Raw genomic sequence first — 121896 nt, forward strand, 5'->3', positions numbered from 1 at the left:
AATAAATGATCCTGATACAATTGAATACCCACAAAATTATACCTCCCCACCAACAACAACCAGAATTAAATTCCAAATGGATTAAAACATAAATTTGTAAAGAAAACCTCACAACTTTTAGAAGAAAAACGGGAGAATATCTTCATGATCTCAGAGTAGAGATTTTCTTAAACAAGACAAAAAAGCATTAACTTTATATGAGAAAAATGAATTAATTTGATTAATTTGGTTTTTCTAAAATTCTGTACTATTAAAAATATGAAAATGAAGTGAAAAGACAAGTCACAGACTAAGAGACTACATTTTCATTGCAAATAATCAACAAAGGATTAATGTCCAGAAAATATGAAATGCTTATATAATTCAATATGAAAGAACAAAGAACCCAATAGGAAAATGGTGAAAAGATATAAATAGGAAATATACAGAAGGAGAAATCCAAATGGCCAATATACTTATGAAAAGATGTTCAACCTCACTAGAATCAGGAAAATGGAAGTTTGAAAAAAAATCAAAGCTTGTCAATACCAAATCTTCTCAAGGATGCAGAGAAATAGGAACTCTCATAAACTGCTGATGAGAGTGTGAATTGGTACAACCCACTATGGATTAAAATATGGCAATACGTAGTAAAATTGAGGACATGCATCTCTGGGACCCAGAAATTCTCCTTCTTAGGGGAACCTTAGAAAAACTATAGCACAAGTGCACAGGGAGATTTGGTTTAAATTTCTTTTGCGTCATCTGTAATAGCAAAAAAAAATCTAAGTAGAAGAATTAATAGTTGTGATGAAATATCTATAGCAGTTAAAGTGTAGTAACATGGATAAATCCCAAAAAATTACTTTGAGCAAGAAAAAAAAAGAAATCACCTCTTGAATGACACATACAGTATGGCACCATTTAAACACATTTTTAAAACATGAAAAACAATAGTTTATATAATTTTTGGACACATAAATGTGTAGTAAATATGAGAACATGCACAGGAAAGACAATCAGAAGCATCAAGAAGCAGCTCCTAGGGTGGGGCAGGCAACTTGGGATGGAGTTCCACAAGGGACTCAATTCTTTCTGTACTGTTTTGCCAGATATGGCAAAATTTAAGATTTTAAAACTAGTGCTGAGTATAAAGAATTCTCATAAATATTCTCTATTCATTGCTATATGTTTGAAATATTCAATAATAATAAAAAGAAGTAAAAATTTAGGTTTCTACAAATGTACTAGACAAAAAGTTAATAACATCTTTAACATATAAAACCTCTTGGAAATAAGTACAAAAACATCCACCATAGATAAACAAAAAAATCACATTAAAAGAGGATTTACCAATAATAAAATATAAATAGTTAACAAACATATTAAACCCATTATCAACGAAATTCAAATACAAAGTAAATAGATATCATTTTCACATACTAGATTAACAAAAGCATTTTTCTTGGTATTACTCAATGTTGGCAAAGCTATGATTCCATGCTGCTGGTAAGACTATAAATTACGAACAACATTCAGAAAACCTATTTGGCAGTTTGGATAAAAATGTCTATAATTTTTTACCTTGTAATTACACTTCTGTGTATCTATCAGAAACAAAAACAGGAATGTAATAAAAAAATTTTGCTCAGAGAAGTTATTTACCGCACTGTTTATGATAGCAAAAAAAATTAAACAACATAAACATCCGAAATAAGGAAATGATTCAATAAATTATAGATTATGGTTTACCCATAAGATGGACTATTGTGTAATCATTCACTTATAACGATGTTTACTAAGAATTCTTAAAGATACTGGGAAATCACTGTGATGTAGTGTTAAGTGGCTGTATAGAGCATAGACCTGTATTACAGTGCGGCCCCAGCTATGTAAACATACACAGGGGTCCACATTATCCGCATATTCATTATCCAAGTCTCCACAGTTTCAAGATTTCATGAAATAAGAAGAAGGCATTTGGAGGAATGCACGGATCACATGCAAAGCCATTAGCAAGTAAGGCTCTGGATAGTTAGAAGAACAAAAATTGAAAAGAAAGTTAACAAGAATGATGACAAGACAGGCAGTGCAAAAGAGAATAATCTGACTATTAAAGTGTTATGAGAGGCCGTTGAGGAAACTGATGAACTCTTCAAACATTTTTGCAGAATTGGTCTTCTTTATGATTGTGTTACAAAATAATCAAATGTGAAGTGAAAGATGTAGCATTAAGCCAGCTTTCATTTTCTCTGGAAAAATTATCCCACGATGCCCTCCCCCAGCACTTTAGTTATTGACATTTTCTTCTAAGAATTGGTGTATAATTGCAAGTATAACCTAAATTTTATTTTAAGGGTCTAAAATAAAATTACTTGTACAGTTTTATTACATTTGCAAGACAAAAATCATAATTAATCTTTTTAACTACTTATCATGAAATTTTGATTTCCATTTTAATCGATTAACTTCAGATGATTCTAGGTTAACAAAGAATTCGTGCTTATTATGTATAGAAAATAAAGAATGGAACAGCACTGTCCAATAGAAATATAATGTGACTCACTTGTGTAATTTAGGTGAAATTAATTTTAATAATATATTGTACTTAATACAATTATTCAAAATATAATAATTTCAACATGTAATCAATATAAAAATTATTAATGAAATTTTTCTTACTAAATCTTCAAAATCCAGTGTGTATTTGACACAGCACTTCTCCATTTGAGCTAGCCACATTTCCAGTATTATATAGCTCAAGTCTAGCAGAAAATGTACCAAAATGTTTTTCAAAATGCACACAAAATGGTTGTGCATGAATGGAGGAATTAGATGTGAAATATTACTCCCATAATTTAAAACTTTTTAAACTTTGGCATTTAAGTATTTCATATCTTTAGCATTCTTTTTTCATTTACGAAGGGTAACATTTTTCTATATCTCTCACTTATGGCTTAAGTATTTAAATAATATATTTTTTTTCCTATTTCTCTTTATGTCCTTTGCTAGTTGCATTTCATTTCCTGCTTTGGCTTTTCTGGTTTTCTCAGCAAATTGTTTCAATTTTTTTTCCATCCTTTCCACCGGTAGCCTGGCGAACTTCCATCTCTGAGATCATTTTAAAGCAACCCTTGGCCCTGCCAAGTTAATTTCTTTCTACCCTTCCCTGCTTTCTCATGGATCAAGATTGTTTTTCCTTATGTTATTAAAACCGTATTGTTTTCTTATGAAACAAGCAGTTCTCTTGGACTTCTTTGTCTTTAAAAAGCCTTTCCCAGGGGACCCTTTAAGTTCTTGGAATCCGGTTAATTGATTTTCATTCTTTTTCTCCTACAGGTTTCTTGCCTTCCATCTTTCAGAATCATACATTTTATAATGTGTAAATGTATGGTCAGTTTCAATCAGGTTGCTAAATTTAAATTTTCAAATACTTATTCCCTGAACATGATTATCACATCAAGAACTGTGTTTTCAGTCCAGTGATTTGATTTCTCCACCACTTGCCATAAAGAGATTTTCTCCTAAATGACCCTGAGAACTTCCTCTGTATCACTTTCATGCTGTCTCCTTTCAAAGAAGATAAACGCAGAAATTGTTGGGCTACACTACAGCATTCTGTATTGAAAACCTGTGGTTAGGTTGTTCAAAGAAAACTGTGGAGCTTGGTCAAGAGATTGTGTATCATTTTCTTGCGGCTAATTGCTAAATCACTTTTCTGATGTCCTTGAAGTCCCTGCATTCGTTGAGAAAAGAATTGTCAATATATGTATGATGTAAATGATTTTGAAATCTTCCCTGGGTATTAGGCAACTGGTACTTATTACTGTAACAAACAACACATTCAGAAAGAGGAAGAGTTCATTTAAATAATAGAGTTGAAATAAATAAAAAAAAAGTAATAGAAGTGGCCGGGGGAGGTACTCAGGTAGCAGTTTGGTGAATACCAACAGCTTACCACAGTGACTCAGACCCAAATTTACAGATGCTGAAATCTAACTCCCTGAACATCTGCTCAGGAACCCTCACAGGCCACCCACAGAAAACAAGAGGATTTTTTTTTTCTCCCTCCAGGGGTGGGAGTGGAGGACTACAGATGATAGCTTCTTAATGCAGGAAGTAGAAAAATAAAATAGAGCAAACACTTGGAGTTAAGATGGAATGAATTAATGATAATTTATATTTGATATGCATTGTGGATAAAGTGATGAAACGTACAGAACAAATGAGATTATTTTGGGGAGGCCCATCATTTGTTTATATTCTGTCCTTCTCTGTGTAGGGCGTGAGGAGACTGGAAGACATTCTGAAAATGTTAACACTATATAAATGAATGTTTAGGAGGCAAGAAAGAAAGGAATGAAAGGGGGAGGGAGGAATGGAGAGAGAGAAAGGAATTTCAGTTAAGCGTATTTCATTTGTAGAATACGTTTCCTGAAGGGGGGAAGAAACAAGACAAAATATTGGTTACCATTTGATTAACTTCAAAAAACATTTATTGAGTACTTGCTCTGTGCTCACTTGTGCTTGCTAGGTGCTAAGGAGTGTCATAAGATGACCAGGGTGATTAGATCTCTGCATAAGGCATAACCGTGTCCTCATGCCCCCCACCACAAGCCCACAGAGGACGCTGTGGTTTTTATCCCATGACAAGGCAGGAATCCACACCAGGATGGAGCCCAAACCAATGCCAGGCCCCCTCTGAGCAAGCCGAATCTGGAGGAGACTCAGAAGGTAGGAAGGATTCCAGAATTTATCCGGGATTTGCAGAGCTGACCTTAACCTTGAGCTATTGTCAGCTCATCTATACATGGTCTCTGGTCATTCCCAGGATCACTCTGTCTTCTTTTTTTTTTTTAATTTTTTGTTTATTGCAGTAACATTGGTTTATAACATTGTATAAATTTCAGGTGTACATCATTATACTTCTATTTCTGCATAGGTTACATCATGTTCACCACCCAAATACTAATTACAACCCATCACCACACACATGTGCGGAATTATCCCTTTCACCCTCCTCCCTCCCCCCTTCCCCTCTGGTAACCACCAATCCAATCTCTGTCTCTATGTGTTTGTTTATTATTGTTATTATCTACTACCTAATGAAGGAAATCATACGGTATTTGACCTTCTCCCTCTGACTTATTTCACTTTGCATAATACCCTCAATGTCCACCCATGTTGTCACAAATGGCTGGATTTCATCATTTATGATGGCTGAGTAGTATTCCATTGTGTATATATACCACATCTTCTTTATCCATTCGTCCCTTGATGGGCACTTAGGTTGCTTCCAAGTCTTGGCTATTGTGAATAATGCTGCAATGAACACAGGGGTGCATGTCTCTTTACGCATTGGTATTTTCAAGTTCTTTGGATAAATACCCAGCAGTGGAATATGGAGATTGCTCTGTCTTCTCATTAACTTCTAAACCAGCTAGATAGGAGCTCCTGGGGAATGACCCAAACCTGAACAGTGTTTAGGGATAATGGCCTCCACAGCCTGGATAAAGCATTATTTATGTCTAGTTGGGTTACTTGTAGCAGATCACTCTCTTCCCCCAAGAAAGAGCAAAGGTGCTGTAAGTTAAGGGAAACCCTAGTGTCTGGGATACGGTCGGCAGAGAGCCCAGAGAACCTGGGTTTTGGAGTCTGTTACTAGCTCTGCACTACTAAACGAATTGCTCAATCTTTCATACTTCCATTTTCTCAGTCTTTGAATGATGATAATATTACCTATGTCACAGGGACACGTTGATGACTAAATGAAATAAGATACCTGAGCATTCTGGAAACGTCTAACAGAGATGCTAATTAATATTTATAAAATTATGACAGAGCTATCTGGATAGGTGAGAGAACAGATTTCTTAGACAGCTGAGGGAGTATGCGTGAGAGACTAGACTTTTAAGAGAGCTGCTGGAGATAGAGAAAGGACTAGACTCAGAAAGTTGAAAGGAAACGTCCAAGCCAATGACGGAAACTACCCAAATCATCAGATTCTGCTCTTAACTTGTGAACCTGGGATAATATTTTTATAATCATATTAAGCCTAAACTCTATGTGTTGTCTGTGGTTGAATCATAACCAAAGAACAGCAGAAGACAGCCTGAGATCCACTGCTGTCAAGGGCTTTAGAGGGCGGGGACAGTTGTGTTCCAGAAGCCATAAACATGGGAGGGAGGGAACTGGCCACTTACAGCCATCTGGCTACAGTTCTACCACACCCTCCTCTCCATCCTGTCTGGACCCGCCCTCCTGGGGCTGGCCTGAAGCTTGACTAGATTCCAGATAAGCGTCTTTCCCTGGACAATCACCCAGAGAGACTCAGTGTTTCTTCTCGGGTCCCAATCCTGGGTTTCTTTTCCCCTTCTCTTTGTTAATTTTGCAATTTACCTTGTTACATCTTTTCAGCCCATGTAATAAAGCTGTGAAGAGACAAAGGCTGAGTTGACAAGCAGGGCAACAGAATTGAGCTAAAATGGTCCTTTGGATCTCACTCCTGGTAAATCCTAGAACTAGCAACTTCTCTCTTAAATGCAAACAAGGACATATAGTCTCAAAAATGTACCTCTATTTTACAGACAGTTGTGGGACACTGTAAGAATTTTAAGCAATTAAAGTAGGAACCATTAATAAGCAAACTCTAATTACCTTTGGACAACTAATCCAAGTCAGCAATAAAATAATAGTTAATATTTATATAGCAGGTTAAAGCTTACAGAATGTTTTATACCCGTCACCTCATTTGATAATGAAAGCTACACTGTGAGGCAGGTATTTGTGGTAGGCAGCCTCCAAGATGGCGCCAAATAACTCTCACCTCCAGTTCATGCCCCTCTATAGCCACTCCCACACTGAATAGGGCTGACCTGTACAGCCAATAGAATAGTACCAAAAAGATGGAGTGTGACCTCCAAGGTTAGGTCATAAAGACATTGCAGCTTTCACTTTATTCTCTCTTGGGTCACACTCTCTGGGAGAAGTCAGCTGCCATCAGCTGAGAACACTCAGCAGCCAGTGATGGTTAATTTTGTGCTGTCAACTAGGCTAAGGAATGCCCAGATAGCTGGTAAAACATTATCTCTGGTGTGTCTGTAAGAGTGTCTCTAGAAGAGATTAGCATTTGAATAAGTAGGCTGAGTAAAGAGATCACCCTCATCAATGCAGTTGGGCATCACCCAATCCGCTGAGTGCCCAAATAGAACAAAAAGGTAGAGGAAGGGCAAATTTGCTCTCTCTACTCGAGCTGAGACATCCATCTTCTCTTACCCTTGGACATTGGCGCTCCTGGTTTTCAGGCTTTCGGCTCAGATTGGGATTTACGCCAAAGGAGCCCCTATTCTCAGTCCTTTGGACTCTGACTAAATTACACTACCAGCTATCCTGGCTCTCCAGCTTGCAGACAGCAGATCATGGGACTTCTCAAACTCCATACCTGCATGAGCCAATTCTTATAATAGATAGATAGATAGATAGATAGATAGATAGATAGATAGATAGATAGACAGATAGACAGACAGACAGACAGACAGACAGATAGACAGACAGACAGACAGACAGACAGACAGACAGATAGATAGATAGACAGAGACAGACAGACAGACAGATAGATGATAGATAGATAGATAGATAGATAGATAGATAGATAGATAGATAGATAGATAGACAGACAGATAGATATCCTATTGGTTCTGTTTCTCTGAAGAACATTGACTAATACAGCAGCCCAATGGAGAAGTTCACATATTGAGGAACAAAGACCTCCTGACAACAGCCAAGAGCAACTTTGAAAGTGGATCCTCCAGTCCTTATCAAGAATTCGGATAATTGCAGTACCTCCAAATATCTGTTTTTTAAATAATAGCTTTATTGAAATATAATTCATATACCCTATAACTCACCCACTTAAAATTTAGAATTCAATGGTTTTTGGTATATTACATGTATGTGTAACCATCACCACACTCAATTTTAAAACATTTTAATCACCTCAAAAAGAAATCCCATAACTTTTAGCTGTTAACCTACCTATGAGCCCCTACTCCCCAGCCCTAAGCAAATACTAATCTACTTTCTGTTTCTATAGATTTGCCTCTTCTGGACATTTTATATAAATGGAATCATATAGTATGTGGTCTTTTGTGACTGGCTTGCTTCACTTAGCATGTTCTCAAGGTTCATCCATGTTGTAACATGTATCACTACTTCATTCATTTTTATGGATGAATAATATTCCATTATATGGATATGCCACATTTTGTTTATCCATTCATCAGTTCATGGACATTGAGTTGTTTTCAACTTTTTTCTATTATGAATAATGCTGCTGTAAATAATCATATGCAACTCCTTTTGTGGACATATGTTTTCATTTCTTTTTGGTATATACCTAAGGGTGAAATTGTTGGGTCATATGGTAACTCTATATTTAACCATTTGAGGAACTGCCAGACTATTTTCCAAAGTGGCCGTACCATTTTATGTCCCCATCAGCCGTATATGTGGGTTCTGATTTCTCCACATATCACCAAAACTTGATGTATCTGACTTTTCGATTCTAGCTATCCTAGTGGATATGAAGTGGCATCTCATTGTGGTTTTGATTTTCATTTCCCTGATGTCTAATAATGTTGAGCATCTTTTCATGTGTTTAGTGGCCATTTGTATACCTTCTTTGGAAAAACATCTGTTTAGATACTTTGCCTATTTTTTAATTGGGTTATTTGTCTTTTTATTATTGAGTTGTAAGATGTCTTTATATATTGTAGATTCATTTGCAAATATTTTCTGCTAGTCTGTGGGTTGTCCTTAGACCTTCTTGATAGTGTCCTTTGAAGCACAAAATATTTTAATTTTGATGAAGTCCGATTTATCTAATTTTTCTTTTATGGCTCATGCTTCTGGTGTCATGTCTAAGAATTCATTGCCAAATTCAAGACCATGAAGATTTACCCCCTACGCTTTCTTCTAAGAGTTTTACCTCTTACAATTAAGTTTTTGATCTATTTTGAGTTAATTTTTGTATGTGATGTGAGATAAGGGTCCAACTTCATTCTTTTATGTGTAGATACCCAGTTTTCCCAGCACCATCTGTTGGAAAGACTATTCTTTCCCCCACTGAAGGGTCTTGGCACCCCTGTCAAAAATCAGATGACTATAGACACACGGATTTATTTCTGGACTCTCAGTTCTATTGCACTGATCTATATGTCTATCATGTCATGGAGTTTAGAAGACAACGCGGCTCCTTAAACTTGCTCTTTTCCTTTTTTACTCTCACACACACGCACATGCATGCGCACGCACACACACGTACAGAGCTATCTGAATGGGAAAGAAACTACACATTTAGCTCTCATTGTAACCTCTTCAGTGGAAGGCTCAACTGACTAGAGCAGCGCTTGGTCATGAAAAATAAACAGTAGCTAAGAAAGCTGAGATAATGCTTCCAAAAAATCTTCCTCCTATCAAATGAACAACCAGCGCATACAAACGGATGTCTGTAAGCAGCCATTCACAGGACTGGAGGAGGAGGCTCAGACTACACTCCTTCCTGACCTACAGGGAAAGAGAGTTGCATGACCAGAGGAAGGAGCAGAGAGGAGAAACGACCCTTAGGAAAACTTGGCTTTAGAGTCAGGAACGTTAGCTTATTATTGCCACAGTCTGACCAGGGAATCACAGAAGGTGGCAGCGTTTGGGTTCATTTCAGAACAACATGTAGAAAGGATTGACTGGCCACCCAAAACCTTATCTGAACCTAAAATGTCTGCAAAATTGGGCAACAAAGTTCAAAGAAACAGCCTTTTCCTTGCAGGTTTTTAGTGCCAGAACTCCTTCTGGTCCAGTTGTAACTGAGTAAATATAGAAGCCAAGGAAATTAAACGGAATTTCTGGAACTCAACCCTGGGCGTGCTGCAAGCTGAGGACAGAAATATTTGAGTTGATGAAAGTGGGGTGTAGGCTTGTTTGCTTTAGGGTCCTTCCCGTCCTCCAGAACTTGGCCAATGTTATAGTGTCAGGCTGGCTCCAGGCTGCTTGCAAAGACCAAATTTCAAGGTGATCTGTCCAAAAACTTGTCCATTTACAATATATTATATGGAGAGTATTAACTGACAACCCCCTTTTAAAACAGAATAGGGTCAAAAACTCCATATACCAGAAAAACTGGTTAGAAAAGTGGAATTTGACATCACGTCAAAGAAACAGAGGCACAAGTACTGATAAGATAGTGATGTGGGCAGTCTCAAGGGCTCTGCAGAAGGCAAAGAAAAGGTCACTGTGCAGGGGTCCAGGCCCTGCGTCTCCCTTCAACCAGAGCAGCTCAGCTTTCCCTCTTCATAAACTGGGGCTCTGGAAAGGATTTAATTTGGGGGGAAATGATTCAAATAGATGAGATGAATAGAGAGAGAGAGATAAAATATACAAAATATGAAAAACCCTGGTGGTGTAGAAAGAACACTGCATTGGGAGTGAAGAGATCTGGCTTCTGGTCTAGGCTGCCAGTAGGTCCCGATGTGACCTTAGGAAAGTGATCATAATTTCTAAGTCTCATTTTTTTTTTCAACCCATAAATGCCCATCGTGGGCTAAAAGTTCTCTAAGGACCATTAGCTCCAACATAAGTTGATTCTCTGATTATAAGGAGGCGCTAGAAGAAGCTTACAGGTGCCTTTAATGACCAGAGCTTGACCCTCACCCTTGTCTCCTCTTGAGAAGATGGAGTTTTACATGGAGATAAACCTGAGAACTGTTAAGTCATCTCTGTGCTTAGAAGACCACTGTAACTGAGCACAGAACGCAATTTAGAGATGAAATCAGCACACTGCACTCTAAAGAGGACTATACTGTGCCCTGGGCCATAACAATAACCCCAACAATGATAACAATAACATTATACTGTTACTGAGAACTCACAATGGGTCAGACATGGGGTCCAGCATTTTATACATATTGACTCCTTTAATCCCCATAACAGTCCTACAAATTGGAATTATTATCATTGCCATTTTACAGATGAGGAAACTAAGGTTCAAAAAGGTTAAATGACTTCTCCAAGATCACATTGCTGCTAACAGAAGAAGCAGACTTCAAGGTCAGGCAGTCTGATGTCAATGCTCTTCACCACTGTGTTGTTCAAAGTGGAGACCGAGATGGAGACCCTATTGACATTTAATGCTCATCAGAGAAGGGAGGAGAAGTTGTAAAAGCAATGAAATACATTGTCAGCAAACAGGTAGCTACCCAATAAAAATTGGAATCTGGAGGGCCACCTCAGAGATGCTTCAGAATAGGTTGGCCAGACAAAATGAGTTACTAAGGAGCAGTGGCTCCAAGGGACAGAGGAGAGACACTGAAAAGTAATTCTCCAAAGAAATGATGAAATCAGGTCACTGATCATTGGCAGAATAAGGGAAAGATAAACAGGCAGGTCCCTACAGACAGGGTGAGGGAGGCATGTTGGCAAGGAGAACTGCCAGAAATTCATCCCAAGTGTCCAAGAGCCTGTCTGCATTGCTTAATGGTTCCAGGACTGTTTGAATGGAACTTGTACCCTACTGAATTCCTGCTTTAGATCTAAAAAGGGTCAGTTCTGTGTCGAGTGAGCTGAGAGGGGCCTCTGCCTTCACGTGCTGAGGTAGCTTTTCCTCTATATTTGTGCTGATTTCTTGTAGAAGGAGTGAAAGGGAAGGGACAGGAGCTGCCATTTAAATACATTTCTCCCTATCACATGGAACTCAATCTCCCAGATATTCCTCTCCCCTGTTGCCCCACAGCCTTTACCTTCTGGTCCAGAATTTCCGGAATCCCAATCTTTCCTTCCACTCCTCTGCCCACACTTGAGCTTAAACATTCCACACGGCTTACTCCTTTTGAAAAGCCTTCACATCTCCCTTCATTTTGCCCTCAAAAACAATGGTTGCCTGCCAAGCAACAATGAAGTATTGCTGTTCCTCAAAAAGGATCTGGAAAGACTAGTAGTCTGCAGGGTAGAGAGAAAGGGGCAATGGTGATGAAGAGCTACCCCAGGGCTGAAACAAACCAAGAGCAGATGGCAGGCACAGTGACTGCCACGTGCAAAGGACTCAAGTAATATTTGCTGGAAGGAAGGAAGAAAGGAAGGAAGGAAGGAAGAAAAGGAGGGAGGGCAGAAGAGTTACTTTGATAGTTATAGCTGATCTGAGGATTTAGACATCTCTAGACCATACTCAGGGCCTGCCAGCAGCCACTGAAATTTTTTTTATAAAATGATTTAGATGATACATTCTGTTAAGGACCTCGTATTGTTTTGCTTCTTCAGCCCTAAGTCTCGAAATTCTCCACCAAGTGGTCCTAATAACTACCGAACTTTATCTCCCTCAGTTCCTAAGGGGGACCCTCGACCCCAGCAAAGTCACCCTGTCCAGTCTTATCTCACTGCCTTTATTAGAATTCTGTGCCTACTAGTCCGTCTCCTGCACTAAAGTATAAGCTTCTAAAGGCTAACGTGCTAAAACATTTTACATCTGCCCCACCAGATCCACTTTCCACCTTACTCCGCCCCGCCCTTGCGAGGCTGACCTCTTCAGACTCTCCCCCAGCCTTCCTGGCGCCACTCCCAGTGCAAGGAAGTGCGAGGAAGTGCGAGGAAGTGCGAGGAAGTGCGAGGAAGTGCGAGGAAGCCACTTTGGCTCCCGGCGAGCTTGGGCAGTGGCAGGCACAGGTGAAAGATTGGAGGGCGGGAAGACACAGAGGCCTGGGATTTATTCCCTCCTGCCAGGCCGTGTTTGGGCAGTAGCTGTGTTCTTCTACCAAACGCCACAACTCCCGTCAAATAGCCCCTCTCTGAGAGCCACGGCTCTCTCCAGGGCCAATAGCCACTCTTTCCCTTGGGCCATCAGGCTGAGAGGTGGTATGGGTTTTCCACCGTGTTCACCCTGCATGTTGCACCATCCCTTCCTGGTTCCCTCAATCTTACCCCACAGCTTTGTGAACTGTCCATTCGTTAAATCTCCATTCGTGTTTTTATTCATTATGGATTAGTCACCTAGTATGGAGTTGACATTGTGCTAGGCACACACCAGTTTGGTGCTGAAAGTGAGCCCTATTTCACCTCTCCGTGCTTCCTGTTAGGGCCCTAGAACCCCAGCCCCAGTCCTACAAGGACATCTCTTACCTAATTCTTTTCCCTTTGCCAGGATTCTACTGAAGGTGATTAATATATCTCTTGGTTTAGGCTTAGAAATCTCTCTTACAATGTAAATATGGCTTTTGGGAGGAACACAGTCTTATCTTGATCATTGTGAAGGTGAATAAGCTTATCAGACTTATTGAGGAGAGTGGATAAACAGAACATGTTTTGAGAGCCTGTGATTTATTAGCCATTATTTAAGTATTATCGCTTATGGGAATCCCTAAAGACATAGTATAGCAGAGGCTGCTTTCCACTGGGACAAAGGGAGGGAAAGACTGGCCATGGTAGTGCTAAGGAGGACCCTGAGGGTGGGTGACAGAGGGGTGTGAGGACATGGAGAACAAGTGAAGGGGATTGTATCCAAAGATAGGAAAGGACCCTGAAAAGAAACTAGATTCATTCACTTATTTGGAGAGGGCAGGCTGGCCCCACCCATTTCCTTCCTCCTTCTCTCCGCCCACCATTACTTCTCTACTTGGACTACTTCCTCCCCTTCCTGCTCTTTCCCTCCTGTGTCCTTGGTCACCACTCATAGGTATTGTCTGGGTTACAGAGGAAATTCGTGTTCATGATTGCTAAAAAGATGCCAGGTACCTCTTGTGGAGCCTTCAAACAGCTGAGAGTCTGGGGAAAAGGAAGGGAATCTGAGAAAGCGTTTCCATAAGAGCCCTGACGTTTATGGCTCTGCCTGGAATGAGTGAACGCTATGTGGATGAAACGTCAATAGGCGGGATTCGTCCATGTTGATGTTCTCAAGAAACCTGGAGGGCTAGGGTGGTAGCAAATGGGGTGACTCCTCCCTTCTCTAGCATTTAAATAAGACCAGTGCTGATCATATCACACAGACCAAGCATTATGGGTACGAAGTACGTACCCATACTTCGTATGGAAGTAATGGCTCTCTGGAGGGGTCTCTACCACTGTTACCTGATTCTCTGAGGCACAGGCCTCTTTGTTACCAAAGATAGGAGAGAGGCAAGACTGTCAACTCTCCAATCACGTGTACAGTGCTGGGATCTTGCTCAAGGGATTTGTGCAGAGGCTGCTAGTTGCCTACTGCAGTACCTATTCTCACCTTGTCAACTGGAGAAATGACAACATTTCCCAGCCTCCACTAAGTTCTGGCCAATGTGCTATAAGCAGAAGTGATATGTGGTAGCTTCCAGGAAATCTCTTTATGGGACAGTTGTCAGGTGCCATTCCCCCCCCCCTTTATTGTCCCTTCCTTCTTTCTGCTGCTTAGAGTGTGAATGTGATGGCTGGTGCTTGAGCAGCCACCTAGGACCTTGAGGTGGAAGCCACATGCACAGGATAGCAGAGTATTAAGACCAAAGTCTGAGTCCCCAATGCTGTCCATGATCACGAACAGTGCTTACCTCTAGATTTCTTATATTTAAAAGGAAAATAAATTTCTGTTTTGTTTACAACACTGTTATTCTGGTTTCTTTGTTATATGCGACCTGATCTGATTCCAATTGATAAAGCATCCCTCCAGGCTTTACGTATATCACCTAAGTTCTCTCGAATAAATTCTCATTTGGAAATTCCATTGTCACTTTAATTTCTCCAGAGGTGTCTAAATATGGAACTCACTTTCCCTCTCTTTCCAGGGAAGTGAAGAAGGCAATAGTTCCATGGTTCCTGAAGGTTTCCATCTTACGGTATGAATGACAAAGCAGAATATCATCGAGGTTCCCATCCAGGCCAAACTCTGGTTCATGGGTCCCTGGGGAAAGCTGTGCCACAGTCTAACTGTTAAATAGACACATGAAACATCTACATTTAGGGCCATCATCGAGATTCGTAGTGATTCAATGTCTCCAGATGATTTGGTGATCCTGAGATAAAAAGAGGCTTAGGAGGTAGAAATCCATCCTTGTCTTCAGCTAAAAAACACCACTCTGTGAGTCAGAGCCAGCACAGCAGGACTGAGGCAGAGAAGAGTGTAGCTGGCCATTTCAGGAAGTATTTAACAGTGGAGGGAAGTGGCAAGTGAACAAGAGGGAGGGTGGAGGACGGCAGGCTGCCAGGGAGTGGACAGAATGTTCCCGATCACTCTTCCCTCCAGCTGTGCCGGCCACCTGGTGTGGTTTGGTTCCTTTGCCGTCTTGCCCTGATGAACCTCTCTTCTCTCACCACTCCCCAACTTCTCCACCACCATCATCCCTGCCCCAGACATGAACGCTAGGTCATTCCCTAAAGAAACCATGCTCTCCCATAGCCACGGGCCTCTGTTCATGCTGTTCCCTGTGTTTTGAAAACTCTTAACCCTCCTCCTAAAGCCTTCCTAGATTTCCTCAGGCAAAGTTAGAACATCTTTCCTCTGTGCTTTCAGAGCACTTTATACATTCACGCAAGCTTCTATTTTAGGGATAACCAAGGGAGCAGCATGTGCTCATTTAACTTGCATGGGGTTAACTGCACATGCTCAGTAAACTGAAAGAAGGACAAGAAGGAGAAAGACAAAGACATCTTTTTATTCCCCACCCTCTACAAATATGCCTTAGCCTCATTCAAAAAAAAGGAAGTTCTAGCTGAAATGCAAAGAAAAATGAAGGAAGTTTCTTAGAGTTGATTTCAGGGATTTTTGAGGGTGTGATTTTCTGGACTATTTGTCATTTTACTTTATGTGCTGACTGTAGACGAAATCTCTGAACACAATGTGACTCTGTGCACATCACCACGTGGTGACTTCTCTGACTGTCCCCAGACTGTTCCCGGCTGTGAGCTTCTGAAGGGCAGCAATTTGTGTTATTTGTTTCTGAGTCTTCTGGGCCTAACACAGTGTCTAGTAGACAGTTGGTGCTCAATAAACATTAAAAGAAAGAGGTTGAATGATTCCAGCATTTCCCACTGCCTACACCTTAGCTAGGATCAGAAGGAAACTGTCTCACCTGCTCCCCTCCTCAACATCTTTTGCAAACTGCCATCCAATCCCTTCTTAGAAGATACCTAAACATGAGCTATTCACTTTCGAAACCAGCACACGTCACGGCTTTGTTAGGAAATACCTGACAAAGTCCAATTGTTAGAAAATGAGAACTGTCCAGAATGCTCATTACAGCGACATGAGCAACAAGGAACTTAATTAAATGAATTCTGCTACTGACACCACCACCAATAAAATTTACTATAAGAATCAGAAGCTTTACATTATTGGATTAATAACACTGGCTTTCTGTTATTAGGGCTTGAAAAATTGAGGGTCCATTCTATTCTCAACAATGATCCTGAGAACTGCCTTTAACATCTCAGTTATCCTGAGATCAGCCTTCTGGAATCCTCAGAATGACTATGAACCTGGAAGTAACAGTGAAGTACAAGAGGAAAAAAATCTTTTTTTTTTTTTTTTTTGCTGAGGAAGATTAGCCCTGAGCTAACATCTGTTGCCAATCTTCCTCGTTTTTTCCTTGAGGGAGATTAGCCCTGAGCTAACATCTGTGCCAATCTTCCTCTGCTTTATACGTGGGTCACCACCATTGCATGGCTGATGAGTGGTGTACGTCTGCACCCGGGATCCAAACCCATGAACCTGGGCAACCAAAGTGGAGGATGCCGAACTTAACCACTACACCATGGGGCCGGCCCCAAGAGAAAAACTTTTTGGTAGATGAATCAACTCTTGATCACCCATAATAATACGTCAAAGAGAGATGAGGACCTGAAGGTGATAGCAGATGACTGCTTGGCTGAGCCAAGAAGAAAAGAGGCTCCAACTGCCAATGGTGCAGAGGACACATGTGCATCTTTGGTAAGGAGAGGAATAAGGTCATCTTAAAGGGTTGGTTTTTTGGTTTTTGGTTTTTGTTTTTTCTATTTTTCTCCTCTTATCTTCTCCTTCCAATCCATTTTATGGGGGATGAAAAATCCTTGCTTTTCGTTCATCCATTAATTCAAGAAATGTTTTCTGAACATCTGCTCTGTGTCAAGCACTATGCTGATCATTTGGGGTCAATGAAGGAAAAGCTCACAGCCTCACAAGGACCTAAGCAAAAGATTATACAATATAGTGTGGTAAGTTCTAGAATAGGGTAATCATCAGTATAATGGAAGCATATATGAGAGGCACCTAACCCCATCATGGATGAGAAAATAACAATGGCAACGACAACAATAATAATAACTAAATCATAGTGAGGGTTTACTGTGTGTCAGATGTTGTTCTATGTACTTCATGTATATTAACTTATCCAATCCTCATAACAACTTTATGAAGTAAGTAAGCTTATTAGTATCCTCATTTCCCAAACAAAGAGAAAAAGAAACTGAGCCCCAGAGAAGGTACATAACTTATTCACGGTCATGCAGCAAGTAAATGGCAAAGCTGGGAACTGAACACAGTTGGTCTGACTTCAGAGCCTGCATTCTCCAGAGCTATCCTGCTCTGCCCTCTAGAGAGGTGAGGAAGGTCACCCATGGGTGGTGACCACATGATACCTGATCTGGGACCTGAAGGACAAGTGGGCAAAGGCACAGGCAAAAGCAAAGAGAAGAGTGGGGAAGGTGTTGGGGAGTAGTGAGGGGTGAGCCTGGGAAGGTAAGGGGCAGACCAGCAATGGCTAAGAAATCTGGCCATTAACCTGAAAAAGATGAGGAACCATTGAAGGGTCAGATCTGCATCTTAGAAAGGTCACTCTGGCTACAATGAAGATTATGGATTACTTAGGTTCTAACCAGAAACAAGAAGACCAGAGAGAAGACAGTTGCTATAGTAATCCAACTAAGAGCTTATGGTCACCTGAACTGAAGTGGAAGTGGGGGGACAGGAAGTAGATATTAAGGCCTCTGATGACAGGACTGTATGATGCATGTGATCAGGTGTGGGAGAGGGAGTCATCTAGGGGACACCTGGATTTCTGGCTTGAGTGACGGGTGCATGGTGGTGCCGATCACTGACAAGCAATCCCATGGAGGAGTTTATGTTCCATCCAGAGCATCCCACCACTGGGAGGACAAGGGGAGAAGTCAGAGCCTCCCTCACTCTTCCCTATCCAATTCTCTGCCATGGTCATGTGCATGAAGCCATTTTACTGATGTCTGCAATCCAGCCTTTATGGGAGATTCCTGTAGGAATCTGCGAGATTCTGGAAAGCAGAGTGGTCACCTCAAAGAAGTTAGGGTGGATATTGTAACAGTGGAGGAAAGATCCACTTAGAGACAGACACAGACTCTGTCTAGAGTCCGGCTGGCCGAGGGCCACACAACTCCTCTGGAGCCTTACCGCTGCCTATTCTGAGAGTGCCTTTGCCTAGTTACAAGCAATCATAGGGCTGGGAGGTGTATTTGTACAGTCCTGAGTCTAATAAATTTATAGACTATACACCAGTTGCCAGGTACTAGCTAGATCCCTTGAGTTTAAGATTAAAAGGAGCCAGCCTTGGCGCCGGCCCCATGGCCTGGTGGTTAAGTTCTGCACACTCCATTTCTGGGTTCAGTTCCCAGGCACAGACCTACACCACTCATCAACAGCCATGCTGGGGTGGCGACCCACATACAAAATAGAGGAAACTTGGCACAGATGTTAGCTCAGGGTGAATATTCCTCAAGCAAAAAGAGGAAGATTGGAAACAGATGTTAGCTTGGGGTGAATCTTCCTCGGCAAAAAAAAAAAAAAAAAAAAAAAAGAGCCAGCCTCTGTCAACCCAGATTAACTTCTGAAAAAAGCTGTATTTCATTGTATTGACTGTGAGAGCACAAACCAAAGACTTAATGTCAAAGAACCTGAATGGAACAAGAAAGATAGAGACAAGAAGGATCGATTGGGTAACTTTTCATACAGAAAAAACACTGGTGCTTCTTGACCACAACCCAGAAGAGAAGATCAAGAGGTCAGGGGAGCAATTTAGGAAATGGTAGAGGTGAGCTCAGGTGGAAACCTGATAGAAAGGGAGAGAAACATTCAGCAATAAGAAGCACAGCATGGGAACTTACTCTCGATTAGGGTCTTTTTGGTTGCAAATGCAAGGAAGTCTTTTTAAGAACTAGGGCCCAGAGGAGTAAGAGGCAGAAGATATAAATAGCATAGAACTCCAGAAAGAGGATCTGGACATATAAATAGGAAGAAAGAGGACCAAACAAAACCTGGCCCTGACCATTTTGTGACTACAAATGAGAAAAGGAGCATCTGCCACAGGAGATATTAGTAGAAGAAGCAATGTAGGTGGTAGAAAGTGGAAGCTGGGGTGACTTGCCAAAAACTAGGTTAACCAGAGCAGAGAACTAGAAGTGAGAGAGAGGCAAGAAGGTACGTAGTAGTGTAGAAGAAGAATGAGAAGGAGATAGGGCAAAAGGGCAGGGGTGGGGGTGAGGGAGCATTTACTAAATGAAGTTGCAAGGTTGGCAATGGTGGCAAAGCCATTGGTGAGTTTGGGAAAAAAGGCAATGTGGCCAAGGGGTAGATGCTTACTCTTATAAACTCATTATCCATGGAAAGAAACTACAACTCTCCCCATAACACTGGTGTTGGTGGTCTCACCAGCAACAGATGGATGGGCCTTGGGATCCTGCCTGATGTGGCCCTTCATAGGGTGTCTAGTGCAGTGGTACTCAAGGAAGTTGCACCAGAATGTAATCATGAACAGCTTCCTTCAACTAGAACAGAGGTTGGCAAACTACTGTCCTTCCCCCACTCCCAAGCCACATCCAACCAACTGGCCATTTCCCACCTGTGCCATTTTTGTGGGAAAAAAAAAAGTTGTATTGGAACCCAGCCACACCCATTCATGTATGTGTCGTCTACGGTTGCTTTACACTATCAAACGGCTGTGTTGAGTAGCTGTGACAGGAACTGTCCTGCAAAACCTAAAACATTGACTATCTGGCCCTTTAAGAAAAAGTTAGCCAATCTTTGATCTCGAAGGTCTTATTCTAAAAAAGTCAATAGAACCTAACAGTGTGCTTAGTTGGTTTACATTTTGGTGCAAGCTCCTTCACTGGTGGTTGACTCGTGACAGTTTGCAGACTGGCTTCTGTGGACACTTTGAGCAGTGCTGCTCATAGAGCAGTGGGGAAGGACAGCTACTGCTTACCCGTGGGCTCAAAGGTCAGGCTCCAAGGAGACACAGACACCAATCTACCTCCACAAACGCAGCCAACACTACGGATACCTAGAACACACTGGCATCCTGGACGCCATATTTAAAAGATAGAGGTGTTCAGAAGCCGCAGAACAGAGGCCTGGCCTGGACGTTATTTTGATGAGAGAAGCACTTAACGTGTATCACGCTTGTTTGTCTTTATTGTAATTAGACTGCTAACTCCTCAGGGTAAAACTTGTCTAACCATAAACTTCTGAGTGCATACTTCATTACTAAGGGTAAATAAAGTAACAATAGGAAACCACCAAACTCTTTACTAGGAAAAAAATAAATATTTATTTTTACTCTAGGGAAACTTTTGTGAAGTAGTGGGCAATAATAATGTAGAGGTAATTTGCCCAATTTCTCCCAGTTTTAGCATTTGATTAATTTCCTTGGATCTGACTCCGAGAGGTCCTAGGCCAAAGTAGGAGATTGTTTGCTTTGCTTCTTGGTGCATGCGTGTGTGTGCGTGTGTGTGTGCGTGTGTGTGTGCGTGTGTGTGTGTTTTAAATCAGGGATGGCAAGTAGCTTCAGAAATACAGTTTATTATATGGTAAGAGGCTAGCAAAGAAGTTTCCTAAGTCCATTCATTCACTCAATGTTACCAAGCACTCACCTCATGCCAGGAGCCGTGCTAGGTACTAAGGGTACAGTGATGGGAAAAAAGGCACAGAAAAGACTGCGGTCAAAGCAAGTTGAGTGAGGAGAGGCCTCCTCCATGGATTGATGGTGGCTTTGGTTCTGATTCTGGCTGCAGACTAGCTGTTCATTTCAATCGTCTTTGGCCTGCTGGGCCCACAGTGTTCCTTGACACAGAGATGACCCTGCTGGAATGTGGCCACATTCTGACAGGATCTCTCTGCTGGGTCAGACTCATCTCACTGCCCTGACACCCCTCGTATATGTGACTCACTCCGCCAGTCAGGCTGCAGGGGGGTGTGGACGCCCAGAGGAGTTCTCCCACAGCCACACCTCCTCCAGCCTTTCCAGAAAGTCCCCTCAAGGATTCCTGCATTCCAGCAACCAGCCCTTCCAGTTGGGCAGAAATTTCCTGCCTCAGCAATCAAGAGGCATTTTGTTTTGCTTTATTTTAAACGCACAGTACATCCCCAGGCAGCCCCACCCTCAGTTCTAATTCCATTAGATCTATGCCTTTTAGACCTTTGTTTTCGTGCATTAGAAAGAGGGACTGGGAGAGAAGTAAAGAGTGAGGCGGATAAAATGCGAGTCCTCCATAAACAGATAAAAATCGAGGGTCCTTGCTATCCCTCTTCTGTCTCTTTACTTTCTCCTCCCCCAAATGCGTCACCTCCAAACATCAAACACTCAAGTTTGTGCCCAGTCTCCTCACCCCAAGGAGTAGCAGACTGCCTTAATTGAGCTGAAATATATGTCACGGGAGTTAGCAATAATTAAAGGATAAAGCAGATATCTGTGTCTTCAGAAAATAACACATATGTACACCGCTCTTAATTTAAAACTAGTAACAATGTCATGCTAGTATAATTGATGCCTCATTTATTAGGTCTAGTAGGGAATGAGCTGTTCTACATAATTGATTCTCCCAGATGGCTGGAGCCTTAAATTTGGAGAATCAAATCATTTAAACATTTTTTATTGTTATGGAAATGTTTATGAATATCTTGTATTATTCTCTATTTTTCTGATTAAAGCTCGCCCAACATAATTCATTACCCTCAATAAGGACAGAACGACATCTGTCATTACCTACCCAGTACCTGGCGGAGTACTCAGGCTCCCAATACGACGTGTTTGTAGAACAAATAATAAATAATTATAACCTCCAACATTGAACTTTGATGTGGAAAAATATCGAACTCTTGGGCTTTGGAATTACAGAGAGCTGTTTGCCCTTACCTCAGATTATGTTTTTTGCGTTCTTATCTGTGCTTTTATATTCTGCTGTCTCCTCCCTCACCACGAAGCTGCCAGCTTCTTGCTTCTGTTTCTAAAAGTTCCTCCCTGCTCCATTAATGCACTGATTCTAATCTGCTAGAGATCAGAATTAAGCTTATTAGGTCATGCCTGAAATAGAAGTAAATAGTCTCTAAGAGAGGCGGAGTAGCTCTATGAATTTTTGATGCCCATGACGGTCACCCAAAGGCCTTTTCTGCTTCCTTCTGGTTTTTCAGCTGTGGTTCTAGATGGCTGTGCCTGCTATATGAGTAACTCTCAGATAAGTCAAGCATTACCATAAGAGCTACAATAGAAACTGGCAATAAATGAGTCTCACATTGGTTAGAACATCACACCATATGTCACCCAGGAAAAGATCGCATCTGATCACAGCATCTGACATCTAAATTAACTGGTTCCTCCACATTTCTGAGCCGAACCCAACAAGGGTCACACTCCAGACAAGGGGGAGCCCCGGATAGGTTACAATTCCTCAAAATTCAGGAGTAAACCTCTCCCAGGATATGCCAAATCTTCCACTTGCTGATGCTTTGGGTCTAAGAGTCTTTCCCTCCTTGAGTCCAGGAGACCCCAAATTTATTGTATAATCAATCCAACAGGATTGAGAGTTTCCCAGAGATTCCATGGAACTGAGAGAATCTCTACTGTGTACTACATGGCTCTCTGAAAACAGATGAAAAGCAAATGGGTGAAAATTCTGATTTTGAGTTTACCAAGAAATCATTTAGCCTCAATAATTTATTCTGTCACTCACAAAGAGTTCAATGAAGACAGCGGTGAACTGGTCCAAAATAGTGAGGGAGGAAGTGAGGAAATGAGACTAGCGTCAGACCCCTTGAATCCCACCCTTGGTGTGGTCTCTAATACCATCTCTGTTCCAAAGTAGAGTGGTTAGGCCACGAGCTTTCTTCCCCCTACACCCTTGGTTTAGGGCCTGAGGGTTCTTAGTTGGTTGGAGTAGGTAAGGAAAAGGCCAGGAGGCAGGACTCAAGCTCACCCCTGAGTCAGCAGCTCCTCACCAGGTGACCGCGGACAGCTGTCTTTCAGACTCCTTCTCGGTCTGTAACAGGAGAAATGACTGTACCCCTCCGCTCCCAGCGTGGGGTGAGACTTTGTTAACTGGTGTTTGGAAAAGCTTGCATCTTCAAATGAAAGCATTGACAAGTTTTGAGCTCTGTTCTATCTAAGTCCTAGTACTGTTGGATTTTCTTCACTATGGCTATGGGGCTTCTATAATTTCCCTTTGGAGAATAGTTCTATAACCCTAAGAGTGTTGTGGTGAATAGATGCCTTTATAAACCTCTTGTGTTTCCCTTTGACTCATTTTCCATCTCATAGATGATCAACACAGACTCCTTCGACTCTAAGAAAAATTATCTGAAAAATTTCTATTCTAAAAGTATGTGGTATGAACTGGATTTTTCTAAATCAAATTATGGATTGAATGCAGTAGTAAATTTTGCTTGTGTAAAAATTTAATTTTGAATTTTTCAGAAAAGATTATGTTTTTCAAAGTGAATAGCTACCTTTTGATATTATCTTTTTTTAACAGCTGTATTGAGGTATAATTGACATACAATAAAATACACTGTTTAAATTATACAATTTGAAAAGTCTTGAAATATGTAAGCATCCATGAAACCATCACCACAATCAAGATAATGAACATACTCATTACCCCCCCAAACTTTCCTTGTGCCATTTTGTAATCTGTCTCCCTTTCCCTTGTAGTTTGCTAGAAGTTTATATAAATAGACTTAAAAAGCATGTCCTCTCTTTTGTCCAGATTCTTTCACTCAGTATAATCATTTGGGTGTATCATAGTTCATTCCTTTTCATGGCTGAATAATATTCCATTGCATGAATATAGCTCATTTGTTAATCTCTTCACTTGTTGATGGACAGTTGGGTTGTTTCCAGTTGGGGGCTATTACAAACAAAGGTGCTATGGACATTTGTGTACAATTCTTCACATGATATAACCCTTCATTTCTCTTGGAGTGGAATGGCTACGTCATATGGTACAATATTATTTTCTGAGTATACTCCAAATAAAAAGATATTGTGTTTGAAGAAAAACATGATACATGTGAACTCCTACGTATAATTTTCTTGACACCTGCAAGTGTTTATCATGGAGCCAAAAAAAATTATACTTTCTTCTTCTTTTCTTATATTATGATAATAATAGGATTTGCCTTCGTGTTGCATAGTGCAATTTACAAAATACTTTTGCATATATTATCTTAACATATCCTTACAAGTAATTTCTTCTTTTCTTTATCTGATTCACTCCAATTGATTATCTCCCGACACAACAGTAACATCTCCAAGACTATGCAGTATTCTACATGTGTCCTGAAAAGAACTATCTATCCAAATTCCTTTTGCTCCCTTGTTTCTCAAATGGCAATGCTTACCCTAGATCATGCTACCTTGCCAAAGGCTGAATTGTCCCTACCTGGAAAGTAAGTGAGCAAAGTGTAGACCAGATCCTCCATTTGCATGCTCTTGGCTGCTGTCTTCTTTCTCTCTCATTTCACAGGTCTACAGACTCATCAATCACTAATGCTGAGTTTATATCTTACAAACTTCACATTTTGACTCCAACTCTTTCACAGATAAGCTCCGCTGAAAAGATACAGAAAGTATTCCTTATGTAATTCCCAAACTCTGAATCACCTTACCATGTTGTTTAAGAGAGAAAATAATACTATTTGGAAGGTACTGTTGAAAACTAAACTTGCATTTTCACTGTTTTATGCCAGAAATAACTTTATTCAATTGTTGAAGATAAATTTTAGGGAGACTTTCAGAATCTTCACTCTAGAACTCTCATCCTGTCTCCAGCCCTTTCTGCCCTGCCTTCTCTTGCTTTCTTGCTGCCTTTTCTCTCCTCACTCTTCCAATTTCTTCTAAGCTTTAGAGAAAACTGTCAGTAAAAGACTACAGGAAGTAATTCTAAAAAGAGTATTTGGTTTTGGGACAACTGTTTTCCCATTGCAAAAGTTAGGTTATATCCCTCCCTATGCAAAAGGATAATTTAAGATGGATTTTAAAAATTAAAAATAGAATTCCCAAAGCACTGAGAAAAATGTGGAATTTTAAAAATAATATTAGGATGGGCAAAGTCTTCCTAAGCAAGATGCAAAACCTACAATACATAAAGAAAATGATTGATAAATTGACTATGCAAATTTTCCATTTCTGTATGTGAAAGATATCAGAACAAGGTCAAAAATTCAGAGGCAGATTTGGAGAAAATACCTGCTATATATATAAAATGGGAAAGATTACTACTCTTAACATATAAAAATCTCCCTACATTGAATTTTACCCTTAAGATTTTTGCATTTTGCTGTATGTAAATTTTACCGCAAAAAATAAAAAGGACTGGGGGCCCGCCAGGTGGCATAGCGGTTAAATTCGCAGGCTCCACTTTGGCAGCCCAGGGTTCACAGATTCAGATCCTGGGTGCAGACCAACGCACTCCTTGTCAAGCCATGCTGTGGTGGCATCCCATATAAAGTAGAGGAAGATGGACACAGATGTTACACCAGGGCCAATATTCCTCAGCAAAAAGAGGATTGGCAACGGATATTAGCTCAGGGCTGATCTTCCTCACAAAACAATAAAATAAAATAAAAATAAAAAAATAAAAAGGACTGTAAACAAATATCAAATTCTGTTATAAGCATCTGAAAGTATTTAGTATACTGATATCTGCAACTTACTTTGAAATGCACAGGGCCGGCCCCGGTGGCTTAGCGGTTAAGTGCACGCGCTCCGCTGCTGGCGGCCCGGGTTCGGATCCCGGGCGTGCACCGACGCACCGCTTCTCCGGCCGTGCTGAGGCCGCGTCCCACATGCAGCAACTGGAGGGATGTGCAGCTATGACATACAACTATCTGCTGGGGCTTTGGGGGAAAAAAATAAATAAATGAAGTCTTTAAAAAAAAAAAAAAGAAAGAAATGCACAAAAATAAGGTAGATTGATAAAGGAATAAACGGATGGATAGACAGAAACACATGTGATAAAGTAACTATAAAAATCTTAATCATCTGTTCTAGATGGTAGGCATATAGATATTTACTCCACAGTTCTTTCAACTTTTCTGTATGCTTGAAAATTTTCATAATAAAATGTTGGGGAAAAGACCCTTAAAATGAATAAGAAAATACATATAACTCTTAAGGACAGTAAACAAAGCAAATTAACAGACAATTTGAAATACAGGAAAACAGATGGACAAAAAAAAAGAGAGGATGTTCAATCTCACTTGGAATCAGCAAAAATTTGTAAAGCTTGATAACATCCGACAGAAATACACACACAGGAAAAAATATATGTGTAAGAATATTTATTGGTTTTTTTGTCTAAAATAGAAAAGAAAAAAAAAAAAAGAAAGGAAAGGAAAAAAAGAAAAGAAACAACCCAAACATCCCCCTCTGGGGAGATGGTTAGATAAATGATGGGGTACCCACAATACAGAACCCTATGCAGCAGTGAAACAGAGTGGGCTAGTTCTGTATGTACTGACATGAAAGATTTCCAAGGTCTACTGGTTCATTGAGAAAATGAGCATCACAGAATGAGTATAAAATGACCATTTACAAAGAAAATAATAATAGAACTATAAATGTATGCAAATACACAGGAAAAAATGTCCCAAAGCATACATATTTGATCTGTGAATTCTTCCTAGGAAGAAGTAAAATTAGAGGGAGGGTAAAAGGACATTTAAGCTTCTAATCTGTAGACTTCAATATGATTTGAAGTTTTTACAACAAGCATGTAATAACTTTGGTAACTTTTTAAATTATCTACATTAATCCAAGATGCAAGTAATGACTATTATCTAAATATCCCTAAAACACTCTGTGAAAATTGCAAAATTCAGTCAAGAATCCACATGTTTTTCCTCCCTAACATCAAAGGCTTGAAGACTTGCAGACAAAACATCTGGGGATCTTTTACAGGATTTTTCTTGACTTTTTATCTGAATGTCGCAGCATTCATGTCTATTAAGTCAAACAGTCACAAGCCTATAAATCATGTGAAAGTTCTTTCTTCTCCCAACTGCATCCCCCTAGGGCTTAACCCAACTCTGGATGCAGAGTCTGGTCTCAATAGAAGTTGCATTGAGAGAAAAGTGTTCTTAAACATAATGGAATGTATTCTGAGCCAAATGCTAAAAATTAGATGGGTCAGGGGGGAGAGAATTTTACAAAAATACTGCAAGCCAGAGGAAAGAGATGCAAAGATAAGAAGTAAGAAAAAGCAGAAGGAAGGTCGAGGTGGAGGGAGAAGAGAGTAAGGAAAGGGTTTTGATTTTAAACTTTGCAAGATTCTGACCCGTGAAAGAATTCAGAAGGAATTTCGCCACCTAGGCACGCACATGTCCTTGCACATACAGCTCCGTTCAGGAAACCAGAAGAGACTTTCTGGAGGCAGACAGAAGAGTAAAACGTTCCTTCATAGTGAAGGTGTTAGCTATGCAGATACGCAGACACGGAAAAAGGAGCGGGAAGAGTTGAGTTGGGGCACAGTCTCTGAAAGATTACGTGCCGGCAATGAACAGATATCCCGCACAGAGAGCCTTGGGGCATTTTACAAACATTCTTGTCATGAGTGGGGAGAACGTTCAGCATCTTGCCCACCTGTGGCTCCTCTGGTGGGGATTGGATGGCTTGCATCTGGGATCTGGCAAAAATCCCTGTGTCCAGGTGAAGATGTCATGTGGCCGAGACCAGAATGCCATTCGCAGGGCATGTTTCTCACTACCCCTGCTGAAGAAAAAACTCACTCTGTGCTTTTGAGGGAGGCAGGGGTGCCCTGTTCACATGTCTTCATTTTACACCTCAGTTAACTCAACACACATGTATTGGGTACTTAATTGGTGCCAGACACTGTGCTTTGTTCTGGAAATGCAGAAACGAGCGGCATGACCCTCTCCCCAAGAATCTCACAGTCTGGTGGGTAAATATTTACAATACGATGGACGTTTGTGAAAGGTACAGTGACAGCACAAAGTCAACAAAGATCAACTCCTAGGGAGAGGAAGAGACAGGCCCAGTGTCACAGAAGGTGAGCTCTGAGTTGTGCTTTAAAAATGAATAGGAGCTCAAGAGAATGAGAAGGTAAGCCAAAGACTGGGAGAAAGTATTTGCAAAACACACATCGGATAAAGGATTGTTATCCAAAATATACAAAGAACTCTTAAAACTCAACAATAAGAAAACAAACAACCTGATTTAAAAATGGGCGGAAAAAAAAAAACAGAAAAGAAAAAAAAAATTTAAAAAAAAAAAAAAAAGGCAAAAGACCTGATCGGACACCTCACCAAAGAAAATATGCAGATGGAAAATAAGCATATGAAAAGACGCTCAACGTGATGTATCTATCGTTAAGGAATTGCAAATTAAAGCAACAGCGAGGTACAACTACACATCAATTAGAACGGCCAAATCCAGAACAATGACAACACCAAATGCCCGTGACCTGAAGTAACAGGAACTCTCATTCGTTACTGCTGGGAATGCAAAACGGTACAGCCACTTTGGATGACATTTTGGCAGTTCGTTACAAAACTAAACATACCCTTACCAAATGATCCAGCAATCATGCTCCTTGGTATTTACACAAAGGAGTTGGAAACGTATGTCCACACAGAAACCTGCACACGGATGTTTCTAGCAGCTTTATTTGTAGTTGCCGAAACTTGGAAGCAACCAAGATGTCCTTTAGTAGGTGAATGGATAAACAAACTGTGGTGCATCCAGACAATGGAATATTATTCAGGGCTAAAAAGAAATTAGCTATCAGGCCATGAAAAGACATGGAGGAACCTTAAGTACATATTGCCAAATGAAAGAAGCCAATCTAAAAATGCTACATACTGTTTGATTCCAACTAGAGGACATTCTGGAAAAGGCAAAATTATGGTGACAGTCAAAAGATCATTAGTTGCCCGGGGTTGCTGGGAGGGAAGGATGAATAGGTGGAACACAGAGGATTTTTAGGGCAGTGAAACTATACTGTATAATTCCACAATGGTGGATACATGTCATACATTTGTCAAAACTCATAGATGGTACACACCAAGAATGAACCCTAATGTAAGCTATGGACTTTGGGTGATAATGATATATCAATGTTGGTTCATCATCAATTGTAATAAATGTTCCACTCTGGTGTGGGATGCTGATAGTGGAGGAGGTTGTGAGGGGGAGGTAGGGGTTTGAGGGAACTCTTTGTGCTTTCCACTCAATTTTGCTGTGAACCTAAAACTGCTCTATAAATTAAAGTCTATTTAAAAGAGAAAAAAAATGAGTAGGAGGTACAGCCCTGGTTCCACACATGCCAACGTGGGCTCCCGCTGTGGGTAAGAGACACGGGCAAAACCAAGCCATCTGGAATACAGGTGAAGCACTCATGTGAATAAATACAAAGATATAGTTTAAAAGATCATAATAATATTTGATGAGTTCACCAGGTGACCAAGCTTGGGGAAAGGCAAATTATGAATGTAAACACTGAGCACCAAAAATGGTATAATGTAAATTCCCATCTACGATGGCTGTTATTCTTGTTATCATCCTCCTCCACTTCATCATCATCATCATTATTAACAGCATTCCAGGAAGGGGGAGCAACATGTCTAAGGCATAGAGACAGTAAACCATATAAAGCTGTTGAGAGTTCATCGAGAGTGTCACGTCTCTGGAACACAGGAATCCAGGTAGGAGCAGTGAGGAGACAGGCCAGGTCTTGCAGAGCCGTAATGACTCCCAAAGACCTTTGGGCTTTATCTGTACAAAAACAGAGATAGTCTTAAACAAGAGAATACATGAGATCAGATTCGTGTTTCTGAAAGATTGGGGATGGGAGCCAGCCTGGAGGCTGCTGCCATTGTCCAAGGGAGGAATTACGCTGTTCTGGACCAAGTAGCAGGAGTAAAAGCAGTGGAAATGGAGATTGAGCTGGTAGAATTGATAGACGTTAGTCACCACTTAGATGTTAAAGGTGAGGGAGAGGAAGAGAGAGGGGTCTAGGCTGGTGTTTGGATTTCTGATTTTAGTAAACAAGAATGGTGGGGACATTGAGGGGAGGCACAAGTTGGGACAGGGCAGTGAGGTAAGGAGAAGAGAGCAAAGGGCATATGAGTTCCGTGTCTCTAAGTACTTCCTGGATGGCCATGGGCGTCATGGCACCATCAACGATCAACATGGGCAGTGTTTATGAAGACTAAATATGGCCCTGCCACTCTGCTGAGCCTTCTGCCTACAATATCTCATTTAATCCTTCCAGCAACCCTATGAAATAGACACTGTTGTTATCCTTGTTTTATCAGTGAGGAAACTGAGGCTTACAAACTTGCCAAAAGTCACATACATAGTAAGGGGTGGAGCAGAGATCTAAACACATGTCTAGCTGACTGCAAAGCCTCTAGACCAAAACGCTCTACAGACTCATTGAGTGGCCACCACCTCCAGCCCTTTCTCCTTTGTGTGACCTAGAAACATGTGACCTTGTCCCCCTAGCAGAGCCAGTCTCCATCTGGATGCATAGCTTGGCGAGAGAGCCCACTCCTCTCAGCTGGGGACTCTGGGCAGGGTACAGTCTGCACAACTGAACATGGTGTCCCTGGGTCCCATTTCCTAAGCACAGTTCCCTTGTTCTCACCAGGAGGCAGGATTGGGCCAATCTGAAGACACCATAAATCCATGGAGGGATTTCAGCTGCTGTAGGGGTCACGTTCCACTTTGGGTAAATGACACTTCCCAGAGGAATGGTCCTTTTCTGCATGTGCTGCTACCTCCCTTGCTTGGACAGTGTGCACTGCCCTGGGAACTAAATAAGTCATCATGATGATGCAGGGTTTTCATTTTAAAAAAACAAAAGTAGAACTAGGGGTAAAAATTGGACCAAGAGGAAATAAAAGATGGATGCATATTTGGTACATTTGTCATGAAAACCTTTGGGATTCTGAAATTTGCTTTCGTCAGCAATGTGGAGCAACAGCAATTGCTACAGTTAATTAATGACTGTGACTTTTAGCATAGCAGTTTGCAAATGCCAGTCCCTGGGCCAAGTAAGTCCCTGATGAAGTGTCACTGCAAAGCCAAATGCGAAAAATAAGGGTAATGCAATACGCTTGTGTGTATGTAGGTATAATGCATTTTACATAAATATGTACATATCAGTATAACTTTTCTAACCGCCTTTTGAGAAAAACTCTCCTTTATTCTGAGACTATTATTTTCCCATTTTTAGAGTATTTTTTACATTCCAAGCAGCAACTCCAAAATTCCGGAACAACTATTGCATTTAGCAGACCTTATTTAATCATTTAACCAACATTCACTAAGCATCTACTCTCTGCCAAGCTCTGGGGATGTCCCACAGAACAAGAACAACCAACTGCTGCTCTTACAGAAGTTACCTAGCAAGAAAGATTGGTACTGATGATGTCATAAGGAGCTCAAGGAACATTGTGGAGAGAAGCACAGGGTGATACAGGAGCATATGACAGGCAACCTGGCCTCGCTGAGGGGATCTGGGAAGACTTCACTGAGAAAATAGTACTTAAGCTGAGACCTACAGGATGAGTAGGAATTAGCTGGATGAAGTGGCCCTCAATGGCAGCAAGAATGAGGCAGGCTTGAGGAACAGAAGAAAAGTGGTGGCTACATCACAGGAGCACTTTGCTGGTTTACAGCTAGATAGTCTCTGGCTAAAAAGGAAAGATCCCCCAGCACAGGGTGAGCCAGAATTAAACCCATAGTCTGTGTCTCCAGAGGATGCTCCTAACTGCTTGCAGCAAAGTCACCAACTAATAAATGTCTGACCGTACACTATCAAGCACTGTTTGATAAATAATAAGTGTCTAATGGTAAGATTCTGTCACTAGCTGGCAAGGTTGGGTGAACAGATCACTTTGCTGATCACTCTGTGTTTCATTTTTCTCATGTCTAGAATAAGAGGGTTAGATTAAATAAACTCTAAGGTCTCTTCTGGGGCGGACATTCCATAATGATAAATGTATAAGAGCTACCATTTATTGAGCATTTAAAATTTGAAGCCACCACACTAGATTTTGTGTCTGTATTGTCTGCAATCCCCATCACAGCCCCACCAGGTAGGTATTATCTCCACAATTTATAGATGAGAAACTCTGAGACACAGAGCAGAAGTTCCAAGGTCACACACTAATATGTAGCAGATCCAGGATTCAAACCCAGTTCTGTCTGATTCCAAAATCCATGCTCTCTCCATCAGTCTATGCACACTATCACGAAATCTCATGATGTTCTGTGATTCAGTCATTGTGTCCCATTGGTATTCTTCAGCCTGCCATTCAGAGTCTTTTCTGTGCCACTCTTCTCCTTGGCTGTAATCAGACTGGCCTCCTGGCTGCTCCATTATACTCATCCCCCTGCAGTACTCTGCATATGCCGTTCATCCTTGATCTCTCCATCACCACCTCCCTTTCCCACTGGAACAAAATCAAGTAAGCAACCGGACAATGACCCAGAAACAAAACACACTCAGCAAGTTCAGAGAAGCACACAAGGAGTATATATTTGAAGTTCAACTGGGCCTAGGGAGCAGCCTTAGAACAGTAGGGGGAGTGACAGGACAAAGGTCTTGGTGGGCAGGTCAGCATCAAGGAGCTCCTGCAAGTGTGACAACTGGAGCAAGTACAGTGGCACATCTGGGATAGAAGACATGAAGATCCAGCATGATGCTGGCCAAGAGTGGTCCAAGACATGGCAGTGGAATTCCTAGGACTGAGGAACCGAGTCAACAACCAAGGCAGAAACTCCAGCCCTGAGGAACAAGGCAAGAAACACCACAAGAACAGAGCCCAAGATTGGGGCTTGGCCCCAACGGACAAAGAAGGAGCCCAATCATTGATAGAGGATGCTTCATATGAGCCAGCCTAGCAACAGTACCCCCCAAATAGGAAGAGAGGTGGTCCCAGATGTTGGGACAATTTGAGTCTGATGTCTGGGACAGGGAAAAAGTGAGATCATTACATTTATCTTGGCTACTTTTGTTCTAACCCTAGCCCTGATGCTTACTAGCTGGTGACCTTGAGCAAGTTGTTGAGAGACAATCCTCCATGGGTCTCTCACAAGAGAGAGGCATTGACTATTCTTTGTTCCAGACTTATCTTTTCAAGGACATTTGTATAATAAAGAGCCTTGGAGGATAGTCTCCCTTTGGAACAAACATCAAGAAGGCTTACTGCCCATTATAAAAGACTTGGGTTCCCTAAGCTCAGGATTCCTCTTCTGTAATGAAACCCCCCTTCATATGCAGGTGTCATCTGGTCCACTTTGCATATTTATTCGACAAATTCTATTCTTTCCTTCTACCACCTATCTCAGAGAGGTGGTATAGGGATCATAAGAAGGGCTTACTATAAATGCTAATGTGCTCCATTATAAATTAAATACAAACTCCACACCTTCTTCAAGACCCAGCACTTTTCTTTATCTCCATGATGACATTTTCAAATAGTCCAGGACAGAGGTTAGTCACATAATTTATACATATCATCAAAAATTTTGATGCTTACTTCTACAGTGTTATTTTTAGCTCCCTGACTTGATCATAAGTGTTTGAGGGCAGGGGTCATATCTTCCACCTCTTCTGGATCGGGCATCTACACTTAGCTTTATGGCAAAGATGCCCAGTCAACACTTATAAATTGATTGAGTCTTGTATGTCACCATTCTACATACCTATTACCAAGAGAAGCTCAAGAAAAGTCAATAGGAAAGAATGTTAATTGTTTCTAATCAGTTTTACTGTCGCTGTGATACAGGCTTTATAGCCTGGAGAGAGGGCAGGTTGGTAAAAGCTGTGTGTGGGATGGCAAGCCCATTGAACTTATCTGAAAGGCTGATTTAGCAGTAAATGTGTTCATAGGATATTTGCATCAAGTGTATTATTAAGCACAGACCTAAGTATTTATTCATGCAAAGTAAACTTCAATAATTCATATAAGCTCTTTCTAGCAGCTCATCATGTGGAACAGACCATCTGCCCACTCACAGGAAACAGGGTCAAACCTCAGAAGCCACATCTTTGCTCTGTTCCTGGGATCTCTGAGCCACAAAACATGTCTTCTAGTCCAAACAAGATGTTAATGGAATTAAGTTCTGAGCTATTATGGTCAGCAAGCAATAACTTTTATGAGCAAAAGCAAAACTAAAGCAATAAGTACCAAAATTAAGCTGATACTACAAACAGTCATTATGCTATTGCCGTCCTTATATACATTTGGGGTATCCAGGTAGTTTATTTCCCCCAAGATACTTGTCCTGCAAGGTAGGTAGCAGTGCCTTTGTCATGGCCTCATAGTCTAACAGCTATGCATCAAGACACACGGTTAACTAAGAGCTGAGAGTGCTCTCTCAGTGAGTCATGCTCAAAATACTAAATTGTTTCTACAGAGTCCCCATCACAAGTCCAAAATGCTACCATCATCGAATATGATAGTCCACAAAGTAATATGAGTCTGTCATGTCGCAAACCTGCAAATAAGGATTTGCATTCTCAAAAAGTGCCTAAATGTGGAAGTCTATCAGTGTTAGAATCTGACAGCATTTCAGCATTTTCATATCCTGTGAGGAGAGAGAATAGAGGAGGCTACTGTGGGGGATCAGAATTTGCCACCCCAAAATGTATCTCCTTGGCTTGATTGTTTTAAAAAACAAAAGACTCTGAAAGAGACTTTGACCTTCCCCCTAACTGCCTAAAAGAATTTAAGATAGAAGGCCTGGGCCGGCCCCGTAGCTTAGTGTTAAGTGCGCGCGCTCCGCTACTGGCGGCCCAGGGCGAGCACTGACGCACCATGCTGAGGCCACGTCCCACATGCAGCAACTAGAAGGATGTGCAACTATGACATACAACTATGTACTGGGGCTTTGGGGAGAAAAAAAGGAGGGGGATTGACAATAGATGTTAGCTCAGAGCCGGTCTTCCTCAGCAAAAAGAGGAGGATTAGCATGGATGTTAGCTCAGGGCTGATCTTCCTCACAAAAAAAAAACAAAAAAAGATAGAAGGCCTGTTCCAGGAAGGAGCTATCACCATAAGACAACTATAGTATAATATAAACTAGGTGTGATAGACAGGGAGGAACCTAACAAGGCTTTTTAATCAAAGTCCTCTCCATCTCTCATTGTCTTTGCAAGGCACGGGCAACATTTGTTTACCAAACATTTGCTTTTCCATCTCCATGTAAATTGTCTTCTTCCCCTTTGAAGTCCCAAACCACTACCCTCAACACCCTCCCTTGTCTTTAGCTGAAGATGGTATTTAAGGTGGTGTCTTCAGCCATTTTGGCAAGTTACTCAGATTTCCTGAGTTTCTCCCATGTATACATGTTATTAAACTTGTTTGATTTTTCTCTTGTTATTCTGTCTCATGTCAATTTAATTTTTAGACCAGCCAGAAGGACTGAGAGGATAAAGGAATAATTCTTCCTCTCCTACACTCTACAGAGAGAATCTTCCTGGCCCCTTATCTCTGATGTTCTGGCCTAAAGTACATATTGTCCACCATGTTCCTTAACTTGGATTTTTAAAAAAACCAGGGATCTCAGGTAACATTACAACCTGTGAAATTAAGTGAAATCATGTACATAATGTGTCTGATTCATTATAAGCCTTCACTGAATATTAATTCACTTCTCTCTTTCCTTCCCTAAAGAAACCAGAAATTAGGGATAAGAAAGTGCCAAACCCAAGAGGGCAGTGACAGTGAGAGACTATAGCCCACTTCATCAAATATTGTGTCCATCCTGGCCAGCCACGTGTGGGGCAGAAGCCAAGAGGAAAACCTAAGCATCTGTTGCCACTGGAGATGGGAACACATGTCTTCTTTAAAAGCCTGTGCTGTGAGATCCACTCAGATTAATAGATTCCTAATCTTTCTGATAGGTCCAGATTATCTCTAGGTAGATGACACACTCTATTGAGAGTATTCAGATGGGCCATCAAGAACTGGAATTGTGCCATCTCTTTCTTTCACCAGAGCATAAGGGTTTTCAATGCGATTGAATGCTAGTGAGCTAGACTGAGAGCCAGCCTTCAACCGTTCATGGCTGTGCACTGAGAAATCCCCCACTATGATGATGTCACTCCCATGCAGGCTGCCAGGCCAACCATGCTGCCCAGATGGGACCAAAGCAGACCTCCAAGACATCCTTGATTGATGAAGACTGCAGAGTTAATTAAAAATCAGAAAAAAATGGGACTGATCTTCTCAAAAACCAATATATTATTGTTGTTGTTTACGCCTAAGAGGTGAAATTCTAAGCTTGGGCAAGTAAAAATACTCTCTCTATAAATTAAGTACAATTTTGTTTGACAGCATATATCAGATAATGTCAAGTATAAATAGCTTTGAGATCTTAAGATGAAAGGCCCAATTCTCTTTGCCGTTTGTGATGTTATTTTGCAGAAATCGCGGGTTCCTGCCTTCTTCCTCTTTTGTCCTGTGTCTTCCTCTTCCTCCATCAGAGGAAATGGAGCTGGAGAGAGTGCTCTGAGCGGTTGTCTCTGGTTTGCCAGAGGGGAGGGAAAGAAAAGATGAAAAGGAGACTCTGGGTTCAGCTCTGAATTTAAGTCACAGAAATTGAAAGATGACTTGGAACAAATTAACCTCTTAAAACCGAAACTACAGATAAGGAGTAATCTTATGCTGGGCTGTATCAGAATGACTTGTTGCACCTACCATACAAATGTTGATGTTTCAATGAGCGTTTTTGCTTTTTTTCTTCAAGGGCCCTGGAATGCTTTAGGATGAAAGGCCCCAGGAGCCTGAAACCGATTAATGACAGGCTTTGGGTGTTATTATCCTCCTGAGAGCCACCTGCCATCGAGAGGGCAGAGGTGAGTTTTCAGCCTGAAGCACTCAGGTGACATGCAGTTTTTGCTGCTTCAGAAAACCTCCCCAGGAGTAACCAACAGCACCAAGAAGAAAGGAGGGTACAGAGAGTAATAACACTCAAATCAATCATAGCATGGGAGAGACTAGCCATGTCGCCTGATGCTGTTCTCAGCATCTTTCATTTAATCCTGGCAACAATAGTATGATGTCACAGTTTCCAGATGAGGACACTGAGGCACAGAGCAGTTAAGTAACTTGCTCAAATTTAAACATCTTAGAAGCAGTGCAAGACAGGATTTGAATCCAAGTAGTCTGATTCTGGAAACTAAACTCTTGACAGAAAGAGAGACAAAGCTATTTAATCCTGTCTATTTCATAAGACTTGACAAACTCAGGCTGGAATAGAGTCCCCATACTCCTGTACTTGTTCCTCCCCCTGTACCCCTGGTCTTGTCATTGATGAATGCCAATCCTATCCACTGTGCCCAAGAAAGTACGTGGAAGGAAGCTCAGGAAAATCAGGGGGTGTCTGCTGGGCATGTGCTCCTGGAGTCTGTCTAAGAAGCTGCTGGCTCAGGTCAGGTTGAGAGATCTGATAGCCGGAGGCTGAAGGAGGACTGCATTTAGCTCTGGGTGTACACTCACAAATACAAACAAAGTGGAGAGGATGGTGAAAGACCAGGAGACAACAGCAAATAAGGAATTGTGAAGGGACTAGAGATACTTAGCCTGGAGAAGAAGAGACTCTAAAGACAGAAGAGCTACACTCAAATATCTGATCTGTTCTCATGGGAAGAGGGATGAGGCCCTGCCTGATGACCCCAAGGGAAAGAGTTTACACAAAAGCAAAGAAGCTAATTTCAGCTAATGCTCAGAGCTGTCCAAAGACTACTGGACTGCCTAGTCTTAGTAAAAGTGTTGAAGTACCAACTAGAAGACCATCAGCATCCTTGTTAGTAACACATTCTTTCACTTCTAAAAGAGTCCTGGTTTGGGTCTAAATTACTGGTCACCAGAAAGAGGGAACACAGCCCCTCAGTTCCTGGATAACTTGTGTAGGTTTCAAAACATTTCCAAGTGGTGTAATTTTCAAATTTGCATATACAAGATCTTTTGAGATAATAATCCTATTAATGCTTTGTAACTACAAGAATTATACTTTTTATCTACTTTTCCATCATTTCCATTGTGATAATTGAGCACATTCCTTCCCAAGCTTGCTCCATTTCGCTCTATCTGTGAGCTCCAACCCGCAGAGGAAACAAGCCCAGGAATGTTGTGCTCGATGGAAAAGGCAGGAAAGCACTGTTTGACTTGGAATTCTATGTCCTGTGGCAGACAGGGTGGAGAGAGACTGAGCTCTGTGAATGGGGTGTTCTTTGGGGCCTAAAGAACTTGGTGAAAGCGCGTAAGTTGGAAACAAACGGGAGGGAAGGCAGAAGGAAGGAGCAGGGACCAGGCCTGGAGTCCCCACGTGCTGGCAGAAAACAGGGTAGGACGCGGTTCTTCTTTCGTGTTGCAGCTTTTGTTGTCGTCGTTTTGTTTTGCTTTGTGCTTTTTTTTTTGTTTTAAAGAAAATACATCACAAGTCAAGGGCTAAAATAGTAATTTATAGAGAGGGAGGAATTAAGAGAAGAAACAAACCAAAAAAAAAGAGTGAGAGAGACTTATAAGAGACCACAGTAAAAAGAAAGTCATATAGGGCTGGCCTGGTGGTGCCAGAGGTTAAGTGCACACTCCGCTGCGGCGGCCTGGGGTTCGCCGGTTCGGATCCCAGGCACGCACCAACACGCTGTTTGGCAAGCCATGCTGTGGCAGCGTCCCATATAAAGTGGAGGAAGAAGGGCACGGATGTTAGCCCAGGGCCAATCCTCCTCAGCAAAAAAAAGAGGAGGATTGGCAGATGTTAGCACAGGGCTAATCTCCTCACAAAAAAAAAAAAAAGAAAGAAAGTCATATAGGAAGATGAAATAAATAGATCCTTGGGGCTGGCCCAGTGGTGTAGTGGTTAAGTTCACACACCCCGCTTCAGCGGCCCAGGGTTTGCAGGTTTGGATCCCAGGCGCGGACCTACGCACTGCTTATCAAGCTATGCTGTGGCAGACATCCCACATATAAAAGAAATAGAGGAAGATGGGCAAGATGTTAGCCTGGGGCCAATCTTCCTTAGCAAAAAGAGGAGGATTGGCGGGGCCAGTCTGATGGTATAGTGGTTAGGTTCGCGCACTCCGCTTCGGCAGCCCAGGGTTCACCGGCTCACATCCCGGGTGCAGACCTACATACCACTCATCAAGGCCATGGCGTGGCAGCATCCCACATACAAAATAGAGGAAGATTGGCACAGATACTAGCTCAGGGCTGGTCTTCCTCACATAAATAAATAAATAAATAAATAAATAAATAAATAAATAAATAAATAAATAGGTCCTCACGCAGTTTGGGTGCCAGACAATGCTGCCCCAATCAGAGGACTAGAGCAAAAGCCTTCTCAAGTTTCCTTCTAGTTTATGATGCTTCGATTATTGCAAAGAAGAACTTGAGTCGGTTGGATGTGAGAGAACAGGGAGCACATGGTTGGGTGTCACCTTGTCCCCTGCTTGGATATGGGACTCTAACTAAATCACCTCCCCTCTTTGAGCCTCAGGGTCCACCTGTGTCCACATGAAACCTTTAGGACAATGTTCCCAAGGCCCCTTCTAACTCTGAAGTTCAGTGATTCAAGGATTAAAGTCTAAAGGAGCTTGAACTTGCCCTGGAAACGTCTTCTCCAGGTAAAGTAATGAAATGGAGAAAGTAGCAGAAAGGGAATTTGTCCAGGAACGTTTCGAATTGTTTGTAAAAAGGAACAGAGCTGATGAGAAATTAAGCAGGGAAGCCCCTAGACTTTTCCGGGGGATCAGTTACCTCTGTCCTCCTCCATATCTTATGATTACCAATGAGAAGGGCAAAAGCAACCTCAGATGGCCCACTGTCTTCTGGAAATTGCCTCAAATCTTCTGGAAATTGCCTCAAAAAATGACGTGATGTGTGGTAACGGTGACAACTGGTAGTGTCCCTTCTCCTAAAGGACCTGAGGTGGTATAGATAGGGGACCTACATGTCATCAGTTGATTTTGTCATTAGCCAGGTCAGGCTTTAAGCTCCATGAACCAGGTGTACAAGTGGGTTACCCAACACCAAGAGTTAAAGCAAAGAATCTCGAAGGAGAAATCTGGCCAAATGTAGAATGGACAGGGGAGGTGTCCAGGTAGAAATATTCATAGAAGATCCTGAAAGCACCAGGAAGCCAAACCAGTTGGGGACTGGTCACCTTCCCACAAAGAAATTCTTTTCTAGGGTCCTTGACAGCACCCCAAACACAGCCAGTTGCCACCTAAATGCCTGCCGGTAGCCGTAGGGGGCTCTGGGTAAAACAGTGACTAGTCGGTGCAAACACGTAAGTGTTGGAGTCAGGGGAACATATTCGTGCACATCTCATTTTGCTTCTGAAGAGCCAGGTTTGGGTCTGTGTTGCTTGGGAGCAGTTGACAGCACAGCCTGTGAGCTGGAAACCTAGGGCCATGGAGGACACATCCCCCAAATGCTCTTTACAGCAATCCCTCCTGGAAGCTAGGGAAGTATGTGATGCTCTGAATGTAGCTGATTATCATCTCTGGGCAAGAAGCCATCAATAAAGACCCATGCCCTTAGGTGAGTGACATCATGACGGTACCTGTGCGTAATGAAGCCTGTGTTTCAGACTCTACAGTGTGCGGAGCTCTCATGTACATTATCTCATCGGATGCTTATGACAACCCCGTGAAGTAAACAGAGCTGATACTATCACTCCCATTTTAAAAATATGAAAACTGAGGCTCAAAGTGATCTAATGACAGATTCAAGCTCCCACAGCTAGGGAATGTCAGGGTGTCGAAATTAACAAAAAGCAGTGCTTCAAAAAAGAAAGAAAGGAGGTATAACCAATCCCCTTTGCTTTGCATCAGAATTTGCTATCATTCACAACACTGCGGATGGAAGCCCAGGGAGAGAAGTGTGTGCTCGCCTGCATAAGAGGCTCCGAAACCTGGCAAACTCTTAGCCTCTCCCCTGCTCACGCCCCACGCTCACTATACTCAACTCCCCAGACTCACACTGGTGAAAAAGTTAATAACAACTCCTGCTGCACCGGGCACCAATTAGTACTTCATGTATTGAACACCCACGCGGTCCTCACAAGCCCTGCAGGGCTTTATGGCCACAGAGAAAATGCTGTCTTTATTCTCAAGGAATTTACAGTCTTCAGAGGAAGTAGGAGAAGATGCATAGCAAGTTACACATGGTATAACATGCTCCACAAAATGCCAAGATTAATAGGAGTACATGAAATCTAAATATAGGTGGACAACATCTCGACCAGGGAAGAATCGTTAGAGTTTGGTCATACCTCTATATCTAAAGCTAATTGCCTGAACAAGTATATTTGTCTTGTTCACTGGCATTAGTAAATAAAAAAATGTATTTGCATATTTTCAAAGGCAGGCTTAGATTTTGTGAGCCTTCCATTTACTACGACTACTAGTAATATACTACACAATTCCTTTTAACCTTTTTAATTCTTTCTATGTCAATTACGACTATTAATAATAATAGCTCCCATTAATGAAATGTTTACTCTGTGCCTGGCACTATTAAATGCTTTATGTTTGTTATCTCATTTAATTCCCTCGAAGACCCTATGAAATAGCCGTTATTATCTCCATTGCTCAGATAAGGAAACTGAGAACTAGAGAGATTTTGAATAAACTTGCTCAAAGTCATATAAATTATAAGTGGAAAAATGGATTTGAACCAAGACCTGTTGAAATCCAAAGCTCTTAAGAAGTTTATATTTCCTTATATTAGCTTTATGACATCCTCATGAAGTAAGTAGGAAAGGTTTTATCAACCCTATTTTAAAGATGAGGAAACAGATTTATCCAAAGTTTCAAAGACTTACCTGAGAGTTTTGGCACCAACCCTGCCACTCCATTCTGCTTACAGTCCATCCCATCATCTTTCTACAGTAGCAGCGACTACTTAAAATCAAGAGGCAAAGCCAGAAGAGACTGAAGTATAAGCAGGAGTGCAATCCATGCGTTTTTGAATTGTTCTTTGCTACATACTTAGTATCACATCCAAATGTTAGAAATTCTCCCCTTTACCCAAAAGAGAATGCAGATGGTTTGGAATCTTCAAAGCTAAGCTGGATACGACCTACATTTGAGAAAACTCCTGCCCTGGACTCTCCCAAGCCACAGGATGCCAGAGATTGTTGGAACCTTGAACAGATTCCCTTGAGCACTTATCCACTTAAAACTAGCAGTTATGTTGGAATCAATGACGACTCAGCAGTCTCCAAACTCCACTGGAATGCCTCTCTGCAAGCCCTGTCCACTCTCTGTTTGCTTCCATGGAGATTCACTGACTCTGAACTTCTGCCATATTTGTTAATCATCCTAGCAAGTTGGGCAAAATGTGTGTCCAGGCCACAGTACTCCTGCTTGCACAGAACTCCCCTAAAACTGTGGTCCTGTTGCAACTTATCAGAAAGTCACATGTCGCAATCTACATAGTCATATCCTCAGGTTCCTCATTGGTAAAACAATATTAATAAATCTACCTAACTGCATTATGGGGATTAAATGAGGCAATGAACAAAAAAGTCCATGGCATTGTACATTGTAAGTAGTCAATAAATATTAGCTAGCCAATATTATATTATATATTACATTTTATTATTATTATTACTACTACTACTACTACTACTACTACTGGTGAGGAGTTTAAGTATATTGAATTTAATTAAGGAGTATATGACTAATCAGTATGCAGTTGGATTTTTTTTTTAACTCTGAATTGGATCCTTTCTCAGCCAAATGACGATTTAAGAAAGAAAAAGACAAGAGGTAGAATTATTCATACAGTTAATTTGGGTCATGTTGTGCCTGTGATGTCTGAACGGATCAGGGAAAGAAGACAAGGTTGGGAATCACCTACCTTTATGTGTTAGAGAAAGAAAAGACTTGCATGAAGAGGTTGTGTTTTTCAGACCTTTGCTCCCTTACTCACTGAATCCCTACATATCCAGTTATTCTATGTTATAAATTAAAAGCAATAAGACTCAGAGAGAACACGCCTTCCTGCTGGTATGTGTATGAGCTGGGGGTGAGGATGGAAGTTGAAGCAATTTCCATTTCTATCACTGTATTAGTTTCCTAAGGCTGCTGTAACAAATTAACACAAACTCGATGACTTAAAACAGCAGAGATCTACTCTCTCAGATTTCTGGAGGCCTCAAGTCAGCAAGCTGTTTCATCGGGCCAAAATCAAGGTGTTAGCAGGGCTGCACTCCCTCTGGAGGCTCAGGAGAGAATCCTTCCTTGCCTCTTCCAATTTCTGGTGGCTGCCAGCATTCCTTGGCTTTCAGCCACATCACTCCAGTCTCTGCCTCCATGGCCAGGTTGCCTTCTCCTCTTCTGTGTGTGTCAAATCTCCCTCTGCCTCCCTCTTATAAGGATGCATGTGACTGCGTTTAGGGCACACTCTGATGATCTAGGATAATCTCCCCATCTCAAAGTCCTTAATTTCATCATATCTGCAAAGTCATTTTTTGGCATATAAAGTAACATTCACAGGTTCCAGAGATGAGGATGTGGATGTCTTTGGTGGAGGGGGAGGTGCATGTTGAGCCTACCACAATCATTTTTTTCTGCTGACCCCTGCACCCAGCTCTGTTTATACAACTTTCACCAGACCCAAAAGGGGAGATCTTGGAGATGCTGCTGACAAGACTGCTCTCCTTGACTTTCAAGAGGTTTTTCTCCAGAGCGCCACACAAAAGCTTCAGATACTAGAACAATCTGGGCTCATTCAATCCATTTGAAGTCAGTAAATGAAAACCGAGCAAGTACCTGTGTTTCAGACACCGTGGGAATTTCAGAGATGAGTAAGGTATATTTTTTGCCCCCAGGAATGAACCAGGTGGAACTAGAGGAAACAGTGGCTCCACTTTCCTTTGTGAACAGTAAAGAACAAACAAGAGATCAATAGGAACGAAGACCAGGAGCCACAATGGAACAAAAGCCCTGGTCCCAAAAAGATCTATTGCCAGCTCTGGATATATTCACATCTACTCTCAAAACGTAGTTAAAAACTGTGTGGGGGGGGCCGGCCCGGTGGCACAAGCGGTTGGGTGCGCGTGCTCCGCTGCAGCGGCCCGGGGTTCGCTGGTTCGGATCCCGGGCGCACACCGAAGCACTGCTTTGGCGAGCCATGCTGTGGCGGCGACCCATATAAAGTGGAGGAGGATGGGCACAGATGTTAGCCCAGGGCCGTCTTCCTCAGCAAAAAAAAAGAGGAGGATTGGCGGATGTTAGCACAGGGCTGATCTCCTCACAAAAAAAATAAAAATTAAAAAAAATTAAAAAAAAAAACTGTGTGGGGGTCTCTAGACACTTTTAGTATTTTGGGGGAGGGGTGCCAGAAATAATTTAAAATTCATGGAAAAATTGCAAGAATAATACAAAGAATAGTCATCTACCCTTTTCCCAAATTTACGTATTGTTACACTTTTAACTCAGTTGCTTTATCATTTGCACTCTCTCATTCTCCTTCTCATAGGTAAATAAACTTTTCTAAACCTTCTGATAATAAATTCCTTACAACACGGTCTTTTGCTCCTAACTACTTTATTGTGTATTTTTTAAGTTTAGGGATATTTTCTTACGTAACCATAATGCACTTATAAACTTTAGTAAATGTAGCATTGACACAATACTTTTACCTAATCAACCATCAGATTTCCAATTCTGTCAATTGACTCAATAAAGTCCTTTATTTTTAGTTTTCTTCTTCCTCCAACACAGAATCCAATCTAGGATCAGATATTGCATTTGGTCGTCACGTGTCTTTAATTTCCTTAATCTGGAATATTTCCCTAGCTTCTCTTTGCCTTTTGTGACATTGACATTTTTGAAGAATGCAGTCCAAATTTTTTTAATCAAATGTTACTCATTTTGGATTTGTCCAGTGTTTTCTCGTGTTTGGATTCAGGGTATACAGTCTCCACCTGAACACCACACAAGTGATGCTGTGTCCTGCTCAGGGTTTCACATCTGGAGACAGAAGGTCCGTCTGCCCCTCATTGGTCGTGTCAATTTTAATCACCAGGTCAAACTGTTATCTGATTTCTCTACTGTATAGTTACTTCTTCCCTTGCAATTAGTAAGCAATCTGTGGGAAGACACTTTAAGACGATGAAAATAGTCCGTTCCTCATCAAAAATTTCCCCTATATTCAGCATCCATTGATGATTGCAACGATTGTGTGAACCCGTCCTTACTATAATAGTTGCAAAATGATGATTTCCCAACTCCAGCATGCCCTGCCCATTTACTAGTCAGCTCCTTGCAGTGTGCAGTAAGCAAGAGCCTTCCCTTCTCCCTTGTTTGTTTGCTTCTCTATCTGCCTATGTGTTTACCAATATGAACTCATTAATTCCTGTTTTTTCCAATGGTTCATTCATTGCTGTACTAACCAGTAGAAATCCCTTCAAGCTGGCTCCTGTATCCTTGTAAAATGCCCCTCGTCATATTTTTTTCAAGCATTTCTTTTGCTTTCTGGCACAATGTTTCGAGTTCATCTTGTACCTACCTTGTCCAAGCTCTGGAAGTGGCCATTTCTTTGAGGCGTTCTTGGTATTAGAAGCAAAGATTTGAGAGCTAGGTGCTCATTGTTACTGGGGAGTCTTTGCTTCTAGGCCCTTTCAGTAGACAAAGCTAGGAAAAATATATGTGTGTTTACACACATACATATATAATACACATATACATATTATACATATACATACATACACACAAATATATATACATAGATATGAAATCATGAGTTCACACTAATGTCTTTAACTCCAATCCACCCCCGTAGTGTCCCTCCTTGCCTTCCCTCATTGCATATTTTGATGTCCCTTTCCCAGATGGGAATTCTAGCTGCCAACAGCATTAACACATTTCCATTTGCCCAGTGCCACAACGCATCTAAAATAGTTTCAGAATTGCTTGACACATCCACCACAAGATGAGTAAAGTCTATACACTAGAAAGAGTTCAGGAGTTGGGTGCAATTCTCCCTCACTCAGCCTCACCCAGGACAGAGGAAAATGGTCAAGCACTGTGTTCATGAGTTACTTAGATTTGTTCTTTCTTTTGCTTTTTCTCCTTCAGTGTGGTTGTAGTATTTATTTGAAATACAATTGGGTCCATCCATTTCAGTTTGTTTTCAGTTTTAGGTTTTTCTTTCCCTTCCCATGTCATTTTAATTTTATTTTTGAATATGTAGAGCATTAACGTGCTTCCAAAAGTCAAAACTATGCAAACAATGTTATTCTCAGACAAGTGTCACTCCCTCCTGAATCACTTCCATCCCCTCCCTCCAGTAAGTAATCAACTGCATTGTTTTCTGGTTTGTCTTTCCTGTGTTTCTGTTGGTAACGATAAGCAGATATATGTATGTTTTAGTTCTCCTTCTTTCTTACACCCAAAATAGCATACTATATACCCTCTTTAGCACTTTCCATTTTTTCAATTAGTATTTCCTCAAAATCAGTTCATAGAAATCTCCCTTGTTTCGTTTTTTGGGTTTTTTTTAGTACAGTTGTGCAGTATTCCATTGTGTGTATGCACTATAGTTTATTCACCTACTCTCCTATGCTTGGAGATTCAGGTAATTTCCAATATTTTACAATTACAAATAATGCTGCAATGAATACCTTTGTGCATATATATTTTCATATCTTTGGAGGTACACCTTCAGGGTAAATTCCTAAAAGTAGGATTTCTGTGGTCAAGGGGTAAACGCACATGTAGCTTTGTTCACTAGTGCCAAATTCTCCTCCATAGGGCTGGGACCATTTTGAATTCCCACCAGCAATGAATGAAAGTGGCTGTTTCCCCATAGCCTCATCAACAGAGTATATTGTCGAGCTTTTTAATTTTGCTAATCTGATAGATAAGAAATGATACCTCATTGTAGTTTTAATTTGCATTACTCTTACTATAAACGAAGTTGAACAGATTTCCATATATTTAGGGCCACTTATTTAGGGTCTCTTTTTGTGAATTGTCTGTTCCTGAATTTTGCCTGTTTTTCTATAGCAATTTTGGTCTTTTTTCCCTGTTAATTTTTTTGTGTGTGTGAGGAAGACTAGCCCTGAGCTAACATCCGATGCCAATCCTCCTCTTTTTTTGCTGAGGAAGATTGGCCCCAGGCTAACATCCGTGCCCATCTTCCTCTACTTTATATGGGACGCTGCCACAGCATGGCTTGATAAGCGGTGCATCGGTGCGCGACCGGGATCCGAACCTGCGAACCCTGGGCCTCCGAAGCGGAGCAGGCGCACTTAACCGCTGTGCCACAAGGCCAGCCCCTCTTCCCTGTTAATTTTACACAATTTATTTGTATATTAGGGATATTAGCCTTAATCTTTCATATGTATTACAAATACTTTCTCCCAGTTTGTGACATATTTTTTATCTTGTTTATGGTGATTTTTGACACGCAGAAGTTTTGGGTTTTTTTAATGTAGTCAAATTTACCAGTCTTTTCATATCTAGTATCTGGATTTTTAGTCGTAGTTAGAAAACTTTTATTCAAACCCAGGTTGTAGAGGAATTTACCCATGCTTTCTTCTAGTACTTGTATAATTTCATTTTTTACATTTAGATCTCTAGTCCATATGAAGGTTATTCTTGTATATGGTATAAAAAATGGATACAACTTACATTTTCTAAATGGCTATCCAGTTTGTCCCAATACCATTTGTTAAAAAGATCATCTTCGCCCCAGAGATTATAGATATCACCTTTCCCCTATCCTGGATGTCTATTTGTAGCTGTGTTTATTTCTGGACCTTCTCTTCTATTCCACTGGTCTGTTTGTCTAGCCATGCATCATTACCACACTGGTTTAATTATAGGGGCTTTGTAGCATGCTTCAATGTCTGTTAGGGCTAGTCCCCCGTCAGAGCTCTTTCCTTCCAGTGTTTACCTATTTAGTCTTGTGCATTTGTTTTCCCATATAAACTTTAATATCAACTTGTCTTCCTCTTTTAAAATACTCATTGGTATTTGTACTAGAATTACATTCAATTTATTTTTTTTTAAGATTTTTATTTATTTATTTTTTTTCCCCTCAAAGCCCCAGTAGATAGTTGTATGTCATAGTTGCACATCCTTCTAGTTGTTGTATGTGGGACGCTGCCTCAGCATGGCCCGAGAAGCAGTGCGCCAGTGCGCACCCGGGATCTGAACCCAGGCCTCCAGCAGCGGAGCGCACGCACTTAACCGCTAAGCCACGGAGCCGGCCCTACATTCAATTTATAACTTAAGGAGAACTGACATCTTGATCAAGTTGAAACATGCCAAGAATAAGGCATGTTATTCCTTTTGTTCAAGTTATTGATACTTTTAGATCTGACGTTCTCTCTTAGACATTTACTTAGGTATCAGCTCATTAAATAAAATAGTAAATATTTATTGAGCAGCTATTATGTCCTCAGCACTATATTAAGCAGAATAGAAGTAAAGAAGTAGATTCTGTCCTCAAGCAGCTTAGAATTTCATAAGAGAAACAGACTCACACACCCAAAGCAAAGCAAGCAGTTCAAGACCCCATGTAAAGGAGCTCCCCATTATACAGCTGGACCATACACGCTACAAAAGTTCAGAAGAAAGAGAGAGAAATTAGGGCTAGAATAGCAAGGAAAGACTCCTGGCTAAATTGAGACTGGAATCATGTGCCCTGACGATTGTGTAGGAATTAGGTGGGGAGGCAAGGAAAAGGAAGGAATCCTAGTGAGGGGCAGCCAGGTAGAAGCTCAGAGGTGGACTGAACATGACAGGTCTCACTGGGCAGAAAGCCCCCAGCCACACTTTTAGCTGGCATACTGGAGAGGACACCATCCTTCTTTTCAAGCCTAAGTTATGTCTCAGTGTTAATAGCTCCCAAATCTTCATTATGTACGTATTAAAATTATGTTAGTGAACATCTGCTAGGTTTCCAGATTCTAGTCCTTTAGAGCGGTAATTTCCGAACGTCATTACCTTTTCTGGGAATGGTCTAGAGCTCTGCTATCCAATACTGTAACCTCTAAACACATGTGGCTATTGAGCCCTTATAATGTGGCTAGTGCAAGCAAAGAAATAAATTTCTAATTTTATTTCGTTTTCAATTTCTAAAATGGAAGCAGTGTGAAATATTTTTCCATTGAACCTAACTTTATTGTTTGGGGGAGGACTATATTTTACTTTTACTGCATAAGATATCGTTGTTGGGGCCGGCCGGTGGCACAAGCGGTTAAGTGCTCGCACTCCGCTGCGGCGGCACGGGGTTGCCAGTTTGGATCCCGGGCGCGCACCGACGCACCGCTTGTCAAGCCATGCTGTGGCAGCGTCCCATATAAAGTGGAGGAAGATGGGCATGGGTGTTAGCCCAAGGTCAGCCTTCCTCAGCAAAAAAAGAGGAGGATTGGCAGATGTTAGCTCAGGGCCAATCTTCCTCACACACACACAAAAAAAGATATCGTTGTTGTATTGCAGTGTGTATCTTACTTTTTTTTGATACGGCTACTAGAAAATTTTAAATTACAAATGTGATTCATATTGTATTTCTTTTTGACAGATCTGGTCTCCAGTCTTACAACTCAGTGTGGTCTGATTAGCATCATGTGGGAACCACCCCAGCCCTCCAGAATCTGGTAGTTTACTAAGATCCCCAGGTGATTCTTACGCACAGTAGTAGAAGCACTGATCTGGATGACTCAGAAGACATCCAGGCCTCTGGGAGACACCCCAGAGTGGCCCCCGTCTTCTGGGGGTACAAGGAAGAGGCAGGGGAGCAGCAGGAAGATCCCGGCCTGCCATTGTGATGTCACAGAGCAAACCTCATGTATCAGCCAGCCTCACCCAGACTAGTGTCCTGGCTGCGGGATATCCTTTCCATCCTCTCCAGCCCACCTCACACCACCTGACCCCTCTGCTGGCAAGAGGGGACCTGATTCATCTTCACACTAGATACTCATTCCACGCAACTGATTAAGACAGAGCAGAAGAGAAACTGAAACAACCTTGCCTCAGAACTTCAAAAGTGAATGAACAATCCCTCTCAACTGACTCAAAATGTTTGTCTCACCCAGAAGGTAGGTGCCCCAATTTTTGAAGTCTCGTGAATACCTCATGTGTAGTACCCTTAATGTTGGATTCGTAATACAGATTATACAAATTCATCAATTTATTTTACTTACTCATGGTAAGGGGCTTGAGAACAGACTGTAGGATTATACAAAATGGAATAAAAAGTCGTTACCCAAGCCCAGTTTTTATTGATAAATCTGGGGATGTCCATACTTTGGCCTCTTGCTTTTTTCATCTTCTTCCTTTAAAACTTCCATTTCTTCTTCCTTTGCCTCATCTCACCTTTCCTCTCTGCTCCCAGGGCTGCTTAGAGCCCTCTAGATCGTCTTTTTTGCCTCCATCTGTATGATTCCTGTTGCCAAAATCTGGTCCCTGGTAAAGGGCCCAGTGGTGGTGGCAACCATAGCAAAGTGTATCACTCTAGTGACCTGACAGAGCAGACAGTAAGTTCTCTGCCAGAGAATGGTGAGGCATCCTCATGGTCCTGCTGGAAGCCAGCTCTGATCTGGAATCTGCTGGAACTAAGAAGGAGGGCACGACCTTAGGCTTTTTCTGGTCTCAGAGAATCTGGGAGAATCTGCAGGGATCCTTCCAGACCCAAGAAGACCCTCACAGCCAGCAAAGATGTCTTGGCTTGTTTAGGGTAAAATCCACATCTGGAAGTGACTTGCCTCCCATTTGAGAAAGTTGGGAGCTGCCAACCTTCAGCTCAAAGGGTTACTAAAAAAGCAAAAGTTTTCTCATATACCATACCTTTCTCAGGAAAGGAAAAATGAAGCTTACAGTTAGCCAGAGAAATAAAACACACACTCGCAGGCACATAGAACAATGTAGTGTGCTGTTCGTCGACTGGAAGTTAAGGATCTCAGAAGAAAGGATAGGATAGGACCTAAGAAAGGGACACTTCCTGCAGAGAAGAGCTAGCGGTTCTAAAGAGCCCTCAGTGTATGGACTCAGCCAGTTTCTCTAGTTTAGAAGCAGCTGGAAGTGAACAGATCATAAATAGGAGAATCTTCCGAAGTGGATAGGAACACGATAGAAAAAGCCAGTCATAGTAAATTTTTTTAAAATTGGTTTATGAGGAGACACACAGAGGGAATATGGGAGAGTCTGTTTATCAGTATGTATCTGTGAAGTATAAACGACGCTTAATCCATCGGCTCGTTCTGTGTCAGTTTCCATAATCTGGCCTGCAAGCCGTGCATTTTGAGGAGACCGTTCCTCCCCTTTACTGAGCGGCAGCCCGGCCGTGAGTCAGGTTTCCAACACTGACTCCACCGTTTACTACCAGGTTTCCAACACTGACTCCACCGTTTACTACCAGGTTTCCAACACTGACTCCACCGTTTACTACCAGGTTTCCAACACTGACTCCACCGTTTACTACCAGGTTTCCAACACTGACTCCACCGTTTACTACCAGGTTTCCAACACTGACTCCACCGTTTACTAGCGTTGTGGCCTGGAGCAAGTCAAATGCTCCGAGTCTGAGTCCTCACGTCTAGAAGGGAGTGGCCACCTCTGCTTCAGGCTGGTTGTGAGGATTAAATGAGATGTTTGTGAAGAGTCTAGCCGGGTAGCTGGTACGCGGTCGGGGTCCCTTCCCCTTCCTTTCCATGTTCACTCTTCCTCTTTTGACCTTCACAGCAGCACTGTGAAGGACAACTCTCTCCTGATTTACTGCTGACGCAACAGTCGCTCAGGGAGATTATGTAACTTAGCCAAAATCATTAGTCCAGTCGTGGGTGGAGTAGTGACTAGAACTCAGATCTGCTGAGGGTTCGAGGTCCCCAAGTTTCCCCTCTTAGATCCACAAAATGCGGCAAAGACATAGCCTTACTTTAGAAGAGGGGCTAGGGACCTGTACCTTTAGGGGAAGGGTAGGGGGATGGGAAATGCCTGAGCAACCGGCACCCCCTGCCCCTTGGCCTACAGGCCTGGGGGTGAGGAATTTATCCGATGACCCGGTCTCCGCACTCCCTTCTGCCAAGCTTCGCCAGGGCAGCAGAGGAGCCGGCCGCCGCGCCATCAGGCCCAGCTCGGGGCCCAACGCGGCAGGGCCCCGGGCCGCGCTCGGTGGCGTCCCCGGGGCCCGATCTCCCGGTGCCTCCTCCCTGGGAGGCCCCCGCGACGCCGTTCTCATCACACGCAGGAAGATCGAGAGGAAGAAAGGGTCCCGGCTCCCGCCCCACCCGCTTAGGCAGTCCGCGACTCACGGCCGCTAGGGCGGGGCCTCGCCAAACAATTCAAAACACGCTCGGGGCTCGTCGCCGTGGCAACGCGCGCCCGCTGCTAGGCAACCGGGGCGCCGTAGTAAACTCGGAGCCGGGTGGTTACTCATCGAGGGAGGGGGGCCGAGGGGAGCCGGCGGGGACTCCGCTGGGCTCCGGCACCGCGACCGCCGGGGGGAGGGGGAGCGAGAGCAGGAAAAGAAGGGACGAGGGGGGCACACGCGGAGTGGAAAGGGGAGGCCCAGCTCTGCCCGCCGGCGGCCGCGCCCTAAGCACCCCTCGAGAGGCCGCTCCCGCTCGGCCTCCGCCCCGTCCTGCCCGCGGTCCCCCGGGAGTCCCCAGCCCCAGCGGGCCCCGAGGGCCCCGTCACCCGCGCGTGAGCGATTGCCCCACAGGATGTGCAGATGTGGCTGCCCCTCTGATTCAGTCCAGCTGCTTGGGACATGGAAGAAAGGCGGCTTCCTCTCCTGGAAATGACTGCATTCACCAGAGCCCTCAAACAATTCCATTAAAAAGCGGAAAGGGAAAGGCGACAGAGAGGAGAGGGCCCAAAATGCTTTTCTTTGGTCCTTCCCACTGAACATAAGTACAAGTGTTCCAAGAACTCGGGACCCGTGTTAGAAAGACAGGAGTCGTTTTTAATCTGTGAGCGTTAGGAGCCATGTCGACATTAAACATGGTTACAGTTGAGATTGAACCTGAAGCTGGGAAATCCCAGAGCTACATGTCCTATAGTGACCTTAATATTTTGGACACTCAGCGTGGGCATTTGATGGCGTTACTCTTCCCTTCTGAGCTGGGAGGCCCATGTCAAAATGTTCTTTGTGAAGACTTTTATTTTTTTATCAGTGAATGAGTCAAATGTGATGCATTGAAGTCAAAAATGTAATTAGAGCTGCAAAATCTCGGATGGTTCAAGATCCATAGCTCAAAAGGGCCCTAAATCAGTAGGGAATCAACGGAGCTTGGGAAAGGACATAACGTTTCCAATCTGTGACTGGCTTTTGAGCAATCTGTTTGTACCTTGGTCTCTGTGAATTAAAGATAATGCTCATTCATGAGATCATTGCTGTTTTCTGGGCTTTGCTCATCAGAAAGCAGGAATGTTTCCACAGGTGGGAGGAAATGTATTGGCAGAGGATGTGTTTGATGAAACTATGGGTGCAACTGTGTAGAAAGGCATAGGGTGTGTCTGTGGACGTGTGGACCCTCTTTTTAGCTTCTCACTGGTCTTATGTATGTGAATCAGGAGGATTCGCGTCTCCTTTAGTAACAGAAGGCTGTTTGGACACTTCCTTATTCACATCTTCACTCATAGGCTTCCTAATTGTGTTCATGAGCCTCGTTTCCATTACAAACTTCATTCATTCATTCGTGGATGTTAGCGCTAGGCTCTGAGGATCAACAATGAATAAAACATAGCTGCTACTGTATCTAGCAACTCAAAGTCAAGTGAGCATAACAAACAAGTAAACCGTGTGATGAGTTACATGAGAGAAGCACACAGTAGAACATGCAGGAACAGGGAGGCGTGTAGATCAGAGCCAGAGACAGCCAAAATGTTAACACTCCACTCCCTGGGCAGCAGCATTCCAGCCTTTTGTCTACTGAGTAACAGAAAGGAGTTAGTTACTGGGCATGGGTCAGAAATCTGACTCCTGGGAGAAGGACAGAGATACTTCTGCCGGGGAGGGCAAAGGAACCTTTCTTGGGAGAAGATGCAAGTATGCATACATGAAAAGACCCCACTGGATGCCTTAGCCCCAGGCTTTGACATTAGAGAAGTCGTATGCTATACCATCTTCTCTGGCTCAGCAGTCTGACCCATTGTTTGAATCATCTCTAATCTACAGTGTACTCCCAAAACAATAAATTGAATTTCTGTGTTCAGAATAATATTCTGTGTTCACAATAAATTGAAGTTCTGTGTGGCTGTCCCAAGACCAGCTTCTCTTTATTCATACCTCATAAATGTGGTTTTGTACAGTACAGGAAACAGTGAGTGAGGACCTTAGCAAACATAGGGTAGTCCAAACCATTGGCTTTGTGACGTCATAAATGTCGTAAATGTTGATTTGCATATATATCCCTGTGGGGGTCAGGCTGATATAGTAACAGTCCAACACACCAGAGTTAAACACTGTTTTGAGATGTGGAATCTTAGGTCTGTGCTGAGTCACGAGCTTCCGAGCCTAACCTAATTATATTTATGTTGCATTGACTAGCAATTACTTTTCCTGTTCTAAGAAGGGAAAAAGAAGAAAAAACTATTAACATGCCCAAATTACAATGAAAGGAAGTGAGTGGGATGCTGGGCTCTGATTTTTGTGGGCAGGCAGAGAAACTCATGTTTTGTCAAAAAGAGGAAATTAGACGTTGTGGCCCAGGGTCCTTGGGGAGCGAGGGGGTCTCAAGATGGGTCACAGCTCGTGGCCAGCCAAGCACGCACACAAAACGCACAGCCGTCTAAGGGGCAGATTCAGGCTTTGGGGAGGACTAAAATAATATGTTTGAGAGGCCCTCTTTAAGAAAAGTAATACAAAATGACAAGTACAAATTAGGTAACAGGGTCTTGGAAGGGGCCCAAGTAACTGGGGAACCATAAAGCTGATGTTTCATGAGCTTTGCTCGAAGTCCACCTCCAGGCCTCCTCACGTAACCCACTCACGACTCTGCCACTCCCATCCCCTTTTCCCTGGAAAAGGCAAATTTCAGGCTATTAAGGCATCAGGGGGTGCGGTTTATGAGCAGAGGTAATAAAAGCCGAAGACATAAGGCTGTGCCAAACGGTGACTCAAGCGGGATATGAGAAGTGTCTGCAAGTATTTGAAGGGTGTAAGCAGAGAGAAGGGAACAGAATTGTTCACTGTTCTGGGGTGGAAAGGGATTGAGGATACGATTAAGTAAAGAAAAATGTACACAAAATTCATCAGGAAACGTTGGCTGACTGTATTTTCTGATACTGTGGAGTTGTATTTCCCATGGGAAGTATTTGAGGCTCTATTGAGTCACTGAAAACTGGAACGGGCCACGAAAAATGTGCTACCGGAAACAATCCTACAAGACGTCCTCGAGGGAGCGGCTGGTGCCCCTGGAGTTCACTCTGAGTCCTGAATTCCATAAGGCTGACACATGGTGTTCTATAGATTACTATGTGGGGAGGAGGCCAAATGAAGAAAAAAGAGAACAATCCTACAGGGAGGAGCCGCCACCTCCACCCACATTTGCTGACTGGTGGGGGAAGCCTGAGACTGGAGAGGAAAAATATGAGGAGATAGTGCCACCCAGCGTTGATGAAAACCACGTAGCCAGGAAACCGACAGCCAATTCAACGGGAAAAACGACCACAAAACTCTCGCTCTCCTTCTCCCAAAGGAGAGGGAGTCCTGTCACAATGAATAAAGGGTCGTTTGGGTGATACTGGAATCGAGCCTGGACATAAGCACATGTGTATCAAATCTGCTGTTAACATCAGGCTAAGAAGGGTAGAGAATGAATTCTCATATATAGAGAATATATTGGGTGACAGAAGCAAGATCCAAAGAGACTCGTTTGGCTAAAATGTGGACTAATTCAAACAGTCTGAAGTTTGGGGAGTCTGCCTTTGATTCCCTAAGCTAACTGCACAAATAGAGAAGGGGAAAAACATGACTCGGTGGCAAATCTGGAAGAGGGGGGTAAGGGTAGGGCAGGATATAGAGGGTTTCATTAAATGTAAGCCCCAAATGAGTCAAACAGGTGTCGTTTTATGGTATATTCATTCCCTGGCTATATATTTTTCAGTCTGTCCAGCTTTTTACTTGTTGTGAGGATGGAGTGGCGACTTCCAAGCTCCTTATATGCAGAATTGGAAAACAGAAGTCCATCCTTGGGTACATACTAAGAGCTTTCTAAAATTACGGATTCCTGGGCCTCGCCCCAGAACTACTATGGAATCTCAGGGTGGGGCCCGCAATCTGCATATTTTCCAAAGTTCCAAAGATTGTTCTGATGCTCAGTCAGAATTGAGAACTACTGCTCTCGAATAGAGGAGGGGACTTTGAGGACTTTAATTCAAGACAAATAATTACAATGTGACATAGAAAGTATTATGAGAGGGTACAAGGACAGAGAGGAGGGGACTGTTCTGACTTAGGGAGAAAAGATACATTTTCAAAGAGTGAGTGACTTTTTACACTGATCTTGATGAGAGGCAGATCTCCAGGTGAAAAGAGACTGAAGACATTCCAGGAAGAAGGAAGAGCATCTGTGAAGGCCCGGGGGATGAAGGTCCATGAGGTGTTGAGGGAATCATAGCAGCTGCAGAATGTCTCCCACTCTTGTCACCCCAATTAATTGGTACAATTATTATTATTATTTTTTTTTGGTGAGGAAGATTGGCCCTGAGCTAACATCTGTTACCAGTCTTCCTCTATTTTGTATGTGGGACGCCACCACAGCATGGCTGATGAGTAGTGTGTAGGTCTGTGCCCAGGATCTGAACCCATGACCCTGGGACTGCTGAAGCAGAGCACGTGAGGTTAACCACTACGCCACCCACCAGGCCAGCCCTAATTGGTACAATTTTTGAGGACAGAAAGAACAACTTGTACTTCTAAGTGACTGGCTACAAGAAGATATGCAATCAACCCCTTATTGATTTGTCACATTAGTTTTTTTAAGTTTTGGAAACCCTTTTTTTAAAAAATAAAAATTTTCATTCCTTTGCCTGAAGATTGGGAGAGAAATGGTATAGAGCCATAGCTTTGCTGACCATGACATTTATTCCTCTCCAATCCTCCTCCATCTGTATCCTCACCTCCATCCCCACCCAACACTCTCTCATTGTATCGCAGCGTTCCATGTGCAGGGAGGTGCTTAACAATCCTTACTTATGATGCTAACTGGAGGGTGGAGACCACCCAGGGCACAAGGAAGCTATTTCATATCCATGGCTCTGAGGCCCTGACACCGTGGAGAGTAGAGCTTGCTTATAAACGGGATGGAAAACGCTACTCAACGTAATGGGAACTTTTGTAGTAGTGGTGACCCTGTAATATTTTCTGTGCCTGCCATAAAATCAACCCAATCCATTCACACCAGTTACCGAGGGAATGGAAGTTAGATGGAAACTAAATCATCACTTACTTTTTTAAAGAAACTTCCCTCTGCAAATGCAAGTCCTTGCTTCTTTGTGTTTAATCCCAGATCCCCATTGGCAAACTCTCCTGTGTAATCTCCCAGAACAGCTGGGCCATGATTGCATTGTCAATTATTAAATGCCCAAGTTCCCCAGCATTTAATCATGAGGCACTCCAAACATAAGATAGAAGGGGAGGGCTGGAAGGGGAGGGAGGAGGGTAGGAAGGCAGTTTTCATTCTTTCAACATTAAACTGAAGGGATTTGAGCACAGATGGCATCCTGCGGTCCTCCCGGACAAGCGGCGAGACGCTGGCCATAAGGTAAACAGCTTCCCCCTCTTATTGCTCAGAACATACATTCCATAGCTATTTTGCACCTGATTCCTTTAAGAGATGTGCCTGTCTCATCAATCTGTTGTCCTTACTAGCCTGTGTTAATTCCGAGTTTTTCTGATAACTTATGTTGATGGAAGAATTACTGACATTTTGGCACCTATGCACTTCCTAGTAATCTGAGCCAAGTGTCAGGAAAGCTACACTTTGTCCCTTTTCTAGAGAGTAGAGTCACCTTGGCATGTGGCTTGTCAGCATATGCAAAGATATAACTTCTCTTTTAGCTGCTACTTCCTCATGATCACCTTAAGGAAACCATTGCAAAATTAGAATTGTTCTTCCAATTCCAGAGATATCTGGATCCTGGAGAGAAAAGGCATGTTTAGGTGGAGGAATAGAATATGTAAGGAAGGGCATGGCACTATAGGTGTTGAAGATGATTCTTGAAAAGGCTCTTGAATGGATGCTCATTCAATTATCAAGATAATTCTTTTTTTTTTTTAATTTTTTGTTTATTGCAGTAACATTGGTTTATAACATTGTATAAGTTTCAGGTGTACATCATTACACTTCTATTTCTGCATAGATTACATCATGTTCACCACCCAAATACTAATTACAACCCATCACCACACACGTGCCAAATTATCCCTTTCGCCCTCCTCCCTCCCCCCTTCCCGTCTGGTAACCACCAATCCAATCTCTGTCTCTATGTGTCTGTTTGTTGTTGTTATTATCTACTACCTAATGAAGGAAATCATACTGTATTTGACCTTCTCCCTCTGACTTATTTCACTTTGCATAATACCCTCAATGTCCATCCATGTTGTCACAAACGGCTGGATTTCATCGTTTCTTATGGCTGAGTAGTATTCCATTGTGTATATATACCACAGCTTCTTTATCCATTCGTCCCTTGATAGGCACTTAGGTTGCTTCCAATTCTTGGCTATTGTGAATAACGCTGCATGAGGCTTTTTGAGTCTGCCCTTGGTGGACACTCCTTCTGGAGACATCCTCTTTGTGCTTCATTCCAAACTCTTTTTTCACCCTTGGTTTCTCAGATCACCTCTTCCTTAAATTTGTTGTCACCTTGATGCCACCACAAAGTGGTTGTACATGATGTGTGTGGGGTTTGTTATTCTTATTTCTGAAGAAAAGCTTATGAATTTGTATAATTTGAAATGAATTATTGGTAGAGTTAAAATCTGATGTAATGTGATAGTAGACAAATTTCCAAGCCATATAAGATTGAAAATAAAGTTATTGAACATATAGAATTGCCTAACGCCTTAGTTCAATCTTTATTCAGAAGGATTAATGAAGGTGTTTTACCCATAAATCCAATTCCTATTCAAGCAATGGACTTACAAATAATTAGAAAGGATAACTCATAGCAACAGAACAATAACTAAAATGTTCATAACTAAAAACAAGATGAAAACATTCTTTTTGGGGGACAAGGGCAACATAAGACTCCCGTATCTAGCAATATAAGATCTTCCAGATGCTGTGGGTTTTCAGTACTTACCAAGGTCACCCAGAGTCTTGCACAGACTGACAACTCTTGGTGGATTTAATTTGTTGAGTGCTTTTTAAAAAAATCATATTAGCGGATTGCTTTCCAGAAGCTGCTTTATCGTATGTTTTGTATGTTGGTTTTTATATACATATGAACCTTGTATATTTCTTATTGCCATAAATAATCTGTGCTTTGTCTGTGGTATGCACTGTTTTCGTCCCTGAAAATTCTGAAGAACAAACTGTTATATTTCTAAGATAAAGTTCTCTGTTAAACAGAAAATGTTAAGCTGGAGATGATGAGAGAGGCAGATTTATGGCCCTGTCCCATTTAGCTGTGGTTTTATTTACGTGTCTTAAGCTAAGCAGATTTAGGTCTGATTAATTCTGATATAAGAGATCCCCTGGAAAGCTCAAGATGGTTTACTTTAAGAAGCATCTGTCAGCCACTAAGTACAGGCTTCTCTTCCGTTCAGCATGTATTAATATGACAGTATAAACTGCTCCATAACACACAGTGCAAGACCTGTCAGATTTCTTTATTTCTCTAAATCAAATTAAATCTGGCTCCAACCACTCACCAAAGCTGAAACATCTAACATGAGTCAGTTTTCAGCTCGCCCTTCTCATGTCTTAGGCTAAATATGACAAGGAGGTCAGGGGCTCGAGTCAGAGCCACATGAGCTACAGATCTTTCTGCTGCCACGCACTGTGTCCCCACGGTGAGTCAGGCACCACTGCTGCATCAAGCTGTGGAGACGCCCCTCCAGGTTCCGCTCCACCAGCCAAGAGCACCATTGCCATGGCTCCATGGCCGTGACACTTGGTGCCCAGCCCTACGGGCACCACGCAGCCACCTCCCATTTGAGATTCTGTCATCTCGGTGGCAGTGGATGGAAGCTGGACCCAGCTCACCACCTCTCTCAGAACCCAGCCCCATCTCCTCCCCAGAGATTTCAATAGCCCACATCCCAAGGCCCCTCTTTTATCCTCAAGGCCCCAAAGCCTCTACCTGCACCACCCTCCCTGGATGATCCAGCTTAACATTCGTTGATAGGACATATCCCTCTTTACTCCTCTCAGAGGGAAGAGGACACCAAAAACTCACATTGTTACAATAACGAATACCTCAGCAAGTCAGTGCAACTACCTTTTAATGAAGACAAAACCAAAAATAATTACCAGCAAGAGCATTTAGACTGCTCCCAATTCAATCTGATATATATTAGCCTCAGTGGCTTAATCACATTCTGACTGAAGTCATTATCTGATGCTTACTCAGAATCATCCTCAATAAGCATTTTAGCATAATAAGGTCCAGCTTAAATAAACATCATCGCTCTGATGCCTGCTCTGGGCCACTCCTGAAGCCGAGCTTCCACAGGGCTCCTGGGGGTCAACTCCTCGCGCCTGGTTGTGTCCATCGTGTTAGAGGAAAGCGGCTTGAGGAAAGCCGCAGGGAAGGGTGTCCAGCCCTCCAAGGACACTCTGAAGTCAGGCTCTCTCCGCGTGTTTGTCTGTTACAGATGGAGCTCCCGAAGGGCTTCTCTGGCCAACGGACATTCTTATCTGCCATCCTCAACATGCTATCACTCAGCCTCTCCACAACATCCCTGCTCAGCAGCTACTGGTTTGTGGGCACACAGAAGGTGCCCAAGCCCCTGTGCGGGAAAGGTCTGGCAGCCAAGTGCCTTGACGTGCCGATGCCCTTGGATGGAAGCGGCCCCAACACATCATCCCAGGAGGTGGTGCAATACAGCTGGGAGACTGGGGATGACCGCTTCTCCTTCCATACCTTCCGGAGTGGCATGTGGCTATCCTGTGAGGAAATCATGGAAGAACCAGGTAGCCTCCTCACCCCAGGTGCCTGATATTTTTCCCCCCCAAGGGATCTTATGCAGGCAAAGAGCCAGCGGGGAGTAGAGCATTCCCCACACCCCACCAGGGCTACCCCCAGGCTCAGCATCTCCCACCTCTGTATTGTGTCCTTTCCTATAGGACTCCCTTTTAATAAGGTCAAAAGTCATCTGCCTTTTCACCTCCCGACTGTCTAGTAGACTCATTGGTTTAAAATAGCATACCCTTAAAGGGTTTCATTTAGACTTTTAACATTATGAGATTTTTCATTCCAGTGAGCTAACATTGCTGTTTAGAGACAAACCAAGAAAAGCCTAGCTGTGACCTTATGAACAACTTCATTTCTACAGGCCTTAGTTTTCTGTCTGTGAGATGAAAGGATCAGAGCAGATCACCTTTCAGACCCCTTCCTCCCCCTCCCCACAAGAAGGGTTTTCTCGTTCTAAGTACTATTGTTACAATTTAAAAGGTTGGGGAACAGAAGCCCAGAGAGGGTGACTAGATCCTGTAAGGACATCCTCCAGGAGCTGAAGACAGACCCTCCCAGGTCCCCTACCAGTCAGCACATCACAAAGCGAACATTGTGTCAGCGAACATTAGTTACCGTGTAGTCCTCGGGTTAGGAGCAATTGGACTGAGGACACTGCTCAAAGCATTCAAAGGTCACCTGGTAATAAAGTTTTTCTAAAGCCCAGAATCATGTACAATTTGCGACCCGCTGCTTCTGCTGATTTGGGCTTAGGGACAAAGGAGATGGAAGAGGCATATAAATGTGTGCGCATTTATATTTAAGTTACTATTGTGCCATTTAGCACGGCTCCAACTCCAGTCCTGGAAACAATTTAGAGCCATTCAGACCAGTGGTACAGGCAGCAAAAGGTATTGGTTAACACTAGGCCCATTACCTCTTCCTGACGCAGTAACCAGGAACATTTCCCTGTGTGTGCACACTCAGGGCAATGTCGTCTGCTTCATTATCAGGAATTGAGGAGAGAGAAATTAACCCTGGATGACTCTTGACGATGCCATTCATTCATCCACGCATTCTTTTCTGCTTTCAAAGCCACACATTGGTTGCCTGCCTGCTATATGCTGGGCAGGCGCTGGGTCAGAACAAATGGGGCAGCGCCAGGTATGGGACCTGGGAAAGTCTTCATCCCCATTGTCCCAAGAAGCGCCTCCATGAAGTTATACCTTGTGTGTGTTTCAGGGGAGAGGTGCCGAAGTTTCATTGAACTCACACCACCAACCGAGAGAGGTGAGAAAGGACTACTGGAATTTGCCACGTTGCAAGGCCCACGTCACCCCGCTCTCCGATTTGGAGGGAAGTGGTTAATGGAGAAGGCTTTCCTCCCCCACCCTCCCTTGGGGCTTGTGGCAAGTATGTGGGCTTGATAACAAATTTCGTTACCACTGAGTTGGGCCTCTCTGGATCTAAATTGTACTGGGCTCTCCTGCTTTTCTCTTCTTCTGAGCCCCACAGGGTCACACAAATTCTCTCTAAAGCTGACTTTCCTTCACATGCGGGAATGCAAAAAAGGAACAGTAGGGACAAATAAAGTTCACAAACAGAAAACCACCAACAGCTCTAACCTCCTCTTGTTGCCAAGTAACCATGTTGAAAGCTTAGTTTTTCCTTTTTTTCTCCAATAATTTTTTTTTTTTTTTTTGTAAAATAGAAGGGAGGGAGGGTGGGAGGGAGGGAGAAAGGAAACAAAACTGATTGTTCCAAAGTTAAATAAAAAAAAGAGAAACAAAAATGATAAATAGCAGAGTTACAGCCCTGCAAGATTTTGTGAAAATTGGATGATTTCTTCTCAAATCGCCCTAACAGTATATATAGTCCATCAAGGTTACCTGATTGTATATTGGACACTGAGCAGAGGGAGCTGTGAGATGATAGCAAAGGACCCCAAATGAAGGAATGCCCCAGCTGCTTTCTGCTCTGTCTCGTTCTCCCCTTCTATGACTCGGTGAGGCTTTTCGCTCCTCACAGCCATCGTTTGTTCACCGTTTGTTGAGTTAACTGTCAGGGTGAGGGTGGTTCTTCCTCTGGTTTCTGACAGAGATCCTATGGTTATCACTGGGAGCCCACTTCACCTACATCGGACTTGAATTCATCAGCTTCCTCCTCCTACTAACGGACTTGCTGTTCACGGGGAACCCGGGCTGTGGGCTCAAGCTGAGCGCCTTCTCAGCTATCTCCTCCGTCCTGTCAGGTGAGCACCTTCGAGCTGTAGAGGGTGGCTGTCCTCAGCAGCCTTTGAAGCAAGAGCTGGAAGGCTTGAGCCTCTGTCCCCAGGGCAGGAAGGAGGAGCCCAAAGGCAATATAAAGAATGGAAGTAGGAGATACATTATAGCCTCTTTAATTTTAAATGGAAATAACATGTAAAATTTTATATTAGATCTTTATGTACTTTGCAAAATGATTTCTCTCTAGGTTATTATTTGCAAGTTTTCTCAATATGTAAAATACAGTTTGGTTTTACTGTTCAGTTGTGACATAAACACAGCTTTTCAAGACTTTGTTGGATAAAGTAAGATGCCTAGAAAAGATCAAGAATAAAGCTCACACTGTGGGTCTTAGTGGGAAGAAGTAAAAGGGAGCAGCAGCCCTGAGTGGAGCATCAACTCAGGAACTTTTTCCATAGCTCTAAACCTAGAGGCTGGGGGACGCTATCGCAAAGGTCTGCACTCAAGGAGAAGCTCCCATTGCAGATTCATCTCCCTGGGAATGTGGTGGCATATGGGTAATGGGACGCCTCAACAGAGGCTGCACCTGATGCAAAATGAAGACGTTTCTCCAAAACCATACTCCCTGTAGATGGCAACGCCTGCCTTTCTCTAAGGGTGCTGCCTTCCTCTTCCCTCTGTAGGTCTTCTGGGGATGGTGGCCCATATGATGTATTCACAAGTCTTCCAGGCAACTGCCAACATGGGTCCAGAAGACTGGAGGCCACATGCTTGGAATTATGGCTGGGCCTTCTAGTAAGTACTTAACCATCTCCTGAACCTTTTAGCCCATTCCCTAGCCAACGTTCATCAGATTTGCTACTCTTTTTTTTTCCACTGAGGAAGATTTGCCGAGCTAACATCTGTTGCCATTCTTCCTCTATTTTGGATGTGGGTCGCCGCCACAGCATGGCTGATGAGTGGTGTAGGTCTGCACCCAGGATCTGAACCTGCAAACCTGGGCTGCCAAAGCAGAGTGCGCTGAACTTAAGCACTAGGCCATGGGGCCGGCCCCCTAGATTTGCTACCCTCTACATGCTTGTTCTGTGTCCTTCTGCCTTCTCTTCATCCCTCATCTCAGGAGTCTGTCAGTCAATCAGAGGGCTAGACCATCAGGCCACACCCATTCTTTCCCCACCTTCTGAAGAGGTACAGAGAGGATGCCTCTGGCTTGTTTTGTGAGGATGTTGCCTTGTCCAGTTTTCCTGCTGATACAGCTATAGCAATTGCTTCTTCACCTGCTATGTATGTTGTCCTCGGGAAATAAGACTGATTTTGTATGGCTTATGGAAATAATGCTCTATATTTTATATATTTTATGATTCAAGGTATTGGAGGACAGAGAAATGGAAAACTAGCCTTGAAATTTGAATTGAATTCTATTCCCTGTGAGTGGCTTACTTTTATCCTGTAATGAAAAGTAACCTCCATTCTTATTCCACCAAACTGTGTTAGAAATAAAACTTCCCCTACCAGCCATTCTCTAACCTTTTAAGAACTAAGGGGTCAGTTGAGATTTTCTCTTAAAAAGAGAGAAGCAGCAACCATAACAAAACAAACACATTCACGGTAAACATGCCCTTTGTTTAAGAGTTCCTCACTTTCTCCTTGAAGAACACACTCCCTTTCACCACACAGGTGCCAACTTGGACTTACATTAACTGCCTGGGATAGGAGTGAAGTACCTTAACAGTGCTGAAAAGACAGCGCTGGGCTTGAGCTTCCATGCTAACGGAGGCAATATGGAAACCTATACACGTCTGTTACAAGATCCGATCCCCTTTTCTCATGGTATAATATGTGCTATTTGATTCAGGGGCCTTTGGTCTGCTCCATCAGCCACCCTATCAATTTAGCTCGTTTTCCAGACCTATCATTTCTCACCTTTTGTCTATTTTCAACCCTTTCTTGGCATTACAACTGCAGCGCTCAGACCACAAAACCCCCATCAGAAGCACCCTCAGCCTGAGTCTACGTAGTCTGTGGGAGGCAGCAGATGGGTACACGCAGTACCAGCACATGGCCTGGCTTTAACCATCACTTGGCCTCATGGAATCCCTCACTAACCTCACACAACTTCCTGTTTCTCCCCAGAAACATGGGGAGATTTAGGGGTTTGACTTTCCAAGTTTTTAGGAATGTGTTTGTTTTCTTTGTTGAATCCATCCAGCATCTCTCAATCTCTGGCTTCTCTTCCGTCCATTATAGACTCCCTTAAGCCAAGAACCACATTGTTTTCATAAGAGGCAAATTCCACTCGTACAACCTATACCTCCATATTTGTAGTAAATGTTTCCTGAACGACTCTCAGAGCTCAACTTTGTCGACCCTAAGACTGCTAAACTCAAAACAAAGGAAGATGGAAGAGGGAAGATCACTCCCAGCATCTCAGTAAAGGAAACTCTTGAATCTTGAAGAGGGGGGAGGGAGGAAGTACACCGGATTCATTCCGTGAAAATGAATCCATTCAACTCCTAGTCTGACTTTAACACTACATGAGTTATTCTTTGTTACTATGGAACATTCAGAATGGACCCTAAGACAGACCAAATTAAGTCCTCTTGCCCATAGTTCTTTACCTGCAATGTGGTGGAAGACAGCAAACTCAGGTCCCTAAATCCCTAAAAGGCATCAGCCTCGTCTATCAGTAGGAAGGGATCATGGTATTCTTCTTTCAAACCTGTAGGAAAGTCAGATTCTTACTGCACATTTTTTGTGTGTTTGTCCGTAGCATGGCCTGGGTTTCCTTCACCTGCTGCATGGCATCGGCTGTCACCACCTTCAACACATACACCAGGCTGGTGCTGGAGTTCAAGTGCAAGCACAGTAAGAGCTTCAAAGGAAACCTGAGCAGCCTCCCACGTCACCACCGGTGTTTCCTTCAGCAACTGTCAAGTGCAGCTCACCCGGGGGGGCCTTTGACCAGCTACCACCAGTATCACAATCAGCCCATCCACTCTGTCTCTGAAGGAGTCGACTTCTACTCAGAGCTACACAACAAGGGATTTCGACAAGGGCCCAGCCAGGGGCTAAAAGAAGAGGTGGCTGGGTCATCTGTAGAGGAAGAACAGTGTTAGGAGTAAGTGGGTTTGGAGAGCAGGCTGAGCCCAACCTTACTTGTGTGTTTGTTATCAACACATGTTTAAGCCGAAGTCTGTTTCTTGAGCATGGTGTTTAGAGGCTAAGAACAAGGGTATCTTAAGGTACGAGTCCAAAGGGATGCGTGCCCGGTGTGCACTGCTCCCTCATGGCTGTGTTGTTTCGCCATCCCCCATATCTCCCGCGTTCAGAATCCCCTCTCCTTTACAGATTGCTTGTTATAAGCCAGGTCCTGGGCTAAGCAATGGAGATCAAAAGAGGAGTAACACACAGTTCCTGCCCTTCAGGGGCTTCTCAATCTGGTCACCTGTCTGGGATTTGGAGGAATGGAGGTGGGCAAATCAATGGTAGTTGACTGTGGCTCAGGTTTCCACGGTGCACTTGAATTTTCCTGGAAGTCACAGAATGGAAGACGAAGGAGCTTTGACACCACTAGGAGCTTTGACACAGAGGACAGATGTCCTCCACACTGCCTGTTACAGTGTCCTGCATCCACACAGTAGGCACCTGATGAAAGTTTAATTAAATATGATCCTAGAAGCCATCAGAAGACTAGTGTCCATGAGAAGGCTCCTACAGCACACAGGGACAGCTCCACTTCCAGAAATGTCCCACTGAGGCTATTCAGATAGGATTGCGGTTCCCTGGTGGAGAACCACACAGGAGACTTCCCCAGGGAACAAGGCTGTGTCATACGATCTTCTCTTTGTCCCCACCTTCTCATCCATCCATTTGCCCTTTCTCTTTTCCTTGAGGGAAAACAAGCCATCCCAGATGGCTAAGAAGAATGACAATGGCACAAGTATGTTCCCGTACGTAGTATTTATTTGTTCTGTAACAATTCACATTTTAAATAGTGCCTCCTGACAATATACCAGCTGGCTCTTCTTTAATATGGGCAGTAAGGATAGCAAGTCACATTCGAGGGGGTTGGTATCACCATACCACACTAGAACCGGGTGAGGAGGGACCATCTGTGGGAGGGGGAGGATGTTGTCTAAGGTGGAGGGGTTTGGACGGGAAGGAAAGAGGAGAGACTGGGAGGAGGAAGACCCTTGCATTTGCAGAAGTCATGACTATTTCTAAGTAGTGGTCATACTGGCTTTACTGGCAACCCCATGCTGGGAGTGGGGAAAGAAAAGAGCACTTCCCATCTCAGATATCTGGTGGGTGGTTGCCTGCAAGGAGAAGAAAGCTTAGGGACACATTTGACAAGAGACCCCACCACCCACACCGGTCAGACGAAGCTTCCGCAGTCTTGAGCCACCATTTACACCCTCTGTACTGGCGGCAAGAAGGAGCAGAAACCAAGAGCTTGTACTGTGTCTAGCAAGGAGAGATTCACACTTAACACAGTCAAAACAAGCTATGCTTAGTTAGCCAACATACTATGAAGAATTTAGGGATGTTATGGTTTTCTAGCTTCTTCTTATGTATTTCTGGGACTCACCCAGCATAAATGCAGTCTTCTGCCCAAAACAATCCCCCCAAACCAGGTACTGTTTTACTTTTCATTTTACTCCTGCCAAAAGTGGCTGGCTTCCCAGAAAGCCTCAACGTGGCAGAGAACCAGGTTTAGGCATAGATGGCTCAGCCCAGGCCACAGGACCAGCACCCAAGTTTCAGGTGTTCACTCGACTATAAATTAGTCCTTAGAAATTCTCTACTGGAGCAAACTAGATCCTAGGCTATTCTACCCAGGGAGCTTCAAATCTAGAAGTAAAACTGGAATCATGCCCACACTTGGGTATCCTCTAATTGTTCCCCCAAGTTTACAATAAGTTGGACCCACACATGCTTTCTAAAGCATTGAAACCAAATTTGCTTTTAGGGGCTTAAGGCAGGGGGCCGCCCAGAAACCTGGAAGGCCAATCTGCAGGCCAGGCAACATGCCAGCGTGGAGCTATTGCTACCAACCTCCTGTTATGTCATAAAGCCTTCCAGTGGGCAATTTATATATATCCCTTTAAATTGGGGATCCCTAATTTTCTGTAATCTTGGAATTTTCTGGAATTCCTTTATTAACACAAGCTAAAAAGATACAGGCTCAAGTAAAGGGAGAACCTGAGTTGCACTCGGGGATGACATGTCAAAATTATTCAAGAAGAAAAGCAGCTCTCCACCAGCTAACGTGGGATTTTCTGCTACATAAACAACGACCTAGAAGTTTAGGAGATAACTTAATAGAAGTAACATATTTATACAGAAGAAGGGAGAAGTAAGCACTGGAGATAATTCTAAAGAACTCAACCAATTCTAAAAGTTATAGTATTTACACAGGAATTTTCTCGAAATAGAATGCTTCAAAGGCTCTACCAGGAAGGAGATGTGCAGGGCAAAATGGTTGCATACTGGACTTAAGGAGCAAGAGTAAAAGTCCAGAAACAGCTTTGCTCTCATGCAAGCAAAGCAAAAACATCCCTGAATAAAAGAGAGCAAAATGAGAGGCAGTAAGGAGGACGCCCAATAGAAGAAGATGCTAAGAAAGCAGAGCAGAGATGAAGCAGGGACACAGACACCTGCCTCAATGGGCCTGACTCCCAGTTCTCCGCTAAGCTGAGGACAGCACACACATGAGCACTTCTGGGGTTACTGCAGTAAAAAGGGTCATGACTGGTGGAACAACCAAAAGCACGTGATAACATAAGACCTTGTCAGAGGTGGGTCATTTATATTTCTCTTGCTCCCCTTCGGATAGGAACATCTATGGTCACTAAATACATAGAGATGGAAAGTGTGAAAAGACAGGATGTGTAAGACAAGAAACAGATGAAAATACTAGGATAGTCAACTCCGTCCCCACTCTCAGTCTTTCTCACTGCTGCTAAGGTTGGGAAGAAACCAAGGTACAGGTCAGGAGGGGATAAGGAGAGAAATGACAGGTGGCCCTCAGAATCCGAGGTAGGCCATCTGGAAGTCTCAAGATGATCAAACAACCCAGACGTATTTCAGAAGAATAAGAAACCAAGTCCTTGGAGCTTAGGACATATCTAGAAAATATTTCATCAAGACACTAAAAAATACACACACATGGCATAATGCAAAACAAAATGTTCCAGTGAAGAACTCCACTGGAATTTCCCAGCAAGAGTTTATAAATTAGACACAAAAAATAAAACACTTAAAAGATTCACATTTTCAAACTATCCACACAGAGTGCTTAGGGGGTGTTAATGCAGGGACTGAAAAAGCAGGTAAGATACCCCAGCCAAATGGATCATGCCGTTCTCAAGTCCAATGTGGCTTCCAAAGTGCTGTGCAACCATCACCCAGAGGTTGCGAAACGGGGCCGAAGGAGTCTTCCTTCTCTCCAAAGAACGGATTTTACACGACCAGGAGAGACAGTACCATTCAGTTCACTTCTGAAACTGAGGATTCCATCAGACTAGATCTAGGGGAAAGGAGCGAGTATCAGTGACTTTAGCTTTTTTCCTGGCAGAGAAATGAAGGAAACCTAAAGGTCGGAATATTTCCTTTATTTTCCTGTCCTTTGTCTAGCCCCAATAGTTCATGAGTGTCCCTCCAAAAAGACCCAGAGACTTTTTACCTTTTTCCATGATAATCTCTTGAACACTGAACTAGACCATAGTCTTTGGAGGGTAGGGAGGGCTAGCAATCTGAGCAAGACAGTTCTTTGCAGTATGTAACCGCCACCAGTCCTGCATGATGCTAGCATCACTAGCCCCTCCCAGAAACACCAGTAGTATCCACCCCCTCAGTCACTGGGACAATAAAAACCATGACCCTGCATTTCCAAATGTCCCCTAGAGAGGAGGTACGAAGGGAGATGGTACCATTTCTTAATGGTCATGAAGCACCCTTAGAAAATAGCACTGGTCTCAAACAACGGGTTCCTGATAACCAGCTACTCAGGAAGGCTCCACTCTCCCTACTTTCTAAAAAGCAAACCTGGAGTTCGTAGTACTTGTCCTAAACCCTCAATAGTGACCAAATATTTCTTTCAGAAGCTATTCACCCGGTAGGGAGAATCAATAAACTTTATCCTAGAGAGGAACCTTCGCAGCTCCCCACGGCCAATTTTGGGGGTGGTCTCCTTTAGCTGGACCACTTGGCCCTCCATCATCGCCCACCGTAGACTAAGCTTGCTGACCACCAGGGGTGCTGGGTGGCCTTCGGAGCTTGGCCCTGTTGTCCTGGTAACATAAAAGGCATCTTTCCAGAGGTCATTGATTCCAACTGAGGAAGAACAAAAACAAGAGCAATTAACAAGGACAGAAAACTTCTGCTAACAGGAGAGGGGTTTGGTTCAGCAACTAGATTCATTCATTCATTTACTCATTCACTAATTCATTAAGAAGTTTACTGAGCACCTAATAAATGCAAGGCACTGAGCTAGACGGTGGTGCGTAGTGGTGAATGACTGGATGCTGGCGAAGCAGCACATCCTTCTCAGCCTTTGTACCTTTCCTTCTCTAAAGCTGTTTCTAAGAAAGCCCCAAATCAGGAAATGAGAAGATATGCCAACTGTGGTGACAATTCAGTAGAAAAGTGAGCACAACAAACTAGAAATTCTAAGAATTCCTAGATTGTCACTACATGTTCATATTAGCTATTGACCTAGCCAGTGTTTATTTTGCCTCATCTTTAAAATAGATGTTGTAATTTTTAGTCTCGATTCTTAATTACCATTATTTAATGTGCACTGAATAATATTTTATGCTAATATTGAAAAATAGCTCATTTAGATCCAATCATAGGATTCTGCAAGCTGATATCTCCCCCACCATGGCCCCCACCACAGGTGTGCTTGCAAGTTCCAGATCAGCTGTTCTTTCCAGCGTATCTCAATAAATCAGAGTCACGAGCACTAGCTTCAATTTCAAGGCAAATGAGTTTGTAAGGAGAGAGCAGCTCTTTGAATGGCAAGAGAACATGGAAAGAAGAAAATAAAGAAAAGTGGCCAGTCTGGTCTCCCGACTCCTCCCCCAGCAGGAAGGGCAGATTGCCTGAGGCCAGCCTGAGGCAAGGAGTCTCTGAGGAGGCGAACATCAGACACATCCAGACCAGCAGGTGGCAGTGGCTGAGTTTCCAGGACTTTGGTTTCCTGAATTAAGGATCCCTAATATATGATCCCAGTTTTGCTATATATTATTTAGATACAGATATAAAGTAGAATAATTCCAACATGTTAACAGTGGTGATAAGTGGTCAGATTAGCAATTTTTCTTTTTCCTTTTGATTTTTCTTCTGGCTCCAATTCCTATGCAATGGGCATGTTTACTTTTACTAGTCCAGAGAGAGTCTCCATTGATCCTAAACTAATGCCCGGAGGAAACACTATACCTCCATCATATCGCTCGCAGTTAATTCCAAGTCCTAAGCTCCTAGAGGGTGAAGAAACTAGTCTTACTTGTATTCCCAGCCCCTGGTGCAGTGCCTGGCATATAGCTGATGCTCAATAAATGCCTGCTGAGTGAGTGGCTGCATCAATCATTACCACCTGAGAACCCTTTGGGAATGGAACACACTTTCCCCTCAGCTTTCAGCATATTCAGAGGCTGTGGGTCCTCACCGTGTGAGGGAGCTCCTCCCAGAGGGAGCACTCCAGCAATGGCCTCGGCCACCAGGGACACCAGGGAAAATGCTGAGAGCAGCTCAGTACACACCTCCTGCTGCAGCTTGAACGCACACATCCTTCCCTTGGTGGGACAGCGGTATCCTCGCACACAGCCAGCACATCCTCTCCCCTCATCTGTGTGCACAGACCCCGACCGTCACTGGGACTTACCCTCTGAAGCCGTCACTGTGCCTGTGGCATTGGCCAGATCCAGAAGAATCGAGGGGAATGCTGGATGCAGGAGGTAAAGGTGGTTAAGGCTGGGGGGCTCAGTTCCTGGGATGACATCCTGACAATGAGAAGCAAACAAGAAGAGCAAAGGTAACTCTACATTCCCACAAATGATGGTCCTCTGAGGAAAAAGGCAGAGGGGACAGTGGTGATTACTCACTCCTCTCAGATGCTAAGACTGATGTGTTTGAGGGAAACTCCCATACACAAGAGACATATTTCAAAGAGCTCAAAACACTGACTAATCACTAACTTCTTCAAACCACCATAGCTAGAAAATGCTTCTCCCTTATAAGAAAAAAAGAAAGAAGAAAGGAAATGTGCATACCCCAGGAGAGAAGTTTGATGTAGGGACCTCCCAGTCTCCTGCCTACAGGAGTACTAGAATACTGGTTCATCCCCTGCAGTAGGTGGGGCTTTGTAAAGACAAAATCTATGTAGAAAAACACAGTGAGCCAAAGACACTTCCTCTCACTGGATATTAAAGCCAACAGCAAGTATCAAGCTAAAAATCACAAAAATCTTATCAGTTCTCAACATAAACAGAACATTGACCAGACAGAAGCAAGTCATTAATTATAAAGCAAAAAATCCAAGGCCTGAGTGTCAGTCTCCCAAGTCCCCACAGCAGAAGAAATGCACACTGGAACTTCCCTTACCAGCAGGACTCTGTGCAGGGATGATATTCGGCACGTGTGTGTGCAGTTGTACACAGAAATATTGTGTACAGGTTAGTAAATGGCTGCTCTACTGAGCTCCTGAGTCCCTTCCCTGGGACCATCTTGGGGCTCCCCTACTGGAGGCAATGGAATCTCAAGGGATGAATATCACCCCTGCTTCTTCCCATATTGTTAGCATGGGAGGAAGTTCACTAAGCGAGGAGAAACGTGGGCGGGAAGCTTGCAGCCACACTCCCACCACATGCCCACAAGGCAGAAGTAGGCTTTTTCCACACACCCTGAGGATCCCAGGCATGATGGGACAGATCTCTGGCTCAGCTAACAAGACAAGAAAACAGCCAAATTTCTTCCTTGATGCCTACAGGATGGAGCCCAAATTCCTTAGCATGGAAACGAAGGTCTTACATCATTTAACCCAAATCTGCCTTTTCTAGCCTTCTCCTACAGTTATTTACCTGCCCACCCCACTCTTCAAGAATGTCTAAGTATTGCCTAAGCACATGCTTCACTTTGTTCTAACCTCTGCCAATCTTATTTACCCCTTTGACTGTCTAACCATCCTCTCTAGCCCATTTCCACATTTTAAAACACTTCTCATCCTTGGGTACCCAACCTGACTGCCACCTCTTTCACGCTTTCATGAAAAGCTCCCTCATCACCCTAGACAAAATTAATATCGCTCTCCTTTTGTGCCTCCGTCTAAACTTCCTATCTGTAGCTCTATTAGAGGATTTGTAACACGCCTTTGTCTTGTGGCCATTTATAGATGCTTACATTTGAGAGTCAGCTGGTCCCATATCAAATGAGGAAACCAGGAAGCTAAAATGTTAGATAAATTGCTCATGGTCACATGTGAGGGCATAGCAGAGCGAGGACTATAATCTAGATTTTAAGCAAATCTGATCCTCAAAATGAGGGAATACATTAGCATCTTCATCAATGGATAAACAGCATGTGGCTCAGAATCGTGAAGTGACTTGTCCAAGAGCACACAGTGCATGAGTTCAGGACTCTTCTTCCTTCGGGCTCCCCCCATCATCCGAGGACCATCCATCTTCTCCTCCAGAGGGCCAGCACTGTTTCCGGTTCATCCTTAGGGCCCTACAGAGAACACGGGGCCTGGCACGTAGCAGGTGCTGGTCAAGATGTATTTAATTGAACTCAATCAGGGTGGATCTTACTGAAAACTCCCAGGCACCTGTCATAGGTGGCCCCCCACCTCATCAACCCATTAAAATATTGCAGGATGGTATTTAAGACACTCTAAAATTTGCCTTCTATGTATCGGACCTTCTCTCCCATAATTCCCTGAGGTGAACTTTGAACTTCAGCCTAGTCAATGTCCTTCTCCACCTGCTGTGCCATCCCTGCCCCCTACACCTGTTTCTGCAGTCTCAGTTTATTCACCTCAAAGCCCAGCCTCCCTGCCCATTCCAGACCAGTCATAATTATTTCTCTTCAACAACCATAGCACATATGGGAACCATCTGTGAATTTGGACCCAGTGTCTTGAGAAGACGTCTTATCTTTTATCTAGCCTCCCACTGTCAGTAGCCGGTAGCCAGGGGCTGTTATCAGCCTTCACGTTGCTTGGCTGAAAGGCAAAGGCGAGGAGCACAGCTCAGGAGGAAGCAGGTTCCCATTTTGCCCACTGTTTTGTTCTACCCATAACCACTCGGGACCGTGGCTGGTCTAATAATACCTCCAGACCGAATCAGCCCTGCAGGGCAGCTGCCATCTGACAAAGTGACAACGGGACCCTCCCAGGCTCACTCACGGAATTGGGAGATGCAGCTGACAGCCCTTCAGCCCAGAAGAGGAAGACAGACTTCTGGTCTGAAGTAACCGCTGAGGTGGTTGGTGTTTCCTTCATGTGACACGGAGCACTGTAACTCCAAGTAACAGAGCCAGAGTCCCCATCCACCACCACCATCTGCAGAAGAGAAGACAGTGAGTACGGCCCATCCTCAGAAAGGCAGCAGGCCAAGAAAACACACACACAAACAGAACCCCACAGACATTCAAATAATACATATACTAACAGGTTGAGCTTATTGTATGTGAACAAATTGGCTGTTCAGAGAGCATTAAATGCCAACTAGGGACCGGGACTCAAATGTCTGCAGCCCTGGTTCCCATTCCGCAGAGTTTAAAGGACTGTAGAATTCCCGAGTAGGAATAAGTCTACCGCTCATTTTATGGATGAGAAAATGGAGGCTCAGAGACAGGAAGTGACTGAGGCTGCTCCGTGTTTACAGACAGAGACAGCAGCCACTCTGAAGGGGTGGTGCTGAAACCAGATGCCAAGAGCAGCACCTCATTTCCGCTCCTTCCCTCCCACGACCGCAGCACCCACTCAGGGAACAAGGACTCAGTGAACACTGTGTCCTATGCCCCATGCTAAAAGCTTTGTGTGTTTGACTCTACTGATATCATGGCATACACAGCTCAGCCCTAGGGTAGTCTCAAATTTAAAAGAGCATGGTCAAAACAGACAAAAAAATAAATGAAGAGAAAATTCACTCCTTGCTTGTATCTCTCAAAGGATAATTAAGGGGACTGAATTCATAATCCCTGGCAGCACTTATATCTCCTTCTCACCCCAAATACCTCACACCTCACAGTTCTAGAGCCTCTCATTTGCCAAAATCCCCAAGAAGCTCCCCCGTCTACCTCCAGCCCCAGTGTCTTTCAGCTTCTCTCCTCAGTGTCTCTGTTCTTCAATAAGTGGAAGGACTGCATCTCTTTCGACAGTCACGTCCCTATTCTTCCACTCTCTCGGTCCCGCCCTTCTCTGCCCATGCTGAGACTCTGCCTCACAAAAGGTCTTGGAACCACCTGGAGAGACAAACTCCTCTGAGCAAGCAGAGGGGGCAAACAGGCTAGAAGTTCAAGATTCTCTTTGGTAGGTAGTCTTGGGGAGACAAGAAGTCTAGAGACACTGCACTAAAAAATTTTATCCAGCCCCACACATTATTTCATTTAATTGCCACAATAACCCTATGAAGGTAGGCAGTATTATTACGCCTGTTTTATACATGCAGAAACTGTAGCTAGGTGAGATAATGTAATTTGACTGAGGTCACCAATAAGTAGTGGAGCCAGGATTAAAATCCAGGTCTGAACCCTCAGCATCTCAGCTCTTAACCAACCTATACACTATACCTTTCTCCCTTTATCCTGCTAGGAATGCCAATGAAAATTGCAGTCTCTATCTGAGTTTCCTTTGAAATACAATCAGACATTGCTTCTTTCCTGTCTAGCACTGCTGAAGACTCTCCGTGAAGTGACACTTGTATCATCGGCTCTGTCCTCTGCTCATGACCAATAACCCTCCTGCTTCCCATACCTCATCCAAATTCTGCAGCCTTGCTTTCAGGGCCCTCCATCAGCTGACTTCATTCTGATCTCTCTGGCGGGAACGCCCCTCAGCCCATCCTTATCTATCCATCCAGCAAACCTCTTCTCTGCTCTCATGATTCTGCACAACCAACCCCAACCAACATGAAGCATGTCTTGACTCCCTTCACTCTATCTGCTCCCCACGTCCCCATCGCATGTGTGAACCTCCATTACAGCACTTACCACGATGGGGTAGAGCTGTGTGCGAACAGGCACCCCAATGACTAGGAGCTACACAAGACAGTGGCCTTATCTTCATTAACATTATGTTTCCATAGACATCATCTGTATATCTAGCACAGAACTTGGCACACATCAGAGGTGATGATTAACTGTTTGTTGAATTCACTCTCAGGGAACAGTGTGCAATATATAAATACACATTTTACAGTAAAGATTCACCAAAAAGCTAGGTCAATTATAAAAAGAAATTTTAAAACTCTAATTCTGCCTATAATGTTAAAGGAATGAAAATTGTCTATCCAATCATTATATCCTCACAATACGCAACCTCACGTAAAACCAGAAAGACCTATTCAGTGTCCTTGGAACAAGCCATCCATCCTGTGTCTGGGCCTCTGGTCTTGGTGTTCCCAACCTGGCATGCCTCTCCCTCCACCCCTCCTCACAGAAATACAATTCCACTTTCAAGGCCCTGCTCATCTTTCCCTCCTTCATTAAGTCCTCCATAACAACCCAGCCACCCCAGAATCCCACCTTCTCTGAAATCTTAGGAATATATGTATTGAAGTATTAAACTTATTTATACCTACCTTTCCCCACCAAGAGACTTCAGAAGGTTCCTACCGCCTAACTGTAAGTTAAGAATCCAGAAGAAGGAACTCCTGCACAGGAAGGAGGCTAGCTAGAAAAAGTGTCCAGTGCTATAGATTTCAACACTGAACTGTGAGTTTTCGTTTTCTCCAATTAGCCAGACTTTGAGTTGTTTGAAGAAAGGGACCATATTTTAGGTTCTTTATTTATTTATTTATTTATTTTTTTTTGCTGAGGAAGATTAGCCCTGAGCTAACATCTGTTGCCAATCTTCCTCATTTTTTGCTTGAAGAAGATTAGCCCTAAACTAACATCTGAGCCAGTCTTCCTCTACTTTATATGTGGGTCACCACCATAGCATGGCTAACAACTGGTATAGGTCTGCATCCAGGATCCGAACCTGTAAACCCCGGCTGATGAAGCGGAATGTGCCAAATTTAACCACTATGCCACGGGGCCAGCCCCTAGGTTCTTTTTATTTCTCACAATGCCTAGCACAGGGCTGGACCCAAAATATATACTTTATATATGTTTTGATTGATTTGAGTCCCAATGTTTTACCTTTCTCATCCCAACTCCATCCTCTATCTGCAGAAGGAAGTCTAATGTTTCATCGTCAGTGAAATACCCAGGAGTAGGCTGGCTGCAAGTGAGAACAAAGTAAGCAATCAACAGTGAATAAGAAAAATAGGAAAACCAGGATCTCCTTCCCTCCCTTCTCTAGTATTGGTTCCAGATATCAAGCAAGTGCTCTGGGCAATTTTTAACCGTGGGAAAGTGGATCACTACAGCAAACATTACAAGGAGCACACTGCAAACCTGCGCAGGCCTTGAAGGCTCAGTGTCCAGTAAGGTGTGAGATTTTGCCCCCGAAGCAGGATGAGGCCATGTCTGGTGGTGATCAGGAGGTTGCTGGAGTTGGAGTCTGGTGCCTTCACCGTCTGGAGTAGCTCAACACCATCACTGAATTAAACAAGACCCCAACAGTTAGTCTCTGGCTTGGATAGGATTCCTGACCCACTTACTTTGGGTTTTTCGCTCAGTGTACATGTTTGTATATACTCTTGAATTCATGTCCCACCATCATCTTATCAAGTGAGGCACTCTGTCATTCCAGTTGAATCTCATTTTCTTGACCTTTAGAAACCAAGATCCCTAGAAAATTCACTCAAGTTCAAAAGGAAACCCCAGGAGAAATGCCACAGAGCCACATCTCTCATGTTTGATACTCTGGGGAAGAAAACAGAGCCAAGGAGAACGGCAGGGAAGGCAGACGGAGATCTGGACAGGAGCTTGAAACTGTCACTAAGCTTGGACAGTAACTCATGATAGACCCTTCAGTGAACTATTTCCTTCTCTGTACAACTGGGACCATTCTATTTAATATCTGCCAAATTCACTGAAATAATATCAGATTGCCTAAGAAAATGCTAGAAAATGATTTGAAACTTCTGGTAGAAAAGAATGAAGACAATTATTACTCAGGACTGGAGTTAAATGAGTAAAATCCACTGCATACGACAAACGACATGCTTTTAGTTAAGAAATAAACAAGAATAAAAAATAAGATTTCATGGATGCTATCCTTGCTTCTGCCAAAATGATTCTTCAACTAAGAGAAAAATACAGGAGAACAGTAGGGCAGACACTTCTGCACAGTTTTACAAACAATTATTTTTAAAAAGTCTATCTCCCTACCTGAAGGTTCCCCAGCTTCACCCTGCCCCACCCTGACCCAGAACCCTAGACAAATACTTGTCCTTGCACACTACGTGCAAGGTGATCACACGCCATGGTCACCAACACATAGATATCAACACATTACGTTACCAAGAGAAGAAAATTCCTCACTCACGTTAACCAGATCAGAAGATGGCATATTAAGGCTAGCACTGTTTCCCCCAAACCTCTGCCCACACATTCACCAGCCCAACCAAACTTAGAAACTCCACAGCACCTGAGATCTCAGGAGTTCTCATTGTGATGAGGTCAAACACCTGCCCCACCTGTAAATGTCAATGAGCTCAGACAGGTTGACGGATCTTCGCTTCTCCCATTCTGGCTCTTCTATCTGCAGAGAGGGTGGTGAGCTGTCTCGATTCTGGGCCTGAACAAAAATGTCCCTCAGGGCGACAGCTTGGATATTTCCTAGCACCACAGGAAGAACCAAGATCGAGAAGTTGAATTTAATAGAACTCTCCCAGGGTGAGGATCTGAGTAAGAGACACAGAGCCTGATCAGATGCATCTAATATAGCCCGCCCAGACTGCTCCAACATGGAGTGAATGGGCAAGTGATTAAGTGGATGCTGGACAAAGAGTCCTCTCTTTGGAGAAGGCAGCAGGTAAAGTAATAGGTGGGGGACAGTGAGAGGCTCCTGCAACAGGAGGTGACGAGAGGGCCGGTGTCAGCAATTCCTGAGCCTCTACCCTGTCTCACACAGGAGGCCTAATCACAGACCCCAATGGGGAACAGCAGCAAAAACAAGCCTTGCTTCTTACCAAAGCCAAACAGGATATAGACAGCCCCGCTGGCGGTGATGTAAGCCTGAGGACCAATCAGATTCCCCACTCCCACGATGTTGTACTTCACAGGTCGGCCCACTGGACGCCCCGTTCGGCCAGACACCAGCAGAAAGCACAGATCTGGCTGAAGAAGTGAAAGAAGGGGGTCAAATCAATAGAAGCCTTATCTTTTCCTAATCGAACAGTTTTTCCAGATAGTCACTGCTTCCTCATTAGCTAAAGGTTCAGAAACACGTCCCAAAGTTGGAAAGCACAAAGCCAAACCTGCTTCACTTAGTTCCCTGGAAGTAAGAAAGTGAGGCAAAGGTCCCACTTCCTTGTTAGATTCATGCAAAGGGCATCTTGATGGCAGCTTGGGCAACTTTTCTGAAACACAGCTGTTGCTGATGAACAGTCACCTGAGGCACAGAATTCTAGCTTAGAGCTAAATATAGGACAGCTGACCCCCGGGCCTCTACTCTCATACCTAGAAATCCCCAGTAATATTTGGTCCCAAGGAGACCAATGCAGGCAGTGCTCTCCCATCACAGCATACATGTCTGGCCTCACCACTATCAACCTTATTCTCAAGCAGAGATCGGCAAACGTATTCTGTGAAGGGCCAGATGGTAAATAGTTTAGGTTTTGTAGGCCAGATGGTTTCTGTAGCAACTACTCTATTCTGCCACTACAGCATGAAAGCAGCCATAGATTATACATAAATGAAATAGGCATGACTGTGTCCCAATAAAACTTTATTTACAAAAACAAGCAGTGGGCCAAATGTGGCCTACAGGCCATAGTTGCCAACTCCTGCTCTAGAAGATTTTCTTTTGGGAATAGAGTCGCCAGTTGGGAAATATAAGGACTGTACTAATATCTTGACTTCAGGAAAGATTTTGATAAAATTTATCATTATGAATTCTTATGGATAAGATAAAGAGATGTGGTTTTCAGTGTACCCAGAGAAAGGGTCCATGCCAATCCAGAAGGGGGTTTTTAGTGGAATGTCACAGCACTCTGCTATTATCCCATTCCTATAATCATTCTTATCAAAGACTAGAATGAATAGAACTCAAGCTTATCACAAAGCTGAGAGAGAGAACTAATATGCTGTATGACAAACTCAAAATTCAAAAATGTCTTAGGCTAGAGGATGGATCAAAATCTGGAAGAAGAAATTGGGCCATTAACTAATTGATTAATTAAAAGATGTGGGTGTTTTAACTGATTATAAGCAAAAACTGAATCTTAGAAAGGCTAGCATAATCTTTGGCTGCATTTATAGAAATACAGAGTCTATATGAAAAGAACTAACAATTTCCTTATGTTGATATAACTGGTTAAATTACAAATAAAATACAGTTTTCAGATATGGGTACCACATTTTAAAAGGGATATGGACAGGGGCCGGCCCCGTGGCTTGGCGGTTAAGTGCGCGCACTCCACTGCTGGCGGCCCGGGTTCGGATCCCGGGCGCACACCGACGCACCGCTTCTCCGGCCATGCTGGGGCCGCGTCCCACATGCAGCAACTAGAAGGATATGCAGCTATGGCATACAACTGTCTACTGGGGCTTTGGGGTGAAAAATAAATAAATAAATAAAATCTTTAAAAATAAATAAATAAAAGGGATATGGACAAACTGGAGTACAAAGGCAAAGAAATCAAGAAAGGGAGGGGTCTGGCCTTCATGTTGCATGAGGAACGGTATGAGGAATTGGGGATATTTAGCCTTGAGAGCAGCAGGCTTGGAGGGACCAGGCTAACGGCTAAAGGGCTTTCATGTAGAAAGAGGATTAGATTCATTCAGAGTAGCTCTATTGGGCTGAGGCTGGCACAATGAATGGAAGCTATGAGAAAGCAGATTTCTCACCAATATGACAGAATTTTCTAGAGCTGACCAAAAATGAAATGAAGTGTCTCACAAATTAGTGATATTCCCATCAGCCTGAGCACTCAAGGAGTGTGTGGGTGCCAATGTGTCTGGAATACTGTATCAGAGATTATTGCATGGTGTGAAACGGTTACCACATGGCTCTTGAGGTCCCTTCCCACTAACGTTCTAGACCAGATAAGTTCTCTAACCCCAAACCAGGTCTAGTTCTCCCAGGCCCACCTCACTCTTAACCCAGAGCTAAGAATGCAATTACTCTAAGTCATAGACCTAAGATGTTTCATTCCTTGTGAAGAGAGCGCCTACCATATCTGTAGCTCAGAGTAAACAGGTTCCTCAGGTCAAAAGACGTATAAACATAAAGCTACTGCTCTAAACCATCACTTCTCCAAGATTCTTCTAGTACCGTCTATCACTTTTCAGGCAGAATGGAGACTATTCCATATCTGTACACTATTGCGTAAATGAGCAAATTCTATAAGGCAAGTTGGGTGATACACTTTTTTTTGTTTTTTGGTAGACAAAAAAAAGACACAGAGTAGAAGTCAGCAAGAAGCCAATTCCTCTTATAGAGGCCTCCTCCCTACAGAGGGTCCCTAAAGGCCTGAGCTTCTATCCCATCAACCACTGCTGCCTAAGAAGAAGCCACCTGGGGTATTAAGACTAAGATTTTTAAAAGTGTTCAGGATACATAAACTTGTTCAGTATCTTGCTATGTCTGTGCTAACCATAATTCCATTAAAAAGAAACTGCCCACACTTTCTACTTTGGGATCTTCGGAGAATCACTCCCTGATGGATGTAATCATTGAAATTTTCCCTAGACCTCGGTCTCTTTATTCACAGTGACTGGGATAAAAAAGATTATGTGAGTGAAATCACATGGTATTTGTCTCTCTCCATTTGACTTATTTCGCTTAGCATAATACCCTCGAGGCCCATCCATGTTGTCACAAGTCTATACAGAAGTCAAAATACAATGATGTACACCTGAAATTTATATAATGTTAAAAACCAATGTTACCTCAATAAAAAAAAAATTATGCGTGGGGCCGGCCCCGTGGCACAAGCGGTTAAGTGCGTGCGCTCTGCTGCGGCGGCCCGGAGTTTGCAGATTCAGATCCCAGGCACACACTGACGCACCGCTTGTTAAGCCATGCTGTGGCGGCGTCCCATATAAAGTAGAGGAAGATGGGCACGGATGTTAGCCCAGGGCCAGTCTTCCTCAGCAAAAGAAAAAAAAAGAGGAGGATTGGCATTGGATGTTAGCTCAGGGCTGGCCTTCCTCACAAAAAAAATTAAATTAAATTAAAAAAAAAATTATGTGAATAGTTCCCGAATTTTTCGTTCAGTCTGCTTCAAGACCAACTGGCTAGCTGAAGAAAAACTCACAGAAAATACCCTTAAAACTGAGTAGCCTTTAGAAATTTACCTCATTGTCTATCTTCTTTCCTCTCATCTCATGAACATAAAGTATCGCCTGGTGTACCACAGCAGCGCTCCTCAAAACTTGTGATGGGTGGAGCAGTCTGAATTAGTTTATGACGCTCTTGGCAGGAAACCACAAAATACTGATAGATTTAATTCTATTCTAAATAATTTTACTTGCAGATTTTATAACTCCACTCCATAAATGCATTATAAAAATCACAATAGCAACACACGGTCTATTAAAATTAAAATAAGCTATCAAATGAGGCAAGATAATCTGTATTCACATTTTTCCACAAACGTTCTTTGCCAACTATTCAATTCTTTTGCCCACAAGCATTTCCTGGCAGACTCACACTGGGAAGTTTGAGAAAAAGTCTTAGAGAAACTTTGACATAAGCTCCGAGAAAAGCTTCAAGAATAAAAACTTAAAATTGAGATAATTCTGTTCATTAATGTATTCTTTCCTATGATTTAGGGAAAAAACTACTATTATTTTATCTGTGCAGAGAATAACTAGTTCCATTATACTGGAGTTTCAGCAAAGCATAATGGAGGAACATAACTTAAGGACCACTGTACTACAATCAAACTCTGTATTGCCACGGCCTAAACTACAACTCTCCTTTCTTTGGTTATTGTTATTTCTTGTCCAACTTATAGTTTTTTCTATATATATTTTATGAACTTTCCATTAGTCTTTCTTTTTGTTTCACAGTTGAAATAAAAGTTAAATACACATAATATAATAAAACTAGCAATACATACACATGATAAAAACTAGGCACTACTCTAGGCCCTTTAAATATGTTAGCTCTAACTTTCAAAACAATCCTGCAAGTCGATATAACATTCTCATTTTACATACAAAGAAACCACAGCTTGTGTAGGTTCCGGGGCTGGCCCAAGGCCACAGAGCTACATGCAGTAGAGGAGGCACTCAAACACAGGCCTGTCAGGCTCCAAAGCTCCACTACACCACAGTCAACAGAAACATAATGAGACCACTGGGAAAATGGGTTCATAATGGTCATTTATTCATTTAATCTCACAAAGAGAATTTATTTAAACCTAAGCCCTCATAAAAAGAAGGTTTCAAGCAGCATTTATAATAACAATACTAGGAACTGAGATAACTAAAGTTGAAGGATTCCCTATAAGAAACAAGGACCATTTAATACAGACCGTACCTGCGATTCTCCAATGGCTAGAACCACAAGATCTCTAATGCCATCTCCATCCAAGTCCGGCAGCACCACGCCTGGGGCAGCCAGGGTACCATTGGATAAGTGGTTTGGGTTTAAAGTCCAAATGGCTTTCCCTAGGGAAGGACAAACAGGATGATCACAATTATGGCCCTCTGCCTCTGGAGAAGGCAGATGCAATGCTCCCAGGCCAGAAAAGAGAAACCCAATGAGCCGAAGGACAGGCAGCAGCTCTCACTTACTTTTTTCCTTTAGTTTTTATCTCAATGGGGAGGAAGGGAGCAGAGAGTGTGAGCTGAAATCCTCAAGTATCTGGCTAACAAATCCATGTAATAACTTCACACCTAGAGTTTTTAGATAAAATGGAGGTGCTGAAGTCTCTCCCAGAAAGAGGAGCCCATATGTCTGGGGCTGAGGAACTGATCTTTTAGAGATTATTCCAATTATTAAGGAACCATACAGGGGCAGCCAACCAGAAGACCAACTCTTTCTCCTTCTACCATATGTTCACATGAGCAAAGAAATCATAGGAGGTTTCCAAAATGACTTCAGTTCTAGAGTTAACTCATATTCAAATTTTTTTCACTCAGAAGTACCCCACTACCAAACTCCAACCTCTAAAACTGGGAAGGATGCTATTTATTCAGCTTCACTCAAGTCCAAGGTGTTAACAAGCATACTGGCAGTATACTTGTGGTTCTGTAAGGAACATTATAGTCGATTCTTTTTCATTCCTTTTGTCATGTGTGTCTGAATGCAATAAGAAGTTAAAAGGCCAAATCAACATGCCTCAACAAACCTTGGTTTCTTCACTGACACATTTTTAAGTAGTTAATGCCCAAGTTTATACAGGGCCCCCATGTATGTCAAATACAGAGAGAGAAAGCTCAGCTGTCTTTTGCACAAAGAAGAGAGTAAGGAGACTATTCAGAAACCAAAGGCCTCAGGGCAGTTTCTGTTTGGGTAACTCAGGCTAGTGCCATCCTACCACCAAACAGGCTGAACCGTAGACCTATTACTCAATCTACCCAAACCCTTTCTCTTGTTTCCCTTAATATCCACCCTCCAGAGGAGTAAATGAGACTTTCCACCACGTGAGAGTGGAAAGGTCCCTTCCCCACCAGATCGTTCTGATCCGAGACTACGGTTCCCTGAAGCAGAGATCTTTCATGGCAAATGATCTGTACCTGATGTCGCATTGAATACGCTGAGCAACTTGTGTGTCCCTGTTACAAGGCAGATGGTTTCAGCCACACTTCCTGGCATCAGATCCAAACATGTAACATCTCGGGCCTCCTCGGGGAGGTGAGTAGACCACAGTGTGCTGCCATTCATCCCCGAAAGGCAAACAAGAACAGCGGCTGGCCTTGAGACACCTAAAAGCACACAAGAGAGACAAGAGAGGAAAGGAGGGAGAGGAGATAGGAGGGAGAGATGAGCAGAAGGCCAGAAAACCAAAAGCAAATGGTGGGAAGGCAGGAACCCACACCTGTGTATTCAGCTCCCTCCCATATTCCTGGCAAAAAGGTCTGAAAACAGAGTACTTGTCACATCTGCTCAACATGTCGCTCATATAAGACAAGACGCTGTGGGCCTCTACAAGGCTGCCTTACATGCATCTCACTCCTGCACCTCTCCAACACACTTGTCTCCATGTCTGTCCCCTCAGCCACCATTAGAGTGATATCCTTAAGGATAAAGACTGTCACATTAATTTCTGTATCCTCAGTGCCTTGCAAAGTGCCTAGCACATATAGCAACCAATTGCTTGCTGAAGAAAAGATAGGAGCAAAATCAAGAATATGGGAAGGTAGTTGTTGAGAATAAAAAAATCAGGAGGGAAAGGTATGCTCAGCAAAGTGACACTGATCAAGAATACGTACAGAGCACATAAAATACCTAAATTCTAATCATCACCAGCAAATGCTGCCTGAGAGCAGAAAAAAAATATTTTTTAAAAATAAACCCCGTGGCTTGGCAGTTAAGTGCGTGTGCTCTGCTGCTGGCGGCCCGGGTTCGGATCCCGGGCACGCACTGACGCACCGCTTGTCCGGCCATGCTGAGGCGGCGTCCCACATACAGCAACTGGAAGGATGTGCGACTATGACATACAACTATCTACTGGGGCTTTGGAGAGAAAAAGGGAAAAAAAAAGGAGGAGGATTGGCAATAGATGTTAGCTCAGGGCCGGTCTTCCAGCAAAAAAAGAGGAGGATTGGCATGGATCTTAGCTCAGGGCTGATCTTCCTCACAAAAAAATAAAAAAATAAACCTGAAGGGGCCGGCCCCGTGGCACAGTGGTTAAGTGTGCACGCTCCACTGCTGGCAGCCTGGGTTCGGATCCTGGGCGTGCACTGATGCACCGCTTGTCAAGCCATGCTGTGGCGGCGTCCCATATAAAGTGGAGGAAGATGGGCACGGATGTTAGTCCAGGGCCAGTCTTCCTCAGCAAAAAGAGGAAGATTGGCATGTATGTTAGCTCAGGGCTGATCTTCCTCACCAAAAAAATAAATAAATAAATAAATAAACCTGAAGATTACACTAAGCAATGATCAGTAGGTCTTCCTGGTCTAGAGTTCCATGGAATCAGCTGCTTCGGCCTTCAGTCAGCAAAGAATACTTAGCAAAACTTAATACCTAGGTCCAAGGACAGCTGGTAAAGGATTAGAGCAGCTCACCTCTTTAATAAATAATCCTTTATGTCACTTAATTAACACATCAGAGTAATGACTTTCTCTCTTGCCATTCACTTTCAGGAGGGGGATACTGACCCATCTCACACACTTTCCACTTTCAGCAAAAACCAATACAGATAAGGAAATGTGAGCTTTAGAGCATCACTGTACTTATTCCTCAGTACTCCTATCTAAATATACAACCTAAAAACAAGTGACAAACTGTGGCTCACTGTTTCAGACCTTGTTGCCAGAAGCAGTGACACACATGACAAATCATGGTCATGATGTTAACTTCTAGACTTCCCAGGGAAGCTGTGATTAATATACTGTGCTGCTCTCCCTAGGGTAAGTTGTGGAAGGTTTAATAAGGACCCTGCTTACTCCCTTTCAATTCTCTGACTCACCTTTTTCCGGGTGGTGAGGGGTTATCCCTTCCGCACTAGACCGTGACTCTTTCAGGCAGCAACCATGCTCATCCTGTTTAGCTCAATATAACCAGCACAGCTCTATGCAAGGTGCACAGCAGGCATTCAACACACAGTTGTTGAATAAATAGACGAACAAATAAAAAACACAACCCTTCTTATGCTCAGTGGAACAGATCTCTGAACCCAGCAGCCGGGGTTATGGGCACAGCAGTTTGACATGAGGAGCAAGGGCATGAACTCCAGAACCAGCCTGCCAGGATCTGGATGCCAGCTCTACCAATTACCAGCTGTGGGATGTTAGGCAAGTTTCTTCATCTCACTATGTCTCAGTTTCCCCATCTGCAAATGGGGGATAATAATATTAGTTAACAGGACTGCGTTGAGGGACAAATTCGTTCATCATATATGCTATGTACTTACAACAGTGCATAGCACATAGGAAGTATTGTATGTTAGTTATGTTGTTATTTTTACAATCTGTGGCCAAATCGGGCTAGTCCCTATTGAGTACAAACCCATGACCTTGTCATTATGAGTCTTAATATGTAGCAAACCATGCAAAATACCAAATGACTAAGAAAAAAATCTCTAAATCTAAAAACGGATAGGGGAAATTTTTACTTCAAAGGCTAATGAATCGCAGGCAGGAAAAAATGTAATTAAGGTTCAACATCATATAAAAGTCAATTTCTTGGCTGGAGGTTCTCTCTGTAACAGATCTATGCCCAAATTGCTTCCACATATTGCACAAGCCCCAGAAATGTATTTCTAATAACTTCAGAGAGGAAGGCAGCCTAAAATTCTCTTAAATATACCTAGATGTTTATTCCAGGGCCTGAATGATTAAACAGTAGTTACTAGGGCATCCTCAGCCTCTAATCTAGAATTTCTGTATCAGTTTACAGACTGCAGTTTGAATCCCTTTTAATGGAGGTTGCAGGACAAACCAGAAGCCCCCATGTATACCTATGCTGAAAATGCAACTTTTTTTTTTTTTGCAGTTGACATGTGTATCAATTGGGGTTCCAGAAAACAGCACACTCAATTAGGGTAAGTTGTGGAAGGTTTAATAAGGAGACTTTACAACGATGTGGTCAGGGTATAAAGGAACCACAAGAGATAGTACAGTCCCTCAAAACTGTTACCACTCATAAGAGACAGGGGAGGAAGCAATTCCTGGAATCCAGAAAAAGAAAGTCCTATAAGAGGACCACCTTGAGAGAGACTGTGAACTATGATCAAGGGTGTTGCCAGCCTGAGGTGACCCTGGTGAGGAGGAAGCCAGGGGAATAAATACTCTCTCCTCACTCTCTTTCTCGCCTCCAGTTTCTTGCCTGTGCCCGCCATTGGCCAAACCCAACTGGAAGTCCACAGGCAACAGATCCTATGGACATAATGCATACAGGCCAGCCTCCCATCCTGCAGATAGCAGGATGGAGAGCAGAGACAGAGCAGTAAACAGAAGGAGTAAAAGGAAAATACCCTGCCAAGATGTATGTGTGTAAAGGTACATTAGAACATAAACAAAAGCTTCCTGCCAGGGATGGGAAGGTAGGAGAGAGGCAACATTTATTATAATCTAAGAAGCAAGGGAAAACGGGGAGAAAATTCAAGACCCTAAGTACTAATGCTCTTCACTGCAGGTGTGTGGACAAGTCGCTTCTTCTCTGGATGTCCGTTTCTTCACTGGACTGGGTGACCACTAAAAGTCCTTCCAACTAGAGCTCTCCAGGATTTCTTGAAATGAGCTGTCTTTACACGCAGGAGCTTTCTGATGAGGTTTACCATGTATGCCAGCTCCGTGATGACTCTCTATTCACTGCAGATCCTTGTCTACAGTGCCCCTCAGGAGACAACCCTGATGCTTTCTCTTAGCGCGCAGCCCCCCAACTCAATGAGCTTCTCCTGTCTCAGCCTCTAAAAGACATCTCTTACCGACGGCACTCCCATTCCTGGAAGTTACAAAGGAGAGAAGCACATCACGCAGGCCATCTCCATTAACATCAGCCAATTCCAGTGGAGACAGGTCCCCACCTGATAAACACATAAAAAAAAAGTCCTTAGCAAGTTACCACAAACCAGTTCCCTGCTCTAGGTTAGAAAGGTAACGGATGCAGAGCGCTGCCAGCACTTCCATAAAACCAGGCAGACTTCCGTTTCCTAGATAAGATAGAGTAGACGCAATTCTGCCTATTCCTCTCACTAAGTACAGCTAAAATCCCTGGACATTATATACAAAACAAACATAAGACGACTCTGGAAGGTGGAGAGAAGGCAGACCAGCTAGGGACTGCGAGACCCGAGGAATGACAAGGTGATGACTCCCAGGGTTTTCTTTGGGCCTCATATATCCCAGCCAGGGTGCTGCAGAAGCCGGCAACCCAGCAATGCCAACAGGCACAGGTAAAAAAGCCCCAAGAAAAGCTGGCTCCCCTGGCCAAAGGAGCAGGAAAGGCACAGCATAGCAAGAGAGAGAAGTTTTAGATACTAACTCCTGCACTCCAACTGAACACCACAGATAAGACTGCGGCGCCACTCCCACCCTCACAGCAAAGGTCAAGCGAGAGCCTAGATTTCCACCCTTGCCCTGCTGTAACAAGGCACCCGCCTCCCCTCACCTAGCCCCCCACCTAGGTCATGTCAGAGAAGGCCAGGTGGGGAGCCCAGACTTCATCCCCACCTAGCAGTACTAAGGCCCTCCACACACAGAGGAAGCCTACAGCTCTACCTCCACCCATGGGGGTGTCAGCAGAGGCCCAGCATGGAGCCTGGACTTCCACGCCCACCCAGCAGTGACAAGGGAGGTAGTGCCACCCCCACCCCCAACAGTGTGGAGTCAGAGGATGCCTGCCAAATGTGGAGAGAACTCACACTTGGATAGTGGAAGTGTAAACTCGTACAACCACTATGGAAAATAATTTAACATAAACTACTGGGACTGAACATATACACACTCTATGACCCAGCAATTTCACTCCTGGGTTTAGGCCCTAGAGAAATTCCTATACATTGCATCAGGAAACATGTACAAGAATCTTCTTAGCAGCGTCACCTAGTTTTAAAAAAATAAAAGCCACCTAAATGTTTATCAACAGGATCAATATATCGACTTATCAAATGGATCAATATATCATGGGATATTCATATCACAGAAAATTAGACAGTGGTGAAAATGAACAAACTCTAGTTATAGTACATCAATATGGATGAGCCTCAAAAACATTTTTTTAAATATGTTAAACAAAACAGCAAGTCACAGAAGACTACAGGATTACATTTACATAAAATTCAAAAACAGGCAAAATTAAAGAATATATAGTTTAGGGATACATATTTATGGGGTAAAGCTTAAAAGTAAAGGAATAACCGACACAAAACTCAGGAGAGTGGAATCCTTTGGTGGGCAGAGGAGGACATGGTGAGGAGGGACACAGGATTTCAGAGGTCTTCATAATGTCCTATTTCTTAAACTGGGTGGTGGATACACCAACCATCTGTTACTAGTCTTTATACTCTACATAAATATTACAAGAACTCAGAAAAATCAAAAAAGTAGGGAAGAGAGAGACATTCTAAGGAGTAGGAACGTATCACAAGCCACATCCACCCAGTTCTGCCTGAAGAGAAAGCAAAGATGAGAACAGAGAACTCATCAGAAGCTAACCCAACGAAGATCAGGGAGAAAATATTTCTAGATCGAGACGATACAGGGGTCTGGGAATATTGTAGGGAAGGGAAAGTCTTTCCCCTACCCTCTTAGGGTTTCTGGCTGGAACTGAGTAAGACAGAGGAATAAGAGAAAAGCATTCAAATTTCATTTAATAAAATCGTACATGTACATGGGAGTCCCCACAGGAAAATGAAGACCTAAAGAAGTGGCTAGATCTAAGTGCTTATATCCTAGGTTGAAAAAGAGTGACAAATGTGGAAAAACAACTAAAATATATGAGGAGACTACGGAAAGATAAGAGGTCTGTCTGCACAGATTTCTCTTGGCCTCGGCTCCCCGTCTCTGGTGACAAGAATGTTTCTTTCCTCCTGGTACAGGAAAGGCGTCTTTCACATGAAAGTTTCATCTCCTGCTTTCAGGAAGAAGTGAAGGTTAGACGGCCCTTACTGCATCTGCTGCTGTTCAAGTGCCTTTAACTCAAAATAATCAATATGCCAAAGCGACATACTTTGGGGTGGTGTGTTCTGAACCCCTTCAGCCCAATGCAGTGTACAGGAGACAGGATGCTCAGCACTGCCAGTGTAGATGTAATCCCCATTCCTGACCCAGACAAGCTATTTTAAAGAAACCTGCTCCAAAATGAGACGAAATAGCTAGAATTACTTGGGTAGCACCACTCAAGCATTAGGAGCAAGACAGAAAAGTTGCTGCAAGAAGGCAACTGTCTTTTATGTACTTGAAATGAAATTATGTAAAATTTCAATTTAGGTCAGGCTTCTATAATCAATGAATGCCTGAGGGTCCTGTAAGAGCACTGGCCTCTGGTCTGGCCAGGCCTGAAGCCTCACTTTTCTCTGTGAACAACCCTTCTTATAGCTTTGCTTTCCCTGATAGAGAGCTGGCTGCATAGCAGGAACCCAACAAACCAATGCTCAGTCCTCTCTGCACCTAATTAAGACCAAGGCCAACAGACACAATAAAGCAGCGATCTTCCCAAGTTTTGAGAGCTGCATCAATCCACCTTTTTGTTTTATTTCACATCTTGACCTCCTATCCACCTCCACACACAGGGGGAAAAAGGCTGTATGACACACATGAATTTTTAAAGACTTGGAGGAAATTTTCAATGTAATCAGAAGTTTTACAGGATTACATGTAATCACGACATTTTACAGAATTAGGGCAGAAAATCCTGCAACTCACCTCCCTGGGGGCCCAAGTGGCGGCTCCAAGTGCTGTGCAGATCCCTGGGGGGACAGGGGATCAGGAAAGCGCATACGAGCACCAGGATCATTGAGATCACCAAAGTCAGCAGAAAGAGAGACGTGCGCACATAAGACACGATGGAAGAGGTTGCCTTCTGCTCCAGGCCCCCAAGGGGGTCTGAAGGGTAGCCCTCTGTGGTGACCTCTGAAAGACGTGGCTGTGCAGCCCCTGCAACCTCGGCATCGGAGTCAGGCTCCCGTGCTTCTCCCAGAGGACTCTTTCCATTTTTGACCCCTCCATTCTTCTGCTGCAAGTTAAGCACAAGATCATCCTCACTCTCGTCACTGTCGGCCTGTGTGAGTGGATCATACTCCCCTAGGTCTGGGCTCTTCTTTCCTGAAAAGACAGAAAGACAGAGAGTCAAGGAGAACTAGGAAGGAGAAACCCTCTCCAAATACAAGGCAACTGCAAACACCTAGGAGCACACAGAAAACAAACCAAATCTAGGTTTTCAAGTCTGGACCTGTGTGGCTACCTGTAAAACAGATGCCAGCAAAGGGGGCTAAAGAATGAGGGGAACAAGAAAATCAGTATTCTCAAATTACTTCTTTCAAATGAGTAAAAAAAACTGGAAAACAAAGAAAGTAGCAAATTTCAAATTCCTTTTTAGTTTAAAAAAAAACACCCTCTCTTATTTTGTTTGAATCTCACTAAGGAAAAAGACCACGGCTCTTATATCAACCTTCCCTGTGCCTAATGTGCATATTTCCTGTGATTTTCTTAGATCTGTGATGTTCCAATCTTTCCTGGGACTTCCCTAAACTTTTAGAACAATTGTTCTCTGTACACTGCCGCTCACAGTGCAATATTTGCATGGCTTCCCCATTGTTTCCATGGAAACACTTAAGACCGTTGAAAACCAAATGTCACCTGGAGATGTTTTACTGAAACTCACTTCCAAGAACCTCCTGTGATTCTAATGCCCTTGCAGAACGTGTTGCAGTCAACAGTGTTCACCTTCTGAGCATGTGTTCTGGGAGGGGTGGGATGGAGCAGGAATGCAGAGGGACTTGTCTTGAAGCTGGTTTACACAACAAGCACCCTGTTTTCACTTAGACCGTGGTTTATTTGGGGTGGCAAGAAGGTGAAAATTACCAGAGAGCTTAAGCACACCTCCACCCAAGCCATCCCTTGGCCTCACTGCCAATGACTGGATGATTTTATGCCTTTATTTCATGCTATAACCAAGTAAAAACCAAGAAAAAGTTTCTGTTTTTGGAAATTACCTGGTAAACTGTTACTAATGTAAATTCTACTGTTAAATCTTTTGCTAAGAAGAAATACAAAAAAGAAAATAAAACCCAGCTAATTAAAAAGGGATAAAGAATTCTTGATGCTAATGTCTGCCTCTGGTCACTGTGATCTTGATGATGTCACTTCATATATGACGTCTGCTGAAAACACGAAATGAAGCAATAAAACACTATATGTAGACCAATATGGGAAGTAAAATCTTTAGTGTAAAGTTTAGTGTTTGGTAATAGAAAGTCAATAAAAGTTTGATTAAAAAATGAACATTCCACAGAATTATTTTATAACATTAAGTATTTTGCAAAAGACACACAGAAGATACTCAGTAATCTAGCATTCTATTAACTAGAAATTTCTATGTATTTTCACTTTCAAAGCTATTCACTTTGTCCAATAAATATTGGATTTGATTTTTAAAAGCATAAATTGTAAGAAAATAAACCGATTATTAGGAATTTAATTCAAAATAGTACTTCAAGGATAATGCCATAGAGTCAGTACAGGTTCAAGCTAATCTCCTATAATTTATATATCTATTCCATAAACCAAATTATTTTATTAATTAGGGCACATCATTTCCTAACCATCTCAGGTAACTTTATTTATAATAATTTACAAACAGAACCATAGGTTGTTGTAATGAAATTAACTCTAATACTTTCCAAGGTGTTTTTTTTTAAACTAAAAGAATACACCTGACAGGATAAAAACAAATATGGTATATACATAAATGGAATATTATTCAGCCTTAAAAAGCAAGGAAACTGACATACACTACAACACAGATGACTCTTGAATACATCATGCTAAGTGAAATAAGCCAGTCACAAAAAGACAAATACTGTATGATTCCACTTATATGTAGTCAAATTCACAGAAATAGAAAGTAGAATGGTTTCCAGGTGGTTTCCAGGGCCCGGGGGTAGAGGTCCATGGAGAGTTGTTATTTAACAGGTATAGAGTTCTAGCTTTACAAGAGGAACAAGTTCTGAAGATCAGTTGCACAACAGTGTGAATATAATTAATAATATCATACTGTACACTTAAAAATGGTTAAGGTGGTAAATTTTTTTATGTGTATTTATTACAATTTTAAAAATAAAAAAATAAAAAAGAATACACCTGACAAAGAGGAAAACATACCCAGCAGCCTCAAACCCCAGGGTTGGAAGAGACTTTGACGATCATATAATCCACCTCCACCACTATTTCAAACTTGCAACTCCTGACAAACACCCACCAAGCAGTCACTCAGCGTACACCTGAACATAAGCAGTATGAGGGAATTCACTGCCCTACAATCTAGAAAACAGTTCTTTACACTGTTTCAAGAATCTACTTCTGGGCATTTGCCAACCAGCTGTCCTAGTTTTAATTTCTGGGCCCCCCTCTTCCACGTGCAAGTCCTTCAAATACTAGAAGATGCCAATCATAAGAAACACATGGTATGGTATTTAAGGGCTCAAGTCTTTACAATAAGAAAGACAAAGTCAAATGTTGGCTCTATCTCTTATTAATTGTGTGACCTCAATTAAATTTCTTAATTTTAGTAAGCCTCAATTTCCCCATTTACGAAATGGGATAATTATTGTTCCTACCTCATAATGACTGTTATGAGGATTAAATAAGATAATATATAAATGGTTCTTAGTGCCTGGCTTATAGTCACACTCAATAAATTTTAGCTTCTATTGTTATTGTTGGCATTACATCTCCCAATTGTCCTCATCCAGTCTTCTCATCTCCAGGTTAAATATCTCCACCTCTTCAAGCCATTACTTGAAGAAGCATTGTTTTAGGTGTCCTCCACTCTCCCCTGGACGCAACATTATATGTCACTGCTTTTTAAAGTATGGTTCGCAGAACTGGATACAATCCCTAGGGTGCAGTCTCACCAGGGCAGGGGAGGGCAGAATCATCCCCTCCCTAATCTAGAGAGTACACTACAATTCAATTACTGTCACCTAATATATGGCCAGCATTCTTGGCAGTCACATCACACAAGTGATTCAGCTAAAACTCCCAAGCATTTTCTACACACGCTCAAGCCCTCCTATAATTATACAACTGGATTTTTATCATTAAGAGAAAAATTTAGCATCAACAATTACTAAATTCAATCTTGCTGGTCAACTTCCACCTTGCAACAAACATATCAGCCTAAAACAGCACCTTTGCCAAAGTGAAATCATTACTAAAATACCGGCTCGGCTAACAACGTAGTTCAAAAGAAGTGCATTTTTAATGTATCATATACTATCATAGGCAGGAAGAAAATTGGCTGCATATGCTACTACAGAACTTGTAAAATCTTTAATAAATCTATAAAAATAATTTGCAAGCATTCTTTAAAAAACAACGCTGCTGTTAAATTGGTCCTTTAAAAAGATTATACGCTTCTACATAACAATGACAAAGGAGGGTATTTCTGTCAGTCTCCTCTCTAAAACCGAAGGAGGAGGATAAAAATAGAAAAAAATAGGAAACAGCCACATTCCCAAACTACAATTTATGGAAACTTGTTGCCAAATGCAGTGAAACTTGTATCCAATTAAGGAAGCACAGTAAGAGCAGACATACATCTCAGGTCTCCAGGAATGAGCAGAGTTCACAGAATTAACAATGACAACAAGAATGACGATGACAATGATGACAACTGGAAATTTATTGAGTGCCTACTCTTCTAGGCACTGGTCCAAGCACTTACATGTACTAATTCATTTAATCCTCACAACTCTAGGAGGTAGGTATTATTATTATCCCTTTTTTATCAATCAGAAAATGAAAATATAGAGAGGTAAGTGGCCTAAGATCACAGAACTAGAAAGAAGAGCCAGGATTCAAACTCAGGCAATTGAAGTACAGAGTCGACAGTTCTAACCAATAAGTTATACCACCTCCTTTGTTGCACGGATATATAGCCAAACCAGTAACTTCCTGCAAGGAAAGACAAAGTCTGGGGTCCCAGAAGCACCAATGACTGCCATTCAACACCACAGAGGTAAGACTGAATGAGAAAAAGTACAAGCCTCCATCTTTTTTTTTTTTTAATTTTTATTTATTTATTTATTTTTCCCCCCCAAAGCCCCAGTAGATAGTTGTATGTCATAGTTGCACATCCTTCTAGTTGCTGTATGTGGGACGCGGCCTCAGCATGGCCAGAGAAGCGGTGCGTCGGTGCACGCCCGGGATCTGAACCCGGGGCGCCAGCAGCGGAGCGTGCGCACTTAACCGCTAAGCCACGGGGCCGGCCCACAAGCCTCCATCTTTATAAGAAGCAGACGAGGCTGTCAGCATGGCAGCCTACAAAAGTAGCTGAACGCACAATCAGTTCTGAAGAGACGGATTTTTTTTTTGACAGCCTGGGTCCAATCAGGAGACAGAAACCAGATAGTAATTCAAAGAGGACAAGTTTAATATAAACAACCATTAAACAATGATAGGCGAGTAAACAGAAAGATGGCAAGAGAACTCTACAAGGTATACTAGGATTGAGAGACTGTATCCATGGAAAGGAGCAATTTGGTATTTAAAGGGCCCAGATCCCCTTTCACAGATCAGGCAACAAAAGAGAATCTGGAGTTCAGGGGCAATAAAATGATAACTGACACAACAAACAAAGAGAAGTAAATGCTGTATTAGCACTCTCAGGCCCTGTGACACACCAGCAGCCCCTGCCAGCCAGGTTAGAGACATCCACAAGGGAGAGCACCAGTGGGAAAGGGATCTGGGTTAACAGGCTGAGACGAAATTCCAGCTTCCGGCTGCCCTAGCACACTCCCCATGCCCCAGCCTCTGCCCATATGTCAGCCAGCAGCTAGCTGTGAAACAACTGCCCATTTACACACGATTAATATTCAGAAAGGAGACATCACTAGAACTCATTCTGTAAGATACTAAAAAGTTCTACATTAAAGAAGGAAGTTACAACAAAACAGAGCAAACAAAATCAGCTCAAGAACAAATGCTGGACAAATTATACCATGAAATGGAAGAAATAAGGAACAGATACTTCCCCGTGGAATCCAAGAAATTAAAGAAAATAGCCTTCTCTGAAATAAGGGCTCATAGAAAAAATATCATCTTTCTAAGAAGAAACAACAATTCAATAGAGAAGATGAAAAGGAAACAAACCAGGCTCAGGAAAACAATGGAAGAAAATAAGAAAACGATTTCAGAAAAGATATCCTCATTGGGATCAGTAAAAATAACAGACATGACTGAAAACAGAGTCAGAGCCACAAAGGATGGACTGGAGAAAGTCAGCCAAAATGAAATGGGAATAACAACAATGGCTGGCAGTTTTGAGCACTTACTACGCACTCTTCCAAACCCTTGTAATGTCTTATCTCGGTACATCTTCATAACAACTCTTTGAGGCACACACATTATTATCTCCATTTTAAAGATGAGGAAACTGAGGTTGGGAAGTTTAAGTACGTGTTAAACAGCAAGTAAGTAATACTGCAAGGACTCAAACCCAGGCAGCCTGGCTTTGAGGTCTGCACTGACTACCTGTGTGCCCCCCATGGAAAAGATCAAGGCTTTATTTAAAAGGACTAGAAAGAAAAGGATAGATAGCACAAAGGTGATCCAATATACGCATAACTGAAGAAGAGAACAGAAAAGAAAATGGAACAAAAAACGATATTTAAAAGATATATCAAAAAAGTTCCTGCCATAAAGCAAGACCTAAAACTGCAGAATAAAGGGTACAGTGAGTCCCAAGAAAAACTGATACAGAATAATCAGTATTGAAACACATCCTAGTAAAGGCACTGAACTTCAAGGACAAAGAGAGAACCCTATGAGCAGCCCAGCGAAGGGAAAAAGAATCAAGTCACTAATGATAGGAACAAATATCAGGCTGACTTCTCCACAGTAACATACATTACAAAGCATAGTGCAGCAATATCTAACAAGCCCTCAGAGAAAGAACACAGGCTGCAGAGTCTAAGAACTCTGACCCAGGCAGGACATCTTTGAAATATAAAGGCAAGCATGCAAGAACTCAGAGACTATCATACTTGAGTCTTTCTTTAAAAGATCTTAGAAGAGTGGGACCAGTTCTTGACCTAACTCTTGAGAAGGAGATTGACTTTTACCTGATTAACATATAGTTTTTCAGATAGTGCAAAGACAAACCTCAGCTTAATTATTACAGACTGCAAGCTTTGATTAGAGAACTCCTAAGTCAATATTTTTTCTATCTATTCACAGAAAGACAAGAGAGTGACGTATAAAGTACACGGACTGGCCCGAAGTCATACTCAGGCTGGGGAGCCAGATACAAATCCACGTCTCACAGCTCTCTTCTCTGCTGATTTCAGCCACCACGCAGATTTTTAATCAATGAAAGGCTTTCAAAGAATAAGGGAGAGGATAGTGATTTCATAATACATCAATATAAATGAGCTTTCCACAGCTATCACTTTTCCACTTAGGAAGACTGAGGATGCTGCTTAAATAGTACTCCCAAAATGATACAGAGGAAAACATAAACAGGCAAGAGATGCAACTGTACCATCCCCGAATGTTTTCAGGGAAATATACTATGATGCATACTATTCTATAACATGTACTATACTATACATAGACTATACTATACACTCTACTGCAACTAAAGGTAAAGATTTCACACTATGGATTAGTTTATCCAAGTTACACATAATAAAACAAACCATTACAATAACACTGTGCTCTGATAGTCCCTTCCGTGTTTGACCTTCAAACTTTAAAACGGACTAAAAAAATACATACTTAAGAGATAAGTTGTCCCACAGGCTGCTTTATGAATATCATGTTGTCCTTCTGTTACTATTTAACCTCATTCTATGCATGTGAGCCAAACATCTTTCTATCTTGGGCTTAGTGGAAGGGTATAAGACTGAAATACATTCCCAGCAACTGCTCTTTCTTCACAAGGTTGACGACATCTATCCTTAGCCCACTGTTACATCAGGCCTTCCTTCAGGTATCACGTTCATAAATGATCACCGTGCTAATGATGATAATAGCTAACACTTATTGAATAATTAACATGTGTCAAAGGTTAACAAACCTACTAAGTACATCCATCTCTCTTACTATGCCAAATAACTCTATGAGAGAAATATGTAGTGGAGTGTGTGGCACACAGTGAATGTTCCATAATATTATTATTACACATGAAGAAATTAAAGTTCAACGAGATTAAGTAACTAATCTGGTAAAGAATGGATTTGAACTCAAGCCTGTCTCAGGCTCCTAGTCACCATTCTATTCTGCTTCCTTGCACATAAAAACAGGTGATCATTTCACAATATACATAAATATAACCATTACATTGTACACCTGAAACTAATATACAGTAACTTTATATGTCAATTATACCTCAATTAAAAAAAATAGTCAGGATGTTAACTAAGGTAACATGACACAGTAGGTAGCGCAAACAGGACAGCAGCCCCACAGTCCCAATTACAGGGTATCCAAAAAGAGCTATAAGAAAGCAACTTCTACCTAATATAAAAGCTAAAAATTATATTTGGGGTGGAGGAGAGAAAGGGCAAGAGGGAGACAAGGAAAAAAAACCGACATCACATAAAAGAACATACAGCTGGGGCCGGCCCGTGGCTCAGCGGTTGGGTGCACGCGCTCCGCTGCTGGCAGCCTGGGTTCGGATCCCGGGCGCACACTGACGCACTGCTTGTCCGGCCATGCTGAGGCGGCGGCCCACACACAGCAACTAGAAGGATGTGCAACTGTGACATACAACTGTCTACTAGGGCTTTGGGGAGAAAAAGGGGAAAAAAATGAGAAGGATTGGCAATAGATGGTAGCTCAGGGCCGGTCTTCCTCAGCAAAAAGAGGAGCATTGGCATGGATGTTAGCTCAGGGCTGATCTTCCTCACATAAAAAAAAAAAAAAAAAAAAGAACATATGGCTATTGTATCTGGACCAAAAAAAAGTATCACACACACCTGCCTGCTCAGGGCCAAGCTGTTGTCCAAACACAGGCCCAGGACCAGATTGTGTTTTCCCTCCCCTGTCTGTCAGCTGACCAGGTTACTGCAACTGAATACTCCAGAGAGTAAGAACGCCACAGCCTCGGGATGTGAGGATGCAAAGGAGCTCAACAGCTTCAAAAGCAAGATTTTCTTGCATTCCCATCCTCAGAGAATAACAATTACCTACACTGGGGAAAAAAACAAGGAATCTAAAAGAAATAAGGACATAAAGCTAAATATGTCTGACATCTCATTACCCCCTTGGGAGGGTCTCATCCTACACTAAGGATACACAGGACTGCTCTCTTCAAAGTTAATGATTCCTTAGGTAAAGGGACATGTCCCACATTTCATTCCAATGTTACATAACACATTCCAAGATAGATATTATCAGTGTTCCTTCCAATGTTCTAATGAGCCCATGTGGAAAAAAAAAGATGTCTGAGGTCACGAAGTCTGGGGACAGAAATGCAAACTCATATCCAACCCAGTGTCATCCACGCGACAGTGGAGCAGACTGAGAGCTCCTTGAGATCAAGGACCCTGCGATCCCCCTGCAGCCTTATGCTGGATATCCACCAGACACCCAAACAGCCCATTCTAACCATGTCAGTGAAACTAACTGCTTTTCCCTTTAACACCTTAAGTTATCAGCAAACAAACGTTTATAGTTTAATGTTTAAAATTTATTTAGGTAGAACCATAAAATTGTTTAAAGCCTTAACGTTTAAAATTTATTTAGGCAGAATAAATATACTCTTATTAAAAGAGCAAGTTTCTAGCAGCACAGTCCCATTCTGGAGGGTTTAAGAGAAAGGAAAAAAAAAAAAATTTGGAGCTGCTGCCCAAAGTACTGAATTAGCTCTGGAAGCTGTCATCCCCACCAGTGCCTCCTTAAAGAATATTCCATACCGTATCTGCAACATGCGGTGCCAAATCATTTCCCTCATAAGTGCTTAGTCTCGACAGCCAGAGGCTGACCAAGTGGGTCAAAAGCCCGGGATCTGGAGTCAAAAGACCCTCTGCGTTCAAGTCCAGGCTTTTCCAATAGTGCTTGTGCAACATTGGACAAGTCCATTAGCCAAATAACTCTCATTTTCTTCTTCCGTAAACTAGGAGGAGAAATGCCCGTCTCGCCTACCTCATGGCTGCGCCAACGTTGTCATTAAGCAGAGAGGTTACTCCAGAGGGTCGCTTGCCGTCCTGCCGCCCCATGCCCCGGCCCAAGCCCAGCCTAAGACAGGAGGAGCTGGAGACCCTGTGGTACATCCTTGCGGCGCTCTGGAAAGGATGCTCCCTTCACCAGCCCTCCCCGTGGGGCAGCGGCGACGCGCGCTCTGACATTCGCCGGCGTCGGAGCGCCCACCTGCTCCAGGCCACCCGCCTCGCGCGCCTCCAGCGGTCCCTCGCCTGGAATCTCCCAGGCTCGCCCCGCGCCCGCGACCCCCGACCCGCCGGGCGCCCCTCTCGCCCCCTGGTGGCGCACGGACCCCAGCCCGCGAGGACTGCACCGCCTCGCCTCCGTGCGCCTGCAGCTCCGCCCAGGTTGGAGCCAGGCCCCGACTGGCTTCGCCCCCAAAGCCTCGGCTCCCCGTCTCCCCACGCCTGGTGCGGACGGGGTGGTCGCGAAACTGTGACTTCTTACCCGGGAGCTTAAGCGCCCTGGACAGCACGGTCGCCATAGCGGAGGCACCGATGCGCGTGCGCGCGCCCGCGTCCTGACGGGAACTGTAGTTCGGCGCGGCTCGTGCGCAGGGCTGGGACCTGGAAAGGTGGGAGCAGCGCAGCGCAGCAGGGCTGGGAGGAGGCGCCCGGCTGCAGCATCCGCGCCCACGCGCAAGCGCCTGCGGGCTCTTCTCCCGCCCACTCCGAGTCAGACCGCTTGCTTGGCTAGTCACTTCAGCACTCTGAGTCTTACTTTCCTCCTCAGTGAAATGGGGAAATAAAAACTATTCCCAGGGCTTGCAGAGAGAATAGAATGAGATAGATATTAAAGGAGGCACTGGTTGTGAAATGCGCGTGGGCTTTGGAGTCAGACGGGAATGTGAATCCTGTCTGCATCCCTTACTAGCCGGGCCAACTTGGGCAAGTCACTGGTGTGACTAAGCTTCAGCTTCATTTTTAAAATGGAGACAGTACTACCTACTTCACAAGCTTACTGTGAGAATTAAATTATATAGTCTGTTTTAAACACACAGCACACAGCAGGCACCTACTAAGTGTGTCTATGTTTCTTAGGTAGAGATGGAGGTTTCCTGGAGCTCTAACTCTCATCTCTTGTTACCAGTTCTTTCCAGTGTCTACTCAGCACCCTACCCCGCAGCTTCTAGTGTGAAAGATCTAGGAAGCAAGAACTTACCTGCTTCTCCCCCCCCCCAGGCACCAAGAGATCAGCATGTTAGTTATGCTGAAGATGTTATTTATCTTAGAACTGGAACGGATTTTAGACGCCATGGAGTCCACCCTCCTTGTTTTATTGAAGAGAAAACTGAGATCTAGAAAGGTGATGTGACTCAGTGTCAAACAAAAGCTCGAAGATACCTCTCACTAGGACGCTGCCTCATTCCCATGAGAAACTGTTGACAGGACTATCCTGTGGGTGTAATCCAAGAGACTCTAACAGCCATGCCCCCCACCCTTTTCCCCACGAAAACATGTCACCAGTTCTGACAGAGCACAGATTCTGGAGTCAGGCCTCATGAGCTTAAATCCCAACTCCACCATTTCCTCCAGATCTAAGACTAGTTGCTTAATGTCTGTCTGCCTCAATTCCCTCATCTGCAACATGAGGATGAAATAGTTCCTATTCCACAGAGTTGTCCTGAGAATTAAATGGATACATACAAAGCACTTAGAACAGTGCCTAGCACCCAGTGTTTTATAAGTGTAGCTCTTCTTTTTATTAATAATTTATTCTTTGACAATTTAATCACTTAATAACAAATAATAATAAATTTTATAATAATTTAATGGGTTCGTAATTTATTTATTCTTTCAGCATTCCACAATACCTGAAATTTCCACTGCTTGCCACTTCTCTGGAGGTATGATTAAAAACCATATTTTACATCTATGTAGGTCATCTAGGAGGAACAGCACTACAAGTGACAATAAGCCAGAAGTGGCTTGCCTGATATCAGATTAGCTAACTGGAACACATTCCTGAGATACAAAGACTGAGAAAAATAACCTTTAAGGTGAGTAGGATGTAGGACATGTCCGTTTTTGCTGCAGAAGAACTGGAACTCGCATTTCTAAGAGAGGGTGCAGGTAGACTAAAGAGAAGGCTTACACAGGATAGGAGAAAAGGAGAAAATCTGTGCACTTTTCTTAGTGAAAAGTATATTCTAGGAGATTCCCTTCTTATGTGATGAAAGTAAAATGAAATTGTATAATTTAAAGTTTCATTAAAACTTAGCTTCAGACTGTGTAGTCACCCAAAGTACCCATGTGTGTGCACACAATTACGTGTGTGCCCATAAACGTATGTGAGTGTATACACATCCCGTAGATGTGGCATCTCCAGCCCCTCAGCTTTCCATGCCTAATCTTTATGGCATTCCTACTCTCCCCATAATCCCCCCAGTTTCACCCAACTGATTTTCAGGGGGAAGCAGATCCTAAGGAATCCCTCCCTCCCAGCTCCCCAAGCTTCCTCCTCTTTGTCTTCCTTGCCTCTCAGGAAATCTCTCCCATCCCTCCACATTGTTTCCCATTTTACCACAGGAACCACAGCTTAGAACAGTGTTTCTCAAATTTAACATACTTTTCTTCCAATTAAAGGAAAAAATTCAAAGTAGCCACCAAATGAACCAGGATCTTTGCCTTTTACATGGAGAAAACCTACAGATTCCTCTCCGGTTACCTGGTGGAAGATGAGTGCCTTTGCTGCCCGAACACCCACTGAGGTCACTGTGGAAAAGGCAAAAGCGCGGGGCTTCCTGATGTCCCAACTTGGCTTACCTCCGCGAGAAGCGAGACAAGGGTGGCTGGGGAGGGAGGCCTGTGGACAGTCTAACCTGCTTGACTGCTGTGCCTGCCATAAAGAGAAGAAATTCTATTTCTGAAAGTCACAGCTGAAGCCAGAAGAGCCCCTTCTATTCTTCCTACATTGATCTGCAGTGGGAGTATTCTTCCCCAACCTTCCTAGGTTCCAGAACCTTGTAGAGGGAACCCATATTTGCTGGTGCTTACTACCATTGTGATATGCCAAGTACTGCTCAAAATCTCTAAGCGTCCCACATGGGCTCGTGATCAAGTCTGGTCATCTAATACTTACCATTCCCTGGACACTGTGGCCACTTCTGCTTTCCTGACCCTCCTCCTAGCTTTCACTGCTTCCTCTTGGAACAAGTACCACTGTGTCCACCAGCAGCTGCCACCTACCCCTCTTGGTACCACTGAGACTGCCAGACTTCGTGGCCATTTCTAACTCCTTTCAAAAACGGTTACATCTTCCCGTGTCTCCCGCTAGTCAATGCCACTTCATATTTTAGTGCCGTTAAAATGTTGAAGCTGTTCAGAGCAATGGCAACTGGGGAAGACTGCCTCTCTCTTCCTTTTATGTTACACTTTATTAGAAAAATACCAATGCTATGCTGCCTATTCTTCAAGGTCAGATGCAGTATTTTCATTAAACAGAGCTTTCCCTTTTTCTTATGAGTCAATCAGGGCAAGGTTATTGCTATAACAAACAACCTCACAATTTCAGTGGTTTTAGAGAATGAGTTCATTCCTGCTCATGTCACAGTCAAGGTGAGGGCACAGATGGGCAGCACTGGGGGTTTATTCCTCCCAGTCATTCAGAACCCAGACTCCTTCCGTCTAGTGCTTTTTTTATCCTTAGGGCCTTGGAGTCCTCCCCTGGATCATTTGCACCTCCCGATCATGCAGGAAGTTTTATGGGCCAGGCCTGGAGGTAGTATCTGCGACTTCTGCCCACATATATTTGGCCAGAATCAGACACAGAATGTGTGTGCCAGGAAGGTATGCACCCAGGAAGAAAAAGAAACAGTTTGGTGATCATCTAGCCAGTCCCTGCTATACTAGTCACCCCACATTTATAGCACATAGAGCTGAGTTCTTGGTGGCAGGGAGCGGGTTCCACTGGTCTACTTAGAATGGCCTTTTTCCTCTAGGGACTAATGCTTTGTTCCTGAACCGAGCTTGATGTCCTGAGTTAGGACTTGTCACTGTGTGTAAGGGAAAGCTCTCCCTGGAGGCTCCTCAGTCCCTCCTCAGATTTCTGGAGGCCATTCCTACCTGTCAGCAGGGCATGGACGAGCCTGCACTCACTGGCAGACCCATCTCAGGCTCAGAGTAGTACCCTCTGCTACACGGGTGCCAAAGAGATAGAATCAGAAAGAAATAATAAGTATGAGATCAAAAAAGCAAAAAGAAAATACTGTAGCAAATAGCGATGAGAGCAGGGAGATTGAGAAAAGCAAAAGAGGTGCTCAGCAGAGATTATTTTGGAGTTAGATGCAAATGCCAAGGATCCCATGAAATCAGCCTTGCATCTGAATCAGGGAGTTTGAAAAGGGCTTTTACAAGTGGCATATTCACTTCTCATCACAGAGAACTTGACTCTGTGACCAGGAGTTGCATAGCTTATCATGAGGACAAATAGGTTTATGTTCCCAGAGCGTCCTTTAATAAAACATAAGGACTCTTCCAGCTTAGATTCATACAGACTTCCAGTCTATGGAACTTTCTAGAGTCTAGACTATAAAATGCTTTCTGGGCCCCAAGATTTAAACAAAGGCTTCTTCTTAACAAGTCTCTGGCTGGAACCTATGTTTAAGAATGAGCGTGTAATTAAGGACAGACCCACCCAAGGACAACACAGCTCTCCTTCGTCTAGGCCCTCATCATAGCTTGTTTGTATGTCTGCCGAAGCACTTGTGGTTGTAATGGGGATAGGGATAGCTACCATTATCACGTACAGGGGAAGACACTGTTTTGGACTCTAGCCAACCTTGATCTAAAACTCAGCTCTTCACCAGCCTCCAAAAAAAATCCAGTGGACCAAGCACATTATGACTTGTGTATTTTTACTGAAGATTCAAGGGGCCAGGGGGAGGGGTCACAGGGCACATAGCATTTCACCAAAAATAATCTGTTAGACACATTTCTTGTCCCAGGTCTCTGCTCCTGGCTCCGTCACTGTGTCTTCCTCCACCAGGACCCTCTTGGGTCTCTCTCGCTTTTAGGCTTTCTCCTCCTCTCTTTCCTGCTTCCTCTTGCCGTTAGCCTCAACATGAGGCTGGAATCTCACCTCCATCCTGCAGTGGGAAGAATCTTTCCATGGAAGCTGTCACTTCATACAATGGAATTCGCACACAATGTTCTCCATATTGTCCTTCCAATACTATCCTGTTTAACTCTCACAATAATCCTATGAGGTAGATATTACTACCCCAATCTTACAATGAGGGTGTATGAACTAGATAGATAAAGGCACTTGTCTAAAGTCACACAGTTCCTACGTGCTTGAAGGATTTGCATGCAGGTTTGTTTGTTTTTTTAATCACAAACAAGGACATCAAATACATGGCACGTGTGCTACAATTTGTCCTTTCTTCACCATGGCACATGTCAGTCACCACACTCTTTCACAGTGAGCCTACACTCAGCCTTAGAATCCTCACCTGAGCTATCCAAGGTGCCACCACCTATCAGTTTGATTCGGCCTAAAAACTGAAAACTATTTGTAACCTCTGCCTCGCTTATACCATATCAACCAGACTAAAAACCCCTTTAAGGCAGTGCCTGAATCATGGTAGGTGTTCAATGTTGAATGTAGCTCATATTTGGCCAACAGTCATTCTAATTGTTCGGGAGTTCTAGCAGATTAGTCATAACGTTCTGATTGGGCAGGACCTATGCAGTACTGGTCTGTTAATCTTTAGTCCACACCCCTGATTGAGTCTTTTTAGCTCTGCAGTTCTAGCTCACTGGTTAAGTCCTAAATAATGCTCTAAAAGTCAATAAATTAGGGTACCACTGGTTGTGTAACTGAACATACTAGAACACTTCATTTTTATGTCCTTCTTAGAGTATTTATCACAGGCAGCTGTGTTGTAATAATATGAATATATGTCTACCATATTAAAACTCCCGGACTAAGTGTTGAGTTCTTAAAGAATACAAGTGAGATTTTTGTATCTTTTTCAGCCCTATACAATGCAGACCACATTGCCCCAGATGTTTATTGGATAAATGTGAGTTCATAAATGAATGACTATCACATGAGAGAAGAATGAAATCAATTTAGAAAAAAGTTTAAGAAAAAGGAGGGGGGAATTTTTATAATTAATAAAACTTTTTTCCTAAGTTCACATTCCCTGATTCATGTAATCCAAATGCTCTCAAGTTCTTTCTGTGTTCCTCTTCACACCAATGCCACGGTCCAAGCACCCAGCCTGCATGACTTCAGGAAACCCAGTCCCTCTGTATGTATATCCTTTCGTAGAGCTTACATACTCCACATATGCCTCATGGCTGTCACTTCTCCCCTCTCCCTCTGGTTAGGAGGACTCAGCTTTTCTGATAATTACCTCTGGTCATCTCATCTCTGCATCTCCATAAGGAATCATAACACAGAATAAGAAGTGTTGACCCTTGATATCAAGTGCCCTGCTCCTTGAGTCCAGCGGCTATATCCTTCTCAAGGGCCACTATTGGGCAATTCTTTCTGCAGAGCTGGATGCAAAATCGTGAACAAAGCCAGCAAGATCCTTGCCTTCAAAGGCCTTGCAATCTAGTGGGGGAGTCGGACATTAAGCAAGTAGTAAATAATGTATCATTTTAAATTGTGATAAGCACTGTGAAAGAGAAGAACCTGGGACCATGAGAGACAATTACAAGGAGTTCAAACATAGAGTAGGTGGGGGGTAAGGAAATGGCCCTCTAAGAAACTGATACTTCAGCTGAGAACCGAAGAATGGGTAGAAGTTGGCTGTGTAAAGAGTGAAGAACAGTGTATGAAGGCCCAAGTCAGAAAAGAGCTTGGTTCTGTGGAGGAAACCAGTGTGCCTGGAGGATAGTTGCAAAGAGCTAGTGGTGAGAAGCAAGAGGTAGACAGGAGCCAGGTCATGCAGATGCCTTGAGGCCTTTAATCAAAAAGCGATATGATCCAATTGGCTGCTATGTGGAGAATAAACTGGAGGAAAACAAGAGTGGAGAGAGGGAGACAGGTTACGAGGAAGAGGTCATGGTGGGTTAAGTTACTCATGCTTTGTCTCTCAGACACAATGTATGCACCAATTCTGACTTTTCACCTGCTTTCCTGTTCTGGCAAGAAAAAAAAATGAGTGCTGATTATTTTCCTCTTATTATACAAACTTTAAAACCTTACAGAACTCGTATTCTTTCTCCTGTGAGCCTGACTGTAGACGGAACAGTTTCCTATACCCAGCCTGACACACACCTGCCACTCCAGCAGCCAGTCTCCCCGCAGCCACAGTCAGCTCTCATCCGTCAGAAGACTGGACCAAATCACACACAGATACTGAGGCTCTCTGGCCTTCAGTGATGCCACTGGGCTGTGTGGAACCATCACCTTAGATGACAGCGCAACACACAATGTATGGAAATAAACTCTTTACCTCTATATGGATCTGTCGTGAGGGGAAGGTAAATGGCCATCCTATGAGATATACTATATAAAAGTAAGTTCTCCCTAACATACAATTATAGTAGATACTATCCATTATTCTCATTCCTATACAATTAACACTTTCAGCTTTCCTTATTTGAAGCATACTGTTACGTAATTTTATGTCACATTAAACCTAAAAATTATTTCTTAAATATTTTTCATTCTAATCTTGCCTTTAAAATAATCTAATAAAACCTGATCACCATCTACTTCTGCCTGGCTTTCTGGGTTCGACAGCAAGCTTGGTTCATCAACCTGGGGTCTAATATGACACAGTATTTGATGTGATGCTTAATCATGTCTAGGACGTTATTTGAGGTTTTGAGAGGTGAAATCACAATGACAGAGCTGAAATGATGTATGTAGCCACAAACCATGCAGAGGTTGTAAGACAAATAAATCTACTCTACCTTTGCCACCAAATATCTTCATTCCTTCCTTTTTCTTTTATTTTGCTTTCCTTCCAAGAGCTTGTCCTTGAAAGACTAAAGGCTCTGGGAAATTTTTCCAGAAACTGTGTATAAAGCTGCTTTTTACTTAAAAAGTTCATAAAATCTCACTCATTTCTTTTTCTTCTTTCCTACCATAAACATTCTCCTTTTATGTCTTAGTCTTCAAGACCTGGGAATTTTATTCTTTCATCTGAGTAGTTACTCTTTATTCTCTTGCTCCAGACCCTCTTTTTTTTAAATTATTTTATTGAGGACATATTGGCTTATAACATTGTGTAAATTTCAGGTGTACATTATTATATTTCAGTTTCTGTATAGACTGCATTGTGTTCACCACCAACAGTCTAGTCTTCATCTGTCACCATACATATGTGCCCCTTTACCCCTTTGCCGTCCCCCCACCTCCTTCCCCTCTGGTAACCACCAATCTGTTCTCCTTATCCATGTGTTTATCTTCCACATATAAGGAAAATCGTGTGGTGTTTGTCTTTCTCTGTCTGGCTTATTTTGCTTAGTGTAATACCCTCAAGGTTCATCCATGTTGTCACAAATGGGATGATTTTGTCTTTTTTATGTCTGAGTAGTATTCCATTGTAGATATATATACCACATCTTCTTTATCCACTCATCTATTGATGGGCACGTGGGTTGCTTCCACGTCTTGGCTACTGGGACTAATGCTGCAATGAACATAGTGGTGCATAAATCTCTTTGTATTGTTGACTTCATGTTCTTTGGATGAACATCTCCAGTAATGGGATAGCTAGATCGTATGGTATTTCTATTTTTAATTTTTTGAGAAATCTCCATACTGTTTTCCATAGTGGCTGCACCAGTTTGCATTCCCACCAGCAGTGTATAAGGGTTCTCTTTTCTCCACATGCTCTACAACACTTGTTATTTTTTGCCTTGTTAATTATAGCCATTCTGACAGGTGTAAGGTGATATCCCATTGTAGATTTGATTTGCATTTCCCTAATAATTAGTGACGTTGAACACCTTTTCATGTGCCTGTTGGCATCTGTTTATCTTCTTTGGGAAATTGTCTGTTCATATCCTCTGCCCATTTTTTGATCAGGTTGTTTGTTTTTTTGTTGTTAAGTTGTATGAGTTCTTTACATATTTTGGAAATTAACCCCTGTCAGATGTATGATTTGCAAATTTCTCACAGTTGGTGGGTTGTCTTTTCTTTTTGTTCATGATTTCCTTTGCCTTGCAGAAGCTTTTTAGTCTAATGTAGTCCCATTTGCTTATGAGTGTACTGCCTATGTTTTCTCCTAGGAGTTTTAGGGTTTCAGGTCTTACATTCAAGTCTTTAATCCATTTTGAGTTAATTTTTGTGTATGGTGTAAGATAATGGTCTAATTTCATTCTCTTGCATATGGCTCTCCAGTTTTCCCAATACCATTAATTGAAGATACTTTCCTTTCTCTATTGTATGTTCTGGGCTCCTCTGTCGAAGATTAGCTGTTCATACACGTTGGGTTTATTTCTGGGCTTTCAATTCTGTTCCATTGATCTGTGTCCTGTTTTTCTGCCAGTACCATACTGTTTTCATAAGCATAGCTTTGTAGTATATTTTGAAGTCACGGATTGTGATGCCTCCAGCTTTCCTCTTTTTTCTCAAGATTGCTTTGGCTATTCGGGGTCTTTTGTTGTTCCATATAAATTTTAGGATTCTTTGTTCTATATCTGTGAAGAATGTTATTGGGATGCTGATTGAAATTGCACTGAATCTGTAGATTGCTGTGGGTAATACGGACCTTTTAACTGTGTTTATTTTTCCAATCCATGAGCATGGAATATCTTTCCATTTCTTTATGTCTTCTTTGATTTCTTTCAATAATGTCTTATAGCTTTCAGTATATAGGTCTTTCACCTTCTTGCTTAAATTTATTCCTAGATATTTTATTCTTTTTGTTGCAATCGTAAATGAGATTGTATTCTTGACTTCTCTTTCTGCTAGTTCGTTATTAGTGTATAGAAATGCAACTGATTTTTGTAAGTTGATTTTGTACCCTGCAACTTTGCTATAGTTGTTGATTATTTCTAATAGTTTTCTGGTGGATTCTTTAGGGTTTTCTATATATAGAATCATGTCATCTTCAAACAGTGAGAGTTTTGGATCCCTTTTATTTCTTTTTCTTGCCTAATTGCTCCGGCCAAAATTTCCAGTACTATGTTGAATAGGAGTGGTGAGAGTGGGCACTGTTCTCTTGTTCCTGTTCTCAGAGGGATGGCTTTAAGTTTTTCACCATTAAGTATGATGTTGGCTGTGGGTTTGTCATGTACGGCCTTTATTATGTTGAGGTACCTTCCTTCTATACCCATTTTATTGAGAGTTTTTATCATAAATGGATGTTGGATCTTGTCAAATGATTTCTCTGCATCTATTGAGATGATCAGCTGATTCTTATTCCTCATTTTGTTAATGTGGTTTATCACATTGATTGATTTGCAGATGTTGAACCATCCCTGTGTCCCTGGAATAAATCCCACTGATCATAGTGTATGACCCTTTTAACGTATTGTTGTATTCAATTTGCCAATATTTTGTTGAGGATTTTTGAATCTATGTTCATCAGTGATATTGGCCCATAATTTTCCTTTTTTGTGTTGTCCTTGTCTGGTTTTGGTATCAGGGTAATGTTGACCTTGTAGAATGAGTTAGGCAGTGTCCCATCTTCTTCAATATTTCAGAATAGCTTGAGAAGGATAGGTATTAATCTTCTTTGAATGTTTGGTAGAATTCACCAGAGGAGCCATTTGGTCCTGGACTTTTGTTTTTTGGGAGGTTTTTGATTAGCTGCCATCTCTTTACTTGGGATTGATCTATTCAGATTCTCTATTTCTTCTTGATTCAATTTTGGGAGATTGTATGATTCTAAGAATGTATCCATTTCTTCTACGGTATTCAATTTGTTAGCATATACCTTCTCACAGTATTCTCTTATAATCTTTTGTATTTCTGTGGTATCTGTTGTAATTTCTCCTCTTTCATTTCTAACTTTATTTATTTGAGTTTTCTCTCTTTTTTTCTTAGGGAGTCTGGCTAAGGGTCTGTCAATTTTGTTTATCTTCTCAAAGAAACAGCTCTTAGTTTCACTGATCATTTCTACTGTTTTTTAGTCTCTATTTCATTTATTTCTGCTCTCATTTTTATTATTTCCCTCCTTTTACTGACTTTGTTGCCCCAGTCTTAAAGACCAAAGGTGGGTTAGAGATGAGATTTTGCATAAAGGTATTTTCTCCTTCCTAATATAAATGTCTCATTTTATTTCTTTTGCTAAGTTAATTTTAAAAATCTGAGTTTTCTTCTTCACCTGGGAGATTTTGCATGACCACTTCCCCACTCTTAAAAACTAGCACTCATCTTATTTGAGGAGATGTTTTGTAATGGGTTTTTATATTTTCCTCCATCACTTTTTGGGGGAACACTTATATTCCCCAACCCTCAGATTTCTATGTGGAGGGATTCCCACTACAGCATCATGGAAGAAGTGAGTTTTCTGACTGATGTATTCAGAAGAAGGAAGGAGGGCATGCTTAGTATAGCTGCTTCCCCTTTGGGACTCATTCATTCATTCTTTCATTTTTAAAATTATTCATTCAACTAATATTTGAGTGACTGCTACCTTCCAGGCCCTAGTCCAGATGCTGGGGATGTAAGATCAAACAAAACAGATGAAAATCCTTGCCCCCATGATGTATGTGTTTGTGGGAACAGTGGAGCCAGGCAGGGGAGAAGGTAGATAAATAAAATATATGCTGTGTCACATAGTGATAAATGTTATGGAGAAACATAGAATAGGGAGGGGAAACGAAGTGTGGAAGTTGCTGGTGACTGGGCGGGGGGGCCAATTTTAAATAGAATGGTTAGAGAAGGCCTCAGTAAGAGGGTGACATTTGAACAAACATTTATGGAGGCAGCATGACTAGCAAGTGAAAAGCCTCTGAGGCAGAAGCATGCCTGGCCTGCTTGAGGACCAGCAAGAATGTGGCTGGAAAAGATGGTCCTAGGGAGAGATTAGTAAGAGATGAGGTCAGATATGGCCGGAGCAGAAACAGGTTATGTAGACTTTGTAGGCAAAAGTAAAGACTTTGGCTTTTAGTCTTTGTTAAATAGGAAGCCTTTGAAAGTTTTTGGGTACAGAAGTGTATATTTGACTTAGATTTTAAAAGGATCCCTTTGGATCACTTTGCTTTTCTGAGAATAGACTGTGAGGTGGTAGAGGTGGTGAATACCTTTTGGCTACTGCAGTAATCCAGGCAAGAATTGATGGTGACTTAGATGAGGGTGGTGGCAGTGACGGTGGGGACAAGTGGTAAGATTCTTAATTTATTTTGAAGGTAGAGGCCACAGGATTTGCTGATGGAGTGAATGTGAGGTGTTAGAGAAAGAGGAATCAAGGAGACTTTGAGGCTTTTGGCCTGAGCAACTGAAAAACTAGAGAAGGGGAGACAGAGAGGAGCAGGCTGGAAAGGGGAGATGGGGGTTTGGTCCGGGATGTGCTAAACTGGATATCCCATCAGACATGAAAGTGGAAATGGTGATTAGGCAGTTAGATACAAGAATCTGGACTTCAAGGAGAAGTCCTAGGTGGAGATGTAAATTTGGGAGTCATGAACGTACAGCCCATATTTGAATGATATCACTAAAAGAGTGAGTGTGATAGACGAGAGGAGGGGAGGGGAGGGGAGAGTAAGTGCTGCAGCATTTCAACACCCACAGTTCAGGGAGAAGAGGAAGAACCAGCAGAGGAAAGCAGCAGGAGTAGCCAGTGAGATCAAAGGATAACCAAGAGAATTTGATGCCTTGGAAGCTAAGAGAAAAAAGTGTTTGAGGGTAACAGTGTAGTCAATTGTTTTAAATGCTGCAGAGAGATCAAGGAAGAAAAGACAAGGAGTGATCTGCCTAGCTTCAGAGCATGCATTTTGGTCTACTCTCTGCTGTGGCTTAAGGAGCCTGCAATTTTCCTACTATGCCAGACTGAGTAAGTCTCTCTAATTCAAAGAAAGGATTTGCAAGCCCTTTTGGCCACAGATCTAAGCCATGTCATTGAGTCCAGCTTTCTTTCAATAACGAAGCTGATATTTTTATCTCCAACTGCCCATCTCTTCAGTTTATTCTCAGTTCAGTCAGAGCTATGCAAGGAAGATGGGTATTAACTGATTGGCCCCCTAAACCTTCAACAATCATAAATATCCTTTTTGTGTGTCTCCACTTGATAGGTGTGAAATTCTGTTCTCTTACATAGTAGGTTTTCCCAATGATACTATTTTTTCCTCTTCTTGCCTTGTCTTAAAGAGATTCTCTCCCAAACTACTTGCTTCTTCTCTAGTCCAGCTGTTAACACCTATCCTAGTTGTTGCAGATACCTCGACATGGAGCCAGAGACCCTAATCCAGCCATGTAGTGATTCTTTCATCTCAAGGGAAGAGATGAGATTAACAAACCATTCCTAATTATTGTTCTTAAACAAGGTACTGCAATATTCATAAAGCTCTTTCCAGAAACCAGACTGTACATCTGACACAAGAGAGCAGACGGTGAGTTTTTCACAACTTCACTATTAAAAGCCTCCCGTTATGGAGAACACATGCTTGTATGTTTTCATGTTTCTAAGCAACAGGAATAAACTTGCCCCTTGGTGACCCAAATGAAGTAGAGGATATGATGGTATATCTCCATGAGCCCACAGTATCTGCTCTGAGCAAAGTAATATATGGACAAAAAAACAATCTTACTTTGGGGGCCAGCCCAGTGGCATAGTGGTTAAGTTTGCACGCTCTGCTTCAGCGGCCCGGGGTTCACAGGTTCGGATCCCAGGTTCAGACCTACGCACCGCTCATCAAGCCATGCTGTGGTGGCATCCCACATACAAAATAGAGGAAGACTGACACAGATGTTAGCTCGGGGTGAATCTTCCTCAAGCAAAAAGAGGAAGATTGGCAATGGATGTTAGCTCAGGACCAATCTTCTTCATCAAAAAAAATAAATATATCAGAAAAAACAATCTTACTCCTTAGAAAAGTCACCAGGTCATGCCTGCAGACACTCAATTGCCCTCTCTCGTCCATGTCCTGACAAAGACATACCAAGTCAGGACAGAGACACTGAGTCTGGGCTGAGGACCACTGGGAGCTTTAAAGAAGATATCCAGACGTCAGCATCACAGCCGAATGAGTTGTTTCTTTTGTCTCTCCCCTCGAAGTTACAACTAAACAGACATTCATTAACCAACATAGGATTCCCTACACAGCACAACAGGAAGCCTGAGAGATCCATGCAGCCTTACATCTGAAGGTGGGTGGACTGGATCCCCAGGAAGCAGTGGAACTGGGTGAGTGGACCCCTTCCCCTCCCCAGTGGCAGCAATCCAGATCGCAGGTCCTCACACAGCAGCCAGGCAGCTGTAAGAGGAGGTGGCAGCAGCCTGGCCTGCACATGAATGCTTTCGGAGTGGTGGCCCAGCCTGTGGGAGCACCCACTGTGCTGCAGCAGTCCTGCCCTTGGAAATGCTCCCCGCTGAGGGGCAGCAGCTCAGTCCCTGCAAGGGAGCCCCGCCCACTAAGCATAGCAGCTCAGCCAAGCCACCAAAGAGCACAGAGCTGGCTCATGCAAAAGAAACTGTCTCTTCCCTCCCACATAGCACTGCAGCCTGGCTGGTTCCCTGCCAAATGCAGCAGTCCTGCTCACATGAGAGTGACCTGCTGATGGAGCACAGAGGCCCTGCCTGCATGTGCATGCATGACCTGCCAAGCAGCTGTGGCCAGTCCACGCAAACACAGAGGAGCCCTACTAGCACAACCTCCAGCAGACAGGGCAGGATCAGAAAACACAACTCCTGCATCCCCCTCCCCCAAGTGCTGGCAGGTGGAATCTGCAACCTGATATTACCACAAATGTGCCAGCAAAGGATCAATTCATCAAACACCATGAAGAACTACAGTAACACTTCAGAGCAGAAGGAAAATGCCAAGTCTCCAGAAGCCAATCCTAAACTCACAGAAATTTACAATCTAAATGACAGAGAATTCAAAATAGTTATCAAAAAGAAAATCAACAAGTTACAAGAAAACTCAGAAAGACAGTTCAATGAGCTCAGGAATAAAATTAATGAGCAGAAAGAATACTTTACCAAAGAGATGGAAGCTCTAAAAAAAAAAACAAACAAAAATTCTGGATATGAAGAACACAATTAATGAGATAAAAAATAATCTAGAAACCATAAAAAATAGACCTGATGTTATGGAGAACAGAATTAGTGATTTAGAGGATAGAAATATAGAAATGCTTCAGGTAGAGGAGGAGAGAGAACTAAAATTTTTTAAAAATGAAGAAATTCTTCAAGAAATATCCAACTCAATTAAGAAAAGCAACATAAGGATTATAGGTATTCCAGAGGGAGAGGAGAGGGAGAAAGAAGCAGAGAGCTTGTTCAAAGAAATAATAGCTGAGCACTTCCCAAACCTGAGGAAGAAACTAGACTTACAAGTACATGAAGCCAATAGAACTCCTACTTACATTATTGCAAAAAGACCTTCTCCAAGGCATATAATATGAAAACTGGCAAAAGTCAATGACAAAGAAAAAATATTAAGGGCAGCAAGGCAGAAGGAAATAACCTACAAAGGAACCCCTATCAGGCTTTCAGCAGATTTCTCGGCAGAAACCTTACAGGCTAGGAGAGAATGGAATAATACATTCAAAATACTGAAACACAAAAACTCTCAGCCAAGAATACTCTATCCAGTGAAACTATCCTTCAGATATGATGGAGAAATAAAAACTTTCCCAGACAAACAAAAGCTGAGGGAATTCATTGCCACTAGGCTTGCCTTACAAGAAACATTGAAAGGAGCCCTCCTATCTGAAACTAAAGGGCAAAGGTTTACAAAACCTTCAGCAAGGAGATAAATAGACAGATAGAATCAGAAAATTGCAGCTCTATATCAGAATAGGTTAATAAACACTTAATTATAACATAAAAGATAAAAGGAAGGTAAGCATCAAAAATAACTATAAACACTTCAATTTAGTGACAAACTCACGATATAAAAAAGAATAATTTGTGACAACAATAACTCAGAAGGGGAAGAGAAAAGGGATGGAACCTGCTCAAGTTGTTGGAGATAAGAGGCTACCATAAAATGGACTATCTTATCTATGAGATCTTTTATACAGACTTCATGCTAACCACTAAACAAAAAATCAGAGCAGATCCACAAATCATAAATAAAGATAAAACTGAGAAAACCATCACAGAAAACCACCAAACTGAAATGGCAGTCAGAAATACAAGGGAAAAGAAGCAAAGGAAATATAGAACAACTGGAAAACAAGAGATAAAATGGCAATATTAAGCCCTCATATATCAATAATAACTCTGATGTAAATGAATTGAATTCTCCAATCAAAAGACACAGAGTGGCTGGATGGATTAGAAAATGAGACCCAACAATACGCTGCCTCCAGGAAACACATCTCAGCTCTAAAGACAAGTATAGGCTCAGAGTGAAGGAATGCCAGATGATACTCCAAGCAAATGTCAAGTAAAGGAAAGCAGGTGTTGCCATACTTATATTAGACAAAGCAGACTTGAAGATAAAAAAGATAATGAGAGACAAAGAGGGGCAGTAAATAATGATAAAAGGGATATTCCACCAAGAGAACATAACAGTTATAAATATATATGCATCTAAGACAGGAGCACCAAAGTATATAAAGCAATTATTCTCAGACCTAAAGGGAGAAATTGACAGCAACATAATAATAGTAGGGGACCTCAACACTCCACTTATCTCAATGGATAGATCATCCAGGCAGAAAGTCAACAAGGAAACAGTGGCCTTAAATGAAATATTAGACCAGATGGACTTAACAGATATATATATAGAACATTCCATCCAAAACAGCAGAATACACATTCTTCTCAAGTGCACATGGAACATTCCCAAAGATAGACCATATGCTGGGAAATAAGGCAAGCCTCAATAAATTTAAGAAGATTGAAATCATATCAAGCATCTTTTCTGACCACAATGCTACGAAACTAGAAATCAACTATAAGAAAAAGGCTGGGAAAGTCACAAATATGTGGAGACTAAACAACATGCTACTAAACAACTATTGGATCAATGAAGAAATCAAAGGAGAAATCAAAAAATACCTGGAGACAAATGGAAATGAAAACACAGCATACTAACTCTTATGGGATGCAGCAAAAGCAGTACTAAAAGGGAAATTTATAACAATACAGGCCTACCTCAACAAACAAGAAAAATCTCAAATAAATAATCGTAAACTATACCTAACAGAACTGGAAAAAGAACAAACAAAGCCCAAAGTCAGCAGAAGGAGGGAAATAATAAAAATTAGAGCAGAAGTAAATGAAATAGGGACTAAAAAAACAGTAGAAAGAATCAATGAAACTAAGAGCTGGTTTTTTGAAAAGATAAACAAAATTGACAAACTCTTAGCTAGACTCACTAACAAAAAAAGAGAGAAGGGTCAAATAAATGAAATTAGAAATGAAAGAGGAGAAATTACATGGATACCACAGAAATACAAAGGATTATAAGAGAATACTATGAAAAACTATATGCCAACAAATTAGATAACCTAGAAGAAATGGATAAATTCTTAGACTCATACAACCTCCCAAAACTGAATTAAGAAGAAATAGAGAATCTGAATAGACTGATCACAAGTTAAGAGACAGTAATCAAAAACCTCCCAAAGACAAAAGTCTGGGACGAGATGGCTTCCCTGGTGAATTCTACCAAATATTCAAAGAAGACTTAATACCTATCCTTCTCAAACTATTCCAAAATTTGAAGATGACAGAGTGCTTCCTAACTCATTCTATGAGGCCAACATCACCTTGATACCAAAAGCAGACAAAGACAATACAAACAAGGAAAATTACAGGCCAATATTGCTAATGAACATAGATGCAAAAATCCTCAACAAAATATTGGAAAACCAAATACAACAAGACATTTAAAAGATCATACACCATGATCTAGTAGGATTTATACCAGTGATGCAGGAATGGTTCAACATCAGCAAATCAATCAATGTGATACACCACATTAACCAAACGAGGAATAAAAACCACATGATCATCTCAATAGATGCAGAGAAATCATTTGACAAGATCCAACATCCAGTTATGATAAAAACTCTCAATAACATGGGTGTAGAAGGAAAGTACCTCAACATAATAAAGGCCACATATGACAAACCAACAGCCAACATTATACTTAACACTGAAAAACTTAAAGCCATCCCTCTGAGAACAGGAACAAGATAAGGGTGCCCACTCTCACCACTCCTATTCAACACAGTACTGGAAATTTTGGCCAGAGCAATTAGGGAGGAAAAAGAAATAAAAGATATCCAAATTGGAAAGGGAAAGGTGGAACTCTCACTGTTTGCAGATCACACATTCTTCTAAATAGAAAACCCTAAAGAATCCACTAGAAAACTATTAGAAATAATCAACAACTACAGCAAAATTTCAGGGTACAAAATAAACTTACAAAAATCAGTTGCATTTCTATACACTAATAACGAACTAGCAGAAAGAGAAGCCAGGAATACAATCCCCCCCCCCCCCAGGGCCGGCCCCGTGGCTTAGCGGTTAAGTGCTCACGCTCCGCTGCTGGCGGCCTGGGTTCGGATCCCGGGCGCGCACTGATGCACCGCTTCTCTGGCCATGCTGAGGCCACGTCCCACATACAGCAACCAGAAAGATGTGCAACTATGACATGCAACTATCTACTGGGGCTTTGGGGGGGAAAAAAAAAAAAGAATACAATCCCCCTTACAATCACAACAAAAAGAATAAAATACCTAGCAATCAACTTAACCAAGGAGGTAAAGACCTGTACACTGAAAACTATAAGACATTATTGAAATAAATCAAAGACGACATAAAGAAATGGAAAGATATTCCATGCACATGGATTGGAAGAATAAATGTAGTTAAAATGTTCATGTTACCTAAAGCAATCTACAGATTCAATGCAATCCCAACCAGAATCCCAATGACATTCTTCATGGAGATAGAACAAAGAATCCTAAAATTTACATAGAACAACAAAAGACCTCAAATAGCCAAAGCAATCTTGAGAAAAAAGAACCAAGTGGAAGTATCACAATTCCTGACTTCAAAATATACTACAATGCTCTGGTAAAAAAAACAGACATGCAGATCAACAGAACAGAATTGAAAGGCCAGAAATAAACCCATACATCTAGACAGCTAATCTTCGACAAAGGAGCCAAGAACGTATAGTAGAGAAAGGAAAGTCCCTTCAATAAATGGTGCTGGGAAAACTGGACAGCCACATGCAAAAGAATGAAAGTAGACCATTATCTTACACCATACACAAAAATTTGCTAAAAATGGATTATAGACTTGAATGTGAGATCTGAAACCATAAAACTCCTAGAAGAAAATATACGCAGTACACTCTTTGACATCAGTCTTAGTAGCATCTTTTTGAATACCATGTCTACTCAGGCAAGGGAAACAAAAGGAAAAATAAACAAATGAGACTTCATCAGACTAAAAAGCTTCTGCAAGGCAAAGGAAATCATGAACGAAATGAAAAGACAACCCACCAACTGGGATAACATATTTGCTAATCGTATATCTAACAAGGGATTAATTTCCAAAATATATAAAGAACTCATACAACTTAACAAGAAAAAGACAAACAAACTGATCCAAAAATGGGCAGAGGACATGAACAGACATTTTTCCAAAGAAGATATACAGATGGCCAATAGGCACATGAAAAGATGTTCAACATCACTAATTATTAGGAAAATGCAAATCAAAACTACAATGAGATATCACCTTACACCCGTCAGAATGGCTATAATTAACAAGACAAAAAATAACAAATGTTGGAGAGGATGTGGCAAAAAGGGAACCCTCATACACTGCTGGTGGGAATGCAAACTGGTGCAGCCACTATGGAAAACAGTACAGAGATTTCTCAAAAAATTAAAAACAGAAATACCATACAATCCAGCTATCCCACTACTGGGTATTTATCCAAAGAACTTGAAATCAACAATTCAAAGGGATTTATGCACC

At 42.5% G+C, this 121896-nt stretch overlaps 2 protein-coding genes across 2 annotated transcripts; one reads left to right on the forward strand and one right to left on the reverse strand.

Annotated features, from left to right (window-relative positions):
* The first annotated feature begins 61012 nt into the window (after positions 1-61012).
* GSG1 (germ cell associated 1) lies at positions 61013-66661 on the forward strand. The gene is made up of 5 exons (XM_058557591.1): positions 61013-61340; positions 62563-62733; positions 63419-63571; positions 64229-64340; positions 66316-66661. The coding sequence occupies exons 1-5, from the start codon at positions 61022-61024 to the stop codon at positions 66659-66661; spliced, it is 1101 nt and encodes a 366-aa protein (XP_058413574.1). The 5' UTR covers positions 61013-61021.
* An 834-nt stretch (positions 66662-67495) lies between these two features.
* FAM234B (family with sequence similarity 234 member B) lies at positions 67496-102372 on the reverse strand. Its single transcript, XM_058558726.1, has 13 exons — positions 102312-102372; positions 92364-92762; positions 89426-89524; positions 85572-85760; positions 84370-84500; positions 79850-79997; positions 79355-79496; positions 78168-78311; positions 77910-77991; positions 74950-75105; positions 72433-72550; positions 70660-70880; positions 67496-70074 (listed from the first exon to the last, which is right to left on the reverse strand). Exons 1-13 carry the CDS (start codon positions 102346-102348, stop codon positions 70069-70071), a joined length of 1872 nt encoding a protein of 623 aa, XP_058414709.1. The 5' UTR covers positions 102349-102372; the 3' UTR covers positions 67496-70068.
* Positions 102373-121896: the final 19524 nt, after the last annotated feature.

This window comes from Diceros bicornis, chromosome 17 (assembly GCF_020826845.1).
Source record: "Diceros bicornis minor isolate mBicDic1 chromosome 17, mDicBic1.mat.cur, whole genome shotgun sequence".
Taxonomy (NCBI): Eukaryota; Metazoa; Chordata; class Mammalia; order Perissodactyla; family Rhinocerotidae; genus Diceros; species Diceros bicornis.

What these genes read in the sequence shown, in the direction of transcription:
- FAM234B (XM_058558726.1), bottom strand. Translation starts at nt 102,348, where the DNA reads ATGGCGACCGTGCTGTCCAGGGCGCTTAAGCTCCCGG. An exon ending in GAGCTCATTGACATTTACAG is followed by an intron (nt 78,312 to 79,354) that starts GTGGGGCAGGTG and finishes TGTTTAATTCAG; the next exon opens with TGATGGTGTTGAGCTACTCC. An exon ending in ATGGAGTTGGGATGAGAAAG is followed by an intron (nt 75,106 to 77,909) that starts GTAAAACATTGG and finishes TCTCTTCTGCAG; the next exon opens with ATGGTGGTGGTGGATGGGGA.
- GSG1 (XM_058557591.1), top strand. Translation starts at nt 61,022, where the DNA reads ATGGAGCTCCCGAAGGGCTTCTCTGGCCAACGGACATTCTTATCTGCC. An exon ending in GGAAATCATGGAAGAACCAG is followed by an intron (nt 61,341 to 62,562) that starts GTAGCCTCCTCA and finishes TGTGTGTTTCAG; the next exon opens with GGGAGAGGTGCCGAAGTTTC. An exon ending in TCCCTTGGGGCTTGTGGCAA is followed by an intron (nt 62,734 to 63,418) that starts GTATGTGGGCTT and finishes GGTTTCTGACAG; the next exon opens with AGATCCTATGGTTATCACTG.